Source organism: Aquarana catesbeiana, linkage group LG04 (assembly GCF_042186555.1).
Source record: "Aquarana catesbeiana isolate 2022-GZ linkage group LG04, ASM4218655v1, whole genome shotgun sequence".
NCBI classification, from domain to species: Eukaryota; Metazoa; Chordata; class Amphibia; order Anura; family Ranidae; genus Aquarana; species Aquarana catesbeiana.
The window spans coordinates 480,735,323-480,879,501 of NC_133327.1; positions in this window are offsets into that span (position 1 = coordinate 480,735,323).

Genomic DNA, 144,179 nt, shown 5'->3' on the forward strand with positions numbered 1-144,179 from the left:
ACAAACTGTTGTAATTCCTACACTGTTCACCTGATTTGGATGTAAATACCCCCAAATTAAGTCTGCAGGTAAAGCACATCTTGTTCATTACATTTCAAAACCATTGTGGTGGTATATAGAGCCAAAAAGATTAGAATTGTGTCGATGTCCCAATATTTATGGACCTGACTGTAAGTGCACCTGGAAGTGTACTTGGAAGTGCAGTCGCTGTAGATCTGAGGGGGACATGCAAGGAAAATAAAAAACAGCATTTTTGCTTGCACACAATTGGATGATAGAAATCAGCAGAGCTTCCCCTCATTTCGATCTTCCCCTCAGATCTACAGCGACTGCACTTGTATTGCAAAGTGGATTTGCCTTTAGTAAATCAATATGTTTTACTTTTTGCTATAATAAATATCCCATTTAAAAAAAAAAAACAAAAACAAATTTTTTCCTCAGTCTAGGCCGATATGTATTCTTCTACATATTTTTGGTTAGAAAAAATCACAATAAGCGTATATTGATTGGCTTGCACAAAAGTTATAGCGTCTACAAAATAGGGGATAATTTATGGCATTTTTAAATTTTTTTTTTTACTAGTAATGGCGGTGATCTGAGATTTTTATATCGTGACTGCGATATTGCAAATTGGACACTTTTGACACATTTTTGGGACCATTATACAGCAATCTGTGCTATAAAAATGCACTGATTACTGTATAAATGTCATTGGTAGGGAAGGGGTAACTGTGCTCCCTAGTGTGTGTTCAAACTGTGGGGGGGATGGGACTGACTAGGGGAGGAGAGAGATCTGTGTTCATACTTGGTATGAACACACAATCTCTATCCTCTCCCCTGAGATATCCAGAATCTGTGTGTTTACACACACAGATTCTGGTTCTCACTCTGTCACGAGCGATCGCACTGGCATGGCGCTGCTCGCACCCCACCCAGTGGTCAAAAGGCAAACCGACGTACAGTTACGTAGGTTTGCCTAGGGGAGCCAACCTGCCGCAGTACAACTGCGGCGGCTGGTCAGGAAGGGGTTAAAACAGGCGAAGGGTGGAGAAAAAGTATTCACACCCTTTGACATTTTCAACATTTTGTCATGTTACAACCAAAAATGTAAATGTATTTTATTGGGATTTTATGTGATAGACCAACACAAAGTGGCACATAATTGTGAAGTGGAAGGAAAATGATACATGGTTTTCAAAAGTTTTTACAAATAAATATCTGAAAAGCGTGGCGTGCATTTGTATTCAGCCCCCTTTACTCTGATACCCCTAACTTAAGTCTAGTGGAACCAATTGCCTTCAGAAGTCACCTAATTAGTAAATAGAGTCCACCTGTGTGTAATTTAATCTCAGTATAAATACAGCTGTTCTGTGAAGCCCTCAGAGGTTTGTTAGAGAACCTTAGTGAACAAACAACATCATGAGGGCCAAGGAACACACCATAAAGGTCAGGGATAAAGTTGTTGAGACGTTTAAAGCAGGGTTAGGTTATAAATATAAATATCCCAAGCTTTGCACATCTCACAGAGTACTGTTCAAACCTACCAAGATATGGCCGTCCACCTAAACTGACAGGCTGGGCAAGGAGAGCATTCATCAGAGAAGCAGCCAAGAGACCCAAGGTAACTCTGGAGGAGCTGCAGAGATCCACAGCCCAGGTGGGAGAATCTGTCCACAGGACAACTATTAGTCATGCACTCCACAAATCTGGCCTTTATGGAAGTGTGGCAAGAAGAAAGCCATTGTTGAAAGAAAGCCATAAGAAGACCTGTTTGCAGTTTGCGAGAAACCATGTGAGGGACACAAGCAAACATGTGGAAGAGGGTGCTCTGGTTAGTTGAGACCAAAATTTTACTTTTTGGCCTAAAACAAAATGCTACGTGTGGTTGAAAATTAACACTGCACATCACCCTGAACACACCATCCCCTCTGTGAAACATGGAGGTGGCATCATCATGTTGTGGGGATGATTTTCTTCATCAGGGACAGGGAAGCTGGTCAGAGTTGATGGGAAGATTGATGGAGCCAAATACAGGGCAATCTTATTAGAAAACCTATTAGTCTGCAAAAGACTTGAGACTGTTGTGGAGATTCACCTTCCAGCAAGACAACGACCCCAAACATACAACCAGAGCTACAATGGAATGGTTTAGATCAAAGCATATTCATGTGTTAGAATGGCCCAGTCAAAGTCCAGACCTAAATCCAATTGAGAATCTGTGGCAAGACTTGAAAATTGCTGTTCTCTGACGCTCTCCAATGCTCTCCATCTGACAAAGCTTGTGCTATTTTGCAAAGAAGAATGGGCAAAAATGTCACTCTCTAGATGTGCAAAGCTGGTAGAGAAATTGCAGCAAGAAGTGGTTCTACAAAGTATTGACTCAGGGGGGCTGAATACAAATGCATTCCACACTTTTCACATATTTATTTGTAAAAAAAATTGAAAAACATTTATCATTTTCCTTCCACTTCACAATTACATGCCACTTTGTCACATAAAATCCCAATAAAATACATTTAGGATTTTGGATGTAACATGACAAAATGTGGAAAATGTCAAGGGGTATGAATACTTTTTCAAGGCACTGTAAATGTCCCTTTCATGACTAAGCCTATTTTTGAAATTTGGTGTTTACAAGTTAAAATCCGTATTTTTTGCTAGAAAATTACTTAGAGTTCCCAAACATTATATATATATTTTTAGCAGAGAATCTAGAGAATAAAATGGCGATTGTTGCAATATTTTTTATCACACGGTATTTGTGCAGCGGTGTTTTAAACGCAAATTTTTGGAAAAGGGACACTTTCATGAATTTTAAAAAATCCAAACAGTAAAGTTACCCCAATTTTTTTGTATAATGTGAAAGATGATGTTACGCCGAGTAAATAGATACCAAACATGTCACCCTTTATAATTGCACGCACTCGTGGAATGGCGACAAACTACGGTACCTATGAATTTCCATAGGCGACGCTTTAAAAAATTTTTATGGTTACCAGGTTTGAGCTACAGAGGAGGTCTAGTGCTAGAATTATTGCTCTCGCTCTGACGATCGCGGCGATACCTCACATGTGTGGTTTGAACACCGTTTACATATGCGGGCGCGACTTCCGTATGCGTTTTCTTTGCTGCGCGAGTTTGCGGGGACAGGGGCACTTTAAAAAAATTTTTTTTAATTTATTTATTTATTTATTTTATTTATTTATTTTTTTACTTTAAAATTGTGTTTAAAAAAATTTTTTTTTTTTTTTTACTTTTATTGCTGTCACAAGAAATGTAAACATCCCTTGTGACAGTAATAGGTGGTGACAGGTACTCTTTATGGAGGGATGGGGGATCTAAAAGACTCCCCATCCCTCCTTTACACTTCAAAGTATTCAGATCGCCGAAAACGGCGATTCTGAATACTGTGTACTTTTTTTAATTCGGCGCCATTGGCAGCCGAGTAAACGGGAAGTGACGTCATGACGTCGCTTCCGCGTTTACAACAAGAAGGCTGGAACGAAGCTGCTCACAGCTTCGTTCCAGCCCGCCCCCAGCCGCCGAAGATTCCTGATTGGACACCGGGCCTCCCGATTGCACGGGAGGCCCGGTAACAGCAGCGGGAGGCGGCGGGAGGGGGGATGTCCCCTCCCGCTCCTCCGGTATAACAACCGAGCGGCTTTTAGCCGCATCGGTTGTTATACACGGGTAGCCGATCGCCCGCTGGAAACAACGGTACCGGGATGATGCCTGCAGCTGTGGGCATCATCCCGGTATAACCCCGGAAAGCCGAGTACGCATATGTGCGTACGGTCGGCGGGAAGGGGTTAATAGAACAATACTTACAAATCAGCTTATATAACAATCTAAGATAATACCTCCAAATGGAAACCACCGCCAGGTGTCTGGCTCAGGAGTTGCTGGGGGAAGACATGGCACCCCAATGGAAAATCCAATGAGCAGTGCCTAAAGTTGAATGCATGGGATAAGAAAGCCGGTTACCCATCAGGAACGGGTGAAGAAGCCTATTAAACATAAACAAGTGACCTGTGTGAAGTGCAACCCACAGGAAAAAAGTAAAGAGTGCCAGAATGTTGTACTCCTAGTGAAAATGGTGTCCATATATCAGTAAATGGAATGCTTTAGTATAAAGATAATTGTATTGTGTCTACCCTGTAAGAAAGAAAGAAGAACAGAGAGAAGAGAAAAAGAAAAGAAAAAGAAAGCAAGTGTAGTCTAGCACCAGTGACCCATGAGGAAAAATGTAGCTGAAAGGACACCATATGTATGCTGCCACAGATAGGATGTAAAACAGGAATCATAAACAGGCATAAAAGATCTGTTTAATATATTTTTATTGAAAAGAATGGCATTGTACAACAATACAATACAGAGAAAAAAAAAGGAAAGAAAATGGAATAATTATGCTTAATAACCATGGCCAAAATATCCTTAAAGCAGAGTTCCACCCAAAAATGGAACTTCCGCTTTAAGTACTAGTGACCCCCTGACTGACATGCCACATTTGGCATGTCATTTTTTGTGGGGGGAGCGGGTACCCTTTTTACAGGCACCCAGCTCCCACTTCCTTCCCTGGCTCCACAGCGCTGGAAGGAAGTTCACTTCTCCCCCCTCCCTCCCTGCAGTCTTCTGGGACACATCACAGGTCCCAGAAGAATGCCCGGACATCCACAGCGCACAGTGCGGTTCGCGCCCGACTGTGCAGCCACAGCCGGGCGCCCACATTTAGAATGCCGGTGCCTCGGAGCGAGGCTTCCCGCACCCACATCGCTGGACCGTGGGACAGGTAAGTGTCTGATTATTAACCACTCAAGGACCAAGCCTCTTTCTGAGATTTGGTGTTTACAAGTTAAAAAATGAAAATATATTATCAAATACTTACCGTAATTTTCCTTTCCTGATGGACTCCATGGCAGCCTACGTGTGGGTTAACCCCGCCTCCTCTCCAATGCTATAGGACCCCACTCCCATAAATTTGAGCTTACTGCTAGAGACTGTGTTCCGTAATTAGCCAACTCTTGACCAACGGGTGGGACCTCCGTCTGTCATGGAGTCCATCAGGAAAGCAAAATGACGGTAAGTATTTGATAATAAATTTTCAGTTTTCCTGAGAGACTCCATGGCAGCCTAAGTGTGGGAAATAACTAGCCAGTCCACATGGATGGGTATACTGATCAAAGAAAAAATTTAATTTAACCAGTCAACTGACAGGACTCTTAAACCAAAGTTCTCAGAAGATAGAGATGCAGGCTCTATGCAGTAATATGAAATAAAGGTATTAATGGAGGCCCATGAGGCTGCTTTGCAGATGACGTCTGGAGCCACATGCCGGGCAGCTGCCCATGAAGCCGCCATACCCCTGGTGGAATGTGCTGTCACCGCCTCTGGAGGAGCCAAGCCCTTAGCCCTATAAGCCTGCTGAATAGACTGGACGATCCAGGCTGGTCAAAGCTTGCTTCACTTTGTTACTGCCAGAGTGCAAGATAAACAGGTAGTTGGAGAGTCTAAAGGAGGAAGTAACTTGCAGGTTTTCCCTCAGTAATTCACCTACATCCAGAGGATGAGCTTCAGTGGACCCCTGGGCCCTAAATGTAGGTAGGACAATTTCTCTGTTTTCATGGAACACTGAAGTGACTTTCGGGTTTGAGCTAAGCATAGGGATAAGGATCACCCGGTCCGGGAAGAAAGTCAGAAATGGTTCTTCATGATCCAAGGACCCGATCTCAGAAACCCTTTTGGCCGAAGTGATGGCAACTAGGAAGGCAACATTTGCAGAAAGGTCCTTGACAGAAAGCGGAGTGGAACCTGAGGTACTGGAGTCAGACAGTGAGTCAAGAACAAGGGGAAGATCCCATTTGGGGATCTTGGTCTTCTTTGTGGCCTGAGTCTTGACGCCCCATGGAAGAACTGCCAGATTAGAGGATGAACGGCCCATGATGTTCCGGAGAAGGCCAACAAGGCTAAAGCTTGGAGCTGATGGATAGACTCAGATCTAGGCTGGATTGGAGGAAACTCAGGATATCCTGCTCCCCTGGATCACTGAACAATCTGTCCATAGAGGATGAGAATCCTACGAACTTGGCCCATATTCTCCCATAAACTTTATTGGTGCTCCCATTTCTCAAGCTCATGAGGGTGGAAATCACTCTTGAAGTGCACCCGAAAGATTCCAGCCTCTCCCTCTCAAGAACCAGACCATCAGTCTCAATATCTCCGGACAAGGGTGCAGAACTGCCCCGAGAGAGAAGGTCCGGCCTAGGAGAGAGAGGTACTGGGTTCCGGAAGCTCAGCTGGATCAGGAGGGGAAACCATAGCCTGTTCGGCCAGTAAGGTGCTATCACCACCACTTCGACCGCTTCCGTTTGGAGTCTCCAAAGAAACTTGAAGATGATCGGGAGCGGGGGAAAGGCCCTGTTGAAGTTTCACTGATCCGAAGGACTGGCTGCAACGGTCCTGAGTATAATACTTCTTGATCTTGAAGTTGCAGGGTGATGCAAATAGGTCCACTTTGGGATTGACTCCCAAGGACAGAATCCATGCGAACGTCTGCACATGAACTGTACGAGAAGGCCTGGCTGCAACGGTCCCGAGTATAATACTTCTTGATCTTGAAGTTACAGGGTGATGTAAATAGGTCCACTTTGGGATTGACTCCCAAGGACAGAATCCATTCGAACGACTGCACATCTAACTGTAAGCGAGACAGTAAGTCTGCTTGGACGTTCTGAACTCTGGGGACGAAGACTGCTGAATTATTGGCCACGTTTTTCTGAGCCCAGGACATGATGGGCTCGACTTCTCGGAGCAGGGTGGCGCTCCAGGTGCCCCCTTGCCTCTTCACATAAGAGACTGCTGTGGTGTTGTCCATTTTCAGTAAAACCGACTCCCCTTTGAGGAGGTGAGTGAAAGATTGGAGGTCATACAAGGCTGCCTGTAGTTTCAGGATGTTTGAGCCTGGGTTGTGAAGACGGGAATCCCACTTGCCTTAAGCAAGTTCTGACCTGCAAAGGGCTCCCCAACCAGCACCGCTGACATCGGTCGTGACTGTGACCAATGAGACAGGGGCAATGGAGTGACAGGTGAGCAGATTTCTGCGCTGGAGCCACCAGAAGAGACTGTTACTCATCACTGAGGATATGTGAATGGACTGATTGTCGTCCCTTGAATTCCATTGTTGAAGGAACCCTGTTTGAAAAGCGCTGTAACCTCCACAGAGACCATTTGACCATGGGGGTCATAGAGACCATCATGCCGATAATTCTTAGGCACTGTGAGGAATTAGGCATGAGGAGCTCAGAGCCCATGAGATTCTCCCTCGGATGATTGGGATCATGTCCAGTGGGAGAGAGATGGTGTTTTCCACAGTGTCGAACTGGGCCCCTAAATATACCAGGCACTGGGCTGGTTCCAGATGTTTTTTTTCCAAGTTTAGGAGCCACCCGAATTCGGACAGTGTGGAGATAACTTGCTCCCTGTGGATCAACAGCCTGGGATAGTAACAGGAGGTCGTCAAGATAGTGGTACAAGCGTATCCCTTTTGTTCTGATGATGGCCACCACAGCCAGGAGAACTTTCGAAAAGACTTGGGTGAGGTTGGCAGCCCGAAAGGGAGGCAGATAAACTGTAGATGTTCTTGCCTGACTCTGAACCAGAGGTTTTTGTGGAATTCTTCTGCCACAGGCACATGAAAATAGGCATCTTTCAAATCGATTGAGATTAGCCAATCGCCTGGCTGCACTGCTTGTTGGATGGTAGACAAAATCTCCATTTTGAATATTTTGGATATTATAAACTTGTTTAGGTAAGTTAGGTCTATCACGGGGCGCCATGAACTGTTTTTATTCTGCACAAGGAAGAGAGGGGAGTACACCCCCTGAAACTCTTAGTTTTTTGGAACAGGCACCGCGGCTCCCTGTACTTCCAGGGAGTATCCACGTAGGACAGTAACACCTGCTTCTTTCCTTCTGACCATGGTAGCAGGGTGGAAATAAATCTGGAGGGAGGGGTACTGAGGCCTGTGTAGACCGTCTTGATGGTTCAGTAATCCGAGATTGAGGCCACCCAGACTTGCCGGAAGAGAAGCAGGCGCGCCCCCACCCGACCCTCCTGGGCGGGCCCAATCTCTAAATGACTTAGCTGGCTCTCGTCCACTGGATGCCTTTAGGCATCCAGTGGACGAGAGCCACTGGACGAGAGCCACTAGCAGATTTTTGGAACGATGTCTGACCTCTGCTCCAATTTCTTCTGAAATCCCGGCCGGGCCTGTAGGAGCGTGCTTCCTTTGAATGCTCAGTACTGCGTCTTCTAAGCTGGGGCTTCTTCTGTGTAAACGTAAGTACACTTGTTTGTAGGTCCAAATGAGGAGGACAAAAAAGGAACGCAGTCTCTAGCGGTAAGCTCAAATTTATGGGAGTGGGGTCCGATAGCATGGGAGAGGAGGCGGGGTTAGCCCACACGTAGGCTGCCATGGAGTCTGTCAGGAAACAGGTTTTTTTGCTAGAAAATTACTTAGAACCCCCAAACATTGTATATTTTTTTTCTAACACCCTAGAGAAAAAAATTGCGGTCCTTGCAATACTTTCTGTCACATCGTATTTACGCAGCGGTCTTCTAAGCGCACTTTTTGGGGGGGAAAATACACTTTTTTGAATTAAAAAAAATGGATTTTTAAAACAGCTTACCTGTAAAATCCTTTTCTTGGAGTACATCACAGGACACAGAGCACTAGAATAATGACTATTTGGGTTATATGCTACCTTTAGGTGATTGGACACTGACAACCAATAGTAAGAAGGTTCCTCCCATATAACCCCTCCCATACAGGAAGTACCTTTAGTTTTGTAGCAAGCAATGAAGATCCCAGAAAATAAGGGAAGGGCCTCTGTGTCCCGTTATGTACTCCAAGAAAAGGATTTTACAGGTAAGCTGTTTTGAAAATCCATTTTTCTTTATCGTACATCACGGGACACAGAGCACCATAATAATGACTATCTGGGATGTCCTAAAGCAATGCATTTGAGGGGAGGGCAAAGTATTCTTAAATCCCCTTCAGATCCAGGACTTATAAAGCCGCTCGCAGCACGCTGTGGCCAAAAATAGTCTCCTTTTGAGATCTAACGTCCAGCTGGTAAAACCTGGTGAACGTATGAACTGAAGACCAAGTGGCTGCTTTGCAAACCTGAGCCATAGACACCTGTTGGCGCACTGCCCACAATGTACTAACTCCTCTAGTAGAATGAGCTTTGAAATATCGAGGTGGAACCCTGCGTTTCAACTCATAAGCCTGGATAATGAGTTGGCGAATCCACCTAGAGATAGTAGAACTAGTTGCTGCCTGACCCCTCAAATTCCTGGTCAACAGAATTAAAGGAATATGCCTAATCGGTTCAAAGGGTTGAACCTGTAGGGCTGATAGCACCAAGTTCAAGTCCCAGGGGCATAAGGGAGGCTTAACCAGCGGTTTTTAGTGCAGTATCCCGTTGACGAAGGTTCGCACTAAAGAATGGGATGCAATTGGCCTCTGGAAAAAAACTGATAAGGCCGAAATTTGCCCTTTAATGGTTCCTAAAGATAAGTTTAAATCAATTCCTGATTGAAGAAAGGCAAGGATCCTTCCAATCGCATACTTGTGAGGATGCCATCCTTTCCTCTCGCACCAGGAAATGTACGATTGGTAAATACTTCTAGAAACTGGCTTTCTAGCATTTATCAGAGTAGATAAGACTGAACCTCTGATACCACGGTCTTTGTGTGGTTTATATTGAGACATTGGCACATGTATATTTATTTTAGGAGCACGTTGCACTTTATTATCACTTGCTGGAAGTGTTGTTTGCACTCTAATAGCTCCCACAACACATTGGTCACACACAAATTAATTGTTTTATATTTATTTTTTATTCTCTACATGTATGTCTCCTTTTTTCTTGCACTTGTAGGAATTATCATTTAATGCACATATATCCGGACAGCGCCAATTCCCCTATTTATAGCAATTTTTGTATACCAGGACAATGGAATTGCCCCCAAAATTACCTCATTTTGGAAAGCAAACACACCAACGTATAATATATGAGGCACAATAAGTCTTTTGAACGGTTCATTTTTTTTCCAGAAGTTTTTGGAAAATGTGGAAAAAAATGAAAACGCTTTTTTTTTTTGTTTTTTTTACACAAAGTTGTCCATTTATCAGATATTTCCAACACATAACATGTACATAGCAAAGATGACACCCCAAAATACATTCTGCTACTCCTCCTGAGTATGGCGATACCACATGTGTGAGACTTTTACACAGCCTGGCCACATACAACATTGAAGTAGCATCTTCATGCATTTTACGAGCAGTATTTGTACAAAATAAATTCTATTGCGGAAAGGATAAAAAAAAAAACTGGTCCAGGCAGCAGGCAGGGATGTGCTTAGTGACAGCTAGCATGAGTTCGACTCGAACATCGGCTGTTCGCAAGTTCGCCGAACAGCGAACAATTTGGGGTGTTCGCGGCAAATTCGAATGCCGCGGAACACCCTTTAAAAGTCTATGGGAGAAATCAAAAGTGCTAATTTTAAAGGCTTATATGCAAGTCATTGTCATAAAAAGTGTTTGGGGACCTTGGTCCTGCCCCAGGGGACATGGATCAATGCAAAAAAAAGTTTTAAACACGGCCGTTTTTTCAGGAGCAGTGATTTTAATAATGCTTAAAGTCAAACAATAAAAGTGTAATATCCCTTTAAATTTTGTAGCTGGGGGGTGTCTAGAGTATGCCTGTAAAGGGGCGCATGTTTTCCGTGTTTAGAACAGTCTGACAGCAAAATGACATTTCAAAGGAAAAAAAGTCATTTAAAACTACTCGCGGCTATTGCATTGCCGGTCTGACAATACACATAAAAGTTCATTGATAAAAACGGCATGGGAATTCCCCATAGGGGAACCCCGAACCAAAATTTAAAAAAAAAAAAAAATGATGTGGGGGTCCCCCTAAATTCCATACCAGGCCCTTCAGGTCTGGTATGGGTATTAAGGGGAACCTCAGCCAAAATGTAAAAAAAAAAAAAAAAAAAAAACAGCGTGGGGTCCCCCCCAAAAATCCATACCAGACCCTTATCCGAGCACGCATCCTGGCAGGCCGCAGGAAAAAGGGGGGGGACAAGAGAGCACCCCCCCTCCTGAACCGTACTAGGCCACATGCCCTCAACATTGGGAGGGTGCTTTGGGGTAGCCCCCCAAAACACTTTGTCCCCATGTTGATGAGGACAAGGGCCTCATCCCCACAACCCTGGCCGGTGGTTGTGGGGGTCTGCGGGTGGGGGGCTTATTGGAATCTGGAAGCCCCCTTTAACAAGGGGACCCCCAGATCCCGGCCCTCCCCCCTGTGTGAAATGGTAAGGGAGTACAAAAGTACCCCTACCATTTCACTAAAAAACTGTCAAAAATGTTAAAAATGACAAGAGACAGTTTTTGACAATTCCTTTATTTAAATGCTTCTTCTTTCTTCTATCTTCCTTCATCTTCTTCTCCTTCTGGTTCTTCCTCCGGTGTTCTCGTCCAGCATCTCTTCTCCTCAGGCCGCTCCGCATCCATGATGGCATGGAGGGAGGCTCCCGCTCTTAATCTTCTTCTCTTCTTCATCTTCTTCTCCGGGCCGCTCCGCATCCATGCTGGCATGGTGGGAGGCTCCCGCTGTGTGATGCGTCTCCTCTTCTGACGGTTCTTAAATAACGGGGGGCGGGGCCACCCGGTGACCCCGCCCCCCTCTGGCGCACAGGACATGACGGGACTTCCCTGTGGCACTCCCCGTGACATCACAGGGAAGTCCCGTCAAGTCATGTGCGTCAGAGGGGGGCGGGGTCACCGGGTGGCCCCGCTCCCGTTATTTAAAACCGTCAGAAGAGGAGACGCGTCACACAGCGGGAGCCTCCCACCATGCCAGCATGGATGCGGAGCAGCCCAGAGAAGAAGATGAAGAAGAGAAGAAGATGAAGAAGAGAAGAAGATGAAGAAGATGAAGAAGAGAAGAAGGAGAAGAAGATGAAGAAGAGAAGAAGATGAAGAAGATGAAGAAGAGAAGAAGATGAAGAAGAGAAGAAGATGAAGAAGAGAAGAAGATGAAGAGGAGAAGAAGATGAAGAGAAGAGCAGGAGCCTCCCTCCATGCCATCATGGATGTGGAGTGGCCCGAGGAGAAGAGATGCTGGACGAGAACACCGGAGGAAGAACCAGAAGATGACTGTCTCTTGTCATTTTTAACAGTTTTTTAGTGAAATGGTAGGGGTACTTTTGTACCCCCTTACCATTTCACACAGGGGGGGCCGGAATCTGGGGGTCCCCTTGTTAAAGGGGGCTTCCAGATTCCGATAAGCCCCCCACCCGCAGACCCCCACAACCACCGGCCAGGGTTGTGGGGATGAGGCCCTTGTCCTCATCAACATGGGGACAAGGTGTTTTGGTGGGCTACCCCAAAGCACCCTCCCAATGTTGAGGGCATGTGGCCTGGTATGGTTCGGGGGGGGGCGCTCTCTCGTCCCCCCCTCTTTTCCTGCGGCCTGCCAGGTTGCGTGCTCGGATAAGAGTCTGGTATGGATTTTTGGGGGGACCCCACGCCGTTTTTTTTTTAAATTTGGTTCGGGGTTCCCCTGTGGGGAATTCCCATGCTGTTTTTATCAATAAACTTTTATGTGTATTGTCGGACCGGCAATGCAATAGCCGCGAGTAGTTTTAAATCACTTTTTTTCCTTTGAAATGTCATTTTGCTGTCAGACTGTTCTAAACACGGGAAACATGCGCCCTTTTACAGGCATACTATAGACACCCCCCAGCTACGAAATTTAAAGGGATATTACACTTTTATTGTTTCACTTTAAGCATTATTAAAATCACTGCTCCTTAAAAAATGGCCGTTTTTAAAACTTTTTTTTGCATTGATCCATGTCCCCTGGGGCAGGACCCAGGTCCCCAAACACTTTTTATGCCAATAACTTGCATATAAGCCTTTAAAATTAGCACTTTTGATTATTCATGTTCGTGTCCCATAGACTTTAACGGTGTTCGAACAAACTTTTTTCCTGTTTGCATGTTCTGGTGCGAAGCGAACAGGTGGGTGTTCGGCTCATCCCTAGTGACGGCAATAGTAATTATCCAGGCAGCAGGCAGGAATATTGTCTATAGTCAGCACAAGGATATTGTCAGCACAGCACAGTCCATAGAAATTGTCCAGGCAGAGACAGCCATAATATTAGTCCTGGTACACTGTTACCTGCAGACACTCATTATTGTACTGCTCTCCAGCCCTTCATAAATATACTGCCTCTTGCTACAGCTAATTATTTGCATAGTCCAGGTAGCGGTGTGGTCCATTCATGCGACAGGCAGAGGCATGGTGGCAGTAAGTCAGCAGCAGGTTGAGGGCCGCAATCAGGTAAGACCTGTGCACAGGGGTAGAGGCTTCGACCCACCCAAATCTCTATGAAGCCTATGCTTCTGCCTACCGTTTGGACTGCTTCCATGTGAACTGACCCTGGCCTAATTTGTGACTAGGCCTCTGCCTACCGTTTGGACTGCTTCCACGTGAACTGACCCTGGCCTGTTTTATTAACTACGCTACTGCCCACCACTTGGACTGCTTGCACGTGAACTGACCCTGGCCTGTTTTGTGGACTATGCTTTTGCCTACCGCTTGGACTGATCTGTTGCCCTGCTACTGTAGTACACAGGGGTCTCGCAGAATTGTGGGGGGCTCCAGAATTGTTTTTCCGGATGGAGAAAACAATTTTTTTTGTTTTCTCCGGGTTTCGGAATTTCCGGATTAGGCCCTGGCTCTTGGGGGGTGTGACACTCCAGTAGTTGGATTGGAATTTCCTGTGCTGGTACTCAGACGTGATATGGCAGCACTGGTACTGGGTCTGGGCATTTGTTCCTGGGGCCTATCGCCAGCAGCAGCGCTGGTACTGGGCATTTGTTACCTAGGCCTAACGCTGGCGGCAGCGCTGGTACTGGGCCTGGGAATTTGTTCCTGGGGCCTATTGCTGGTGGCAGCGCTGGTACTGGGCCTGGGAATATAATCCTGATTTCCAGAGTGCCGTGCCCTTTTCAGGAGGAACCCATTCTTCCTCCGAATCATTTGCCAATTCACTATTCGGTTCAAATGCCGAATTTGATTCAGAATCAGAATTGGAATCTGATGAGAACTCCCCGTTGCTCTCATCAGTCATGGAGAGGATCTGGAACACCTCCTCACTGTTGTATACTCTTTTGGACACGACGCTGTGTGACAGGTGGCAGGTGACGGTCACTGATGGGCTGTGCGATGGGTGGCAGCTGGCGTTCACTGATAGGTGATGACGGTGTGACAGGCGATGGTCACTGATGGGTGACAGGCCACGGACAGTGACGGGTGATGGTCACTGATGGGTGATGGGTGACAGGTGATGGCTGACGGTCATTGAAGGGTGACAGGTGATGGGTGATGGCTGACGGTCACTGATGGGTGACAGGTGATGGCTGGCGGTCACTGATGGGTGACGGGTGATGGCTGGCGGTCACTGATGGGTAAGGGCTGATAGGTGATGGCTGACAGGTGCACCGCTGATGGTCACTGATGGGTGACAGGTGCACCTCTGACGGTCACTGATGGGTGACAGGTGCACCGCTGACAGTCACTGATGGGTGACGGGTGACAGGTGCACCGCTGACGGTCACTGATGGGTGACAGGTGCACCGCTGACGGTCACTGATGGCAGTCCCTTATGTGACAGGTGCACTTTATTGGGTGACAGATGACAATGGGGGGGCAATGGGACAGGTGTGGTGTTGGTGCAGACACTACAGAACACAGATCGGTAACTGTTTCTGGCTCTTCTCTCCTCACACTGAAAACGGTGTGTGAGGAGAGAAGTGCTGATAATAGCTAGTTACCGCTCTGTGTTTACATTTATGATCAGCTGTGAAGGGATCACAGCCAATCACGTTTGTAAACAGCCGGCCAATGCCTGCCTACCGGCGTCGGTGACGAGCAGTCACGCTCCCGATCCCAATGCGCCGTGCACATTGGGGTGGACCTATAGGTGGACCTATCTGTGATCGGCCGTGACTTCATCACGTGGTAAACAGCCATGTCCAGTGGCTGTTCACCCCCCTCCATGACACGCCGCCACCGAAGGAAGAGGGATGCACGCATTCCCTGTTTAAATAGGAGGCCGTCAAATGACGCCCTCCCGCAACGAGAGCCATGCCGCCTGGCCGTCAATTGACAGCTGGCGGTCGGCAAGCAGTTAAGAAAAGGCCTTTCAGGGATTGCCTAAAAGCTTTGCAAGACATAGTGGCACAGGTTGGGGTAGGGAGTTCCAGAGAGTGAGTGAGGCTCTGGAGAACATTAGCCCTTAATTACAGTACAAACCTCAAATGCGATGAAAATCTTTACATAAAACTACATTGTATACTGGTTGTCCTGGGATCATACTGTTATTATTATAATTATACAGGATTTATGAGCTGATCTCATTGGTCACAGTACATGATCATTAATTTAAACTATGTTAAGTTATGGTTCATAGACTATTTGTAGGAACCTAAGTTAATGTGTAACACGTTTTTAATTTCAGTGTGCTTATATTGATTATATGCTACATTTTATTTTAAGGGCATCACATTTTTACATAATTTACAATTAAGCACAGCACCACTTTAAGCAATTGCAGATGCTTGTGGAATGTTTTAGCAATGTTATGATCACAGAGGTAAAATGAAAAAGTCATATTTAATAATGCATACACAGGTATAAAAAGAAAACAGACAGTATTATTCTATGAATGTCCGACTAAAGGAAAAACACCCGAAGCGTTGGCACCTCATCCCAAAGAGTTAAATATTTCAAGTGGGGAGGGAAGAAGGGATTATCATGGTGCTTACAAATAATAATGGAAACCATATATAAAAAAAAGCTCTAAGTTTAATAAGATTATAATTAAAAATCAAACAAGGCCAAATGTTCAATAGTATTCAACATTTGATGATGAAAGTGGTCATGAGGCGGATGTTCAAATTAAAACAGGAAATTCATGTTCGTATATTAACCCAACATGTTTCGCCTAATAGCTTCATCAGGGGTGTTACGAATCACAACATGTCTTTGAACTGTACAAAAATACACAAAAGAAACAGATGAGTGTAATAAATCAAAAAAGTTATATAACATTATGTACAAAGGAAAATTAACATCAATTGCCAATGCTTTCCCAAAAAGGAGGGGGAACCTACCGCCTCAAATCTCCCGAAAAGGGCCAACACCAGAAGGGGCCAACCAACCAAAAGGGGAAATGAGCCCTGCATGGCCACAGAGGACACAAAAGGACCAGGCTAAGAAATGTGATAAAAGAAAAAATATATATGTGAAAGGGCCTATACAGGTTTATGAAGAGATATATAAATACGTTCGGCACCAAATTCACAAAACAGTGCCAGACAGAGTACTTACTTAAAAGCAAGTAAATGCAGAGCATGGGGTGAAGGGCGACTTGGATATAAGATGAGTTATATCCAGTAGGAACAAAATAAGTAACTCTGTGGTAGGGGAAAAGAAATAGAAAAGGTAAGACTAAAAAAGGGAAAAGGAAGAGAAAAACCCAAAAAATTTCCATTCCATTCCAAAATATCCCATGATATTAGTATTGTAGGATAAACAGGTAGTCTGGGCGTCTAAAGGAGGAAGTGACTTGTAGGTATTCCTTCAGTATTTCCCCTACATCCAGTGGGTGGGCCTCTGTGGACCCTGGGGCCCTGAATGAAGGGGCCCCAGGGTCCACCTGAAACTTTTGGGTTTGAGCCAAACTTAGGGATGAGGACCACCCGGTCGGCGAAAAAAGTCAGGAGTGGTTCTTTATGACCTAAGGACTCGATATCGGAGACCCTCTTAGCTGAAGTGATGGCCATGAAGAAAGCGACTTTTGCAGAAAGGTCTTTGATAGAGACTGGAATGGTTCCGTGGTACTGAGTTCAGCTAGTGAGTCGAGTACAAGGGGAAGATCCCACTTGGGGAATCTTGGCCTCCTTTGGGGCCTGAGTCTTGCCGGCCCTCAGTAGAACTGTCAGATTAAAGGGTGAATGGCCCATGATGTGCTGGATAATGCCGATAGGGCTGAGACTTGGACCCTGAGGGAGCTGATGGACAGAGACAGATCTAGACCAGATTGTAGGAATTCCAGGATGTCTTGGATACCCGACTCTCTGAACGATCTCCCCTTAGAGGATGAGAATTCAATGAACGTGGCCCATATTCTCCCGTAGACAATATTAGTGCTTGCCTTTCTCAAGCTCACTCATGAGTGCATAATGGTAGCCGCATAAAGCAGACCTTGAGAGGAAAGGAAGTCCTCCTCTTCCTTCCACTGCTCTGCCTCAAGGGCCTTGTCCATAAAGCCATGCAGAGTCTGCTCTAGCAGGAACACAAGAGGGATTGTGTCACTGATGCATGCATTGTCACGGCTCACCATCCTTGTTGTCTCTTCAAATGGTGACAGTACATTATCATCAGCCATTGGTGTGGAGAAAAAAGCCTTGTCGCCCTGAGCCTGTCATTGTGCCATACTCACACATGCCCTCTGCTGCATGTACAGCCACTGCAGCATTGCCAAAGTTGAGTTCCACCTGGTAGGCATGTCACAAATTAGACGGTTTATGTGCAGGTTAAATCCCCGCTGAGTTTCAGCCAACCGAGCATGTGTATGACTGCCTGAAATGGCTACAGACTCTTCTGGTCTGTTTTAGCAGATCTTCCAACCTTGGGTACCTGCTTAAGAAACACTGCACCACCTAATTGAGGACATGTCAACTTTTCCTGTCAAAGGGAAGACAGGAGGTTAGTCGCACACCACCATTCCTGGCTCAAGCTGATGCGGTGTGAACCACTTCTGGGCCTGCCCCTGCTGAGGTAAAATAATTTCTGCTCTGGTGTGGCTCCTGTCCCCTAAACATAGCAGCTTAAGCACTGCTTGGCATCTTTTAGCCTGATGTTGAATAGCCCCTTGAACTGGTGGTTCATAGGAGAATTCAGCAGAAGAGGGCATGGAGGAGAAGGAGAAGGCAGAGGAGGAGGGGGTGGAGCTGACAAATCTCGGATCATCACCACCAGCTGTATGGAGACATGGTGGCAAAACAAGCTGCAGCACTGAGCCCTCTCCTGCATCCTTCCAAGTTTCAAACAGAGTTACCCAGTGTGCTTTGAATGAAATATATCGTCCCTGACCATGCTTGCTGGACCATGTGTCAGCTGTAACGTAGACCTTGCAGCTGACTGCCTTGCCCAATGATGCCACAACATTGCCTTCCATGTGATGGTACAGACAAAAAGACACATTGCACACTTAAAAGATGAGGATGGGAGGATGGTTACAGATGACACAAAGAAGGCCTAAATGCCTTCTTCTCCACAGTTTTTACGCAGGAAAAAAGAAGGGTTTACCAACAGTAACTGCAGTGTTAGTGACACAACACATAACATACCCAGAAAACTCAGTCAAGTTATAGCCAGGCAATTGTTCCTAATCTTTGTGGACAGCATACTGACAGAATTGGTACCAGCTGATTGGAGAAAGGCCAACGTGGTACCAATATTAAAAAAAGGGCAGACATATTCCTGGGAATTATAGGCCAGTCAGCCTAACATCAATAGTGGGTAAATTATTGGAGGAGATGATTAGGGATTATATCCAAAGTTTTACTGAGAAGAACAATATCATTAGTGGTTCGGTTTGCACCAGAACATGCGAACAGACAAAAACAGATAAAGAAATTTGTGCGAACATGTGAACACCGTTAAAGTCTATAGGACACGAATGTGAAAAATCTAAAGTTTTCATTTTAAAGGCTCATTTGCAAGTTATTGCCATAAAAAGTTCATGGGGACCCGGGTACTGCCCCAGGGACATGTATCAATGCAAAAAAAGTTTTTAAAACGGACGTTTTTTCAGGAGCAGTGATTGCTTAATGTGAAACAATAAAAATGAAATATTCCTTTAACCGATTGCCGACCAGCACACGCCGATTTATGTCTGCAGAATGGCACCAGTGGGCAAAAGGGCCTACAGGTACATCCCCTTTAAGAAGCGGCACTGCGGGTGCGCACGGCCACTGTGTTTACCGCGGGTCCCGCGGACTCGATGTCACGGAGAGGTAGAACGGGGAGATGCTTTTGTAAACAAAGCATTTCCCCGTTCTGCCTTGTGTCATGACAGAGATCACTGCTCTGTCATCGAGAGCAGTGATCGCTGTCATGCCCCTCCCCTCCAGTTAGAATCACTCCTTAGGACACACTTAACCCCTTCATGGCCCCCTAGTGGTTAACCCCTTCACTGCCAGTGTCATTTACACAGTAATCAATGCATTTTTATAGCACTGATCGCTGTATAAATGACAATGGTCCCAAAATAGTGTCAAAAGTGTCCGATCTGTCTGCCATAATGTTGCAGTCCCGATAAAAATCGCAAATCTTTATAAAGAATTACTAAAGCGCTAATAGATTAGAAAATATAAGTGTGTGCCAATATGCAATCAATGTGTAATTGATAATAAAGTGCAAAGTGATTATGAATGTGTGTAAATATCGGTGTTACTCCTCTACATCATGTGCTTCCTCCTTCACCCTCTATTGGATGATATAGAATACTCCGTGAAGAAAATCAAAATTCACATATCAAATCCACATAGAATCCTAAAAAATCCACATATATACACAAATAAATGAAAATGAGAAAAATCCACACGTATAAAACATCCACATATATACCGAAATCCCTTATGTGTAAAAGCTGCACCTTTGGTGCGTTCTGATGTCACTAATTAAAAATTATACATATAGATTTAAAAGTGCGCTTATACTCTAAATGATCGTGCTGATTTGTGTTTTTATAAAAATAACTTATAACGCATAAACAATAAAATATATGCTTCAAATTCCTTAATTGTGGCACATATAATCTTGCAGTGTACTTTAAAGCATGACAAGTCTGCTTGCTAAAAGTGCATACAGGTATGGGGTATGGTATGGAGTGCAATCAGCTGTAGCTCAGGACAAATGACTACCCCCTTGCAAATCGTGTTTCACATGCAGTTGTACTCTCAATTGGCTTTCTTATGTGCTGGGGATCCGCTTTTTATTATCTTCAGTTTTGTCTCTCAATCATGTAATATAAATAAAGAAGAATTCATTGTGCAATATGCTAAATGCTATTAAATGGAAGAAAAACTGAGTCCACTCACATTAGATTAAATCATTCTGGGCGCATAGAGCAGTCCGTTTGTCCACCAGTATTTTCCTCCTCGCGCTGTGCTACGAGTGACACTTTCGCACTATGGATGACATCACTAGGCTCCTCCTGATGCGTTGCATCACATGTCACGTGACTTTATCAAGGGTCTTGCCTGGGACAAGGTGTTTGGGGGTGACCGAAAAGCACCCTCCCCATGTTGAGGGCATGTGGCCTGGTACGGTTCAGGAGGTTTTTTAAATTTTGGTGCAGGGTTCCCCTTAAAATCCATGCCAGACCTGAAGGGCCGGGTATGGATTTTGGGGGGCCCCCAGACCATTTTTTAAAAATTTTGGTGCAGGGTTCCCCTTAACTTCAATACACTGTGTAATATAAACTACACTGCCTGCATTGACTGAATATAGAGTATACACTGAATATATAGGCTACACTGAATGCAGAGTATATATAGACTGTATGTATATATATATATATATATATATATATATATATATATATATAGTATATCAAATGCACTGCCACTAACTAACCTGCATGCCTAATCTAGCTCAACCTAACTCCTATCTCCATCCACACACTATACACTGCCACTATGTAAGCCGCCTTATATAGTGTGGGGGGTGGACTTAGTCCCCCTGAGCAATGATTGGCCAAAGACAACCTGCCTTTGGCCAATTATGGCTCTCTCAGCAGAGCGCGCTGTGATTGGCCAAAGCATGCAGGTCAGGTGCATTATGGGGCGTTCCGTGACGCTCAAATTTCCCATGAACGCCCCATACAGTCATCCCTAGTAATTAGCATGGGTTTATGGGAGGACGTTCCTGCCAGGCCAATCTGCTAACATTCTACGAGGAAGTAAGCAGCAATCTAGATAGAGGGAGGCCTGTGGATGTGGTGTATCTGGACTTTGCAAAAGCATTTAATACAGTCCCCCATAAACACTTAATTTACAAGCTGAGGTCCGCAGGCTTGGACCATAGAGTTTGTGCTTGGGTAAAAAAATGGTGACAGGGACGGGTCTAAAAGGTAGTGATAAGTAACATACTCAGACTGGTCTGGAGTGGCATTTGAGGTACCCCAAGGTTCTGTCTTGGGACCAATACTATTCAACATATTCATAAATGATATAAAGTATGGGATAATTACTTCAGTCTCAGTCTTTGCAGATGACACAAAGATAAGCAGAGTAATAAACTTGCCTCAGGACATAGAAATTTTGTAGAACGACCTGAACATAATAAAAGAGTGGGCAGACAAATGGCAAATGAGGTTTAATGTGGAGAAATGTAAAGTAATGCACTTGGGGTCAAAAAACAATAATGGAAAATATTCACTAGGCGTAGAACAGCTGAGAGAATCAAGGAAGGAGAAGGATCTAGGGATGCTAATAGTTCACAGATTGAGCAACAGTATACAGTGCCAAGCTGCAGCTACCAAAGCAGGCTAAATATTAGCATGCATAAAAAAGGGATATACTCTAGGGACAAAACTATAATTCTGCCACTATATAAAGCTCTGGTCAGACCTCATCTGGAGTTTTCCGTTCAGTTCTGGTCACCAGGCCTCTGAAGGGATGTGCTGGAGCTGGAAAGTGTTCAAAGAAGGGCAATTAAATTAATAAGGGCACTGGAGGACCTCAATTACAAGGAACGGCTGCAAACACTAAATTTATTCTCGCTGGAGAAAAGATGCTTGAGAAGAGACATGATAGCGATTTACAAATATCTCAATGGGGATCCCAGCATAGGAAATAAACTATTTAGTCCTAAAAGGACAGAGGGCCACACAATGAGACTGGAGGAGAAGCGGTTTAACCTCAAACTGCATAGGGGGTTCTTCACTGTTAGGGCAATAAGGATGTGGAACTCTGTCCCACAATTGGTGGAGGATGCAGAGAGTATGGATATCTTTAAAAGACTCTTAGATATACAACTTAAAGGACACAACATACAGGGACATGGGAAATCATTATAGACACTGATACACATGCACCTACAGGTTGAACTGGATGGACTATTGTCTTTTTTCAGCCTTACCGACTAATGTAACTATGCCATCTGGAAATTAGACGCTGGGCATGTGGGTGGCAGTATTTTTTTTTTTGCTGCAGCAGCTGGGGAAGAGAAATTTGCCTGCTATACTCTATAGCTGGTGGTGTGCTGAAAGCAAAAATTGGCCTTGCTGTAAAAAGCTGAAATTTGATGCCCCTGTCAGTCACAGAAAAATTGGGCTTTGGGTGTTGGTGGTACCTTCACATGGTAATCCTACAGAGGTACTCTTGATGAAAGCAAGAATTGGCCTTTCTATAAAAACAGAAATTTGATGCCCCTGTCAAAACAGTCATGGAAAAATTGGATGTTTGTGGTGCCTTTACATCATAACCCTATAAAGGTACTCTTGATGAAAGCCAGAATTGGCTTTGCTGTAAAACAATTCAATTTGATGCACCTGTCAAACAACTACGGAAAAAATTAGGCTTTGGGTATAGGTGGTGCCTTCACCCCGTTCTAGAGGTACTCTTGATGAAAGCAAGAATTGACCTTGCTGTAAAAAATTTAAATTTGATGCCCCTGTGAACAGTTGCTGAAAAATTGGTCTTTGGGTGTTGGTAGTGCTTTCATCCCATAACCTTCTAGAGGTACTCTTGATGAAGACAAGATGGTTAGACTTGGACAAATGTCAAACTTAGTATTAACCATAGAATTCATAACCTTTGGGACCTGGACAGGTTCTAAAGTGACTCTGACCCTGGAAGGGAATAAAACCAAACCATGTTTTATGCTTGTCAATTTTTTTTTTTTTGCTGTAAAAAAAATAATAATTTGATGCCTCTGTCACACAGTTGCAGAAAAATCGGTCTTTGAGTGTTGGTGGTGCCTTTACCCTGTAACCTTCTAGAGGTACTCTTGATGAAAGATAGACTTGGCCTTGTAAAAAATTGAAATTTGATGCCCCTGTCAAACAGATGTGGAAAAATAGGGCTTTAGGTTTTGGTGGTGCATTCACCCCATATCCTTCTGGAGGCACTCTTGATGAAAGCAAGAATTGGCTTTGCTGGAAAAAAAATTAAATTTAAAGCCCCTGTCACACAGTTGCGGAAAAATGAATCTCTGCGTGTAGGTAGTGCCTTCACCCCGAAACCTTCCAGAGGTACTCTTGATGAAAGGAAGAATTGGCATCACTGTAAAACATTGAAATTGCATGTCCCTGTTAAACAGAAAAATAGGGCTTTGGCTGTTAGTGGTGCCTTCACACCATAACCCTATAGAGGTGCTCTTGATGAAAGCAAGAATTGGCTTTGCTGTTAAAAAGTTTAATGCAAAGCCCCTGTTACACGGTGGCGGAAAAATGGGACTTTGGCTGTTGGTGGAGCCTTCACCCCGTAACATTATAGAGGTACTCTTGATGAAAGCAAGAATTGACCTTGCTGTAAAACATTGAAATGTGATGACCCTGTCAAACAGTTGTGAAAAAAATTGGGCTGAGGGTGTTGGTGGTGCCTTCACACCTTAACCTTGTATAGTTACTCTTGATGATAGCAAGAACAGGCCCTGCTGTAAAAAAATGAATTTTGACGCCTCTATCACACAGTTGTGGAAAAAATGGTCTTTGGGTGTTGGTGGTGCCTTCACCCCCTAACCTTCTAGAGGTACCCTTGAAGAAAGGAAGAATTGGCCTTGCTATAAAAAAACTGAAATTTGATGCCTCTGTCAAACAGTGTGTGGAAAATTAGGCTTTGGGTGTTGGTGGTGCCTTTACACCACAACCCTATAAGGGTACTCTTGCTGAAAGCCAGAATTGGCTTTTCTGTAAAAACATTGCAATTTGATACACCTGTAAAACAGTTGCAAGAAAAAAATTGGGCTTTGGGTGTTGCTAGTTCCATCAAGAGTACCTCTAGAAGGTTCCGGGTGAAGGCACCCCAGGAATTTTCTAGAGGTACTCTTGATGGAAAGCAAGAATTGGCCTTGCTGTAAAACCATGAAATTTGATGCCTCTGTCACACAGTTGCAAAAAAAATGGTCTTTGGGTGTTGGTGGAGCCTTCACCCTGTAACATTATGGAGGTACTCTTAATGAAAGCAAGAATTGGCCTTGGGTGTTGGTGGTGCCTTCATGCCTTAACCTTGTATAGCTACTCTTGATGATAGCAAGAATAGGCCCTGCTAGAAAAAAAAAAATAATTTTGATTCCCCTATCAGACAGTTGTGGAAAAATTGGTCTTTGGTTGTTGTTGGTGTCTTCATCCCCTAACCTTCTAGAGCAGTGGTCCTCAACCTGGGGGTCGGGACCCCCTTGGGGGTCAAATGATGATTTGCCAGGGTTCACCAAATCCTTGGCTGTTCCTAAAGCCCGCACCGCTCTCCCAGCCTTTTTGTGGCCACCCAGCAGGGCTGTCCCTGGAGCCTGCGGCCACCCACTCAGCCTCTTCGCAGCCGTCCATTCAGTTCACGGCATGGCTGGGGGCAGAGACTAGAGGTCAGCTGACTAGTAAAATGAGGAAGGGTTTCCGCGCTCACGGACTGAGGTTTGCAGCCTCCCCTTACACACACCCCCTAGGGGGTGAGGTTAGTGGTATGTAAGATTGTAAAATTGATAAAAATTGATAAGAACATTGTGAGATTGGATATCACATTATGTGCAGGGGGGATTTCTATTGGATAGATTCCTCTCTAAGCAATAGGTGGTGGTGATTATTGTTTTTTCATTCATATATTGTTTATCTAATTATTTATTTATCATTTATTATTATCCATATTGGTTTGGATGGTTAATCACACCATAGATATATGTAAGAGTATGCTATGGGTTTGTAAACACTAGCACGGTTCACTAAGGTTTAAAAAGGTGTATACCCACACTCACATACATAAGGTTTTGTGGCTGAGTGATTGTCGCTCTGCACTTATGAGCACGGATTATTTATATTAGGTACCCTGATAAGGTAGCGCCATATACCCCTATTTTACAATCTTACATAGAGGTCAGCTGACTGGTGAAGAATGTGAAGTGGGAGGGGCTGAAAGAGACCCTATCTCCTTATTTCGGCATAGGTGTCACTGCTATGAGACACCACAAAGTTAGAGACACAGTGAAGCTAAAGACACAGTGAGTAACACTACCTGTGATTATAGTTGCCATTAAAAGTCCCCACTACAGTTCTCAGATCAGCCTTGATCAAGAGCACCTAACTTGGGTGATCAGAACTCCCCGCCAGCACTGCCACTCATCCCATTCCCCCCACCCCCCCACCAAGGAGTAAGAGAAGGAATAAAAATAGAGAATACATGGAAGGGAGAATAAAAGAGGGGGCGGAACAAAGAAAAAGGGAGAGAAAGAATAAGAGAAAGAACAAGAAAGACGGCTAGATAGAGGGATGGGGGAATAAAACAACAAATTAGGATAAAAGGGTAAGAAAGGAGAACAAAAAGAAAGAGTGGCAACAATTGGCCTTAGTTACAGAAAAATTGGTCTTTGAGTGTTGGTGGAGCCTTCACCCCTAACCTTCTAGAATCTAATTTCTTGTTTTTTTTCCCCCATCCCTCTTTCTAGCCGTCTTTCTTGTTCTTTCTCTTATTCTTTCTCTCCCTTTTTCTTTGTTCCACCCTCTCTTTTCCTCTCCCTTCCATGTATTCTCTATTTTTATTCCTTCTCTTACTCCTTGGTGGGGGGGTGGGGGGGGAATGGGATGAGTGGCAGTGCTGGCGGGGAGTTCTGATCACCCAACTTAGGTGCTCTTGATCAAGGTCATCTGCTGATCTGAGAACTGTAGTGGGGAGTTTTAATGGCAACTATAATCACAGGTGTATTCTCTATTTTTATTCCTTCTCTTACTCCTTGGTGGGGGGGTGGGGGGAATGGGATGAGTGGCAGTGCTGGCGGGGAGTTCTGATCACCCAACTTAGGTGCTCTTAATCAAGGTCATCTGCTGATCTGAGAACTGTAGTGGGGAGTTTTAATGGCAACTATAATCACAGGTGTATTCTCTATTTTTATTCCTTCTCTTACTCCTTGGTGGGGGGGTGGGGGGGAATGGGATGAGTGGCAGTGCTGGCGGGGAGTTCTGATCACCCAACTTAGGTGCTCTTAATCAAGGTCATCTGCTGATCTGAGAACTGTAGTGGGGAGTTTTAATGGCAACTATAATCACAGGTAGTGTTACTCACTGTGTCTCCGGCTTCACTGTGTCTCCGACTTTGTGGTGACTCGTAGCAGTGACACCTATGCCGAAATCAGGAGATATAGGGTCTCCTTCAGCCCCTCCCACTTCACATTTCTCACCAGTCAGCTGACCTCTAGTTTCTGCCCCAGCCATGCCGTGAACTGAATGGACGGCTGCAAAGAGGCTGAGTGGGCGGCCGCGGGCTCCAGGGACAGCCCTGCTGGGTGGCCGCAAAATGGCTGGGAGAGCAGTGCGGGCTTCAGGAACAGCCAAGGATTTGGTGACCCCTGGCAAATCATCATTTGACACCCAGGTTGAGAAGCACTGTTCTAGAGGTACCCTTGATGAAAGGAAGGATTGGCATCACTGTAAAACATTGAAATTTGATGTCCCTGCCAAACAGTTGTGGTAAAATAGGGTTTTGGCTGTTGGTAGTACCTTCACACCTACAGAGGTACTCTTGATGAAAGCAAGAATTGGCTTTGCTGTAAAAAATTGAAATTTGATGCCCCGTCACACAGTTGCATAAAAATTGTTTTTTGAGCATTCCTGGTGTCTTCACCCCGTAACCTTCTAGAGGTACTCTTGATAAAAGCAAGAATTGGCCTTGCTGTAAAAAAAATAGAAATTTGATGTCCCTGTCAAATAGCTGTGGAAAAATTGGGCTTTGGGCATTGGTGGTGCCATCACTTGGTAACCCTATAGAGCTACTCTTGATAGCAAGAGCTGGCCTTGCTGTAAAAAAATTAAATTTGATGCCCATGTTACACAGTTGCAAAAAAATTTGTCTTTGGGTGTTGGTGGAGCCTTCACCACCTAACCTGTTAGATGAAAGGGAGAATTGGCCTTGCTGTAAAAATTTTTTAATTTGATGCCCCTGCCACACAGTTGCAGAAACATTGGTCTTTTGGGTGTTTGTGGTGCCATCATCCCGTAACCTTCTAGAGCAGGGGTCTCAAACTGGTGGCCCTCTAGCTGTTGTCTAGTGCTGCCTTCACCCAGTAACCTCCTAGAGGTATTCTTGATGAAAGCAAGAACTGGCCTTGCTGTAAAAAATTTAAATTTGATGCCCCTGTCCCACATTTGTGGAAAAATTGGTCTCTGGGTGTTTGTGGTGCCATCACCCCGAAACCTTCTAGAGGTACTCTTGATGATAGCAAGAATTGGCCTTGCTGTAAAAAGTTGTAAATTTAATGCCCTTGCCACACAGTTGTGGTAAAACTGGTCTTTGTGTGTAGGTGGTGCCTTCACCCCGTAGCCTTCTAGAGGTACTCTTTATGAAAGCAAGAATTTGCCTTGCAAAAAATGGATTCCCCTGTTAAACAGTTGCAGAAACATTGAGTTTTGAGTGTTCACACCGAAATCCCATAGAGGTATTCTTGGTGAAAGCTAGAATTGGCCTTGCTGTAAAAACATTTAATGTAATCCCCGGTCAAACAGTTGTGGAAAAATTGGTCTTTGGGTCTTGGTGGTGCCTTCATCCAGAAACCTTCTAGAGGCACTCTTTATGAAAGCAAGAATTGGTCCTGTTAAACATTTGCGGAAACATTGGGTTTTGGGTGTTGGTGGTGCTTTCACATCATAACCCTATAGAAGTACTGTTGATGAAAGCAAGAGTTGGCCTTGCTGTAAAAGATTGAAATTTGATGCCTCTGTCAAACAGTTATGGAAAAAACTGGGCTTTGGGTGTTGGTGGTGCCTTCACATTGCAACCCTATAGAGGCACTGTTGATGAAAGCAAGAATTGGCCTTACTCAAATACAGTTGCAGAAACATTGAGTTTTGGGTGTTGGTGGTGCCTTCACATCGTAACCCTTGATGAAAGGGAGAATTGGCCTTGCTATAAAAAATTGAAATTTGATGCCCCTCTCACACAGTTGTGAAAAAATTGGTCTTTGGGTGTTTGCGGTGCCATCATCCCGTAACCTTCTAGAGCAGGGGTCTCAAACTGATGGCCCTCTAGCTGTTGCAAAACTACAAGTCCCATGAGGCATTGCAAGGCTGACAGTTACAAGCATGACTCCCACAGGCATAGGCATGATGGGGCTTGTAGTTTCGCAACAGCTGGAGGGCCGTCAGTTTGAGACCCCTGTTCTAGAGGTACTTTTGATTAAAGCAAGAATTGGCCTTGCTGTAAAAAGTACTAGTTACTTATCGGTAACTGTCTTTCTGGGAAATCTTCCAGGACGGCACACCTGAGAGATGAGAGGCTCCTCCCCACAGGAAACACAATCAATCAACAGCTGTTTTAAGTCCACACCCTTCCCCCTGATCCTCAGTTTGTAGAGAAGTAACTCCTGAACCTGGTTCACAAGGGAAATCATTCCTCATAGGCACTCACCTTCTAGTGTTCTAAAATTTTCCCTCCTTCAACGGGTGGGAAGTAGGCCTGCCGTCCTGGAAGATTTCCCAGAAAGACAGTTACCGGTAAGTAACTAGTACTTTTCTCAAGTCATCTTCCAGGACGGCACACCTGAGAGGATAATCAAGTACCTCAGGCTTACCTTAGGGTGGGACCACTGCAAGACTCTTGGCGAACCTCGGTTCTGCAGTAAGCTTTACCTTTACTCCATATGCTTGATGAAGGTATCTTAGCTGGATCATGCGGCTGATCTGCCGGTCTACTCCACCGGTGTCCCTGCCTTCTCTGTTTCGGATGCAGGATCTAGGTGGAGTGGGCTCTTAAAGATGGAATCAGAAAACATGTTAAACTTGTAGGTTATCAATGTTGCCTGTCACACATCTACCAACAATGGCCTATTCTGCCTATAGGTGCTGTTTAGAACCACTAAAAAGATTAATCGGAGACCTGTGTTGTAAGACAAGGACACTACATTGATCCATAAGGGGGCCTGTCTTAACACAACCCTGTCCAGGGAAATAAAACTGCCAAAAAAGGGGGGCCCCTGACAGACAACCCCTTTTTGTTCATTTTTAGCTTTACGTCAAAGACTGAAGGGAAACCTACTTAAGGGAAATAGATTAACAAAAACTTAACCCCTGGGTTTAAGGCATGCCCAATCTATAGTTTTACTTACGCCTGAGAGCCTACTCAGGAGATTAACATCTATAGCAGGAGAAGAACACTCATATTGCTACATCTAGTTTTGCTAGAAGGGCAAAATGAAGGCCATGCACCGAGCTGTAACTTATTTGGTCGGGTATACATGTTTATACTTCATATTCAGGCCATAAAACTCCTCTGAACCGAACTTCCTAAGTTCTTATTAAACAGGGCGATTCATTATCGCCTTCCTCCAGTGACCCATAACTCTACTGGGCTTCAACCCTAGGAAATGGCTCTGCCATCCCTGAATGTAAGGGGTCGAGGCTTTCTGACATGTGACATCTGCACCAGAACTCCTGGTCCTTTCACGGAAGAGAAGGCTGAAATACAAAAAGGTGATACATGTATTATTAATATCACAAATAAAAAAAAAAAAAAAAAATCATAGATTGTGGACATCGCACAATAGATTTAGACAGAAAGGACACAAGCATAGACATCAATGTTGTGTATCTGAGTGTGACTAGCTAAACCAAAATATCAAATATGGGAAGAGACCCAAATCTGAACCTCACAGTCTGGTTTTCTGATGTGCGGCCAATATGTAAGCATTAAGACACAAACACACCTTAAATGCTGCGCATTTCTGAAGTGCAGCTAGCTAGGTCATAACTGGTAAATACAGAAAGGACGGGAACCCCCTTTTACAGTGGCGTTTTACTTATGTACAGCAAAACAAGGCTATAAAGAGAAGACAGAAAGACCCAAACTTCTATGTTGCGTATTTATGACGAACCACCAAGTACAGTTATAAGACAATCCTTCCTGTTATGCAGTTCTGTAGTGCAGTTACATAGAACCAACAGAGAAAGAACACAAGCAACCTACAGCATTGTGTTTTTCTGAAGTGCCATAAGGTAAGGTAAGGCAATATGAAACAGAAAGCACCAACAAGCTTCGATGTTGAGTACTTCTGCTGTGCAGCAACATAAAAACAAACAGACAGCCTTTACAGCTGCGATCTTTCTGGTCTACTGCAAAATAAGGCAATAACTCCACAATGAGTATTCCTGCAGCATTGCAAAACCTGAACCAGAAGGGACAGATAAGCTTAGGGTTCCCACACCCGTGCGACCCAACCTGCCACTTGGGACTGCAAGACGCATGAGAAGTCATACTATGGCTTCCAAAGGGTATCATTCGTGACTGTGCAACTCCAGGTCGCAGCGTATCCAGCAGTCCCTGCTTACGGAACCACAGACCTCAAGATTACACAGGTCGCAGGAAAAGCAGTTTTCGGGTCGAACAAACAAGGGGTCCCCATGCTGTGGCTCCCTGGAGGAGTGCAGCCAACAACCCCCTACTGTGTATACCTAAGAAACAGCAAGGAAGATCAATGAGAAACACCACTTACTGCTGTGCCTTTCTGATATACGGACGATAAGTAAATATAGGACATACAGGACACAAACAATGTTCAATCTTTGTGTATGTCTGATGTGTAGCATATACCAATACTGAGCAGAGATGTCATTACCCTCAATGTGTCTCCCTGCTGAGCAGCAAAAACAAATCAGAAAAAGACAAACAACCTTCACTGTTGTGTCCTTTCTGATATGCAGCCAATAAGGCAGTAAACCTTCAATTTTGTATGTGTCTGATGTGCAACAACAATCTTGAATAGAGATAGCACATCCATATTCAAGTGATTTGGCATGTGACTCAACATGTCAAATCGCATGCCTAAAATCGGCAGCCATTGCCGTTAATAGCACTGTCTGAATCAGCCCGGGCCACTTTGTGGTGCTGCACTGATTACCAATGGCAGTATGTGTACTACCCCTGGCACAGGTTCAATTTTGTATTTTCCAACAAAATCAGGACCATTCGTCATCACTGCTGCCTTTCTGATAAGCAACCAATAAGGCAGTCATACAGGACCCACAGACAAACTTCAATCGTGTATATCTCTAATGTGCAACAATCTAGCAATTCTGAATAGAGATAGCACATCCATATTGAAGCGATTTGGCATGCGACTCACATGTCAAATCGCATGCCTAAAAGCGGCAGCTATTGCCGTTAATAGCACTGTCTGAATCAGCACGACGCCACCTTGTGGTGCTGTACCGATTACCAAAGCCAGTATATGTACTACCCCTGCCATCAATCTTTCCTGCTGCCTTTCTGATAAGCAACCAATAAGGCAGTAATACAGGACACAAAAACCCCACAGACAGACCCCAATCTTGTGTAGGTCTGATGTGCAGCAATATAACTATTATGAGCAGAAATGTCATCACCAGACTCAATGATGTGCGTTTCTGGCATGCGGCACAAAACCAGAAAGTACAGACCACCTTCCCTGTTGTATTTTCTGATCTGTAGCCAAACAAAGCAGTACCTTTAGGATATAAAGGACACCCAACAAGCTTCAGCAGAGATGTCACAAATCTCAATGTGTACTTTAGTTGTGCCAAACACCCCAGCAAGGACAAACCTTCACTACTGAGGTCTACTGGTGAGCAGCCACATCCTTTCATAAAGGGATACACCATGACTCCTTAGTCATGGTGTATCCCTTTATGAAATAACCAAACAGGGGCAAATTATTTCATAGGCATAGCCTGGGCTGTAGATACTAATCCTTCACCACCAGTGAAGGAACCAATTCTAAAATGGTTGGACACCTTACTATAGTAGCTGTTGTCCTACCTTACCTCCGTAGATTGAGCAAACGCTAGCCAGCTCATACACGGGTGGGGCTGATCAGTAACTAAAGTCTCAATGAGCCCAGCCCTAGAGACCAATATAAGACCTCAAAAAAGGGTGGTTACCAATTTAGCCTGGAGGTAAATAGCCACCTGCAGCCCTTAAAGAAGCAATCATATAGCCATCTAGCTCTTGCATATGTTTGCACAGAAAATCCTTAATCAAAGGATATAGGAAAAACGATTTATGGTAAATCGCTTTTAGATCTGTCACTGAGTGGACTGTAGCCCAAACCAACAAAAAGGTTTTTCTTACCCCCTGCATTAAAATATAACCACAATGTAAGAGTGGAGTGGGAGGTTGGAGCTAATGAAAAGTTACCCATAGCAAGCAACCCCCAAAAGGAGGATCTGTCACAAGGGAACCCCTACTGTGCCACACAGATGCTTGGTCCCTGCCACATTGTTGAAAGTTAGGTCAGCTTTTAAGCATCTTGGAGCAACTTTAAGCAGATTCCTAGCAGCTGGGCTAATAGGGCCAGATAACCTAGCTTACTCCTGAATCCTTCAACCATTGCACCATTAATAACTTGTTCAGTGGTATACCTGGCCAGTAAGGAACTCTTTGTTCTACCAGGTCACCCTCTTTGCTGTATTCACCCCTACTAATGTACCACAACCGGGTATGTAGGTAGAGGCTGACAATCTACTGTTGTGATAACTACAGTGTCTCTGCTATAAGAGGAAGCTGTGGCTGGTGGTTTTTAGCAGTAGCTTCTGGGCTATTTTGTTATGGAGACCCCAGGTCCTGCACTGCACCACTCAGTAAATACAGGTGGAAGGGGAAAAAATGCCTTACCTACCTCTTTCCCATCTGAGGTGGTTTAGGCGCACTCGCTCCTCTGCACCACTTGTCCACCATACAGCATCTCTGATGTAGGAGGGAGCTGTGGCTGGTGTCTTTAGCAAAAGCTTCTGGGCTATTTGAATCCAGACCCCAGGGGAGATTATCTCAAATGCCCAGAAACCATCTGGCTGGGATTGGGGATTTTTGACTCACCGTTGTCGTCTTCCCCTTTTGCCACAGCCACGGGGCTTGCTTTTCCATCCTTATGGTCCACACGCAAGGAGGATAGCCGCCAAAGTGCCCCCCCCACAACTGCTGTCCCTTTAGGGAGCTGCAAGGTTAGGCTGTGTCCTGCTCTGTCCAGTCAGTATATACACATGGGGGGGGGCAATGCCATACGTTCCTCATTCCCATCTGAGGTGGTTTAGGCAGACATTCACCATAGTAAACTGGTGCCTCCTCGAAAGGAGGATGTGGGCGCCTGCTCCTGCTGACTCTCAGCCTTCCCTTCTGGGTAAGAACGCGGGTCGTTCAGACGGTGCCCTCCCCAGCAGCCCACGCGAGCTACCAGGGACCCAGGAGTCAGGGGATACGATCCCCCTGGAAAGAACCGACGGCCAGCACCCCCGTCTGAATGGACGTCCGGACAGGTAAGGGGGGGGAAGACAGGATAAAGGCCCCTGAAGTTCTGGGGACACCACTGTACCCAGGGGCCTTCAGCTCTCAGGGGGGCTTTCCCAGTTTCTGCTGCCCCCCCCTGAGGAAAAGATAGGGGAACCCCCCGGGAAGGATAAATATATCCCGCCAGACCCAGAGGCTTCCCAGGCATTTGGTCCGGCTCCCAGGGGGAGACCACCAGCCCCAGGCTTCGGTCATTTGGAAAAAAACAAACAGTTTCGCCGTGTAGGGAGAAACACAATCAAAAACTGAGGATCAGGGGGAAGGGTATGGACTTAAAACAGCTGTTGATTGATTGTGTTTCCTGTGGGGAGGAGCCTCTCATCTCTCAGGTGTGCCGTCCTGGAAGATGACTTGAGAAAAATAGAATTTTGATGCCCCTGTCAAATAGCTTTGGAAAAATTGGGCTTTGGGCATTGGTGTTGCCATCACACTATATAAGCTACTCTTGATGATAGCAAGAATTGGCTTTGCTGTAAAAAAATATGAATTTGTTGCCCCTGTCAAATGGTTGCGGAAAAAATGTATCTCTGGGTGTTGGTGGTGCCTTCACCCCAAAACCTTCTTAGAGGTACTCTTGATGATAGCAAGAATTGGCCTTGCTGTAAAAAATGTGAATTTCCTGCCCCTGGCAAACAGTTGTGGAAACATTGAGTTTTGAGTGTTGGTGGTGCCTTTACATCATAACCCTATAGAGGTACTCTTGATGAAAGGGAGAATTGGCCTTGCTATAAAAAAATTGAAATGTGATGCTCCTGTCACACAGTTGCGGAAAAATTGGTCTTTGGGGTGGTGCCATCATCCCGTAACCTTGCTGAATTGGCCTTGCTGTAAAAAAAAGAATTTTGATGCCCCTGTCAAATAGCTGCAGAAAAATTGGGCTTTGGGCATTGGTGTTGCCATCACATGGTAACCCTATATAGCTACTCTTGATGATAGCAAGAATTGGCTTTGCTGTAAAAAATATGAATTTGTTGCCCCTGTCAAATGGTTGCATAAAAATGTATTTCTGGGTGTTGGTGGTGCCTTCACCCTGAAACCTTCTTAGAGGTATTCTTGATGATAGCAAGAATTGGCCTTGCTGTAAAAAATGTAAATTTCAAGCCCCTGACAAACAATTGTGGAAAAATTGGGCTTCGGGTGTTGGTGGTGCCTTCACCCAGTAACCATCTAGAGGTACTCTTTATGAAAGCAAGAATTGGCCTTGCTGAAAAAAATGGAAATTTGATTCCCCAATTAAACAGTTTACGTAAACATTGGGTTTTGGGTGTTGGTGGTGCCTTCACATCGTAACCCTATAGAGGTACTCTTGATGATAGCAAAAATTGGCCTTGCTGTAAAAAATTTAAATGTAATCCCCCCCGTCATACAAGTGCGGAAAAATTGATCTTTGGGTGTTGCTGGTGGTGGTGGTGCCTTCACTCCAAAACCTTCTAAAGGTGCTCTTGAAGGCCTTGCTGTAAAACATTTAAATTTGATGACCCTGTCAAATGGTTGTGAAAAATTGGTCTTTGGGTGTTAGTGGTGCCGTTACTCCATAGGCTTCTAGAGGTATTCTTGATGAAAGCAAGAACTGGTTTTGCTTTAAAAAAAAATAATTTAAAGCCACTCTCACACAGTTGTGGAAAAATTGGTCTTTGGGTGTTGGTGGTGTCTTCAAACTGTAACCTTATATAGCTATTCTTGATAAAAGGAAGAACTGGCCTTGCTGTAACAAAGTTGAAATTTGATGCCCCTGTCACACAGTTGTGGAAACATTGGTCTTTTGATGTTAGCGCTGCCTTAACCCTGTAACCTTCTAGAGGTACTCTTGATGAAAGCAAGAATTGGCTTTGCTGTAAAAAAAAAAAAAAAAAATTTGATGCCCCTTTCACAGTTTCTGAAAAATTGGTCTTTGGGTGTTGGTGGTGCCTTCATCCCGTAACCTTCTAGAGGTGCTCTTGATAAAAGCAAGAATTTTACTTTACTGTAAAAAAATATTGATGCCCCTGACAAACAGTTGTGGAAAAATTGGGCTTTGGTTGTTGTTGGTGCCTTCACCCTGTAGCCTTCTAGAGGTACTCTTGATGAAAGGGAGAATTGGCCTTGTTGTAAAAAAAAAAAATTTGACACCACTGTCACACAGTTGCAAAAAACTTAATCTTTGTGTGTTGCTGGTGGTGGTTCCTTCACCCTGAAACCTTCTAGAGGTACTCTTGAAGGCCTTGCTGTAACATTTTTTAATTTGACGGCCCTATCAAACGGTTGTGAACAAATTTATCTTTGGGTGTAGGTGATGCCTTCCCTCAAAACCTTCTAGAGGAACTCTTGATGAAAGCAAGAATTGGCCTTGCTGTAAAAAATTGCAATGATATGCTCCTGTCAAACAGGTGCAGAAAAATTACACTTTGGGTAACGGGTGTGCCTTCCCACCGTAACACTATAGAGGTACTCTTGATAAAAGCAAGAATTGGCCTTGCTGTAAAAAAAAATTGCAATGATATGCACCTGTCAAACAGGTTCTGAAAAATTGGTCTTTGGGCAGAGCAACAACTCAATAGCATACTGGACAAGTTCTGGCCAGTGGTCTATTCTCATGACCCAGTAAGTCAGTGGATCATCAGCTGGAAAGCTCTCCATCTGTTTTGGCCCCATGGTAATCATCCACCATGTGATGCAGATGCTGCCGATTGGCTGTGGAAGCTGACAGCCCTGGGCGGAGAGGACTTAAAAAATTCTGAAATGCCTCACTTAGGCGGACGCCTTCTCCAACGCTCCTCTCTTGACCAACAGAAGACTCAAAACTATGTTTCCCACGACACTGTAACCTACTGGAGTCAGGAAAAACGTTCAATAAAATCCTCTTTAATGTGTCCTTTAAGAGAGTTTATCTTCTGCACTCTCTGTGGGGATGGGATGAGTTCTGAGACCTTCCCCTTATAACGGTGGTCAAGGAGGGTTGCCAACCAGTAATCATCCTTCTCCTTTATGCCACATATTCTTGGGTCCTTTCGCAGGCTTTGAAGCATGAGGTTGCCCATGCGCCTCAAATTTGCCGAGGCTTGAGAAGCAGACTCCTCTGGGTTACTGAGGTTGACAGCATCTGGAACTTCCTCCTCCCAGCCATGTACTACTTCCAAGGGTCCTGGTGTTGGAAAGCCATCGCCTACAGATTGACTGCTCCAGCAGTAACACAAAAGGGATTGTGTCACTGATGCATGCACTGTCACTGCTCACCATCCTTGTGGCCTCCTCAAATGGTGACAGTAGAGTGCATGCATCCTTAATGATCAGCCATTGGCGTAGGGAAAAAAAGCAGAGGCGGCCTGAGCCTGTCCTTGTGCCGTACTGGCACAGGTACTCGTTGACGGTCCTCTGCTGCATGTATAGCCGCTGCAGCATTCCCAAAGTTGAGTTCCACCTGGTAGGCATGTCACAAATCAGGCGGTTTATGGGCAGGTGGAATACCCACTGAATTTCAGCCAACTGAGCACTGGCTGTGTATGACTGCCTGAAAAATGGTTACAGACTCTTCTGGCCTGCTTTAGTACATCTTGCAACCCTACGTACTTAGGAAACGCTGCACCACCAAATTGAGGACATGTGCCAGGCATGGCACATGTGTCAACTTTCCCTGTCTAAACGCAGACAGGAGATTTGAGCCATTATCGGACACCACTATTCCTGGCTCCAGCTGGCGTGGTGTGAACCACCTCTGGGCCTGTCCCTGCAGAGCTGCAAGAATCTCTGCTCCAGTGTGGTTCCTGTCCCCTAAACACACCAGCTGAAGCACTGCATGGCACCTTTTAGCCTGACTCTGGGAATAGCCCTTTGAATGCTTAGGGGGTACCCGATGTTCATAGGACAATTCTGCAGAGGAGGGCATGGAGGTGGTGGAGGAGGAAGGGGTAGAGCTCACAGGTCTGGCATCATCACCACCAGCTGTATGGAGACATGGGGGCACAACAAGCTGCAGCACCGAGCCCTGGCTTGCATCCTTTCGAGTTGCAAGCAGCATTACCCAGTGTGCTGTGAACGAAATATATCGTCCCTGCCCATGCTTGCTGGACCACGTGTCAACAGTAAGGTGGATTTTACGGCTGACTGCCTTGCCCAACGATGCCAGTACATTCCCTTCCATGTGATGGTAGAGAGATGGAACGGCCTTACGTGAAAAGTAGTAGCAATTGGGAACCTGCCATTGTGGTACAGCACATTGTGTGAATTCATGGAAGGGGGCAGAATCCACCAGGCTGAAAGGCAGAAGTTGGAGAGCCAACAGCTCTGACAAGCTTGCATTCAGACACTGGGCATGTGGGTGGCAGGGACTGTATTTTTTTCCCCGCTGCAGCAGATGGGGCAGAGAAATTTGCCAAATACAGTCTACGGCTGGTGGTCTGCTGCTGGCAGATGTGCTGCTAGGACCTGGGACACTGGGTCTCTCAGGGTGTTGCTAGCAATGCTGCCAGTATCCGCTCAGCAAGTTACAAACAGGCTGGATGCACTTCTTAACCAGGGAAGGGTTTATTACTCACTCAGAAAGCGATGTACATTCTTACATGGAGGAGTCATATACAACAGATCTCCCTCTAAGTATCATGCTCCTGCTTCCCAGTCCCACACACACTCTACTAACTTCCTGGTACAGCCCCTCCCCCAGCATGCATCAGGAGAGAGGGGTTAAGGGTCACAGTGATTCTGCACAAACATTACAGACACCCTGTGCTATACCATCATTCCTGTCAGTGGAGGCTGCTGAAAGGTAATGACTCGCAGGGCCAGACTGAACTGGGTAAGGGCTTTTCAGGTGCTCTTGCCAACGGACTGAGTGGCTGGACATTAAATGCGTTGTTAAGCATGTGGTACCGAAATGGTTCGTGTTTTTTCTACCTTTGATTTGTCTGAGACACAGTTTGCAGATAGCAACAGTACGATCTGCTGCAGATTTGCTGAAAAAGGCCCAGACAGCTGAGCTTTGGGGAGTTGGCCTGAAGATAACAGCTGCAGAATGTGATGGAATAGGGCGGCTGCTCTCTACTCTTTCTTGATGTCGTCGGCCTCCTTGGGGTTGTGTCGCCTCACCTTCAGTTTCCTCCTCTGCTCTATTTGGCACCCAAGTCGCATCAGTGACCTCATCATCATCATCATCTCCATCTCCTCCATCTTCATCATTACTACTGGAGACAACTTCAATATGCTGTGGTTTGGGGAATATGAATGCCAATTTGTCTACCAGTGTTCCTCCCTCTCTCTGGGCTCATGTTCCTGTCACCCTCAACCTCAGAACCAACATCTGAATCCAGTAATGGCTGGGCATCATCAAGGAGCAAGCGGCTGACGCTGTGGTTAAATAACTCGGCTGACTCTTCAATGGCTGATGTTGGGGCTATAGCAGGAATAGATGTGGACAAGGAGGCAGATTTATCCACTCTGGCAACTGCAGGGGACTGCACACTTGTCTCTGCTTGCATGACAGAGGATGAGGAGGATGAGGAAGGATTAGTGAGCCAGTCCAACACCTCCTTTGCATGCTGTGGCTGGATAGCACAGGCAAGTTCACTACACAGAGGAAATGATGCCCTGCCTGAGGACTGACCACCACATCTACCTTTGCCTATGGGCACATTTGTTGCTGGCTCCCTTACAGTGCCAAGGGAACGTCTGCCTCTCCTTGTTGTCCTCCCAGACATTTACAAATGTAAAGAAGAAGTTTAAATCTGTACATAGATGCACTTTATTCAATGTAAAGAGGTGTTTGGTACACTTTAATCTGAGTACCCATACTACATAGACACACTCCACGGATACACTATAATATACTGCAATATAATGCGCCAAACGTACATTGACGCACAGAACTATATGGCGTTAAACTGGCAGTAACGCATGCAGAACTATATGGCGTTAAACTGGCAATAATGCACACAGAACAACATGGCGTTAAAGTGGCAGTAATGCACACAGAACTATATGGCGTTAAACTGGCAGTAATGCACACAAAACTATATGGCGTTAAACTGGCAGTAACGCACACAGAACTATATGGTGTTAAACTGGCAGTAACGCACACAGAACTATATGGCGTTAAACTGGCAGTAACGCACACAAAACTATATCGCATTAAACTGGCAGTAGTGCACACAGAACTATATGGCGTTAAACTGACAGTAACACACACAGAAGTGAATGGCGTTAAACTAGCAGTTACGCACAAAGAAGTAAATGGCGTTAGACTGGCAGTAAGAAATTGTGATTTGGTATGGACAGTAAATATACAACAAATAATAGTGGAAACTAACCTCATGGCAGACAATAGAAATAATAAACATTGGCAGTGTTTTGCCAATAACTGTTACGCCCAATCCAGTTTAACACCAAAAAAGCAATCTACAGCACTAATTCAACTTCCAGACTTAGCAGTATGCTCAATGCGATTGTTTTAAAAAAACAATATCAATTCAATTATACAGTTACATTAATCTTTATCAAATTCACTGACCAGACCTCCACTGTTATATACCTTAGAATGTTTCATCCTTTCACTGAAAGAACCAAACTTTTATCTACTTGCAAGTTAAATTTCCACTTTGACCAAAATAGGAATATTTCTCAAAACCAACAACAAAAAAATTCTCTATAACTCTTAGTTTCACGTTCCTGCAAAAATACAACGGCCACAACAAGTAGGAGGGCCGTCGCAGTGGGCTCTAACATATTACTACATACAAACAATGAGAAGAATAAGACATAAGACAAACATTTAGTTACAAATACAAGGGAGTTTGTTGCTAGCTACAATGCTACTTAAACAAAACAAATATAAAAACCAGACGGAATGCTGCCTTCTCTCTCTTAACAATAGAAAAAAATACTATAAGAAAAACACAAGAGCAGCTCCAAACCTTGCATGGGCCACCCACACAAAGTTGACAAACAGGTTTCCAAAGAATTGTCTCTTTTCTTTGCACCTATAGATGGGGCTGTTAGCAATCCCCTCCCTTGATATTATCATGTCAATGGCAACTCTTAGCAAAGACAAAAATAGGCTTTACCCAGCGAAGTTCTTTCCAGTGGGCTAAAATTACACACACTACAAAAGAGTTTGGAATGTATTTTCCACCTGAGCAGTAGCTAAATCCTAGTTCATGCCGACAATTTTTGACCAAACATGTACTACACATCCAATATTATAGCTTTCTGAAGCCACAACTAAGCTAAAGTCTTTGTAGCCTGCAGTCTGGTTCTAAACTCAGTGATGAGTTTCTCCCACCTCTGGGTAGCAAAAGTCCCTTCAAAGGAATACACCTTGCTGTACCCTCTGACCATATATGCCAATCTTTAGGGGTCTCATGTCTGGAGCCCCAAAACCAGACCTTATGCGCTGTGCAGCTGTCTGACTGGTGGGGAGCCTATTTTTTTTTTTCTCCCACACTGGATGGCACATTACCCATGACTACGCAAATCGCTTATGAGGTTTCCCTGCATCCAGGGCACCCTTGCACTAACTTTCGGAGCAGTACTGCCTAGCGCCTATTTTTATAGTACTGGCACCCGGCTTGTCCGACTATTTTACACAGCCTCCCAGTATGCTAGAATCTACTCCTCATGTTTATGCTATAAATCAGCAGCCCTATAAACATGTTTGCCAGACAACTACAAAACACAATGAAATCCTCCGCTGTTCAAAATTTAAAACGTGGCTTCTTTCTATATGTACCTTTTGTTGTTACAACAACAATGGGGATGCCTCCTACCATTTACTCACAGAATGTTGACTGTCTCTACCCAAAACTGAATTACTGAGTATAAAACTCCACAAAACAGCTGAAATAAGTGTAAAAAAAAACTAAATGATTCTACTGGAAACAGAATTCAGTACAAAAACAGACTATTTTCACTCAAGACTAAAATATTGAAATTCAATCAACAAAATGGTAGATGAAATTCAGTCTACATGGCGGTTAAAATAATTCAATCTACAACAAAATGGCCGATCTACTAACTGAAATTCCAATCCAGTCGTAACCAGCACAAACCGAGATTACTTCACTAGAAAACTGAAATTTCTCCCCACAAAAACTGACTATACTAAACACTTTAGGCTATATTGATTAGGGCCTATAGAGGAATAAAATATAGGTTATTTAACTAACCAATATATCCAAAAATGTCAAAGTTATATAAAACACAAAATAACACAACTTAATGTATAACTTTTTATTCATTTTTTATTACAAAACATAAGCAATAATGAATAAAAAAGGAGTAACATAGTGATATAGCAGTGATGTTATGACATGTCCACAACCAAGTCCATGACAGTATATATGAACCCAGCCACCCGGACAATCAGTCCCGTGCAACCACGTACAGTTAAGGGGTCTCTGTGGGAGTTGCACAGCTAATTACAATGCTAATTTATCCCATCTATTTAGTGCGTTCAGGCAGGTATACTAGCACTGGGTCACACTGGGAGACAGCAAAGGTGCAGAGTTTGCAAAGTTTACGACAGTTTATAGCATTTGTAACAAATAGACAAATGTAGCCAGTGTAACAGCGACTATTGCAGGAATACTAACACTAAAACACCCTGGGAGGCAACTGTATCAATCTGTAGCAGTTAGAAGCAGTTTATAGCGATTACTAGCAGTAGGTAGCCAGTGTAACAGTGACTGCAGGGACTATTGCAGGAATACTAACATTAGAACCCACTGGGAGGCAACTGTAACAATCTGTAGTAGTTGGAAGCAATTAATAGCAGTTAGTAACAGTTGGTAGCCATTATAACAGATGTTATGACAAATGTTTATGACAGTTTATAGCAGTTTATAGCAGTTAGTAGCAGTTGACTGCCGCAACTATTGCAGGAATACTAACACTGGAACCCACTGGGAGGCAACTCTATCAGTCTGTAGCGGTTAGAAGCAGTTAATAGGACAGTTTATATGACAAATATAGCCAGTGTAACAGCGGCTGCAGCGACTATTGCAGGAATACTAACACTGAAACCCACTGGGAGGCAACTGTAGCGGTTAGAAGCAGTTAATAGTGATTAGTAGCAGTGGATAGCCAGTGTAACAGCGACTGCAGCAACTATTGCAGGAATACTAACACTGGAACACACTGGGAGGCAACTGTAACAATCTGTAGCGGTTAATAGCAGATAGTAGCCATTATAACAGATGTTGTGACAAATGTTTAGGACGGTTTATAGCAGTTAGTAGGAGTTGTAGCAGTTGTAACAAATGTGACAAATATGACAAATGTAGTCAGCGTAACAGTGACTGTAGTGACTGCAGTGACTATTGAAGGATTACTAACACTGGAACACACTGGAAGACAACTGTAACAAGCAGTTGGTAGCCGTTATAACAGATGTTGTGACAAATGTAGCAAATGCGAGACCTGTGAGTGGTTTAAGAGGGCTGCACCCTGGATTTACCCCCTAGAGAGGCTCCCATCCAGAAGCTCAGGTTACCGTTCGAGCTCAGGCTCAGGCTCAAAGGCTTAAAATCAGGCTTAAAAACAATAGTCGCTGTTACGCTTGCTATAATTGCTACAACTGCTACTAATTGTTACTAAGTGCAATAAACTGCTAAACAGCCGCAAATACGGCAACCTCTGGAAACAGCTCAAAACAATAGATTTTCTCCCATGCTATTGACTCTATTTAGAGTCCTGTATCCCAGAGACCACCCACATGATGTAGTCACAGGGTGCAGCCCTCTTACACGACTCACAGGTCCTTTTGTGAGTGATGTCGGCATCAGCAATATATGGTTGTACTTCCCCCCCACAGCCGTATGGTCAATTGAATATGCGGCAGCCATTTTGTAACACAAAGTCAGCCTGCTCACTACACCACCTGTGGGTGAGAGATATCATTACACATGTATGGGGACATTTGTCATGAATCAGTTAAACAATATCCACAACTGGTACAATCCACCTGTTGGTCCCATACGTAGGTAATAATTACAATTCATACATTTCTACTTCTTTAGGGGTCGAGTTTTTCCTCAATTTCCTTTTTCCCCATATACATCACACATATCACAAAATTTACAGTTACTTATACCAAACACTCAAAGCATACAATTACCTATCCCAAACACTTTAGGTTGTATTGATTCGGACCTATAGAGGACTATATAGGTTACCTTCCCAATCAATAGACCTACCTACAATGAAAGAACCATAACATACCATTCAAATTACGTCATTCTACAGAAAGAGACAAAAAAACAAAAGGTTCTGATACAGTTTACCTGATACAGTGGACAGAGAATCAAGATCCCGAACACAGAACAGCAAAAATGTTTAAAAAACTTGAAGTATGGTTGTATTACCATAGGCCGGCCTTTTGTTGGTCTGGTTCTGGATCCCTTTTCCCCATCAAGGCCCGCTGGATTAGGAAATCCTGTTGGCTCCGAAACGCTGGCTCACCATCTGTCATGGAAATAATGAACTTTACCTATAAGCAAATAATTCCGCTGTGATAATAAGCACAGTTAAATAGCTCTTTTGTATAATGCCGGTAAAGCGCGCTTGCTTAAACCCAAGTAACACAGACACAGAGGCTGGTATCACATTGAGCATAGAAGTCCTGCTTGAATAGGGCAGGCCTTGTTTATTTATAAGGCTAACAGGGGTAACAAAGGAAGGTGGTGGCTTCACAATCAGCCAGTCAAACACCTGTATACCTTCAAAAGAACCAATCAGGTTCTTTTGAAGGTGTATATACAAATAGATATACAAATAGATATCCAGTAGTGACGTATGTAATCTGTCATGTGCAGAACAATGTGTACAGTTCCCCGCCAAAATACAGCGCAAGCATCCAAAACAATATGCCTCACATTGTGCCTGGTGCAAACACTGTGAACATTTTTCTGATCAGGACCGTGTGCATATTCCCACCATTACCATTGGTGCGAACCGTACTCCATGAGGCTCAGCGAGCCATGGCTTTGTACGGTTATACTATTGTTCCCATGTGCGTGGGTCTGTTTGCCGGGAGGTGGCCAGTCTCTTGGTGAGGCATAAGCGAACATCCCTTAAAGGGCGAACAGATCTCCCGCATCCAACCAACGGTCCTCCATCAGAGTCTGTATGTGCACATTGCAGCAAAACTGACACTGGGGGACATCTGACAATATACATTAATAAAAATTTCCACAACACTTCACACTGTAACCCTATAGAGGCACTCTTGATGAAAGCAAGAATTGGTCTTGCTCTAAAAAAAATTTAATTTGATGCACCTGTCAAACAGTTGATGAAAAATTGGTCTTTGGGTAGTGCCTTCATCCTGTAACCTTCTAGAGGTACTCTTGATGAAAGGAAGAATTGTAAAAAAAAAAGGAAATTTGATGCCCCTGTCAAACGGTTGCATAAAAATTGATCTTTTGGTGGTGGTGCCTTCACAGCGAAAAATTCTAGAGGTACTCTTGAAGCCCTTGCTGTAAAAAAAAAAAAAATTTGATGACCTTGTCAAACGGTTGTGTAAAAATTGATCTTTGGGTATAGGTGGTGCCTTCACCTTAAAACCTTCTAGAGGAACTCTTGATGAAAGCAAGAATTGGCCTTGCTGTAAAAAAATTAAATTTGATCCCTCTGTCACACAGTTGTGAAAAAATTGGTCTTTGAGTGTTGGTGGGGACTTCATCCAGTAACCTTCTAAAGGTACTCTTTATGAAAGCAAGAATTGGCCCTGCTATAAAAAAAAATAGAAATTTGATTCCCCTGTTAAACAGTTGCGGAAACATTGGGTTTTGGGTGTTGGCGGTGCTTTCACATCATAACCCTATAGAAGTACTGTTGATGAAAGCAAGAGTTGGCCTTGCTGTAAAAGATTGAAATTTGATGCCCCTGTCAAACAGTCATGGAAAAACTGGGCTTTGGGTGTTGGTGGTGCCTTCACATTGCAACCCTATAGAGGCACTGTTGATGAAAGCAAGAATTGGCCTTACTTTAAAAAATTGAAATTTGATGCACCTGTCATACAGTTGATGAAAAATTGGTCTTTGGGTGTTGGTAGTGTCTTCATCCTGTAACCTTCTAGAGGTACTCTTGATGAAAGAAAGAATTGTAAAAAAAAAAAAAAAGAATACTATAGACCTCTGGGGGCTCCCCTACATTCTACAGACCTCTGAAAGCTCTCTTACGTACTACATTTCTCTGAAAGTTGTCCTACATACCACTGACCTCTGTACACTGCCCTACTTACCACTGACCTTGGTACACTGCTTTACGTACTACTGAGCTCTGTACTGTCATGCTACATGAAATTTATAAATCATATAAAATTTTACACCCGGTGGAACATTCTCACACTTTCCCAAGACAGGAAAAGTTTTTTTTGGGCAATATCCACTTAAATGGGAGATGCTAAATCGGCTGAATAAGGAATGACCCTCATAAACACTCAAGACAGACTTTAACACAAACACCTGTATTGACCAAGTTTAAATACCGCAAATACGTTTTACAACTGTTTAACACTACAAGGAAGACCCATGGCTGAGAAATATAACAGTCCATACAGGAAGCCAGACAATTGTCGGCTCCCAGAAGACAATTGACTTTTTAGCAGGAGTTAGGAATATGACCTTCCACAAAGATAACCAGTGTTTATTCAACTTTGAATTAAGTCAAAAGAGGAACAAAACAGTTAATTATTTATCAAATGAACTAAGTTTCAAGCTTAAGAGAAGTATGGTTTCCTTTTATTTAGCTTACACCTATTCCATGTGAGATGCTAATATCTAAAAATCTTTCTAGCCCTCTCAGAAGTGCACCTATTCTGTTAAAATCGAGCTAAATACCTATGGGAGGGGCTACAGACATTCCTGCAGTGGCATACCAAAAATGGGAGTCTGGATCCACCCCTTTCCTCTCATCTGCTTGACTGATGTCAGCTCTCTGCTTGCTCCCGAGACTTCACAGAGCACAGATGCTCTCTCCCTCCCTCCTCCTCTTCAAGCTGATCCAATCTCCATCAGAGATAGCAGCATTTTAGTGAGAACTCACTGAGAGTGCTGTGTATGAGAATCTACACTATATTTCTATCTATCATAGTGAAAACTATATATTTTTTTAAAAGAAAAATACACATTTGGATTTGACAGTAGACAGGCATTACATGCATTACTGTAATAGTAAAATAAAATGAAATAAAATCAGAGCTAATACTGATCTTTCCTGTCTTCCATGTGCCATAGTAATTCATTCTTCATGCCTTCCATGTGACATAGTAATCCATCCTTTCTGCCTTCCATATGTCATAGTAATCCATCCTTCTTGCCTTCCATGTGCCATAGTAATCCACCCTTCCTGCCTGCCATGTGCCATAGTAATCCATCCTTCCTGCCTTCCATGTGTCATAGTAATCCTTCGTTCCTGCCTTTCATGTGTCATAGTGATCCTTTCTGCCTTACATTTGCCATAGTAATCCATCCTTCCTGCCTTATATGTGTCATAGTGATCCTTCCTGCCTTCCATGTGCCATAGCAATCCATCCTTCCTGCCTTCCATGTGCCTTAGTAATCCATCCTTCCTGCCTTCCATGTGCCATAGTAATCCATCCTTCCTGCCTTCCATATGGCAAAGTAATCCACCCTTCCTGCCTGCCATGTGCCATAGTAATCCATTCTTCCTGCCTTCCATATGTCATAGTAATCCATCCTTCCTGCCTTCCATGTGTCATAGTAATCCATCCTTCCTGCCTTTTATGTGTCATAGTGATCCTCTCTGCCTTCCATGTATCATAGTTATCCTTTCTGCCTTACATTTGCCATAGTAATCCATCCTTCCTGCCTTCCATGTGCCATAGTAATCCATCCTTCCTGCCTTCCATGTGCCATAGTAATCCATCCTTCCTGCCTACCATGTGTCATACTGATCCATCCTTCCTGCCTACCATGTGTCATAGTGATCCTTCCTGCCTTCCATGTGCCATAGCAGATCCTTCCTGCCTTCCGTATACCATAGTATTCCATCCTTCCTGCCTTCTATGTGCCTTAGTGATTATTATTATTATACAGTATTTATATAGCGCCAACAGTTTACGTAGCGCTTTAGTGATCCATCCTTCCTGCCTTCCATGTGCCTTTGTGATCCTTCCTGCCTTCCATGTGCTTTAGTTCATTTTATCCTTCAACAATGGATCAGCAATCTTCAATGTTGACATTGGTACTTTGAAAACTGCTGGTCTATTGTTGGAGATTAAAAAAAGGAGAGTTGTAGGTGAGTTTTTTTAATCCAATACCAGTGGATAAGACCGCCGGTGGGGGAAGGTGCTTTGGGACCTATTTATATATAGGTCAAAGTGAGAGGTGAACGTATGCTATAAAAATATGCTGTATAATAGCTTAGTTCAGAGCGCCGTTCGGCACTCAGCTGACTGCCCGCTGGTCTCCTCTCCCAATGCGATAGCTGCAGGGAAGGTGCTAGAAAACACCCGCTGATGTCAGCTGAGAAGATGAGAGGAGGGGAGGAGACCAGCGGGCAATCACATGAGCACCGAACGGCGCTCTGAAGTAAGCTATTATACCACATATTTTTATAAATGACATGCACCGCAGAACTTACTGTAATATATCAGAGGGAACTATAAAAAAAACAGTTTTTTTAGAGCAGGAGAGGAGGATCAGGGAGCTGAGACTCAGAGAGGGGAGGGGGAGAGGAGGGGGAGAGCACACAAGAGACACAAAGCAGGGCTGTGGATGACGGAGACACGAATGCTGGTGTCAGCGATCAACAGCCCTCATAGATCAGAGTCAGCACAGAGAGGGGAGGGTAGAAACTGGCAGGATCAGCCAGGTATTTCCGGTGATACAGGGGACCAAATGACACAGCACAAGCACTGTGCTGTGTAACGTGCATTAAGGGAACCGGATAAAAAAAAAAATTCTTTTTTTTTAAATCTGTACATTTTTGCATATGATATTTGAAGTTTTAGCCCAAGGGGTTTCCACCACTATTCATAATTGTAGCCTTTAAAAATCTGATGAGTTTTGGTATAGGTGTTTTCACTAATATTTATATTTATGTGGATAATATATAATAATAATGGATAATATGTCCACCACTATTCACAAATTAATTATAAATAGGGTAGCTCTACACCGTTTTTCATTTATAGTGTGCACAGTGACTTCCTGAGGGGATAGCACAGGGGATAGACCTTAGCCTACTTCTAGAGAAGGGGTTTAGAGATATAGAATTATATTATATTATATATATATATATATATATATATATATATATATATATATATATATATATATATATACACACATACATATATACATACATATATATATACACACATACACACACACACATATATATACACATACACATTTAGACCCCCTTAAATTTTTCACTTTTTGTTATATTGCAGCTATTTGCTAAAATCATTTACGTTAATTTTTTTCCTCATTAATGTACACACAGCACCCCATATTGACAGAAAAACACAGAATTGTTGACATTTTTGCACATTTATTAAAAAAGAAATATCACATGGTCCTAAGTATTCAGACCCTTTGCTGTGACACTCATATATTTAAATATAGGCGCTGTCCATTTCTTCTAATCATCCTTGAGATGGTTCTATGCCTTCATTTGAATCCAGCTGTGTTTTATTATACTGATTGGACTTGATTAGGAAAGCCACACACCTGTCTAAATAAGACCTTACAGCTCACAGTGCATGTCAGAGCAAATGAGAATCAAAGGAACAGCCTGAAGAGCTCAGAGACAGAATTGTGGCAAGGCACAGATCTGGCCAAGGTAACAAAAAATTTCTGCTACGCTTAAGGTTCCTAAGAGCACAGTGGCCTCCATAATCCTTAAATGGAAGACGTTTGGGATGACTAGAACCCTCCTTGAGCTGGCCGTCTGGCCAAACTGAGCTATCGGGGGAGAAGAGCCTTGGTGAGAGAGGTAAAGAAGAACCCAAAGATCACTGTGGCTGAGCTCCAGAGATGCAGTCGGGAGATGGGAGAAAGTTGTAGAAAGTCAACCATCACTGCAGACCTCCACCAGTCGGGGCTTTATGGCAGAGTGGCTCGACGGAAGCCCCTCTTCAGTGCAAGACACATGAAAGCCCACATGGAGTTTGCTAAAAAAACAACTGAAGGTCTCCAATATGGTGAGAAATAAGATTGTTTGGTCTGATGAGACCTTTCTCCCATCCCATTTTGGCCTTAATTCTAAGCGGTATGTGTGGAGAAAACCAGGCACTACTCATCACCTGTCCAACACAGTCCCAACAGTGAAGCATGGCGACTGGTTTCAATCGAGGGAAAGACAAATGCGGCCAAGTACAGGGATATCCTGGATGAAAACCTTCTCCAGAGTGCTCAGGACCTCAGACTGGGCCGAAGGTTTTTTTTTTTTTTTTTTAAATCAGAAAATTCTTTATTGAGCCACAAAAGACAAATTACATAGTAGACAGTCAAGCATTGAATATGGCACAATATATGGTATGAACACGGATCATTCAGTTCTGTCTTGACCATGTATATTCAGTGAAAATAAAAATTGTTGCTACAGCAGTGGCATCTGATAGATTTTACATTTATATACCAACAAACCGCACTGCGTAAGAGAACAAAGATTCTCCCACCCAATGCAGCTACCAGATGACAAACTGGTCATCTAACCATAAACCTTGCTCCTGGTCTGCCCAACTAGGTTTAGTTTCCCGGATACACATCATAAGTAGACCATTTACCGCCTCAATTAAACAAGCTGTATACACTTAAACTTGAAATATTCTGTGCATGATTAATTGTGGGGGTGCCAATCCTGGGGAATCCAGCCAAGGTTGCCATATAGAGTTAAATTTTCGAGAGGCATTTCTATGCTGATATGTTAGGTGTTCTCTGATAAGGATATAATTTACTTGCTCTATCCATTGTTTTTTGGTGGGGACATTTACAGATAACCAGAATCTGGCTATCAACTTACGGGCCAGATATAATAATCTGATAATTGCTATGTTGTTAGGAGGGGGATATATTTCTTCATCAATTGCTCCTAATATACATATCAGAGGATCCAAGGGGATCCTAATTTGGAATACTGACGAAATTGTGTCGGTAATATCGCCCCAGTAGCGGTGTAGTTTGGGGCAGCGCCACATCAGATGGATCAGTGATCCCTCCTCTCCACATCGTTTAGGGCATAAGGGGGAATCCCTTCTGCCCCATCTATGTAGTTGTATTGGCGTACGATAAGCTCTGTGTAGCAAGAATAGATGCGAAAGTCTATGTGTTTGTGATACAGAAGTTAATGGCCCTGTCTGAAGGCATGTGTCCCAGACATCCTCACCCACCTCTCCCAGATCCTCTATCCATTTACGTCTGCATGGTAAATTAGCAGTGTCTTGTAAAGCCAAAAGCAATTGCGAGTAAATGTGAGATATAAGACCCTTTTTATCCTGACCATAGAAAATGTCATTAATCAGAGGATGGGTAACAAGCACTAAAGCAGCTGACCGGCCTTGAATCTGAAGGGCATGACGTAACTGAAGATATCGGTAGAATTGGTGTCTAGGGAGCCCAAACTCCGACTGCAATTCCATAAAGGATTTTAAAATATTTTGGTGAAATAATTGAGAAATATTCTGAATTCCGGCATTCCTCCACATCTGGAAACCCTCTAGTTTATATACTTCTGTTAGGTTCGGATTGTTCCATAGGGGAGTCTCTGTCAGGAAGCCCATAATCTGTAGTTTAGATTTGACCGTAGACCATAATTTTTTGAGAAGAACTATGGTGGGGGCTGATTGTGGCAGGTGTGATAATCCCGCCTCCAAAATTGCCAGCACCGTTGTATTTAATGTTCCAGTTCGCAGCATGCTTTCGACCGAGTCAGAGTCGTTCAACAAACCAAGACCACACAAGTGTTGCAATTGAGAGGCATAAAAATATAGTTTAGGGTTGGGAACAGCAGCTCCACCCCGTTCTTTACCATACTGCAAGGTGGAAAGACTTATTCTAGCTACTTTTTTCCTCCATATTAGAGATCTAAACAATGTCTCAATACGATTAAACCATTTTCGAGGTATCCATTGTGGAGAATTGTGCATGATGTATAGAAGCTGAGGTCCCCAGACCATCTTAATCAAATTTATTCTACCAATTACTGATAGGGGAAGCTTACACCAAGTATTGCATGTCATTTGAAGTTTTTTGAAAAGAGGTAGTAAGTTATCTTCTAAGTATTTTTGTGGGTTGACTGTCACCTGAATACCTAGATATTTAAATGAGGAAACCACTTTAAGTGATCTTGCACTAGCCGGCAGATCAATCGTTGGCTCATCTACCGGAAGAATTACGGATTTACTCCAATTAATGGAGAATCCCGACAGTGTACCAAAATGTTGTATTATCTGCATTACGTTTGTGAGTGAAGCCTCCACATCCCCTAAGTAAAGTAGAGTGTCGTCCGCATAAAGAGAGATCTTATCAGTAATTGGGCCTCTGACAAAGCCCATAATTGACTGTGATGATCTTACCATCTCTGCCAATGGTTCAAGGGCCAATGCGAATAGCAGGGGTGAGAGTGGACACCCCTGCCTCGTACCTCTAAAAAGAGGAAATGAGTCCGAAAGATCACCATTTACGCGGATCCTGGCTGTGGGGGCCGAGTACAGCAGCTTAACCCATTGAATGAAGTTAGTTCCCAAGCCGAAACGCTTCAAGGTTTCCCATAGGTATGGCCATTCGACACTGTCGAAAGCCTTGGCAGCATCCAATGATAGTATTGCTCTTTTGCCAGGGTTGTCGACAGGGATCTGGAGGTTAAGAAAAAGTCTTCTTATATTAAGGGCTGTGGATCTTGAAGGGATAAACCCCGATTGGTCCCTATGTATCACTTTAGCGAGTCTTGTGGCTAGTACCCTTGCTAGCAATTTAACATCTGTTGTTAATAAAGAAATAGGCCTATACGAGTCAGGTAGGTGGGCCTCTTTGCCCGGTTTAAGGAGAAGAACGATTATTGCTTCATTCATGGATTGGGGTAAACTTCCAATGTTTTTGGCATCCTCAAATACTTCCTTTAGGTGTGTTATCAGAATTTCAGAGTAGCGCTTATAGACCTCCGCCGGCAAGCCATCCGATCCCGGAGACTTACCAGGAGAGGAAAGTGCTAACGCCTCCAATAGCTCCTCATCCCCAAGAGGAGCATTCAGTAGTGCTACGTCCTGGGGTGGGATCTGCGGTAACTGGCATTGGTCTAAAAAAGAATTAATTTCCGACTGGGAAGGATTGACTTTCGTGGAGTACACATCAGCATAGAAATCTCTGAACGTGGACAATATTTCAGTGTGGGAGGAAACCAGAGTGCCCAGTGGGCCCATGATTGAGTCTATATGGGACGACCCCTTTTGGGATCGTATCATCATAGCAAGCATATGCCCCGTGGTCTCTCCCTCCTCAAAATATTTTTGTTGAAGAAAAAACCTCTTCTTCTCAGCAGTGGTTAATATTAGATGGTTGGCCGCATGCTGCGCCTCAAGAAAAGACCTCTCAGTGCTCTCCGAGGGGAATTCAATAAAGGCAGCTTCAGTCCTCTTAACCTCCCTCAACACAGTTTGTTCCCAGTTCTTGGTCTCGGTCTTAATGGCATTAATAGACTTGATAAATTGGCCTCTCAAAAATGCTTTTAATGTGTCCCAGAAAATACCTGGTCTAGATGAAGGTTTGTTAAACCTAATAAAAGATTCTAAGGTATCAAAAATGGGATCAGGTATAGGAAACAGTGACAACCAAAAGGGGTTGAGTTTCCAGTAGTTCCTCTTTAGAACACCCGATGTGGAAATCTCTATGCACAGGGGAGAATGATCAGAGATAGTTCGTACTTCATATTTTGTAGAAGTTACCAATGGGAGCATCAAATCATTACCCAGACCGAGATCAATCCTGGAGAGAACTTTATGCGTAGCAGAAAAACATGAATAACTTTTTATCTGTGCGTGACTCATCCTCCATACATCTCTCAATCCCAGTTCCGCAATAAGGCGGGCAAAGGACGTCTGACCTCCCCTCACCCCACCCAAAGGAATCTTTGCGGTCATTTTGGCTCCGCATCTAGGTAATTGTTAAAATCCCCAACAATAATTGCTGGGATCCCCGGATGCTGTGAGAGGAAGGAGGCCAGCGTCTTAACGACCTCTAACGAAAAAGGAGGCGGGATGTAAATATTCCCAATAATGCACTGTAACCCATCTAATGAACATACCAGGAAAACATATCGACCGTAAGGGTCAATGACCGACAATGTATACGTAAAACTCATGTTTTTGCCTATCAGAATGCTGACGCCCCTAGCATAGGAAGAGAAGGCAGAGTGAAACTGAGCAGCAAATAATTTTGTAGAGAATGGGGATTCTTGATCAGGTAACATATGCGTCTCCTGGAGACATACTACTGAAGATCCCATGCGTTGAAGCATATGCAATACAGCTAGGCGTTTCACTCTGTCTCCCAGACCCCTAACATTCCAGCCAGTAAGCGTTATCTGTTTAGCCATAAAGCATTAGAATGTAAATATATGAGGGTAAGTCATATAGGACACATAGAGAATGCTCCTGAGAGCCTTCAGTGTTATATTGAACAAAACTAAAGAGATTGGGCATTTGGTATAGTTTCCTTGGGGTAGGTAGAATTCGTTGGAGCAGTACCAGGACCATTAGGGTAACTGTGTCCCTAGGGACAAAACTGAAAAAAAAAACAACATAATAAAACAGAAACTGTAGCGTCCACGTAGGACCCGTAACTGGGGGGCTAATTTCAGTAGCCGGCTTTGAAGAGCCAAAAGGCAACAGGCCTTGAGTTACTGGCATAGACTTAACTATCAGCAGTAAGTTGTCCATGCGATATCCTCCGCCTTAAAGCAAATATTGTCATCTTGTGACTAGAACTATTATGGACGGATAGTAATTGCACCAACATTGCATTATTCAAAGAGATTTTCCCTTTTGTTTCTCAGAGAATCAGGAGGGGTATTGAACTTCAGGTGTTTCTGCGTCTTCTGCCTAAATCTTCTCGTAAGGATTTTTCCTCTCTGTCCAGCCATTGTACTGCCATCGCAGGTTTCTCAAAAAAGTGCACCTCATCTCTGGCTACTACACGGAGACGAGCCGGATAGAGCATAGAATATTGTAGGTCCAGAGAGCGGAGTCTCTTTTTAATATCATTGAACTGGGCCCTCTGCTTTTGTACATCCGCCGAGAAGTCTGGAAACAGTGATATTTTGGAGTTTTCGATCACCAGTGCGTCTCCCAGAGTGCGAGCTTTTGAAAGAATTATGTCTCTGTCTCTGTAATGAAGCATTTTGAAAAGGAAAGCTCTAGGAGGATTACCTGGGGGCAAGGGCCTAGACGGAACCCTATGTGCCCGCTCCACTGCAAACATAGGGGAGAACGAGTCTTTCCCAAATTTATCAAGCAGCCATTTTTCAATAAAATCAACTGGGTTTCTGCCCTCCATTTTTTCAGGGATACCAATAGCTCTGACATTATTTCTGCGTAATCTGTTTTCTAAATCGTCGATTTTCGTAGCATGTTTGGCTACCATTATTTGTTGAGCATGCGAGTCCCTTTGCATGGGGGCCCAGTCATCTTCTATGGTACTAATACGTCCCTCAATGGCAGAGGTCCGATCCCTTAATTTTTGCATATCCTGACGCAGGAAAGACATCTCTGACTTCATCCCCTTAACCTCTGATGCGAGTGCCGTGATAGAAAGATTACATGACGTGACCGCTGAGAAGATATCCCTCAGTGTAGGTTCCCGTTCAGGCGAGCTCGCGGTTTGGGCCTTGTGTGATCTATGGGGCATAGGTAAGTTACTCACAGTGTCCCAGGGCAGCAGAGCAGCATGCGGATCTTCCAGAGGAACAGTGTCATCTGCCTCCGATTGCGACCCGCTGCGGCTCTCCGCTCCGTTGCCGTTCGTTTCTGGTAAGTCCCATATTTCAGATTGCGGGAAAAGCTTCTGCACGGCCTCCCTGTGTTTCGCTGCAGCTGACTTGGATGCCGCGCCGCCATCTTGGGCCTCGTGGTCCGGAGCGGAGCGGGCCGTGGAGCCGCGTCTGGGGGGTTTAGCAGTCATGCTGTGATGTCTCCGTAAACGGGCGATCGTAGCTGGTGTACCGGGGGGTAGTCTGGTGCAAGAACTGGTCTGTCAACAAAGATTTGCAGGATTTCTGTACGGATTTTCGGCGGAGCTCACAAGATGTGCGACTGACTACATCCGCTGCCAAGCCACGCCCTGGGGGGGCCGAAGGTTTACCTTCCAACAAGACAATGACCCTAAGCACACAGCTAAAATAATGAAGGAGTGGCTTCACAACAACTCCGTGACTGTTCTTGAATGGCCCAGCCAGAGCCCTGACTTAAACCCAATTGAGCATCTCTGGAGAGACCTAAAAATGGCTGTCCACCAACGTTTACCATCCAGCCTGACAGAACTGGAGAGGATTTGCAAGGAGGAATGGCAGGAGATCCCCAAATCCAGGTGTGAAAAACTTGTTGCATCTTTCCCAAAAAGACTCATGGCAGGTATTAGATCAAAAGGGTGCTTCTACTAAATACTGAGCAAAGGGTCTGAATACTTAGGACCATGTGATATTTCAGTTTTTCTTTTTTAATAAATCTGCAAAAACGTCAACAATTCTGTGTTTTTCTGTCAATATGGGGTGCTGTGTGTACATTAATGAGGGAAAAAAGCGAACTTAAATGATTTTAGCAAATGGCTGCAAATTAAAAAGAGTGAAAAATTTAGGGGGTTTGAATACTTTCCGTCCCCACTAAGTATAATTGTTTTACTTATTTATTTATTATTTATTATTTACATTACAGGAGACTTTGGGGAAATATCCGGGGTCCACATAGACCCCCAGGTATTTGATATAGAGGACAAGAAATTTGCAGCTTCCCACACCCCTGCAATATATTGAACAGGGGTATGCTCTATACACATGGCACTGAGGTTCATTTACAAAACAGACAGGTAGCTGATTTTACCATGTCTTTCCTACTTCAGTTTATATTCATAAACACAGTGCCATATGTATAGAGCATACCTCTGTTCAATACAGGTATGCTATATGCACATAGAATGCTGAAGAATGCTGAGGAAGGGGGGATCAGGCACAGGGGGGAGGTCACGGAGGATCAGAGAGGATGGAGAGCAGCAAAGGGGAGAACAATCATTCCGAAGCTCAAAGCAGCCCAGAACACAGGACCGCACAGCCGCTGAAGGTGAAGAGTGCAGGGCTTGTCACACTGCCTTCGCTTCCTGGTTTTAGTGTTGTACACATCGCCATGGAAATGGAGGCACGTGAAAAGCATGCATGCTCTTGCTGCCAGCTCAGGTGTGCACCCTTATCCAAGCATGTCCACATGCTCAAGGGAAGGAGGGACTGAAAGAAGGGCATTTTGCTGTAGTAGTATCCGCCCCCTCCAAACTTTCAAACAGAGAATCAGCCATTTTTAGCTCCTTACTGACACTTAAAATGCATGTTTCTCACACATTAAAGGACTGAGGAAAAAAGAAAAGCCATGGAACAATGAAGGTAATGAGTACTGATTTAATTTGCCTTTCCCATACTTCTCCTATAAACAAAAATCCCAAAGTATATGGAGAATTTATATAAATATACATGTATTACATTTCTTGTGCTTGTTATGTTCAAGGGACTCAGTCATATCAAAGTATCAACAAAATAATCAAGCACTTTTTTTTTAAACTATGGATTGAAATTCTAAATGAGAAGTTCAAATTATCTTTAAGGGGGAATGATTCAGCAACAGAAGTTTCTGGCACTGTGCAGGGTGAATTAATTTGATATGAGTTTTTTTCCTGTATGTTTATCGATCTTGTATCGAATAACAAACCCCATTGAGGTCTATGGGACCTGAACTGGAAAAATCAAAATTGCCCATTTTGAAGGCTTATATGCAAGTAATTAGGGCATACAAAGGGTATGGGGGTCCGGGTACTGCCCTGGAGGACATGTATTAATGAACACAAAGTTTGTAAAAAACATCATTTTAAACGTGCAATGATTTACTGATGCTTAAAGTGAAACCGTAAAAATGAAAAATAACAATAAAATGAAAAATTCCTTTAACCACTTGCCGACCAGCTCACATACTACAGCAGGTTGGCAGCGCTGCGTGAATTGCCTGACCTGTATGGCGGCTCGCCCAGGCACAGTTCGGGCGGGCGCGCACTTGATCCTGCTGCACGCTGCGGGAGCGTGCCCATGGGTCGGGCGGACTGGATGCCCGCTGGCGACCCGCGATACATAGTACAGAGGCAGAATGGGGATCTGCCAGTGTAAACAAGCGGATCCCCGTTCTGACAGGGGACATGTCAGAGATCTTCTGTTCCCAGTGATCGGGAACAGGGATCTCTGTCATGTCCCAGTTAGCCCATCCCCCCTACAGTTAGAACACACCTAGGGAACACACTTAACCCCTTGATCGCCCCCTAGTTCGCCAGTGTAATTTTTACATTGGTCAGTGCATTACACTGATCAATGTAATAATGTCACTAGTGCACAAAAAGTGTCATTTGGGGTCAGATTTGTCCGCCGCAATGTTGCAGTCCCGCTAAAAATTGCCAGTCGCCGCCATTACTAGAAAAAACAATTAAAAAAAGTCCCTAAATCTATCCCATAGTTTGTATATGAGATATACGCCTATTGTGATTTTTTTTACTAAAAATATGTAGAAGAATATATATCAGCCTAAACTGATGAATAAATGTGTTTTTTTATAAATTTTTTTTTGGATATGTATTATAGCAAAAAGTAAAAAAATTTTTTTTTTCAAAATTGTCACTCTTTGTTTATAGCACAAAAAAATGAAAACTGCAGAGGTGATCAAATACCACCAAAAGAAAGCTCTATTTGTGGGAAAAAAAGACATCAATTTTGTTTGGGTACAGCGTCGCATGTCAGTTAAAGCAATTGTCGTATCGCCAAAAATGGCCTGGTCATTAAGGCAAATCCTTCCGGTCCTTAAGTGGTTAAATGTAGTTCCTGGAGGGTCCCCTTAGTCTACCTGTAAAGTGGCACATCTTTACTATGTATAGAACCTGTTGCAGCAATGAAGGCATTTATAAAGCCAAAAAAATGAAAATTTCCATGCAAGCTTTCTTTATTTTGTAAACAATGGCTTGGGGGGCCAGTCTGTATGATGAGGCCACAATTTAGTGCTCTTGGAACAAGATTAGAGATTTTTTTTATACATTCTGGTGTCTCTTTCTCAGACTTTGGATAGAAGTAACAGGTGCAGAAAAATTTGGTTTTGGGTGTTGGTGGTGCCTTCACACCAAAACCCTATAGAGGTACTCTTAATAAATCAAGTAATGGATGTGCATCGTCAAGGAGCAAGTGATGCTGGGGCTATGGAAGGATTAGCTGTGGACAAGGAGGCAGAATAAGCCACTCTGGCAGCTGTGGTGGATTGCACAATAGTCTCTGCTTGGTTGATGGAGGATGAGGATGGTTTAGTAAGCCAGTCCACCACCACCTCTGTGGCTGGAAAGCCGGGTAATACTAAAAGAGAAATTACCATCCAGCTAGATCATAAGGGTTGCCACCCTCCCTGAAGTCAAAGGAATAAAAAATACCCCCAAGGAAGGTTAATGGGACTTTAACGGCAACAGGAGTAATAAAAAACAATTTTATTAAATACAAATGGAAAAATACAAAACAGCAAAATTGGTATATGTATAACAGTGAAGACGTATATAACAGTGAAAAGCTAAAAAAAAAAATACTGATATGCAATAGTGGAGATACTTGTGAAGTCTTCCACGAGGGCCTACGCGTTTCAGGGGAAACTTGTGGGGAAGAATCACACTATATAGTAGAATGCAGATTAAGAAAAAGTATATCAATACATTGTTACATAAATTAGGACAATTGCTTTACATCACAAAAAAACCATCAAGCATTGTGGTCACATCAAAAGAAATAATATACCCAAGCATATCAGTATTGGAATCTCATTGCCAAAGTCTTGGCGACTATGTCAAAAAACACCCCCAGATCCAAAAGAGGAAGCCGAGGTGTATGGCTGGCCCCACCTTGTCCACACTGGTCCACCCAAGCAACACCAAAACAGCAGAGCTCACCAGAGAAGATAATATCCCAAAAAAGGGCCAGAATGTATATCTAAAAGGATATATATATATATATCTATCTCTCTCTCTCTCTCTCTATATATATATAAATTAAGCAATAGTGTTTACAGCAGGTAATCATATGCTTCCATATATCGATCTAACGCCCATGGTCTGGACCAAATCAATTTATAATGTCCTATAAGGAGCCCAAGGATAACAAGGAGAGAAGAAGGAGGGATGAGAAAGGACGAAGATGTGTGGTATAGTGTAGCAATATGTAGCTCCAATTAGTGTGTGTCAAACGTTTTCCTTCACACAAGCAGAGTCTGCAAATGAGAGGAAACAATGCTATGTAAACAAACATTTGTAAATATAATATGTACTCAGCGTACTGAGTTCCACAAGGAGAGAGGAGAACACTTACATAGAGCTAATTCCTATTCAGTACCAAACACAGTGCTCATCCATTTATCCAGCACGCCGCCGTCCGGAGCAATGACAATGTATCACTGTCCGGCATGGCTTTAAAAAGCTTCAGGATGGCGGGGTCAGACGCGGCGCCGCTCAACGTGCGGCGTCATCACCATTGACAGAAGAAGGGAAAAGGAAAATACAACTATGAGTGGTGGCGAGACGGCGCCGCGCTCTCTGCGGTGTCCCTACGCAGCCACTCAGCATGACAGGAGGGCGGGCAGGAATAGCAAAAGCTCCTCCCACGGATACGTGAGAAGAGACTGTGCGTCAAGGCCAATTTCCTAGCAACGAAAGAGGCATCATAACAGTCAGCAAGGGAGGACTAAAATATGAAAAAATATGACATGGCAAACGTGAAATGCAGGATGTGATTAGCGACTCCGATCAGTCAGTGAAACTGAGGGAGAAGCAAAGGATCACATCATGTATCTCCAAGGGGGCAGTACCGGAGGCGCCAAAAAAAGGGGGACCCTGTGCCACCACAGCACGGCGCCCCCCACAGGAAAAACCTGCGAAGAGAGCCATGCAGCCACGGCCCACCAACGCAGGAAGGCGGCCATGCAAACGGCTAAACGCCGGGCCAGCCCTAAAGCCGCCCTGCAATTGCCGCTCCCAACGGATGCCAAAAGAGCAAGGCCCCCCAAGGATCAATGATCCCGGAAGGCCCCCCTGTGCCAGGCGGGACAAAACGAGGCCAGCAGATGTACGCAAGACAGTCATTCGCCAAACCCGGACATAGCAAAAAAGTTCCAAACATCATAGGGCAAATAAGCAGGCAGAGTATAAACAATACAAAAATTGGGTGAACATGAGCCTATACCATGATGACAAAAGCAGGTCAATATTCCAAAAATAAAGAAAATAGACAAAATATAAAAAAATAAGAAAATTAATAATAAAAATCACAAATGATGAACAATCCAGCGGGCCTCCCGCTGTAAGAGGGCCTTGTTCCAATCCCCGCCTCTAGGATTGGGATGGATTCTATCTAAAATCAGGAACTCAATTCCTGGAAAAATGTCATGATGCTCGTTAATGACATGCCTTCCCAGAGGGAGATCTGGGTTGGCTTTCTTCATGGAAGTGATGTTTCTAGAGGCTCGTAGAGGAAACTTCAATTTAGTCTTGCCAACATAGAATCATTGACATTGACAGGTAAGAAGATATACCACCCCCTCGGTCTTGCAGTTGAAAAAGTGATATGGTTTATATGGTCGTCCGTTAGGGAGTGTCCTGTCTTGTGTTCATGTGTCTGCATATCGGGCATCCACCACAGGTGAAAGTCCCAAACCTTTTACATGGGTCGCTACGAAAATTGCCCACAAATGCACTATGGACTAACTGGTCCCTTAGTGAGCTAGTGCGTCGCTAAGTAATAGCCGGGCGTTCAGATAAGTGCGGGAGTAGAGTAGGATCAGCATACAGAAGGTGCCAAAACCTATTGAAAATTAACTTAATTGATTCATGTTGGTTGCTAAACCTCATAATCATCCTGACTGCCGAGCAGTCATCAGTTTTCCTTTGGTGACTGAATAACAGTTCACGTCTGGTTTGTCCGTTGGCTTGCCTTCTCAGGAGGAGCCTAACTCTGAGTGCGGCTGCTTCGCGTAGATAGGATTCCTGACTGGAACAATTCTGTTTCAACCTCAGATATTGGCTGTAAGGGATTGCACAGAGGTGGGGCTGAGGATGAGCGCTGGAGGCATGCAGAATGGTGTTCCCTGCCGCGGGCTTACGAAAAAGGCCACTGGAGAGACTAACATGTTTGTTTTTGCTTATAATAGTGTCCAGAAAAGTGACACTGGTCTCACTGTGAGTAACAGTAAACTTCAAATTGAAAGTATTGTGTTGCATGAAGCTAATGCACTCCTCCAGCTCCCCCTCCGGGCCCTCCCACAACACCAAAATATCATCAATATATCGGAAACCAGGCCGCTACATGTTGAGTATGAGATCTGAGGGACTCATCAGACAAAAAAGACTGCTCCCATTCCCCCAGGTACACACTGGCGTACGATGGGGCACATGATGTCCCTATCGCAATGCCCTGTACCTGGAGGAAATGGGAGCCATCGAGGAAAAAGACGTTATGGTGGAGAATAAACTCCAATGCCATGATAACATTTTTGTCGTCTCTGTGCATCTGCGCAATGACACGTCTGATCACGGCCAACCCTAAGTGATGAGGAATGGAACTGTATAGGGCTTCTATGTCAATAGCCACCAACAAAGACTGCTGTGAAACATGCAGACCTTCTAGGCTTTGTAGAAGGTGAATGGTGTCCCATACGTACGAGGGTAAGTTCTCAACAAAAGGTTTGAGATGGGTGTCAACGTACAAGCTAAGATGTTTGGTGATAGCCCCATTAACAGATACTATAGGTCTCCCTGGTGGAGCCAGCGGATTTTTATGGACCTTGGGTAAACAATAAATGGTTGGGGTCCTGGGATATTTTATGCGCAAAAATTCCCAGGTATCCTGGTCTATAATGCCCTGAGAAAATGCTCCATCCACCAGGGCATAAAACTGGGTTTCGAATTTAGCAATACTCGCTCTGGGAATTGGTTTATACCAGTCTCGATTTGCCAAGACTTTAGTGCACATTGTCCTATACTGATCATTTGACATGATGACAATGTTGCCCCCCTTGTCAGAGGGCTTAATCGTGAGAGAGTGGCATTTTTTTAAATTATCGAGAGCGAGTAGTTCAGAGGAGGATAAATTACCAACCTTTTTCTGTATTTTCAATTTCTTAATCTCAGATGTCACCGAGGAGGCAAAGGACATCAAATTCGCATTAGAACTGAGAGGAGGAAATTTATCAGATTTACTTTTCAACTTTTTTGACCAAGGGGGAGGTACTTCACCTGTCAGTTGTTCCTGAAGGAGGGAGTCTATATCAATGGAATCAATTAGATCTGATGAGTCCTGTTCCTCTAATAAGGACAGCAACACACCAAGGTCCTTTTCATATTGAGCAACAAGAGTTTTGGGTTGCTCTTTGTTCTTAGAATACATACTTTTGAACAACAATTTTCGCACAAAAAGGTTCAAATCTTTAATAACCTCAAAAGTATCGAGGTTAGAGTTTGGACAAAAGCTTAGCCCCTTAGATAGCAATGCCCTCTCTTCAACTGACAAACTGTGACTAGATAAATTGATGATATTCATGTCCTTGATATCCATCACTACGGCCTGTGCTTTCTCTATGTTTTGGGGATAGGTGTTATGCCCTGTGGAAAAAACCTGCTTTTACCTACCTCCTCGTTTACGGTCATAGCCAAACCTATACTAGGTTGGTAAGGTTGTCCACCCGTGTGTTGAGATAGAGAAGAGTTGCCACCCAGAGTGCCCGAAGAGTGGATAGGAATGTCACCACATGTATTATAGTTACCCAAAGTTCCAGAAGCAGACTGAGTGAGAGAGGGAGGATGATCTGTAATTAATTTCTTATGCGCATTAGAGTCTTCACCGGACAAAGCACGTTTTAATTTTTTCTGCCTATTTCTGTTACAATTACGAGAGGAATTCCATTATAGATTTTGTTAAGCCCCTATTTCTAGGATTCAATGTATGATTGTTCTGGAGCCACCTATAGGCTTTCCCTTCTTGGAATGACATTTTGTCACGCATTTTTTCACGCCAAAATTTCTTATCCATCTTTCTCAGGATTTCACCAGTTACTTGATCTAAATGGGTCTTAATCCTCTCTTCATGTTCTCTTTAAGGCTTTTAAACAATTGTAATTTAGTATAGACCAAATCAATAGACGGGCAACGCCACTAAACTGAGGAAATGATGAGGAAAGGTGGACCACGTCCATCTTTGCCTGTGGACACAGATGCTGCTGGTCCCCTCACACTGCCATGGGAACGTTTGCCTCTCCTTGTTGGCCTCCTAGACATGAAGCGGTGGGGGGGGCTAATTAACAAAATCTAATAAAGATGGGGAAATGTTTACGTGGATGCACTTTAATCAATGGAAAGTGGCGCTTGGTGCACTTTAACTTGAGTACTCACTCCACAGACACACTCCAATGACACACTACAATATACTGCAGTAAAACTGCACTGATGCACTGCAATATACTGTGGTAAACCTGCAATAACGCACTGAAATATACTGCGTTAAACGTGCACTAACGCACTGAAAAATACTGCGGTAAACCTGCAAAAACGCTCTGAAATATACTGTGTTAAATGTGCAGTATCGCACTGAATTATACTTTGTTAAACGTGCACTAACATACTGCAGTGTAATATTGCAGTAAACCTGCAATACCGCGCTGAAATATACTGAGTTAAACATGCAGTAACGCACTGCACTATACTGCTGTAAATGTGCAATAACACACTGAAATGTACTGCGGTACACCTGCAATAATGCACTGCAATATACTGCGGTACACGTTCAGTAATGCACTGAAGGAAACCTGCCCTGACAAAATAAAATTACACTAAAGTAAAAATGAACAGTTGCACTACTCTCACACTGTACTATCACTAGATTCACACTAATGTGACACTAAAGTAAAAATGAATGGTACCACTACAGTCACACTGCGCTATTACTAGATTCACACTAAACTGACACTAAAGTCAAAATGAACAGTCCCAATACTCTCACACTGCACTATCATTAGATTCACACTAAACTGACAATCTACACTCACAATAGAAATACAAATACTACACTATAGCACACTAACTCGCTAGTAGCACTGAACAGAGCCATGTTCTCTATCTCTCTCCACGCCAATACTACAAATGGGAAGAATGGGAAGAATATTTTTATAGTGTGGGGTGGGACTAAGAGCAATGAGCCATGATTGGATAGAGTCATCATCACAGTGTCCAATTATGGCTCTGACAGTGCCATGTGCCCCGATTGGGCAAAGCTTTCATTGCTTCAGCCAATTAGGGCTTCCAATGCACTGTGCGTGGCGCAGTGCAATGTGGTCGTTTGGTGGACCAAACAAACAGTCGAATGCCCCAATAATTTGGGTGTTCTTCAAACGGGCAAACAGCCAACCATTTGCCCAACTCTAGTGGGAAACTGCTTTCAAGAGTGTATTTAGGGTATTTTATTTTTGGGGTCACTGTTTATTTCATTTTATAGTTCTATATGTTTCTTGTGTTGCGTTTGAAATTCTAACATAATTGCCTTTGATTGTTGTTATTTCTTTGATCGTGTGTATGAACAATGAATCACCAGTCAATTATTCATCAAATTGGGAGATATTTATATATTTGGTAAGAAATCATCATAGCTTAAACAATTCAGGAAAGTTGTATTGTTGTGATATATTTCCTAAAGCCTGGTACACACGGTATGAAAATCAGAAGGGGATTGTCGCTTGACAATGTTGTACGAAGTTCTTACCATTAGTACGCTCCTTTCAACAATTGTTTTCGGCCAACAAATTTTGGATGACAGGCTAGTAAATTTTTGTCAAATGACAGCTCCACGTCAGATTTTCAGGTGGTCAGTACACAAATCCGTCACACAAAAGTCGAAAGTACAAACACACATGCTCGGAATCAATGCTCACCAAACACGAAATTAGCAGAAGGGGCCCAAAGGATCGCGCTCAAGAGCTGAAATTCCTTGTAGTATATCACTACGTTTGGGTGTGTGGCACGACAATTTGTATAATGTTAGTATGCAAGACAAGATTCTGGCACATGCCCTTTTGCCAAAAATCAGACGCTCGGTTGTCCAACAATCGTACCGAGTGTACGAGGCTTAAGAGTGTCTGAACTACATTCATGTTGTTATTAAGTTATTTAATATTTTATGTGATGGCTGGAGGCACTGTATCTAAATTATATTTATAATTCAGGCACCGGCCCTTTTTATGAAAAATGTATCATTTACTAGCCCCTCCATTAGAATTCATGACATTGTTTTTCACGTGCAACGCCAAAAGCTTCTATAACAGTACAATGCTCTACATACTACTGACCTCTGTACACTGGTACATGGATGAATAGGATGGTATACAAGAGAGGTACATGGATGAATAGGATGGTATATAAGAGAGAAACATGGATGCAATTTCTTAAAGTAGATATATAAATGTCTAGATGCCATTACAGCACATATTAAAAAAATTGACTACCAAAATAAACTAAGCCCTTCTCCATAGCTGGCCTCTGATCTATTTAATCACTTCAATACAGGGCACTTATACACCCTTCCTGCTCAGACCAATTTTCAACTTTCAGCGCTCTCACACTTTGAATGTGATTTTTTTTCTTACAAATAGAGCTTTCCTGACAGACTCCATAGCAACCTACGTGTGGGTTAATCCCGCCTCCTCTCCACTCCCCCCACTCCCTCACTCCCATAAATTTGAACTCACCGGTAGAGACTGCATTCCTTTTTTGTCCTCCCCTTTGGACCTAGAAGATGTGCACTCACGTCCAAACCAGATGAATGAGCCCTGAGCGGGCTGATGGCAGGCATACCAACGGAGCAGTGCAGAAAGCCACAGGCCCTGTATGCCCCAGTGGTGAGGGGGCAGCCTGCCAGGAGGAGACCTGCATCGCGGCTGGCAAGGTCAGGAGTCTTCATTCTTTCTCCATGGCAGCGCTTATTTATGTGTGTCTTCCCCCCTTATCCTTCCTTCCCCTGGCTCTCTCTGCACCCTCATGGTGCCTGGAGCACTTCTGCGTTCCAAGGCCCCGTATTTCTTCCGGGCCGCGGCAGGCTCCTGCGCGAGGCCTCGGATGACTCCGAGGCTTGGTTTGCGCATGTGCGGCTCGGCGAAGCGCATGCACGAGGCCTCGGATGACACCGAGGCTTGGTTTGCGCATGTGCGGCTCGGCGAAGCGCAGGCGCCCTCTGACAATGAGACTTGGCGCAGGCGCAGATGGGGGACACGGCGGTGACGTCATTCAGGTGGGGGATTCAAATAGCCTGTCAGCCACTGCTTCTATGGGATCTCCTGCGGGCAGTGTGTGGCAGCTTCCCCAAGCCCTGGGCACCATTACAGAGGTAAGCATCAGCCTAGTTTGTGCTTTATGGGCAGCATTGCATTAAAGGGACAGTAACCTGGCTTTCTTTGGCCATTAAGTATTTTTCTTCTTTTTTTTTCTCTCTCATCCTAGGACTGTTTATTTTTTTTCTCAAATTATGACCCTTTAAACCCGGTCTTCCTCTGTGGTGCCATGGACAGATCACTGCCTTCATGCGGTCAGCCCTCACTCTCTGTCCAGGACCCACCAATACAGGAGATGTTCCCATTCCTCCTCCAGACACCGCACCCACCACCATGACGGCCGCTCTGATCGCAGAGCCTGCTGGGGATGTGGGACACGAGTCCGGGACGGCAAATCACTGGGCGATCCGTGTTATGCCCGGGGGTCGGGGAGAAAGAGACGCAAAACCAACAGATGGAGTCTCTTGTTAAGCGTGTGGTGCAGCAATCCCTAAAGGAGTGGAGTACAACCCACACATGGAGCCAGTCCACCATTCTATCGGGCTCCCTGGCTGAAGAGGCCCAGGAGAGCCATCCCAGCCCTATGATGCCTTCCCTGATTCCTCGGACAGCGAGATGGTGGGAGATGAGTTTGTCGGATTTGACTTCACCTTGGTGTCCCCACTAATTAAAGCAGTTAAAGAGGCCCTTAAGTGGGAAGATGTTTCCGCTCCTCCGGCTAAGCAGAAGAAATTCTTTAAGCATCTGGGGAAGGAATGTTCCAATTTTCCACTCCTTTCTCAATTAAAGGATATTATTGATGAGGAACAGAGCAAGGTGGATAAGAAGACTTCTATGTCAAATAAAACATCCAGGTTATATCCCTTCAAGGCTGAGGAAGTGAAACATCTGGAAAATGCTCCCCTCGTAGACACAGCTCTGATGCAACTGGCAAAGTATGTCACTCTTCCCTTGGAAGATGTGGTATCCTTCAAAGATGGGCTTGAGAGGAGGATAGACCAAGACCTGAAGAAAATTTATGGGTTAGCATGTATGGCTTGCAAACCTGCTTTGGCCCTTGCGGCTATGTCCAAAGCCATGGAGGCTTGGACTGAAAACATAGACTCCATGTTCAGAGGAGTCTCAGAAGAACTGGCCAGGGGCTCAGCAGGAGCTGAAGCTGGCAGTGGCATTCCTGGGGGAGGCTTCAATCGACCTTATCCACCTGTCGGCTTGGACTATGCTGTCCTTGGTCACGGCTAAGCGGACCGTGTGGCTGCACCCCTGGGTTGCTGACCCAGCATCCAAACAGGCCTGATGTAGGATTCCCTTTGATGGGTCCTCATTGTTTGGCAACAGACTGGATAGCACCATAGCCCGGGCCACAGGTGGGAAGTCGGGCTTCCTGCCTCAGGATAGGCATCCGCTTGGTCAGAAGAGGCCCCAGCGTAGTACTGAGTGTTCAAGGGAAGCACGCTCCTACAGGCCTGGCTGAAAATTCAGAAGGAATTGGAGCAGGGGGCAGGCATCCTTCCAGAAGCCCGCTAAAAGCCGGGCATCCTGTGGACAAGAACCAGATAAGACTTTGTGAGATTGGGCCCGCCCAGGTGGGTTGGGTAGGGGCACATCTGCTTCCCTCCCGGCACGTCTGGGTGGCCTCAATCTCGGACTACTGGACCATCATGACGATCTCCACAGGCCACACATGGTCCTTTACCAGTACTCCTCCCCCCAGATTCATTTCCACCCTGCTACCAGGGTCAGAAGAAAAGAAGCAGGTACTACTGTCCTATGTGGATTCGCTGATAATACAAAAGGCCTGTCCCAAAAAGAGAACAGTTCCAGGGGGTATACTCCCCTCTCTTTTTAGTTCAGAAGAAAAACGGTTCGTGGCACCCAGTAATAGACCTCACTTACCTAAACAAGTTTCTAAAGCATGAAAGATTCGAAATGGAGACTCTGTTTACCATCCAACAAACCTTGCAGCCAGGTGATTGGTCGACCTAAAAGTTGCTTACTTCCATGTGCCTGTGGCAGAGGAATTTCGAAAATACCTCCGGTTTCAAGTCGGGCAAGAACATCTACAGTTCACCTGCCTCCCTTTCGGGCTGACAACCTCACTTTGAGTTTTCTCAAAAGTCCTTTTAGCCGTGGTGGCCCTCATCAGAACAAAAGGGATACGCTTGTACCACTACCTTGACGACCTCCTGTTGCTATCCCAAGACAAGGAGCAGCTGTTGGTCCACAGGGAGCTGGTTATCTTCACATTGACCAAATTCGGTTGGCTCCTAAATCTGGGAAAAAGCCATTTAGATCCAGTCCAGCGCCTGATATACTTCTTAGGGGCCCAGCTCGACACGGTGGAAAGTACCATCTCTCTCCCAGTCATTCGGGAGATAATCTCACGAGCCCTGAGCTCCCTGCGCCTGAAGGCCTCTCAGTGCCTAAAAATTATCAGCACGATAGTCTCTATGACCCCCCATGGTCAAGTGGTCTCTGTGGAGGTTACACCCTTTCCAGACAGGGTTTCTTCAGCAGTGGAAATCAGTGGACAACAATCAATCGATTCACATAACATCAGTGATGAGAAGCAGCCTTTTCTGGTGGCTTCAGTGCAGAAATCTGCTCAACTGCTACTCCATTGTCCCCGTCACGACCGATGCCATCGGTGCTGGATGAAGAGCCCTCTGCAGGTCAGAACTTTCTCAAGGCAAGTGGGATACCCGTCTTCGCAACCCGGGCACAAACGTCCTGGAACTTTGGGCAGCCTGGTGTGCCCTCTAATCCTTCACCCATCTCCTGAAAGGGGAATCAGTGTTATTAAGGATGGACAACACCACAGCGGTCTCCTATGTGAAGAGACAGGGGGACACCCGAAGCTCCACCTGGTTCCAAGAAGTCGAGCCCATCATGTCTTGGGCACAGAAAAACCTGGGCAAAAATTTCACTGGTCTTCATCCTCGGAGTCTAGAAGGTCCAAGCGGACCTCCTGTCTCGCGCTCAGTTGGACAACGGTGATTAGTTCCTTCATGTGCAGACGTTCGAATGAATCCTGTCCTTGGGAGTAAATCCCGAAGTAGATCTATTTGCATCCCCCTGCAACTTCAAGATCAAGAAGTATTACACTCAGGGGCCATTTCGGCCAGGCCTTCGGGATAGATGCCCTAACAGATCAGTGGAACTTTAACAGGGCATACGCCTTTCCCCCACTCCCGATCATTCTAAGGTTCTTACGGAAACTTCAAGCAGAAGCAGTCGAAGTGGTGGTGATAGCACCTTACAGGCCGAACAGGCCGTGGTCCAGCTCAGCTTTCGGGTCCCGGTGCCTCTTCCTCTCAGGCCGGACCTTCTGTCCCTGGGGGCAGTCCTGCACCCTTATCTGGCATTACTGGGACTGATGGTCTGGTTCTTGAGATAGAGAGGCTGGAATCACTCGGATCAACTTCAAGGGTGATTTCCACCCTCATGAGCTCTAGGAAGTCAAGCACGAATAAAGTCTATGGGAGAATTTGGGCCAAGTTCGTCGATTTCTCATCCTCTACGGGCAGATCATTCAGAGACCCAGATATCCAGGATACTCATTTTCCTTCAAACCAGCCTAGATCTGTTGTTATCTATCAGCTCTCTTAGGGTCCAGGTCTAAGCCTTATCGGCCTTCTCAGGAACATCATGGGCTGTCCACCCTTTAATCTGGCAGTTCTTCTGTGGGGCGACAAGACTCAGGCCCCAAAGAAGACCAAGATTCCCCAAATGGGATCTTCCTCTTGTTCTTGACTCATTGTCTGGACTAAGTTCTGCAGGATCTACCCCGCTTACTATAAAAGACCTTTCTGCAAAAATCACTTTCCTTGTAGCCATCACTTTGGCCAAAAGGTCTTCCGAGATTGGGTCCTTGGGTTACAAAGCACCATTCCTGACTTTCTTCCCTGACTGGGTGGTCCTCATCCCTATGCTTGGCTCAAACCCCGAAAGTCACTTCTGTGTTCCATGAGAACCAAGAGATTGTCCTACCTACATTCAGGGCCCCAGGGTCCACCGTAGTTCACCCTCTGCATTTGGGAGAAATACTGAAGGAATACCTGCAAGTTACTTCCTTCTTTAGACGCTCTGACTACCTGTTTATCCTGCACTCTGGCAGTAACAGAGGGAAGCGAGCTTCGACCAGAACAACTGTGGCCTGGATCATCCAGTCTATCCAGCAGGTCTATAGGGTTAAGGTCTTGGCTCCTCCAGAGGCGGTGACGGCACATTCCACCAGGGGCATGGTGACTTTGTGGGCAGCAGCCCGGCATGGGGCTCCAGATGTCATCTGCAAAGTGGCCTCATGGGCCTCCATTAATACTTTTATGTCACATTACTGCATTGAGCCTGCTTCTCTATCTTCTGTGAATTTTGGTTAAAAAATCTTGTCGGTTGATGGGCCAAATTACATTTTCTTTGATCAGCATACCCTCCCGTGTGGTCTGGCTATTCATTTCCCACACGTAGGCTGCCATGGAGTCTGTCAGGAAAACGGAAAATTTATTATCAAATTTTCTTTTCCTGATGGACTCCATGGCAGACGGAGTTCCCGAACGCAGTCTCTACTGGTGAGTTCAAATTTATGGGAGTGGGGTCCTATAGCATTGGAGAGGAGGCGGGATTAACCCACAAGTAGGCTGCCATGGAGTCCATCAGGAAAGGAAAATTACGGTAAGTATTTGATAATACATTTTCAGGTTTTTTTGGTGGTATTTATGCACCGCTGGTTTTTTTTTTTTTTTTTTGCAATATAAGCGAAAAAAAGAGAAAATTTGGAAAAAAAAAACAATTTTTTTTGTTTCTATTGTAAAATTTTGCAAATGAGTAATTTTTCTTCATAAATTTGTTATAAAAATAACACAAATTAGTGTATATTATTTAGTCTCTGAGAAAGTTATAGAGTTTACAAGCTATGGTGCAAATCATTGAAAACTGATCACACCTATCTCATTTCTTGAGACACTAACAAGCCAGGAAAGTACAAATACCCCCCAAATTACCCCTTTTTGGAAAGTAGACATTCCAAGGTATTTAGTAAGAGGCATGGTGAGTTTTTTGAAGTTGTAATTCTTTCCCACAATTCTTGGAAAAATTAAGAAATTTTTTTTTTTGTTACACAAAATTGTCATAATAACAAGTTATTTCTCATACACAGCATATGCATACTTGCAATGACACCCCAAAATACATTCTGCTACTCCTCCTGAGTATGGCGATACCACATGTGTGAGACTTTTACACAGCCAGGCCACGTACAGAGTAGCACCTTCAGGCGTTCTAGGAGCATAAATTACACATCTAATTTGATGACAACCTATCACGCTTTTGAAGGCCCTGGAGCATCAGGACAATAAGAACACCCACAAAATGACCCCATTTTGGAAAGAAAACACCCAAACATATAATCTATGAGGATAATGAGTCTTTTGAACGATTCATTTTTTCCAGAAGTTTTTGGAAAAAGTGGAAAAAAAATTAAAACGCATTTTTTTTTACACAAAGTTGTCCATTTATAAGATATTTCCAACACATAGCATGTACATAGCAAAAATGACACCCCAAAATACATTCTGCCACTCCTCCTGAGTATGGAGATACCACATGTGTAAGGCTTTCACACAGCCTGGCCACATACAGAGGCCCAACATTGAAGTAGCACCTTCAGGCGTTCTAGGGACATAAATTACACAAATAAATTCCTGCCAACCTATCACATTGGGGATGACAGGTACTCTGACAGGATGACAGATACTCAGATGGGATGATAGGCACTCTGGGGGGATGACAGCTACTCTGACTGGGGTGACAGGAACTCTGACTGGATGACAGGTACTCTGACAGAGTGACAGGTACTCTGACTGGTTGACAGGTACTGGATCGGTTTGTGAGGAGGAGAACCCGGTAACAGGCAGTTACCCGTGGTTTGTTTACATTTGTGACCGGCAGTGATTGGACACAGCCGGTCACATGGTAAAGAGCCAATTTCATTGGCTCTTTACCCTGATCGGGGCTGGGCTTTGTCCGAGGGACAAGCCTCAACTCTGATCGTCCGCATTGTGCACCTCCGAGACTTGCACGAGCGGTGCGCACACAGATCTCCAAAGTGACCAGCCGTGATTGGACACAGCCAGTTATGTGATAAAGAGCCAATTTCCTTTGCTCTTTACCCTGATCGGGGATGGGCTGTGTCCCGAAGGACATGCCTGATCCCCGATTGCCGCAGCGGGAGGCGATTGGCAGGGAACGTCATTTGACGTCCACCCATGATGGCAGAGTGTTCCTGCTGGCATATGTCTATACGCCAGTATGGAACTGGTTAACTTATGCCTAGAACTTCGCCATGCTCCTGTATACATTTGAACAAACACAAACCTTAAGCTACTACTTACTGGCTGGGGGGATCTAAAACCAGCGATTAAAATCTAAGATTTAGCAACTTTTTCAACCAACAACCAATGAAAAATTGGTAAATCCACAAGCAATTGCTGATGCCTTTAGCGTGTATTACAGCAAGCTTTATAACATCCGAGATGACACTACCACAAACCAACCCTCCCAGAAAGAGATAGACTCCTTTCTTGCCCACATCTCACTCCCCAAACTAGACGAACACCATCTGACAAACGTAAACAAACCCTTTCACTTAGGGGAGCTCCGAAAGGTCATAGAAAAATTGCCCAGTCAGTCAGGCTTTACAAAAGGCCATCAAACAATAAACGTCACAAGAAGGCTGATCAACATTATCCACCATGCTGAAAGTACAGAAACGACTTCTCTGCTCCTATCTCTGGACGCAGAGAAGGCATTCGACAGAGTACATTGGACATACTTACGCTCAGTATTGCAAAAATTTGGTTTTCAGGGATTAATCCTCAAAGCGATTATGGCACCATCCGCCCAAGTCTTCACATCAGACATCCTGTCTACTCCCTTCCATATCACATGTTTTTCAGTGGGAGCGGGACCTGGCGTCCGAGATAGATCTAGCAGACTGGAGCAAGGCCTGGTCCTCCGTAGCAAAATGCTAATTTTTTTTTTTTAAGTTTTCATTTATCTCAGGAAACTGGTCCACAAGGACCTCAACAACATTACAATTTGTTAGGCATTAATGCAATTACAAACACATAGTACATGAATGGTGAAATAAGTACATGAATAATATCTTAACCTTCGTATGTATAACATCAGCTTTTACCTCTGATGACAAGTGTTAGTTGGCCCAGGGTGTGACTGGCGTTTTTGGTAATGACTGTCTAATCTATGACATCTATAGATTCCTGGTACAGAATCTCATATAGATGGGGTTGTTTCGTTTTCTTGTTTGTAGTAAGTTAGGTCAGGGGGCCCAGCCTCCTTCCTTTTTCTAAGTATTTGTGAAATAGGAGAGAGTAATAGAGATTGAAGCGGGGCAATGCCCTGTGAAGGTGAGAAAAGAAAAGAGGGGGAGATGAGTGAAAGGTACTGAGAGTGGGGGGGGGGAGAAGGTTCTGGGGGAATTCACGAACATGGATTTGTGTTTCGGTTCGATGGGTACGATATCTCACAGGTGTGATATGGAAGACTATCCTTTTAAGTTGGTGGAAACCCTCCTCTGAGGGCTTGTCCCTCTGCTGAATATTTAAATATGTTCCATAGTTGCCATGTCTTGGAGTAAGCTTTCTGTCTATTTTGGCTAGTAAGGACTAGGTCTTCCATTTTATTAATGTCTTCTATTTTTTGGAGTCATAGGTCAATGGTTGGTGGGCACTGTTATTTCCAGTGAAGAGGAATACATGCTTTAGCTGCATCCAAAAGATGACGTACTACCGATTTTTTGTATATTCGTGTCGGGGTGTCATTTGCGTGTAATAGAAAGTATGCGGGATCATCTGGGATTACGCGGTCTGTGAATTTTTGTATTATCTGGGGGACCTCTCCCCAGAAGCACTGTATGCGGGGGCAGGACCAAAAGATATGTAACAGAGTCCCTTTTTCCCTTTTGCAGTGCCAGCATAGATCTGAAGTTGTTGGAAAAAGTTTGTGTAGTAGGGCTGGTGTCCTGTACCAACGTGTAAGGATTTTATAGTTGGTTTCTTGGATTTTGGAGCAGATTGATGATTTATGTGTGAAAATGAGGATATGCTGTTTCTTCTTGTTGGTCAGATGGCAATTTAGGTCCCTTTCCCACTTACTTAGGCTTGGGAGTTGATATTCTTCTGAAGGTGTAATTAGCATGTTGTAAGTGAGGGATAAAGTATGTGCTATGGTGCCCCTCTCCATACAAAGCTCCTTCAAGGTCGTGAGGGGTTGATTTATCGCTGTAGGAGGAACTATGGTGCTGAGGAAGTGGCTTAGTTGGTGAGCTCTCAGAAAATCTAGCTTATATTGACCTACTGGGTCAATAAGTTCTGTAATCGTCATCCATCTTCCCATGGTAAGAAAATGTGAGGCTTGAAATAGTCCCGAATCTCTCAGGGCACGGAATTTCATGTCTTTAAAGCCCGGTTCAAAGTTGGGATTGCCTAATATGGGACGTAGTGGTGAGTCGTGGAGGAAAGGGTGGTCTGAGCTATCAGCTGTGTGCATATTTTAGTGGTGGTGCCTATCAGTGGTTGATTTTTAATGTCTGGAGGTAGGTCTGCCTGGCACCATGGTGTTCTATTCAAAGGGATCTCACTCTGTGCTTGCTCTATCTGTGTCCATAGTTTGGTTTCTCCATGTCGACACCAATCTAGAAGTCTACTTAAACGTACCGCATGATAGTAAGTGTGGATTTCTGGCATGGCTAGGCCTCCATGTTGTTTTGGAAGAGAGAGTATCTTCTTGTGAATTCTAGGTGTTTTCCCTGCCCACAGAAATTTAATGAATAACGTACGTGTTTGTCTGAAGTACTCTGCGGGGATATGTATGGGTAGAGCCTGTAAGAGGTACAGAAATTTCGGTAAAACTGTCATCTTGAGAATGTTACAGCGGCCAAACCAAGAATGTAGGCCATTGTTCCATTGGTTGAGAAGTTTTTGGACGTTTTTTAGAAGGGGTGGGAAATTGAGTTTAAATAGCTGGGATAACTTCGGGGGGATGTGTGTGCCTAAGTATTTAGGCCATATCAGTCCATTTTAAATTAAAACTGGCTTGAAGGTGTGTGAGTTGTGGTTGTGGTATACCTATCCCCGTCGCTTCCGATTTGCTAAAATTAATTTTTAGGTTTGAGAGTTTGCCATATGTGTAGAATTCGCGCATTAGATTTGGAAGGGAGATAATGGGTTTCGTTATTGAGAACATCAAGTCATCTGCATAAGCGGATACTTTGTGCTGTGTTTTATTAACTGTTATGCCAGAGATATCTGGATTTAATCTTACGTGACATAGAAAGGGTTCTAGGGATAGTGCAAAAAGTAATGGCGATAGAGGACAGCCCTGTCTGGTTCCGTTAATGATTGGAAATGGGTCCAAAATTACTCCATTCGCTCTCACTCTAGCTGTCGGGTCTGAGTATGCTGCCGAAATCCAGCTTAGCATCTTATCTCCTAGGCCTATATGTTTTAATGTTGAAAACATGAATCTCCAGCTCACCCGGTCAAATGCCTTCTCAGCCTCTGTACCAAGGAATATGCAGGGTTTTTTTTTACTATTGGCTATGTGTACTAAGTATTGGACTTTGATGGTATTGTCTCTGGCTTCTCTGGTGGGTATAAAACCAACTTGATCCAGGTGTATTAGGTAGGGTAAGTAGTGTTGTAGCCTGGAGGCAATAATCTCGGTGAAAAGTTTAAGATCGGTATTTAATAGGGAGATTGGGCGGTAACTCCCGCATTGGGTTGGGTCTTTGCCTTCTTTTGGTATCACAGCTATCTGCGCTTGTAGTGTGGAGCTATGTAGTTTTGCCCCTGAGCTAAGGTTATTAAATAGGTCTACCATATGTTTACCTATGGAGGGGAGTAGTGTTTTGTAGTATGCGGTGGTGAGTCCATCCGGTCCCGGCGCCTTGCCCGGTTTGGTGTTTCCTAATGCTGTTTGTAGTTCTGTTAAGGTGATGGGTTCTTCTAATATTTCCTTAGCTTCTGTCGGTAAGGTTGGCATAAGGGAGGAGGTCACGTAGTCCGATGTCATTTCATGAGTCGGTGAGGTTGTGTTCAGGTTGTAAAGAGAACTATAGAAAGATCTGAATTCTTGGGAGATGTGATGTGGTAAGGAAAATTTTTGTCCTTTGGAGGATATGATATGTGGGATGTAAGACGCTAATTTTTGTGTCTGCAGGGTCTGGGCTAGTAGCCTTCCGCATTTGTTCTCTGATTCATAAACTCTTTTCCTACAAATCTGGAGTGCGGCCTTGGCTTTGAAGTGTAATAGGTCAATGATCTGTTTGCGGGTGTTGTCAAGTTCAATGCTTACTTGGTCTGATGGAACTTGTTTATGTTTTGACTCTAATGTCTGCAGCTTGAGAAGTAATGAGGATAGTTGCGCTGTCCTTTGTTTTTTAAGTCTGGAGCCATGTTTGATAAGAACCCCGTGGACTACGGCCTTATGAGCCTCCCATATTATCCCTGGTGAGCTGTCAGGGGTACAGTTAGTGTCGAAATAGTGTCCTATCTCTTTCACCACTTCTGTCATTACGTCTGGGTTTTGGAGTAAACTCTCGTTCAGCCTCCATGGTTGTCTTTGTGTGTTATGAATATCTGAGATTGCGTAGCGCAGGATTATTGGGGCGTGGTCTGACCATGTGATTTATCCTATTGTGGTGTCTTTGATAGCTTGTAGGTATCTGTGGGGGATCAAGAAGTAGTCGATACGTGAGTACGTCTGGTGTGGTCTAGAATAGAATGTGTAATCCCTCTCTCCAGGGTGGAAGAGGCGCCAAGCGTCTATTAATTGTGCGGAGTGTAATGATGTAGTAATTCTCTTGCGTACGTCCCGTGAAGACGAAGACAGTCCAGTGGAGGTGTCTTCTGTCGGTATTAGAGGGATATTTAGATCTCCGCCTATGATAAGTTGTCCTTCTGTAAATTGCATGAGACTTTCTATGTGATGTTTCAGAAATCTATCCTGATGGTCATTTGGAGCGTAAAGGTTTGCTTAAGGTGATCAGCATTTCTCCAATTCGACCTTTCAGGAATAGAAATCATCCCTCACTGTCAGTCACTACACCAGTGAGCTTCCACGGTACCTTGGCTGAGAATAGTATGTATACCCCTCTGGATTTTGCTTCAGTGTATGTGGAGTGGTATACCGTGGGGAAGTACCTGTTTTTAAGTATTGGCAGAGTATTTACTCTGAAGTGTGTCTCTTTTAGGAGGACGATGTCTGCTTTCATGCGCTGCATGTCATGAAGCAGCATTCGTCTCTTTTTGGGTGTGTTCAGCCCTTTTGCATTTAGTGAGACTATATTCAGTACGTCCATGTTCGTGAGTTTTGGGGGGTTTAGGGTAGGAGGGTATGTGTGTGGAAAGGACAGAAACGGTGAAGGGAGGGGAACAGATAAAAAAAATAGACTAGTGGGATTGGACAGGCAATCCCAGGAGAGCAGGAATTTGTTAGGAGGCTGTCACAAGACTGTGCAGCGTTAAGAGAAAATGCTAGTGTAGTTAGAGATAGCTAAAGCGCTCTCCATTTGTTCACTGGGTACTGAGCGCAGGCCTATGTGGGTTGGTGGATAAACAGAGCCAGGGAAGTGAGCTCCCAGATCCCTCCATCCGTCCCAGGTTCTTGTTAGTGCCATATCTTATAACGGCAGTTTGACAAGAAATAACGTCATACAGTATTTCTATAAAACGGATAACATATATATTAAGGCAGTAAATGGTATAGATCATTCCAACATATAAACAATAAAACTTGGAGTAACAGAGTAGTTGTAGCAAACGTTCTAGATAAATAACCCTAACCCTGACTAGGCACATCCCCCACATTCCCCCCCCCCCTCCTCGTTAGGCTCCAGTTGTTATGAGTGACCTTATGCGCCCGTGAGCCAGGGGATGTTCCCCCCACCCCAACTTAGTCTGTTGGCCACAGAGACACGTGGCAAGCATCTGCTTGTCTCCTGGTATGGTGTTTATCGGCATTTGCTCCCCTCCCCCTCAGTAGAGTTCCCCTGCAGGGGCAAGATGACTCCAAGCCCTCCAGTCTCTCAACAGGCAAAGTTTCAGTTAGTTATCTAGGCGAGGGTCTGCGAGGGTGGGGAGGAGTGGCCAATATCAACTTCAATATACATAAAGTACTGTAAAGTGCGGGGATGTATTACCTGTTCTCTGTCTGCAGACATCTCTTCAACATCGGTGGGGTAATCCCTTTCCACCCTCCCCCCCCCCCACCCCCCAGGTAAAGCCCTCCCCCTCCCCAGCGTTATAGCTGAGGTAGAGGGAGAGGTTAACACAGTAGATCCCGACCACCCTGACTTGGGACTTTTTGGTTAAGGTACAAACTGGTCAGCCAGGTGTCACCCTGAAACAGGGTATAGTCAGGATGGTTCAGCCACTTCTGTCTTCCTGTTTCTTTTCGTGCAGTTTTCTTCAGTGGTTCCATCGGGGTTAATAGTATTTCGTTTCTGTTTGGCACTGTTTATATCATCAGCGACTTATCCACCAGCGGGGGTACAGGATATACCCGTCATATAGTCACTGAGAGGGAGGTAGTCCCGTAGCGTCTTCTTATAGTCAATTCGCTGGTTCAGTTTGAGGGGTTTGAGCAGATGTATGTGCCATGAACGCAATACGTAGTGGGGTCTGAGGAGTTCCCTACTCCCGGCGGCGTTCATCTGTGCCGTCTCGGGTCGTTATGTTATTTGTGCAGGGTTTTTTTTTTATATATAGGCCAGCTCTGAACAGTGTTCTGTTCGAAGGAGAGGATGCCGTGGTTTTCGGGTGGGGTGGAGGAGGGTCAATATATATACTGTCCACGTCCTCAGACTCTGCTGAGGCAGTGAATGGGGGGAAATCCTCCCGCGTGGGGGACCGGTAGTTGCCGTTGGTTAAAGATGTGCCCGCCGACAATACACATGACTCTTAATGAGGGTGTCACCCCGTGATAGCGTCTTTCTATGGGGATAGTGTCAACTGTGGGTCCATGTGGGGGAGGCTGTCAGGGTCTCGTGGGGTTCATCTTACTCACGCTGCTCCTCTCCCGATGCAGCCCGGTGTCTTCTTCTGCCCCTCTGTTGGCGGGGTGGTGCCGGCCCCCGGTACATGTATACGCCGGATCTGCCTGAAGGTCGTGGTAATATTTGAAGCCAGTCTGGGACTTGAATCTGGTCAGCATCAAGGAAACGGAACAGCTCAGGGAGATCCGCCTGTGTTTGCAGGGTGAAGGCGGCTCCATCTTTTCGGAATGTTACCGCGAGTGGGTATCCCCACCGGTAAGAAAATCCCTTCTGTTTGGCCAGGTCCAAGACGGGTCTTAACAGGGCTCTGCGCCTTAATGTTGCTCTGGAAAGATCAGGTAGCACTTTGATAGGTGATCCCTCCAGCACCACCTCACCCATCTCCCATGCTTTACGTAATATTGCCTCTTTTTGTGAGTAGCGCAGCAGTCTGCAAATAACATCGCGGGGCCTCTCCGGGTCTGCCGATCTGGGGCCCAAAGCCCTATGTGCCCTATCCACTTCAATTAGGCTGGATGGATCCTCCAGGATGATTCGGAAGATCCCCTGCACCGTCTCCCCCATGTCCTCCACTTCTGCTCTTTCTGGTATTCCCCGGAGCCGTAGGTTATTCCGACGGCTCCGGTCCTCAATGTCTTCTAGGTGGAGCTGGAGGGCAATGGCGGTGTGTCGATGCTGGTCCCGGGATCGCTCGAGTTCCATCACCCGGTTCTCTAATGTGCAAAGGGACAGGGATCATCCCTTACTTCTTGTATGTCTCGGCGGTGGGTCTCCTCCAGCCGGAGGATAAGGGCTTCAATGTCCATTCGAGTGGGAAGGGCTTGTAGGAGCGCCCGAATGTCCTGGTCTGCCTGGTAGTTCCCGGGAGTTTGTGCAGGGGTTGCCATTTCAGGGTAAGCTGTAGTACGGGAACGGTCCGGTGAGGAGGGGATGTCAGTAGGGTGTTCCCCGTCGTTCCGTACTTGTGCCACTGTTGCAATACCGCGTGAGGAGCCTCGTGGTGCTGCCGCTCTCACTCTGGGGGAAGCCCTCTGTTTCTGGATGAAATAGCGGTGTATATCACCGGAGGGTGCGCTGGAACGGGTCACCCGAGGTACTGCTCTTGTCCTGTATCTTCTGGCCGATTGCATGCCGTTCTAAATGCTGATTTTGCCGGTAAGGAAAGGCCGGGGCCGGGAGCCCAAAGAAAAAACAACTTCACACAGCCATGTCTAGGCCACGCCCCCCGCAAAATGCTAATTTAATACTGCCATCTTAGAGGCGGCATATAAAGTACTCCTACGCTGGTACTGGGTTCCAACTCATATTCCCCGTGCTAACCCTAATCTTAGTGACTGCTGTTTTCGGGGCTGTGGCCATCGCAGGGAGGTTTTACACATATATTGGACTTGCCCACAATTGATTGGGCTTTGGTCCCGAGTCTTCAGTATGCTACATACTCTATTTCACCTGCCTATCCCCTTTAATCTTTAATTTTTTTGTCATGGAACCCTTAGTAGAACATATCAGGTCCAACCAAAATATTTCTGGACTAAAAATCGCCTCCCAGGAACATAAAATCAGCTTATTTGCTGATGATGTAATCCTAATAGTCACAGACTACTTCCCTGGCTGGAAGGAAATCAGTCAGGAACCTATTCCAAGCCAACTACATACCCTACTGAACTAAACTACAAAAAGTCCTAAACAATTTGACTAAATATAAGTTCTTCTGGTCAGGAAAGCTATCAGTGCTAGCTAGCTGTGCATCTTCCACAACTCATATCTTTATCGGACCCTCCCCATCCCCATCCCATCCAATTACTTTTGGTACAAATATTTTTATTCATACTTTTTTTTTTAAACAATAACAAAGAAGCATTCAAACTGCTCATGCAGGGGCTTGGAGTGGAATTGTAACACAGGGGAAAACTTCACAAAGACAACCAAATAAAAGAAAACATATATGGACTCACACTGATCCCCCCGGACCGGATCCCCCCCCCCGACACCATGAGCCCAACAAACCTCTGCCTATTCATTTAATTCGCCCACAAAATGACTCCGCGGGTCAGCCACAGGCGTCCAACGCTAGTTGGAGGAGGTGAGGGAAAGACGTATTGGAGCCAAGGTTCCCAAATCTTTAGAAATTTGGTGGGAGAGTCCTTGAGAATGCTGGACATCTGTTCATTAAGCATAATGCCGCGTACACACGGGCGGACTTTCCGACCAGACTGGTCTGACGGACCGAATCCGGCGGACAATCCGACCGTGTGTGGGCTGCATCAGACGCATTCCGATGGACCGTTCTGCATTCCGACGGACCGTTTCAGTCGGAAATCCGACAGACTTAGATTTGAAACTTGCTTCAAATCTTTACGTTGTAACTCCGCCGGACTCAGTTCCTGACGGAAAGCCCCCACCAAAATCCATACCAGACCCCTATCCGAGCACGCAGCCCGGCCGGTCAGGAAAGGGGGTGGGGATGAGAGGCCACATGCCCTCAACATGGGGGGTGGGTGTTTTTGGCGAGGGGGGCGCCCTGCGGCCGCCCCACCCCAAAGCATCTTGTCCCCATGTTGATGAGGACAAGGGCTTCTTCCCGACAACCCTGGCCGGGGTCTGCGGCGGGGGGCTTATTGGAATCCGGGAGCCCCCTTTAATAAGGGGGCCCCCAGATCCCAGCCCCCTCTCTCCAGCTGTAATGCTCTCTGAGCGCTCTGCTATGACTTATATAGGTGATGACCCCACCCCCTTAAGACGTCACAGTCCCTGGGCATGCTGGAACTATGATGTCTTAAGGGGGCAGGGTCAACATCACTGGGTGACCACGCCCCCTTAAGACGTCATAGTCCCAGCATGCCAAGGGACTGTGACGTCTTAAGGGGGCGGGGTCACCGCCTATATAACTCATAGTGGAGCACTCAGAGAGCATTACAGCCGGAGAGAGCGTTGTGTCAACATCGGAAAAAGAGAAGATGGAAGAAGACAAGAAGGCAGAAGTCCAGGCCACCGCTAGCAAAAGAGCGGCAGAAGATAGCGGAGGAGTCGACAAAAGAACCGGACACCGGGAGAAGAGGCCAGAGAGACCCCCGAAGTCAGAAGAAGACCCCCGAAGCTGTCTAATAAATTACTTTAAAAACCTGTCTAGTGTGTTTTTTTTATTGACAATTTTTCCCTAGGTGAATGGGTAGGGGTACCATGTACCCCATACTCATTCACATAGGGTGGGGGGCTTATTAAAGGGGGCTCCCGGATTCCGATAAGACCCCCGCCCGCAGACCCCGACAACCAATGGCCAGGGTTGTCGGGAAGAGGCCCTTGTCCTCATCAACATGGGGACAAGGTGCTTTGGGGTGGGGGGGCCGCAGGGCGCCCCCCTCCCCCAAAGCACCCACCCCCCCATGTTGAGGGCATGCAGCTTGGTACGGCTCAGGAGGGGGGGTGCTCGCTCGTCCCACCCCCTTTCCTGACCGGCCGGGCTGCGTGCTCAGATAGGGGTCTGGTATGGATTTTGGGGGGACCCCACTCCCTTTTTTCGGCATAGGGGGTTCCCCTTAAAATCCATACCCGTCGCGGGGCCTGGTATGCCCCGCGACGGGGCTTGCAAGGTGTCAATCTCGCCGATAAAAGCGGCGAGATTGACTTCTTTTCTAGTAGTCCCGTCGTACCTGAGTCACGTTCAGAATGAACAGACTTGTCCACACACATTCGGAAAGTCCGCCGTAACTCCGTCAGAAGTCCGTAGGGAAGGCCGGCGGACCTAGTCTGCCGGAAAGTCCGGTCGTATGTAGGCAAGTGCGTCGTTCAGAAAGTTCGTCGGAAGTTCATCGGGAAGACCGTCGGACCTAGTTTCCCAGAAAGTCCAGTCGTGTGTACGCTGCATAAGAGCTGTCATACACTTTCTAACTCCCTGAAAGGGAACCGTAGGCTTCCTCCAGGCCTGGGCAACTGTCCTCAAGGCAGACAAAAATAGGTAAGTTGCCAACTTCTACTGATGAGCATAGAGGCCCGGGATGGGGCAGTGCAGCAGGGCCAATTTAACATCCTTTCGGATAGGCAGGTGAAATAGAGTATGTAGCATGCCGAAGACTCGGGACCAAAGCCCAATCAATCGTGGGCAAGTCCACCATATGTGTAAAACGTCCCTGCGATGGTCACAGCCCCGAAAACAGCAGTCACTAAGACTAGGGTTAGCACGGGCATTACGAGCTGGAACCCAGTACCAGTGTAGGAGTACTTTATATACCGCCTGTAAGATGGCAGTATTAAATTAGCATTTTGCTTCGGTGGACCGGGCCTTGCTCCAGTTTGCTAGATCTATCTCGGAAAGCCAGGTCCAGCTCCCACTGAGAAACATATGAGAGAGAGGTAGGGGACGCTTTACTATTCAGGGATGCATATATCATAGAGATGAGACTAGGCGAACCCGGGGAGTGTTGGCATGTGTGTTCAAAGAACGTTTTCTGAAAGGGGTAGGTAGAGGTGCAATGGAGGGATGATAACCAGTGTTGGAGTTGGAGGTAGCAGAAAAACTCTGATTGAGGAGCCTCATGCATTTCTCGGAGTGACACCCATGTCGGAAAAGACCGAGAGGCCAAAAAGTGCTGAATTTGTGTGAAATCATGGGCTGTTCACCAGGAAAAGGCCTGGGGCTGGTCTATAACCGGAGGAAATAGGGGGTTGTAAAGGATAGGCAGGAGAGGCAAAAAGGGGGACATGAGGTTGCAAAAATATCTGACAGAATTCCATGTTTTAAGGCTGCATAAGAGGGCTAAGAGTGGGCAGGCGTAGTTTATTAGTAAGCCAAAGGAGGGCCTGGAGAGGAAGGGGCGCACAGTTAGAGAGTTCCAGAAGCGCCTACAGGGGATTGTCCACTGAGGTATGAAGCAGGGAAACCTGAAGATCTGAGCTGCTAAGTAATATTTGGAACACCTAACCCGCATTGGAGTCTGTGTGTAAAATGGGGGGCCCTAGAGACTCTAGGGCGCTTTTCAGCCCAGATGAAATGCAGGATCCTGTTCTGCACTAGGTGTAGATAGTGCAAGGGGACCCGCACAGGCAGGATTGTCATTTTAATAGAATTCATACGGCCTATCCAGGATCGATATGGACACTCCCAGGACTGCATAGGAGTGGACAAGGGGCGAAGAAGAGGGTAAGAATTGGCAGCGAATAAGGAGTGGTAATTGGGGGTCAGTCTAATGTTCAGATAATTGATGGAGAAAGATGCCCACCGGTAGGGGAAGTTGGATTGTAGGCATGCAATTAAGTCAGGGGGAAGAGTGAAATTGGGTGCTACCATCTTTTCCAAGTTAATGCGCAGGCCTGAGATATCTGAGAAGCAAGAGAGGACTTTTTGTAGGTTAGGAAGTATGGTGATGCATGGTGATGGGGATTGGTCAGAGTTAAAAGTGCATCATCTGCGAAAAGACTTAACTTATATTTGTGTCCTGATGAAGTGGGAGTGTGAGGGGTTCGAGGGCTGAAAGGGTCAGGGAGAGTGGGCAGCCCTGTCTAGTACCACTGTGAATCGAGAAGGGGGCAGAAAAATAACCGGCATATTTGACCGAGGCCTACGGGACTGAATACAGGACATTGATGCAAGTCAAAAATGTCTAGGGAGAGGAGAAAACCAGGGATTTTACGGTGGTTAAGGAGATGAATAAGAAGGGACACTTTCCGAATGTTGTTGCCCGCCTGCCTGCCCGGGACAAAACCCACTTGGTCCCTAGGTATTGATTGATGCGATTGCCCAAGATTTTCCCCAAGATTTTTAAGCTCTCATTAAGGAGAGAGATAGGCCAGAAGGCCTGTGGCTCAAAGGTGTCGTCCGTCATTTTAGGGAGCATGGTTATATGAGCTCTGAGGATGTCTGTGGAGGGAAAGGAACCGTTTCAGTGCATTAAAGTAATTGGTCAAATAGAGTATCAGGAGGGGTGCGAATTTCTTGTAGCACAGGCCGGAAAATACAACAGGACCTGGGGCAGAGGAGGATTTCAAGGACTTTATCGCTTGGAGCACCTCCGTTGTAGAGGCATTAAGGGTCTCGCAGGCGGCAGCGGGGAGGTTAAGATTGCGAAAGAAAGACTCCACTATGTCTTCTGGGAATGGACCAGGTGTGGCATAGAGAAAAGAGAGGAATTCTGCAAAGTCCGACACAATCAGTGCTGGATTAGAAGTAAGGCCGCCTGAGCGTGTCCGAAGCCTAACAGGCTGAAACGGTTTGACAGCGGAATTAATCTTCCTGGCCAACATAGGTCCAGACTCGTAAGCACATGTAAAGAATTTATGTCTGGTTCACCGAAGGGCCTTCTTGACCTGGTACATAGACAGAAGGTCCAATTCCATAGCAAGAGTGTCAGAGGGGTGTGCCTTGCAGCGGGAGTCTGCCTTAGCCAAAAAGGAGGTCAGTTCAGAGATACGACGTTCCCTCTTTCATTTCTTCAAGGAAACCAACTGAATTATGTGGCCTCGAATGGTGACCTTATGTCAGGAGCTAGGTATGATGCCGAGATGTTGGGAGGGCTAGGTGTGATCTCTTCCGGGGTATTAAAGAACATTCGGGACAGGGCGTCAGCTTTTCCATTCTTGGACCCTGGACGATAGGTGATATGGAAATTAAACCTGGAAAAAAACAGGACCCATCGAGCTTGTCGGGGTCTCAATCATTTGGCAGTGTGAAGATATTCACTCCAGGTTTATGTGATCTATAAAAACCAAGATAGGTTGAGCGGCACCTTCCAGGAGATATCTCCATTCCTCCAGGGCAGTTTTAATTGCTAAGAGCTCCCGATCTACTACATTGTAGTTTTTCTCTGGCTGGCTCATCTTCTGTGATAAGAAGGCTAGGGGGTTAACGCTTTGGGGCCTTGACTTCCAGGACATAGCTTAGAGCAGGATCCTGGAGCTCATATATCAGTGCAGAAGAAAAAAGAGACTTTAGTTTGTCAAAGGTGGTTTGTGCTGCTAAAGACCATTGGAATTTGGTATGCTGGCGGGTTACTTGGGTAATAGGTGATATGATGGCGGAGAAATTCTTTACGAACCTTCTGTAGAAGTTTACAAAGCCTACACACCTCTGAATGCCCTTTTTATCGGATGTAGCTGGCCACTCAAGAATAGCTTTCACCTTTTAACGGTCCATAGCGATTCCTTCGGTACAAATGATGAGCCCTAGAAAGTGAATTGACATCTTGTAAAAATCGCATTTTTCTGCCTCAACGTACAATCCATGCATTCTGAGGATGCACAGCACCTTTTTTACGTGCGTTCTGTAAAGCTCCAGGGTAGCTGATAATAGGAGAATATCATCGAGGTAGACAAAGTCAAAGTGGTCCAGATATTCCCAAAAAATTTCATTTATAAAGTGTTGGAATCTGGCTGGAGTGTTGCACAGTCCGAATGGCATTATTAGGTATTCAAAAAACAAGTCCACAGAGTTAATGACTGCTGCTCTAATAAGCTATGGGCAAATGCTTGGGGTTCCTCCGTAAGGAAATGATGAACCCTACTTTCACTGTTCAATGGAAAAAGTCTGTGATTGCAGAGCCAAGTACAGTAGACAAGCGTTTTTAAAGGATCTGAATTTCTCTTCTCCAGAAAATCGTTCAGGCATTGGCACTCGTGGTTCTGGAGGAGGTACTACCACAGTAGGGATAGCCGCAGTGCATTTTTGGGTTGGTGCAGTAGCAGAAGAGCTGGCGGTAGATGGGCCTTGATCTGTGGGAGCAGGGGTCACTGACAAGTGTTGCAGACGACCCTCTAATTGGAAGTAACCTTCCTGAAGTCTTTGGATGGCCTGGATGAGACTTGCTGACATAAGGTCTCCAGCAGGGAGACACCTCCATCGGCCTCTGACATGCCTGGTTTATACTTTCAGGAGCTAGGTATGAGGCCGAGATGCTGGGAGGGCTCCCCTTGCGGCCGAGTGCAGCACACCCCTGGAGATGGTACAGGGAGTGCAGTGCCCACGGAAGCATGAGTTGGCTGATTGCTGAAGGCTGGTTGCCAGGAGTTCACTGGATCAGGCAGGCTATACCGTACCGTATGCGTGCTTGGATAGCCCTAGAAGGGCAGACCAATGGAGCAGACCGGATAGCTGAATCAGGAGCTGGGCCAGGGATGATTCACAGTAAGACAGTACGGGATAAGTGTAAAGAAAGGAGCAAGCCAACACAGGAAACAGGAAATGACAGAGTCATGTAAGCCAAGCTGGGATCAGATGTAATGGAGCAAGCAGAAGCAGAGTCAGGATATAAGCCAAAGGATCAAGCCGGGAGATCAGGATGAGCAGGTCAAAGCAAGCCAGGTGTCTGATAAGCAGGATACAAAGGACACAGGAACACAGAAGGGAGCTGACGATAAATCAGCAATGCACTATTCCCAGCAGCGGGATTAAAGAGACAGTGGTGCCACTATCACATTGGGTGTGTAGCGCCACGCATGCGCCTGTTCGCGGTGCCGCATGTCCTTGTGCGTTGATTTGCGCCGCTGTGCCTCTGCATGCACCGGTTTGCGATTCCCACACCATTGCACCTGGGAATGTGCCTATTTCCCTGACACCTGGCTTCCCACAAGGAAGGAGACAGAGCCCACATTATCCGAGAAATAAGTCTGTATGTGGAAAAGGATCTGCTGACAAGTGGCTTCAGTGGTCAGGAGAGATTCATTAATTAGTGGAAGGAAGACTTGGTCAGGCCTGAAAGGGATACCAACAGCACCAAAGGATTGTGGTCTGACCAGACGGAGGAGGGAATAGAGACCCTACAAGCAAGAGGAAGTTGTTGTAACAACATGAATATGTGGTCTATCCCAGTATTTCTCAACTCCAGTCCTCAAGGTGCCCCAACAGGTCATGTTTTCAGGCCTCCCATTATTTTGAACAGGTGATTTGATTGGTTTCACTGCCTTAGTAATTACCACAGCCGTTTCAGAGGGAAATCCTGAAAACATGACCTGTTGGGGTGCCTTGAGGATTGGAGTTGAGAAACACTGGTCTATCCTACAGAAGCTTTGTGTGTATTGGGCAGAAAGTGCAATTACTGGCAGTAGGATGGAGTTCTCTCTTGCAAGATAGAATTCATGTGGGCCTCTTGCGTCAGGTCATGAGTGGGGGAGGCACCCTGGGCATACTGTCAATCCGAAGTGCAGCTCAGGGTGATTTTAGAGTCACCCATGATAAGGAGGATACCCTTTTGGTGTTGGGAAATGACCTTACATTAGGTGTGATAAAAATCTGTGCTGGAATCTATTGGGAGCGTAATATGAGACAATAGAAACCTTATGATTCCAGAGGGTGCCTTGTAAGAGTAGGTATCTACCTGTAGGATTGGCAATTTCTAGGGAGCAAGTAAAGGGCAGGTTACGTCAGAAAGCTATCAAGTCCCCTCTATGTTTCTCAGTGGCCAAGGCGGAGTAAAAGATTGGAAAGTGCGAAGAGAGAAACCGTGGAGCAGAGGACTGGTCTCCTGCAAACAGACAATGGTCTATCTTCCAGTGTTAATTTTGGCAGCAAATTTCAATTTAATTTTAGTCTTAGGACTAAAATGTAATTTTAGTTTTAGTCCCATTTTAGTCTTCTGCAATTGTTTTAGTCGTATTTAGTCGACTAAATCTCCAGTACATTTTAGTCGACAAAAACTCATTTTAGTCGTCTGAAATCAAATGGGTGTAATTAAATTGTAATGCATTAGTTAACATTTCTCTACAATTTCCAAACTCATTATAAACTGCTGGAGTGAAAAATCTGTTATTACTTAAGGTATTGAAGTATGAACATGCACTAAAGGCCAGTGTTCATTTTGAAGTCAAATTTCAATTTAGTTTTAGTCTAATGCCCCGTACACACGGTCGGACTTTGTTCGGACATTCCGACAACAAAATCCTCGGATTTTTTCCGAAGGATGTTGGCTCAAACTTGTTTTGCCTACACACGGTCGCACAAAGTTGTCGGAATTTCCGATCGCCAAGAACGCGGTGACGTCAAGCACGTACGACGAGACTAGAAAAGGCCAGTTCAGAACCAAGCGAGGCACCCTTTGGGCTCCTTTTGCTAATCTCGTGTTAGTAAAAGTTTGGTGAGAGACGATTCGCGCTTTTTCAGACTCGTGGCTTTCAGATCGTTTTCTGCCGTTCAGTTTGTGCTTGTGGGTTTGTATCTGCTCTTCAGTGCGTGCAGTCAGTTCGTATTGGAGTTTTCTGTGCGATCTTGTCCGCTCGTTGCTGTTTTTCAGGTCGCTCTTCACAGGCCTTGCTGTTCTTCAGTGCGTTCTGTTACTTCGTTCTGAGCAGCCGACCGTTTTCTAGCCATGTTGCGTATGCGTACTCCTCGTAGAGTTCGTGCTGTGCGGGGGCTTGGTGTTGGGGTCCTGACCTTGACACAAGTCCAGTCCATGAACAGGGTGGGGAGGAGTTCATGGACCAAGAATTGGTTGCTTCAGCGTGACCAGTTCTGTCATATGCTCTTGCTCCGTGAGATCCGTGAGAATAATCCTGATGATTTCAGGAACTTTCTCAGGATGACGGACCCCGTATTTCACCGTTTGTTGGCTTCGCTGACCCCCTATATCAGCAGGCAGGATACCTGCATGAGGCAAGCCATCACTCCGGAGCAGAGGTTGGTCGCTACCTTGCGGTATTTGGCCACAGGGAGAAGCCTGCAGGACCTCAAGTTCTCGACAGGCATCTCCCCCCAGGCTCTGGGGATCATTATCCCAGAGACCTGTTCTGCCATCATCCAGGTCCTACAGAAGGAGTATATGAAGGTAAGATTTTTATCCTTTTATATCACATTTTATTGTATTGAATGTTTGATAATATATTGTATTTCTTTCCTCATTCCCTAATTACCATGATTGTATTATGCTGTGAATGTCCCCTTTGTCCTCATGCATGCTGGATTTTTATGTAATTATTATTTTAGGTCCTTCATACATATTTGCCCTTCAATAACCTCCCCAGAATGGTGTCTCCTGCCCTATATTCACCTCATGTAGTTACTTAACAATGTATTTTATCAGCTCCATAGTAGTGCTTTACCCCAAACACCCCCTAAAATGTTTTGAAATGTTATTTTTGATTTAAATTCAGGCAGAGGGCCAGAGGCTTTTTTTTGTGGTGTCCCCAAATTTTTTGTAACCCTCCCTCCCCCAACTGCTAAGTCAGCTGATCCCAATTCTCTATCCTCAATCATCTATCTGCTGACTTTGCCAAACCCATACACACTATACCCATCTCTTTAGTGCTCAGATTTATGGATGAATTCCCCAAAGCATGTAGTGCAAGGGCCTGCCTGTATACTTTCCAATGGTACTGTTTAAAGTTCTTGTATCCTATTATGATCTTGATAGGTAATAGCAGAATGTCCAAATGTGTTCAAATGTGTACAGTGTGTATTTATATCTTTGTATTATGACACTTCTTACCTGTCCAGTGGGCTGCCAATAGTGTAACTAAGGAGGGGCTGTTCCAAGTAATACCCTGTATTTAGGCATTCATCTCTCAATGAAGTGAAGAGGGTTACCTGTCCAAGAGTTCCCCCCCCCTATAATGTTAGAAATGGCCCATGAGAGGGGGGGGGGGATATGATAGGTGTACCTTATACTTTGTTGTTGTTAAATTCCCCTTAATAAATGCTATCTGGAGGTTGACCCATAATGTTTGTGTCTAATCTGCTTGCCAGGTTTCTGTGAAAAAATAGTAATGTTTATTGTTTTTTCCTCAACAGTTTCCTTCCACGCCACAGGAATGGCAGACTGTGGCCTCCCACTTTGCCCAGCGGTGGGACTTTCCTAACTGCGGAGGGGCAATTGATGGGAAACACGTCCACATCGTCCCACCACCCAACTCGGGGTCGTACTATTATAATTACAAGGGGTTTAATAGTATAGTGATGTTGGCGGTGGTGTCGGCTAATTACGACTTCTTGTATGTGGACGTGGGGAAGAATGGCCGGATGTCCGATGGTGGAGTGATCGCCCAGACGGAGTTCTACAGGCGTCTCCAGAATGGCAGCTTGGACTTGCCACCTCCAGAGGACAATGTTGAAGGTCTCCCATTTGTGTTCGTTGCTGATGAAGCATTTGCGCTGGGGGACCACCTGATGCGGCCATTCCCAATGAGGACCCTCACCCCGGAACAGAGGGTTTTTAATTACCGGCTGGCCAGAGCCCGAAGAGTGGTGGAGAACACATTTGGAATCCTGGCCAACCGGTTCCGATTATTTATGACACCCATCCATATGGCGGAGTATAAACTGAACCATATAATACTTGCCTGCTGTGTTCTCCATAATTTTCTACGAAAACATTCAGCCAACTATGCTGGCTCAGTTGGGCCTGAGGTCGGAATCCCAAATACATCAACAATGACGGCACTTGAAAGCGGCCGTCCTGGCTTGCCCTCCCTGAATGCCCGTGATGTCCGGTTACGATACCTGGAGTTCTTTGCGGGTAGGGGGGCTATCAATATGCCAGACAATATGTGACACCTTTTTCAAATAAAAAACAACCAAAAGAAATTCTTGGTGGACATTTACTGCTTGTGTTTGTTTTAGCTGACCCTGACAGAAATGTGTTGAGTGCAGAAAATGTCGTGATTGGGTAACCTTATAAAAAACAGTGTTGGCTGGTACTTCCTAAATGCAAAAACACATTTCACTACAAGTGCACTTGCAACTGCACTGAACCTGCACTTGTAGTGCAAAGAGGATTTGCCCTTAGGAAATAACCCCCATTTGTGCATAAAACAACAATTACATCACCCCAAAAGTGTTGTAGTGTTGAGACAATAATCCACACATTCTTGAGTAAGGCACTTTTTTATACCTGCACAATCACATGCGCATTTACCAAAGGTTTTTAAAACAAACCAACATGTTTGTTGTATAACAATGTTTGCAGTAGCATTATGAAAAATCAAAATATCCATTTCAGATAAAACAGGCCTGTGTAAAACCAACAAGAAAGCCAAAAAACTTGAACTTACAAAGTTCACATTAGGTAAAACCTGAAGGCTATATCAGACATCAGTATTTAGGAACTGGGTTTGATATAGCGTTCAGATGGGGGGAAATCACCCCTGGAAAAGCCAAATTTGGAAGATGCACACCAATTTACAAATGTCCACATGTGCTATCTGCCATCATGGGGGATCAAGGGACGTGTTTGGGGGGAGCAAGCCCTTCCTCAACGCTACTTTATAATTGAGGAAGGGGTTGCCCCCCCAAAACGCGTCCATTGATCTCCCGTGATGGCAGATAGCACATGTTGGCACACTGTGTGCATCCTCCAAATTTGGCTTTTCTAAACATTGAAAAAAGTTTGGTACGATAAAACAGGTGATTTTGTGGGGTTTAAATTCGCCCCAAAACATCAATGATGTTATTATTTTTTTTAATAACATCACTGATTTGTTGATGTATGTTTTGCAATTGGAGATTACACCCCATGATCTCCCCGATGAGTATCTGGGCACTTTCAGATGTAAAGCGTTCTGGATCCATCACATCACGATCACCTAAAAAGAGATAAAGAACAAAAAAAAAGGTCTCAAAAATCTGCCACCAGCCATCTCTTTTACCTGAGCCTGTGGTCGCAGACACTCACCTGTTGTGGTGCCAATCTCCACCACGTCTTCTTCTTCCTCCTGCTCAGCTTCTTGGGTTGGTATTTCCCCTTCTTCCAGAGAGGGGGGGTCTCTGGTCTCCTGGGATGAGGGGTGTCCGAGTCTTTTCTCCCCTATGTAAAACAAAAATGGTATACTTAGCACACAGATATTTGATGGCAGAACTATAGAAATAGGAAACATTGCTTGGAAGTGGGGTACAATTGTCTATTTTAGCCGAGTTCCAAGATGTATATTTTTTATTGCCCTTTGTCAAGCTGCAATACTTTACCTGTTTGGTACAAGCTTCACAGATGGAGACCCCCCTATAGTATACACTGGAGCACCTGTGTGGCCCCCTAATAAAAATGGTGTTCTTGTGTCCCACACTAGTGCTCCAGTGTCCAGATGTGAAAACAGCTGCTCAGTGTCCTCTCCTTACACACAATCTAGTTTGCATTTCATTCTAGTAACAAACCCATCTACACAAACAAATATTTGGCATCCAAGTAGGCCCCCAAAAATGTGTGAAAATGCATATGGCCTAAACAATGGTGTTCTAGAGGCCGAAAGAAAAATGTTTGATACGAACGAATAATGTGCCCATGAACATTAAAGTTGACCTTTGGAAACGTTACAACTAATCAAAGCATATGGAGCAGAACGAACGTAATAAAGACAGAAAGAATAGGAACACAGCACAACTACTTACTTTTTTGCAGCACTCTCCGGATCTTTCGGTACTGCTCTGGCTCTCTCAACTTCAGGTCCGACCACCGCTTCCTGAGCTGATCTTTAGACCTTTGTACCCCGAAATTCCGCTCTAGACTCCTGACCACTTTCGCCATGATTTTGGCCTTTCGGATATTGGGGTTGGGGTAAGGCCCATATTTTCCGTCATAGTCGGACTTCCTCATGATGTCGACCATCTCCAACATCTCCCCAAACGACATATTTGTGGCCTTAAAACGTCTCCTTCTGGATCGGGACGTGCCTGGATCCGCCCTTTCCTCCTCCTCCTCGTTGCTACAATTAGCCCGCACCTGCTGTATGTCCACCATCATGCTCTTCCCCCACTGCGCCGAACGAAAAGGGGCGGGGAATACACTAGAAAGAACGTCAGGGGCAGGCGGAGTTACACGCATGCGCAGTGTATATAAAGCGTAACACGCGTGTGTATTACGTTTGATCTGTGAGCGGAGGAAGGAGCATTGAACGCGGCGATCGTAAGAACGAAGGTAAGAGACAAACTTGGGCCTATACTGCTTCTATAGATTGAGGCCTATATTGTAACAAGATTAGGAGAGTTTGGTGTGACATTAGGCTTTGTCTTGTGTTGTGTCTTGCAGTGAACATGGATATGGTACTGAAAGATCAGGACTTCATTTCAGTCTTCATAGAGATGCTAAGGGAGCTGCCCTGTCTGTGGGAGATTAAACACCCCCATTACAAGAACCAAGCAAAGAGGAAGGCAGCACTGGAGCAATTGTGTGAAATTGTGAAGCAGGTGATCCCCACGGCAGACATCACTTTTTTAAAGATTTTCATTGGTGGCCTGAGGAGCACATATCTGAGGGAGCGCAAGAAAGTCCTGGATTCACAGAGATCCGGAGCAGCAGATGACATCTATGTCCCCAGGATGTTGTACTACGACAGGCTGCACTTTCTGGCAGGCCAGACTGAACCCAGGTCATCCCTCTCCAGTCTTCCTTCCACGCTTCCTTCCCCCCCCGGCTGAGGCTTCTGACGCCCAACCTGGGCCTTCCAGGCCACATGTGGAGGAGCCCAGATTGAGCCAGGTATAGCATTCCTCTAAATATTTCTGCTTGTCCAATCAATGATGTTAACTAGATGTTAGTTGGGAGTACTAATTTATGATTGTGATTGATGATGCAAAAACTAAAACCATGTCCCTTTTTCATACACAGGGAAGTCTCAGCCAGGAGGTGGCCGGGCCGAGCCGGCTGGCTGATCTGCAGGTCCCTCCACCCCCCCTGGAAACAGAAAGTGGCAGTAGGAGGATTACCCTAGAGGAGGCTGCTATCAGATTTTTTTGTAGGGCTACAGAGGTCCTGGGAGCACCCCACACCAGGCAGGAGAACATTGCTGCATTCATAGCCTATAAAATGCAGAGGATGGAGGAGGGCCAAAAAGCCATGTGTGAGGCCCTCATATCAGAGGTTCTGGCGAAAGGTATGAGGGGCCAAATTACACCTCAAACACACCTTCGCGATGGTCCTCCTCCTCCTCCTGCAGGTCCTACTCCTCCTCCAGGTCCTACTCCTCCTCCTGCCACATCTCCAACTGCACAGCCACAGCCCGGAAGGAAGTGTGAAAGGAAGACCAGACAGTGAGGACCCTGGATCCAGTCTGGTCGGCCAAAAGATGCAGCCTCTTGTGGTACCACAGCCTGGGGACACTGATGTCATCTGCTGCTATCCGGATCTCTGTGAATCCCGGACCAGACTGCCCTCCCTTACATATGGACTCCTCAGGCCACCAATTTTGAGGTTTAAGAATTGATGTCTGCCGTGGGGGTCCCAGGCTTCACTAATTTCTCCTGTTGATCCAGTGTTGCCTTCCTCTTTGTTTGGTTCTGAGCCCTTAATAAAGGATTTTTGTTTTGAATTATACTCTCCTATGTGTTTTACTTCAAAAATGATGGTTTGTTTGTGAGGATTCAGGTACATTTCTAATATACAATGTGAAATGAACAAGGGACACCAACAACAAAAAATCTCATGGAGATTAAATAATAAAAGATATCAATGGTGTTGGGGTAACTTGCCACACAAAACACACACAAAAATATTCTGGAGTAAAAATAAAAATAACATTGAACAAAGATCAGCCTTGGAAAAAATCCAAACATTAAAGAAAAAAAAGGCTTAAAAACAAAAAAAAAAAACCATAAAAAATATAAAACTGTCAGATGTGACAACTAATAACAATATATTGAGGGAATCCCACTAAAAAAACACAAATAAAACTTTGTGAGAAGTGTGTGTGAATATGAGCAGCAAAACTACTTAATTCTTGTCACATTATAAAGAAGAAGAGAGTGCGCTGTGTTAAACCATTTTTTACATTGCAGCGTGACGAAAGTGCTGTATCCATTGCGAACGCTAAGTTTACCAGAACGAGCTGTCCCGTGTTGGAATTTCTTCTGAGCATGCGTGGCACTTTGTGCGTCGGAACAGGCCACACACGGTCGGAATTGACGCGATCGGATTTTGTTGTCGGAAAATTTTATCTCCTGCTGTCCAACTTTGTGTGTCGGAAAATCCGATGGAAAATGTCCGATGGCGCCCACACACGGTCGGAATTTCCGACAACACGCTCCGATCGGACAATATCCATCGGAAAATCCGACCGTGTGTATGGGGCATTAGTCTTTTGACTAAAATGCCATTTTAATTTTAGTCCCATTTTAGTCTTTTGACTAAAATGCCATTTTAGTTTTAGTCGTATTTTAGTCATCTCAATTGTTTTAGTTTTAGTCAACTAAAATAGTATTCATTAAGTCGATTAAAATGTGTTAGTCATTTTAGTCGACGAAATTAACACTGCTATCTTCTAAGATTTAGGATGGTGAAAAACCTTAGACCGTTTAAGGGACGAATTGAAGCCATGGATGTTTTGAGAGTATTTTCTTAAGGGAGTCGTGGCCATGGCAGAGGGAAGTATTCAGGCCCAACTGAAAAAGTTAGAACAAAAAGGTATGAGGAGAGAGTAGAGACCAATTAATTCCTAATTGCGAGTCCATAGGGGAAGGGAAAGAGGATGAAAGAAAGAAGAACGAACAACAAAGAAGAAATATTGACTGTACAAAAACCACAACACTGGTGGAAAGCATCCTAACTGGTCAGGATACCTAGAGGGGTGGCTCTGCCACCGGACACACAGCTGCTAAATTATCAACAACTGAACACTCATGGAGACAGACAAAAGAGGGTGTAGAAATCGCTTCCCAGAGGCCTGGGGAGTTGGAAGAGTCGCCAACATGCAGTTCCTAGACTCGAGGTCAAAGCGTGTGGGAAGGAGAAATGGGCAGACAGAGACATGAGGGAAGGAGAGGGAGATGGACAGTGATGAAGGAGAGAAAGAGAGGAGGGAGGAGAGAAAGATAGGAGATAGGATAGGTGGGGCGACAAACACAGACAGGTGAATATAGAGAAGTCCACATTAGGAAGGTGCAAACTATAATAAACGGTTGAGGGGAACAGGAAGCAGCACCACTACAAAGGGGAACAAAAATAATGGGTGGAGAGAGCAGGGCAAGGCAAAGGCCATTTCCTGCCCCCCCACCCCCTAAAATAGGAAAACTTTATATTCAGGTAAATGCCCAGGAGCAGTGCAGTAGGGCGGGCCTCTCCATCAATCCATCCAACTACTTTAAATCCCTACTCTCTGCAGTTTTATATAGAAAGGGAAAAAACCTAGAAGTGCCCACAACAAATAATGCACAGTTCTGTAGGAGGCATGGGGTATATCGATTTCTATGACTATTACACAGCCACGATTCTTACCCAACTTAAAGAACGGTTCTTGCCCCTCCCTGATACACTATGGGGAAAGATAGAGGCATCCTCCATCCCCAAGAAATCCCTTCTACCGTGGCTTTTTGGAACCCAACTGGGATCTCACATCCCCTCTTTCCTCTCTCCAACCATGCTAGCGTCAGTCAATGCCTGGCACATACTAAACAGACTAGCCCCCAATTGTACTGAAAGGAGAAGTTGGGACTTTATATGAAACATGCAACTGGAAAGTGATACAATATATATATATATATATATATATATATATATATATATATATATATATATATATATATATGAAATAAATGCTATTCCTATGCATATATTGTTCTGTGTGCTGGATACTGAGATTCAGTGTGTACATTAACAATATACAATTAATTGGCCAGACACCCATTGTCCAGTATCACTTTCCGGTTGCATGTTTCATATAAAGTCCCAACTTCTCCTTTCAGTCCTACTGCCAAACAGGGATGGAGGCACTGGACCTATAGGCTTATGCCTCATATAAAGTCCCAAACTCCCTATTTCTCCCTTCCTTTTTATTCCTAGCCCCCAATTGTGACGACACTATCCAAGTTAAAACTTCAATAACTACCCTAGAACACCTGATAGACAACTCTTCGTTCACTACCTGGGTCTCTGCGGGCATCCAACACATAGAAGATCTATTCATATCTGACACTCCCAGATACTTCCAGAAAATCCAAAAAGAGTACCAATTACCAAATAAAGAACTCTACCTCTACCTTCGCACAAATCACTGGCTATCTAAGAATCCCATGTGGCCCCGTAAACTCCCTTGGCCAGCATTGGGCATACTACCATTCTCCTCTGACATCTCGGAAAGGCATATCACTTTTTTACAACTGACTCCAAAAGAAAACTGACTTTGTGAAAAACTACGCCATTAACCACTGGGAAAAAGACCTAGACTATACATTTACTGATTCCCAATGGATTAGGGCATGTAGGGCCACCTACAAAGCAACACGATGTTCTGCACTATGGGAACTTTCTCAAAAACTCCTCTTAAGATGGTACTTAACGCCAGATAAGATTTCCCACTTCAAGGGAAACCCCTCAGATCAGTGTTGGAGAAACTGCAACCAAAGAGGGGACATATTCCACATATTCTGGAACTGTCCAAAATTATACATTTTTGGCAAGATATATTCTCCCTTATATCGACAATATCACAAAATTTAGAATTGAACTTTCTACCACACTAGACTCAACATGCAACCATTCATGTACTCCTGGCAGCACGGCTCACCATTGCAAGACATTGAATTTCCCCTGCGTCTCCTACTGTAATTAAAAACATAGAACCAACCCATACCACACTACTCTTATGAACATGCAATGGCTGCCAGCAGTGGGAAGCTCTAGCAAACAATAGAGAAGTGGTGCCTATGGAAAAACTGGAGATCAAATAGACCCTGATTAATCTAATATCCCAGTCAGCTAAATTATACTATTAGTACCACCCTAAATTTGACTAGTCAATGGTATGACACTCAGAGTAGAATATGTTATCTCCCCCTCAATAGACACAGTTTGCTCCCAAATGAGGTGTCTGGGACAGGGGACAACACCATTTTCTCTTAAACTGAACATTTGGTATTTAGTATTAACCCAGCAATCATTTATGGTTTAAAAGGACAGCCAAGAAACCATAAGGATTTAGAGAAGATCTGCAAAAAAAAAAAAAAAAAGAGTGTACCAAAATCCCTCCTGGGATACAGTATGTGCAAACCTGGTAACCAACTATAAGAAACGTCTTACCTCTGTGCCTCCCTACAAGGGTTTCTCCACCAAGTACTAAGTCATGTTTTGCTTGAGGATTAAATATTTATTTTACTCACTGAACTGCAACTCAATTTAAAACATTTGTTTCATGTGTTTTTTTCTGGATTTTTGGTTGATATTCTGTCTCCAACATTTAAAATCCACCTATGAGAAACATTTAGACCCTTCATTTCTTTGTAAGTGGGCAAATGTACAAAATCTGCAGGGGATCAAATAATAAGTGGCAGGTGTTCTGAACTGCTCCTTAGCCATCCATGTGGGTCGTTTTTTTGTCCAAGATGACTGCTAATGATGACCCAGAGGCCTTTTTGGTTACGTCTGAAAGAACCGATGAGAGGGAAGGTTGGCCTAAAATCCAGTGGGCAGGACTGGTCTCCTGGCACCCTTGCCAGGGCCTGGGAGAATGTTGTGACAGGCAGAGTTCTTCTTATTTCAGTAGTAATGAAGATTTGTTGTACAGTGTGTATTAAATGAATAATTGAATTATTGAACAGTTGGTGGTCCCTAAGCCAAAAAAGGGTGGTACTGGAACTCGCCCATGGACACTTGCTGAAAGAGTGGTACGCAGGTTTTACTGGCCTGGGGTACAAAATGACATTGAGAATTATTGTCAATCCTGTACAATATGTCAAATGTCAGCACCCCTGCCACACTTTAGTACTTTAGTGCCCTTGCCAATTATTAAAGTTTCTTTTGAGAGGACTGCTGTTGACCTTGTAGGTCCACTGCCTAAGTCTTCCCAGGGTCATCAGCATATTCTTGTGATTATGGATTATGCTACCCATTACCCTGAGGCTGTTCCTTAATGCAACACATCTGCCAAGAATATTGTCAAGGAGTTGTTCATGGTGTTCAGTTGCGTTAGGGCCCCTAAGGAGGTCCTTACAGACCAGGGCACCCAAATCATGTCACAAGTAAATAAAGAGTTGTGTAGATTGTTTAAGGTGACACATTTGTGAACCTCCGTGTACCACTCTCAAACTGATGGCTTGGTGGAGCGATTTAATAAAACCTTAAATAGTATGCTTAACCGCTTGCTGCCCGCCGGCCTTCATATGACAGCCAGGCAGCGTGGCTCTCGTTCTGGGCGGGCGTCGTATGACATCCCCCCCATTTAAACAGAGAATGCGCGCGATCCTGTGCGCGCCTCCCTGTAACTTCAGTGGCGGTGTGTCACAGAGACACCGCTCACCACCGAGGGGGGTGAACACCCATTGGGCATGGCTGTTTACCACGTGATCAGCCATGATGAAGTCACGGCTGATCACAGATGGTTCCGCCGCACTGTGCATGGCGCATGAGCGCAATCGCGAGCACACTGCGCATGCACATCAGTGGTGCCATGGTCCCGGGAACACTGCTCATCACCATTGGTTGGCGGCTGTTTACCACGTGATCGGCTGTGATCCTTTCACAGCCGATCACTAATGCCCCGTACACACAGTCGGACATTGATCAGACATTCCGACAACAAAATCCATGGATTTTTTCCGACGGATGTTGGCTCAAACTTGTTTTGCGTACACAAGGTCGCACAAAGTTGTCAATATTTCCGATCGCCAAGAACGCGGTCACGTACACCACGTATGACGAGACTATAAAAGGGCAGTTCAGAACCAAGCGCGGTACCCTTTGGGCTCCTTTTGCTAATCTCGTGTTAGTAAAAGTTTGGTGAGAGACGATTCGCGCTTTTTCAGACTCGTGGTTTTCAGATCGTTTTCTGCTGTTCAGTTTGTGCTTGTGGGTTTGTATCTGCTCTTCAGTGTGTGCAGTCAGTTCGTATTGTACTATTCATTGCGATCTTGTCCGCTCGTTACTGTTTTTCAGGTCGCTCCTCACAGGCCTTGCTGTTCTTCAGTGCGTTCTGTTACTGTGTTCTGAGCAGCCGACCGTTTTCTAGCCATGTTGCGTATACGTACTCCTCGTAGAGTTCGTGCTGTGCGGGGGCTTGGTGTTGGGGTCCTGACCTTGACACAAGTCCAGTCCATGAACAGGGTGGGGAGGAGTTCATGGACCAAGAATTGGTTGCTTCAGCGTGACCTGTTCTGTCATATGCCTTTGCTCCGTGAGATCCGTGAGAAAAATCCTGATGATTCCAGGAACTTTCTCCGTATGACGGACCCCGTATTTCACCGTTTGTTGGCTTTGCTGGCCCCCTATATTAGCAGGCAGGATACCTGCATGAGGCAAGCCATCACTCCGGAGCAGAGGTTAGTCGCCACCCTGCGGTACTTGGCGACGGGGAGAAGTCTGCAGGACTTGAAGTTCTCGACAGGCATCTCCCCTCAGGCTCTGGGGATCATTATCCCGGAGACCTGTTCTGCCATCATCCAGGTCCTGCAGAAGGAGTATATTAAGGTAAGATTTTTTTCCTTTAACATCACATTTTATTTTATTTAATGTTTGCTAATTTAATGTATTTCTTTCCTCATTCCCTAATTACCATGATTGTAATATGCTGTGAATGTCCCCTTTGTCCTCATGCATGCTGGATTTTTATGTAATTTTTTTTGCTCCTTCATACATATTTGCCTTCACTTACCTCCCAAGCATGGGCTCCTGCCCCTATATTTACCTCATGTAGTCACTTAACAATGTATTTTATCAGCTCCATAGTAGTGCTTTACCCCAAACACCCTTAAAATGTTTTGAAATGTGATTTGTGCTTTAAATTCAGGCAGAGTGCCAGAGGCTTTTTTTTGGGTGTCCCCAAATCATTTTGAACCCCCCCTCCCCCAACTGCTAAGTCAGCTGATACCAATTCTCTATCTATCCTCAATCATCTATCTGCTGACTTTGCCAAATCCATACACACTATACCCATCTCTTTTGTGGTCAGATTTATGGATGAATTCCCCAAACCATGTAGTGCAAGGGCCTGTCTGTATACTTTCAAAATGGTACTGTTTAAAGTTTTTGTATACTATTATTATCTTGATAAGTAATAGCAGAATGTTCAAATGTGCTCAAATGTGTACAATGTGTATTTATATCTTTGTATTATGACACTTCTTACCTGTCCAATGGGCTGCCAATAGTGTAACTAAGGAGGGGCTGTTCAAAGTAATACCCATTATTTAGGCATTCATCTCTCAATGAAGTGGAGAGGGTTACCTGTCCAAGAGTCCCCCCCCTATAATGTTAGAAATGGCCCATGAGAAGGGGGGGGGGGGTCTGATAGGTGTACCTTATACTTTGGTCTTTAAAAATTCCCATAAATAAATGTTATCTTGATGTTGGCCAAGAATGTTTGTGTCTAATCTGCTTTCCATGTTTATGTGCAAAAAGACTAATTTTTTTTTTGTTTGACTCCACAGTTTCCTTCCACCCCACAGGAATGGCAGACTGTGGCCTCCCACTTTGCCCAGCGGTGGGACTTTCCTAACTGTGGAGGGGCAATTGATGGGAAACACGTCCACATCGTCCCACCACCCAACTCGAGGTCGTACTATTACAACTACAAGGGGTTCAATAGTATTGTGATGTTGGCAGTGGTGTTGGCTACTTATGAGTTCATGTATGTGGACATGGGGAAGAATGGCCGGATGTCCGATGGTGGTGTCATTGCCCAGACGGAGTTCTACAGGCGTCTCCAGAATGGCAGCTTGGACTTGCCACCTCCAGAAGACAATGTTGAAGGACTCCCATTCGTCTTTGTTGCTGATGAAGCATTTGCGCTGGGGGACCATCTTATGCGGCCATTCCCAATGAGGACCCTCACCCCGGACCAGAGGGTTTTTAATTACCGGCTGGCCAGAGCCAGAAGAGTGGTGGAGAACACGTTTGGAATCATGGCCAGCTGGTTCTGCCTATTTCTTACACCCATACACATGGCGGAGTACAAACTGAATCACATTATCCTGGCATGCTGTGTTCTACACAACTTTTTACGGAAACATTCTGCCAACTATGCTGGCTCAGTTGGGCCTGAGGCCGGAATTCAAAATGAACCAACCCTGATGGCGCTTGAAAGTGGCCATCCTGGCTTGCCCCCCCTGAGTGCCCGTGATGTCCGGCTAAGATACCTTGAATTCTTTGCGGGTAGGGGGTCCATCAATATGCCAGACAACCTTTTTCAAATAAAAAAAAAAAAAATTCTTTTGTGACATTTACTGCTTGTGTTTGTTTTAGCTGATCCTGAGAGAAATGTGGTGAGTCCTGAAAATGGCGTGATTGTGTAACATTACAAAGCAATGTTGGGTGTTATTTACTAAAGGCAAAGACACTTTGCACTACAAGTGCACTTGAAAATGCACTTGTAGTGCAAAGTGGTTTTGCCCTTAGGAAATAACACCCATTGTCACTTAAAACAGCAATTAGAGCACCAGTTGTAGCGTTGAGACAATAATCCACACAATCTTGATTAACAATCTTTTTAAATACCAGCACAATCACATGTGCATTTGTAAAAGGTTTTTAAAACAAACCAACATGTTTGTTGTATAACAATTTTTGGGGTCACATTAGAAAAAGTAGAAATGTCCATTTGAGCTAAAACAGGCATGTGTAAAACCAACAAGAAAGACACAAATCTGGAACTTACAAAGTTCACATTTGGTAGAAATTGAAGGCAATATCAGACATGAGTATTTACAAAATGTGTTTGATATTGCGTTCAGATGGGGTGAAGTCACCCCAGGAAAAGCCAAATTTTGAAGATGCACACAAATAGCCGAATGTCAACATGTGCTACCTGCCATCACGGGGGATCAAGGGACGTGTTTTGGGGGTGCAACCCCTTCCTCACAGCTACTTTATTATTGAGGAAGGGGTTGCACCCCCAAAATGCGTCCATTGATCTCCCGTGATGGCAGATAGCACATGTTGACACACTGCGTGCCTCTTCAAAATTTGGCTGTTCCACAATTTGACAATAAAAAGGTAAAAAAATTGTAGCACACGAAAAAACAAAGGGATTTGGAGGGCTTTTAAACTCTCCCTAAAACATCAATGATGTTCTTATTTTTTTGAAGAACATCATTGATGTTTTTCTTGATGTTTTCCAAGTACCTATTACACCCCATGATCTCCCCGATCAGGATCTGGGCACTTTCAGAGGTGAAAGGATCTGGATCCACAACATCACGATCACCTAAAAAGATATAAACAAAAAAACACCATGTATTATAAATATGCCGGCATCCATCTCTTACCTGAGCCTTTGGTCGCAGACACTCACCTGTTGTGGTGACAATTTCCACCATGTCTTCCTCCTCCTGCTCTGCTTGGCTTTGGGGAATTTCTCCTTCTTCCAGAGGTGTGGGGTCTGTGGTCTCCTCGGATGAGGGGTGTCCTCCGAGTCTTTTATCCCCTATGTAAAAATAAAATAGGTATACTTAGCACACAGATATTTGATGTCAGAACTAAAAATATGAAACATTGCTTGGAAATGGGGTACAATTTTTATGGTGGGCAGAGTTCCAAGATGTAGCATTTTTCTTGTCCTTTGTCAAGCTACAATACTTTACCTGTCTTGTACAAGCTTCACAGATGGAGACACCCCTATAGTATACACTGGAGCACCTGTGTGGGCCCCCTAATAAAAAGTGTGTTCTTGTGTCCCACACTAGTGCTCCAGCATCCAGATGTGTAAACAGCTGCTGAGTGTCCTCTCCTTACAAAGAATCTAGTTTGCATTTCATTCTAGTTACAAATCCATCTACACAACCAACTATTTGTCAGACAAGTAGGCCCTAAAAAATGTGGGGAAATGCATATGGCCAAAACAATGGTGTTTTCTAGGCCGAACAAACAATGTTTGATACGAACGAACAATGTGCCCATGAACATGAAAGTTGACATTTTAAACTGGATAACAGTTAATAAAAGCACATGGAGCAGCACGAACGTAATAAACACAAAAAGAATAGGAACACAGCACAACTACTTACTTTTTTGCAGCACTCTCCGGATCTTTCGGTATTGCTCGTGCTCTCTTAATTTCAGGTCCGGCCACTGTTTCCTGAGCTGATCTTTCGATCGTCGTACCCCGAAATTCCGGTGCAGACTTTTGACCACTTTCGCCATGATCTTGGCCTTTCGGACATTGGGGTTGGGGTAAGGTCCATACTTTCCATCATAGTCGGCCTTCTTCAGGATGTCCACCATCTCCAACATCTCCCCAAAGGACATATTTGAGGCCTTAAATCGTCTCTTCCAGAATCGGGACGTTTCAGGCTCTGGGCTTTCCTCCCCCTCGTTGCTGTAATTAGCACGCACCTGCTGTGTCTCTGCCATGTGCTCTTCCCCCACTGCGCCGAACGAAAAGGGGCGGGGAATAGAATAGGGGCGGGCAGAGTTACACGCATGCTCAGTGTGTATAAAGCGTAACAAGCGTGCGTAGTACTACGATCTGTGAGCGGAGGAAGGAGTATCGGAGGCGCCGATCGTGAAAATGAAGGTAAGATCTAAACTTGGGCCTATACTGCTTCTACATTGAGGCCTATATTGTAACTATATTATGAGAGTTTTGCCTGACATTAGGGTTGTCTTGTGTTGTGTCTTGCAGATAAAATGGATGGCTTCAATGACCACAATTTCCTCCCCCTGTTCATAGACAAATACAGGGAGCTGCCCTGTCTGTGGCAGGTGAAACATCCACATTACAACAATTAACAAAAGAGGCAGGCAGCGCTGGAGAAACTGCTGGAGTTGGTGAAGCCGGTGGTCCCCACAGCAACCATCCCCTATTTAAAAACCAAAATTGGTGGCCTGAGGAGCGCAAGAAGGTCATGGATTCCCAGAGATCAGGAGCTGGAGCAGATGACGTTTATGCCCCCAGGCTGTGGTACTATGAGAGACTGCGATTTCTGTCAGACCACACTGGAGTCAGGGAATCCCTCTCAACCCTTCCTTCCACTCTTCCTTCCACCCCAGCTGAGGCTTCCGATGTCCAACCTGGGACTTCCAGCCAGGAAGAAGTGGAGGAGCCCAGATGGAGTCAGGTATAGAATTCTTCTACAGATTTTTGGTCAATAAATAAACAATGTTTACTAGATGTTATTATTGATCATTAATTGCTGATTTCATAAAATGTTTGACATATCAATAGACAGTAGTGGGCACCAAAAAGTCGGACAAGAAAGAAAAATGCTGGGCTCAGAAGGATAGTCTGTTATATTTGATAACATTCAATTTGCAACAGCCATGAGGTGAAAATTGTGTGTGATTGATGAATAAAAAACTAAAACTATGTCCCTTTTTCACACAGGAAGACCTCAGCCAGGAGGAGGAGGCTGTGGAATGTGGTATACAGGAGGAGGTGGAGGTTAGTGGCAGCCAGGAGGAGGCGGGGGTTAGTGGCAGCCAGGAGGAGGCGGGGCTAAGTGGCAGCCAGGAGAAGCCTGGGACCAGTCGCAGCCTGACAGAATCGCAGGTTCCTCCCCTCCGCCTTCCATACAAAAGAACGAGGAAGGGGACTCACGTGCAGGATTCTGCGCTCAGGCTCATTCAGGAGGCTTCTGCATCCCTCAGAGCCTTACCCACTCCTGAAGAGGCCTTTGGCTGCCACAAAACTACAGGGCATGCAGGAGGGTCAACGCAAGCTATGTGAGGACCTTCTGTATAAAGTCCTAAGTAAGGGGGCGAGTGGTGAACTAACACCCAATACCCACCTGAGTGAGTTGGCCCCTCCTCCTCCTGCTGCCACAACTCCACCACCACAGCCACAGTGTGGAAGGAAGCGTGGAAGGAAGACCAGAGAGTGATGGCCCTGGGTTCAGTCTGGTCTGGCAAAAGATGCAGTCTCTTGTATGACCACAGCCTGTGGACACAGATGTCATCTGCTGCTTTCCGGATCTCTGGGACTTCTGGACCAGACTGCACTCCCTTAGATATGGACTCCTCAGGCCACCAATTTTGCTTTCAATTAATTGATGTCTGCCCTGGGGGCCAAAGGCTTCACCAATTTCAGCTGTTTCTCCAGCGTTGCCTCCCTCTTTGTTTAGTTGTGAGCCCTTAATAAAGGAATTTTTGGTTAAATTATACTCGCCTATGTGTGTTTTCCTTCAAAAAGGACAGTTTGTTGGTGAGTAGGCAGGTACATTTCTAAAATACAATGTGAAATTAACAAGAGACACCAACACCAAACAATCTCATTGAGATTAAATAATACAAGATAATAATGGTGTTGTGAAAACTTGACACACAAAACACACACAAAAATATTATGGAGTAAAACACCAAAAAACCCAAAAAAACATCAGCCTTGGAAAAAATACAAACACAAAAAAATATAAAAAAATGCCTTGACCAAAAAAAAAAAAATATTTAAAAACCAACAAAAAATAATTTGGTAAGATGTGACAAATCTAAATATATTAAAGGAATCCCAATAAATAATAAAGAAAGAAGTTTGTGAGAAGTCTGTGTGAATATAAGCAGCAAAACTACTTCATTCTTTTCACATTATAGAGAAGAAGAGAGTGCGCTGTATTAAACAATTTTTTACATTGCAGCGTGACGAAAGTGCTGTATCCATTCCGAACGCTAATTTTACCAGACCGAGCTGTTCCATCTCGGAATTTCTTCTGAGCATGCGTGGCACTTTGTGCGTCGGAACTGGCCACACACTGTCAGAATTGACGCGATCAGATTTTGTTGTCGGAAAATTTTATAGCCTGCTCTCAAACTTTGTGTGTCGGAAAATCCGATGGAAAATGTCCGATGGAGCCCACACACGGTCGGAATGTCCGACAACACGCTCCGATCGCACATTTTCCATCGGAAAATCCGACCGTGTGTACGGGGCATAAATGTAAACACTGAGTAGTAACTAGCTGTTACCAGCTCTTCTCTCCTCACATACCGTTTCCATTGTGAGGAGAGAAGAGCCAGGAGCAGTGAGTGTATTGTATGCACCAACACCACACTTGTCCCATCGCCTACCATCATCATCTGTCACCCAACATTCACCCCATAAAGTGCACCTGTCACATAAGAGACTGTCATCAGTGACCGTCAGTGGTGCACCCATCAGTGACCGTCACCTGTCACTGTCACCCATCAGTGACCGTCAACTGTCACCGTTATCCAACAGTGACCATCACCTGTCACCCATCAGTGACCGTCACCTGTCACCCATCAGTGACCGTCACCTGTCACCCATCAGTGACCATCACCTGTCACCCATCAGTGACCATCACCTGTCACCATCAGTGACCGTCAACTGTCACCCATCACCCATCAGTGACTGTCACCCATCAGTGACCATCAGCGGTGCACCTGTCACCTATCAGTGACCGTGCCCTGTCACATGTCACCCATCAGTGACAGTCAGCCATCACCCATCAGTGACTGTCAGCCATCACCCCTCACCCATCAGTGACCATCAGCCACCACTTGTCACCCATCAGTGACCATCAGCAGTGCACCCATCAGTGACCGTGGCCTGTCACCCGTCAGTGACCATCCCCCATCACCATCCGTGTCCTGTCACCCATCAGTAACCATCGCTTGTCACACCATCATCATCAGTGAACGTCACCTGCTACCCATCACAGAGCCCATCAGTGACCGCAACCTGCCACCTGTCACACAGCCATCAGCGTCATGTCCAAAAGATTTTATACTAGTGAGGAGGCGTTCCAGATCCTCTCCATGACTGATGAGAGCAGCGGGGAGTTCTCATCAGGTTCCAATTCTGATTCCAAATCAAATTCGGCATTAGAACCGATTGAGAATAGTGAATCGACAAATGATTCGGAGGAAGAATGGATCCCTCCTAAAAGGGCACGGCACTCTGGAAACCAGGCAGCTGCCAGCAACCAGGATTATATTCTCAGGCCAAGTACCAGCGCTGCCGCCAGCAATAGGCCCCAAGAACAAATTCCCAGGCCCAGTACCAGCGCTGCCACCAGCGATAGGCCCCAGGAACAAATGCCCAGTACCAGCACTGCCGCCGGCGATAGGCTCCAGGAACAAATGCCCAGGCCCAGTACCAGTGCTGCCACATCACGCCTGAGTACCAGCACAGGAGATTAAAATCCCCCAACTACTGGAGTGTCACATCTCCCAAGAGCCAGGGCCTCTACATACATGCCAGATGGTCTTGCCAACCCAACATGGCTGCCTTCCGACTCGGGATCCCCAATTATTCCCCCTTTCACAGCACAGCCAGGTGTGCAGGCCAACATCCAAAATTTCACAGCGATTGATTGTTTTTATTTGTTTTTGCCTGACACTTTGCTGCAATTCATTGTGGACCAGACAAATTTATATGCCCAGCAGTATATTTCCAATAACCCCCAATCATCATATGCCTGTCCGTTTGAGTGGTGAGATCTGAATTTGGAGGAGTTCAAATTGTTTATGGGCCTCACCAAAAACATGGGAATTACAAAAAAGAAATTAAGGACATGCCTATTAGTCCACCAACCCCATCCACCACATGCCCATTTATTCTGCCGTAATGTCCAGGTCCCAATACGAGATGATAATGCTCTTTCTTCATTTTAGTGACAACACCCATTGCCCTCCCCGCAGTCATCCAAATTACGACAAGTTATATAAAATTCGCCCACTGATAAATTTCTTTTCCCAACAATTTGCAGAACACTATGTCCCCAATCAGAATATATTGTCGATGAGTCCCTGGTACCCTTTTCAGCCTGGCTAGGAATAAAGCAATATATTCCTAGCAAAAGGGCCAGATATGGAGTAAAATTTTACAAGCTCTCCGCATAAATAAAGGAAGAGATTCCCAGCCCCCTGAGTGCCCGGCCTACATGAGCACAACTGGAAAGATTGTATGGGACCTGGCATACCCACTTCTGAACAAAGGATATTACATATACCTTGACAACTTCTACACCAGCCTGCCCCTTTTCAAACACTTATACATCACAAAAACCCTTGCCTGCGGAACCTCCAGAAAGAATAGGAAGGGCTTCCCACAATCTCTAGCGAACAAAAAGCTGCGAAGGGGGGAAAGAGCAACATTGAGATGCAATGAAATGCTGGCCTTGAGGTGGCAGGATAAAAGTAACGTGCACATAATGTCCACCATCTATGACGACACTACAATTGAGGTTCTAAGAAGGCAAGGTCCCATTGAAAAGCCAACATGTGTCAAAGATTATAATCTCTACATGGTGTGGGGGGGGGGGGGTGGAGGGTGGATTTCAATGATCAAATGATTCAGCCCTATTTGTCAATAAGGAGGTCCAGATTATGGTACAAGAAGGTAGCAATTTATGTCATCCATTTGCCCATTTATAATTCCTACGTAGTCTACACCAAATCCACGGAAAGCCCCGCCCCCTTCCTAAAATTCATAGAAGAAGTTGCCACGTCCCTCATCTATCAACAAAGACCCCCCCCCCACAAGACCTTCGCTCTGATGCTGTTAGCCGACTTCATGAGCGCCACTTCCCCTTCAACATTCCATCATCTGAAGCAGGCCGAAGACGGCAAAAAAAATGTTGCGTGTGCAGCAAAAGAGGACTTCGAAAAGATACCAGCTACCATTGTCCCCAGTGTCCCTCCCAACCTGGCCTTTGCATTGGTGAATGCTTCTAACTTTATCATACAGCCCTAAAATATTAGCCCATATTTTTAACCATTTCCCCATTTTCATCATCTGTGCTGACCATTTTTCATGCTTCCCCAAATAATCATGCTACTGCCTTCCACGTGAACTGACCCTGGCCTGTTTTTTGACTATGCCTTTGCCTACCGTTTGGACTGCTTCCACATGAACTGACCCTGGCCTGTTTTGTGACTATGCCTCTGCCTAACATTTGGACTGCTTCCACGTGAACTGACTCTGGCTTGTTTTATCAACTACGCTACTGCCTACCGCTTGGACTGCTTGCAGGTGAACTAACCCTGGCCTGTTTTATGAACTATGCTTTTGCCTACCGCTTGGACTGATCTGTTGCCCTGCTACTGTAGTACACAGGGGTCTCACATATGTGAGGGGCTCCAGAAATGTTTTTCGTTTTTTTTGTTTTCTCCGGTTTTCAGAATTTCCGGATTAGGGTCTGAAGTCTAGAGGCTTCATAGAGATTTGGGTGGGTCGAAGCCTCTACCTCTGTGCCCCTGTCTTACCTGATTGCGGCCCTCAGCCTGCTGCTGACTTACTGCCATCATGCCTCTGCCTGCCGCATGAACGGACCACACTGATACCTGGACTATGCAAATAATTAGCTGTAGCAAGAGGCAGTATATTTATGAAGGGCTGGAGAGCGGTACAATAATGAATGTCTGCAGGTAACAGTGTACCAGGACTAATATTATGGCTGTGCTGGCTGTCTCCGCCTGGACAATTTCTATGGATTGTGCTGTGCTGACTATAGACAATATTCCTGCCTGCTGCCTGGATAATTACTATTGCTGTCACTAAGCACATCCCTGCCTGCTGCCTGGACCAGTGCTCTCCTCTGTGGATACTACTAAAAGCAGAGGTAATGCTTTTTTTTTATTTTTTTTATTTTTTTACCCTTTCCGCAATAGAATTTATTTTGGCTTGTAATTCTTGGTATGTACATGCTAGGGCCTTCAAAAATGATAGGTTGCCAGGAAATTATATATTGCATTTATACTCCTAGAACGCCTGATGGTGCTACTTGGATGTTGGGCCTCTGTATATCGCCATACTCAGGAGGAGTAGCAGAATGTATTTTGGGGTGTCATTTTTACTATGTATTTGCTATGTGTTGGAAATATCTTATAAATGGACAACTTTGTGTAAAAAAAATGCGGTTTAATTTTTTTCCCACATTTTCCAAAAACTTCTGGAAAAAATGAACTGTTCAAAAGACTTGTTGTGCCACATAGATTATATGTTAGGGTGTTTGCTTTCCAAAATGAGGTCATTTTGGGGGCAATTCCATTGTCCTGGTGATCCAGGGCCTTCAAAAGTGTAATAGGTGGTTGAGAAATGAAATGTGTCATTTACTGTATGCTCGTAGAATGCCTGAAGATGCTACTTCAATGTTGGGCCTTTGTATGTGGCCAGGCTGTGTAAAAGTCTCACACGTGGTATCGCCATACTCAGGAGTAGGGATGGGCTGACTGTTCGAGTCGAACATGAGTTCGACACGAACATCGGCTGTTCGATCAGTCGACGAAGATTGAACATTATGGGCCATTCACACCAAATTAGAGCGGTACGTCACGGCCCATAATGCACTGCGTCTTCGCAGTGTTTTGCTGGCTGATGATTGGCCAAGCATGCACTTTGACCCGCATGCTTTGGCCAATCACAGCGCCGTAAACAAACAGAGCCATAATTAGCCAAAGGCAGGGTGCCTTTGGCCAATTATGGCTCAGGGGGTTAAGTACATGCTCCACACCATATAAGGCCATATAAGGCCGCCTGCACGTTGGCCCTGTGTAGTGTGTTGCTGGCGTTATAGAGAGATAGAGAGAGAGAGTGTGTCATTTCATTTACTTTGAGCAGGCAGTTTATTCAGTTAGTTAGATCTCACTGCAGACCGTTCCTGCTGTACTATTTCTAATCTACTTCAGGCAGGCAGTTGATCCAGTTTAGCTAGATCTCACTGCAGACCATTCATGCTGTACTGTTTCTAATCTACTTCAGGCTGGCAGTTGATTCAGTTAGCTACAGTGTATTTCATATATATATATATATATATATATATATATATATACAGTCAGACTGCTATATATATATATATATATATATATATATATATATATATATATCCACTGTATCCAGTTTGGCTAGATCTCACTGCAGACTGTTCCTCCTGTACTGTTTCTAATCTTCTTCAGGCAGGCAGTTGATTCAGTTAGCTGCAGTGTATTTCATATATATATACAGGCTTGTATATATATATATATATATATATATATAGTCTAGCCAAGCCTATACCTGACTGCAGGCCATTCCTGGAGTACATGTTCAAAGACACTTTCAGGCAGGTGCCTCAGTGAGGTGCAGTTCATAAAATATATATATCTACTGCATTGTAGTCCAGCCAAGCCTATACCTGACTGTAGTCCATTCCGGGAGTACGTGTTCAAAGACACTTTCAGGCAGGTGACTCAGTGAGGTGCAGTTCATAAAATATATATCGACTGCATTGTAGTCCGGCCAAGCCTATACCTGACAGTAGGCCATTCCTGGAGTGCGTGTTCAAAGACACTTTCAGGCAGGTCACTTAAAAGAGGCCACTTAAAAGAGGGCAAGCAGGCTCTGTGTCTACAGCCAACATCACTGGTCGTGGACACGGTGCATCCTCAGCACGTGGCCATGGGGCACGCTTGTCCTTTTTTTCGGCAGCTGGCTGTGTTGAGCCACAACATGCAGAAGACTTGGTAGAGTGGATGACCAAGCCGTCCTCATCCTCTGTCACCAAGGCTCAGGGTACTTTGTGTGCCAATGCAGCTGCCAAAGCGGCCTCTTCCTTCGGCTCAATGTCATCATTCACTCCTTCCCTAGCCCACCATCATGCCCTCAGGAGTCCCCCGAACTGTTCGACCACAGTGTAGGGTACATGCTTCAGGAGGATGTGCAGCGTTTTGAAGGCTCTGATGATGGTACCCAGGTTGAGGATGAAGGTAGTAATGTGAGCCCAGAGAGAAGGGGTGCCCAAGAAGCACAAGAAACTGGCAGTCATGTTCCCCCAGCTGCAGCATACTGCCAGGTTAGCTCCAGTGGCGAGGAGGGAGGGGATGATGAGGTCACTGACTCTACGTGGGTGCCAGATAGAAGAGCGGAGGAGGAGGAGGCACATCTCAAACGAGAAAGGGTGCCCTCCAGGGGCCAGCTTAAGGGCAGGCAACCGACTGCATCACACCGCAGAGCTCCGCATGTGCAGGGCGCTGCTGACTCCATGCGTTTTTTCCAAAAGTTCTTTGGTGTGGGCCTTTTTTGAGACATGTGCAGCAGATTGCACCGTTGCTGTTTGCAACATGTCTGAAGCGTATCAAGCATGGCCAAAACAGCAGCAGTTGGGCACCACATGCTTGACCAGACATATGTCGAGCTCCCATGTAGTCCGTTGGCAACAGTACTTAAAAGACCCATACCAAAGAACAAAGTGGACCTCTCCTTGCTCCTCATCAGCTGGGATCTCCAACCCCACTATAACTTCAGTCCTCTCAGAGACCTGCACTGAGAGGAATGAAGGTGTAGAATTGGGTGTCCCAAGCACCTGCGGGCAATCTGCTAGGGGTACACCAGAATCTGATTGTAGCAGGCAAATTTCCCTACCCCAGTTGCTAAACCGGCGAAAGAAATTTGGTCCCAGCCACGCGCTCAGCGGCTGAATGCTAGTTTGGCTAAATTGCTAGCACTCCAACTGCTGCCTTTGCAGCTGGTAGACTCTGCCCCCTTTTGAGAATTTGTGTAATGTGCGGTACCTCAGTGGCAGGTTCCCAAACGCCAATTTTTTTCTCGGAAGGCCATTCCGGCTCTCTACCGACATGTGGAAGGCAATGTCTTGGCCTCGTTGGACAGGGCGGTCAGCGTTAAGGTGCATATTACCGCTGACTCATGGTCCAGCAAGCATGGACAGGGACGTTACCTTTCTTTCACAGCGCACTGGGTAACCCTGCTGGCAGCTGGGAAGGATGCAGGACAGGGTGCAGTATTGTTGGAGCTTGTTGATTCTGCTACACCTCTCTCCTCCACCCCCTCCTCTTCTTCTTCCTCTATGGCCTCTTCCTGTGCAGATTTGTCCTCGGAACCAGCGGTGCTCCGTAGGCGTTCTAGGGGCTACACAAGCACTCAGGCAGGAAGATGCCATGCGGTGCTTGAGTTGGTCTGCTTAGGGGACAGGAGCACACTGGGGCAGAGATTCTGGCAGCTCCGCAGGGGCAGGCTCAGAGGTGGTTGATGCCACACCAGCTTCAGCCAGGAATGGTGGTTTGGGACAATGGCACCAACCTCCTCTCCGCCCTCCGACAGGGACACTTCACCCATGTTCCCTGTTTGGCTCACGTCCTTAATTTGGTGGTGCAGTGGTTCTTGTGCAGGTACCCAGGCTTACAGGATCTCCTGAGGCAGGCCAGGAAAGTCTGTGGGCATTTCCTTGGTCATATAATGCCAGTGCTGGCAAAAGGAATGCAACCTGCCCAAGAACTGCCTCATCTGTGATATGCCCACCAGGTGGAACTCAACGTTGGCAATGCTGCAGCGGCTGCACACGCAGCAGAGGGCCATCAATGACTACCTGTGCGAGTATGGCACCAGGACAGGGTCAGGGGAGCTCAGCTTTTTTTTGCCACGCCAGTGGCTCATGATCAAGGATGCATGCACTGTCCTGTCACCATTTGAGGAGGCCATGAGGATGGTGAGCAGTGACAGTGCATGCATCAGTGATACTGTCCCTCTTGTCTACCTGTTGGAGCACACGCTGCGTGGAATAATGGACAGGGCACTTGAGGCAGAACAGAGGGAGGAAGAGGAGGACTTCCCTACCTCTCAAGGCCCCCTTTATCCAGACAGTATTCCTGCAGGCCCGCCTATCACACAGGAAGAGGAGGAGGAGGACTGTGTCAGCATGGAGGTGGAGCCTGGCACTCAGCATCAGCAGCAGTCTTCAAGGGATCATTTTCAGGCCCCAGAAACCCATGCACTTGTACGTGGCTGGCAAGAGGTGGCTGTGCATCAGGTCGTCCTTAGTGACCCAGAGGACTCCAGACCGAATGCCTCAGCAAACCTATTCTGCATGGCCTCCCTGATCCTGCAAAGCCTGTGAAGGGACCCTCGGATTCGTGGTATCAAGGAGAGGGATCAGTACTGGCTGGCAACCCTTCTTGATCAAGGGTAAGGTGACAGAACTTATCCAACCATCGCAGAGGGAGCAGAGGATGAAACATCTTCGGGAGGCCTTGTAGAAAGGTTTGTGCAATGCGATTCCGGAGCCTGGGAGGTTACAATTTCCTGGTCCTCCTGAACGTGTTGCTGAGGCTTCGGTCAGTCACAGAAGGAGCGGCGGAGAAGGTGGCCGTCTGACCGATGCATTCAGACAATTTTTCAGTCCGCAGCCCCAAGGTCTGATCAGTTCCAGCAACCATCGCCAGTGTCTGTTGTACGTGGTGCAGGAATACCTAGGGGCAAGATCAGGCTTGGAGACCTTTCCAACCGAAAATCCACTGGGTTACTAGGTCTTGAGGATGGATCACTGGCCAGAGCTTGCACAGTATGCAACAGGGGTGCAACAGATTAAAAAACTCACGGATCGGATCGTTCCTCAGATCAGAGTCACGGATCGGATCATTTTTCGGATCAGCAAAAAAAGACAAGACAAATCTTGTTACACCCACCGGAGTTTTAGATTTCAGTTTTTTTCAACACAAAACGGAGCTTATATGCTTAAATACAGTATTTGTAAATACGACGGACTGTTTAGACGTTAAATTTTAAAAGCAGCAGCAAACCTGCTGACATACATGGTTGCTAATGTGACAGAACACCTTTGATTTTCACATTTAACATTAGCCTTTCACATTTAACATTTCACATTAGCAACCATGTAAGGTCAGCAGGTTTGCTGCTGCTTTTAAAATTTAACATCTAAACAGTCTGTCGGATTTACAAACACTGTATTTAAGCATATAAGCTCCGTTTTGTGTTGAAAATAACTGTGAGATCTAAAACTCCGGTGGGTGTAATAAGATGTCCGCTTGCCCCCTTCTCACTCTATCATTACTGTGCAGGAGTGTGGGGTGTAGCAAGATGGCGGCGACGAAATGTCACTTCCTGACGAGACAGCAGCCGCCGCCGAGTGTACCAAGATGGCCGCCGGTCCAGAGCTAGGCCGAAGCTGCGACCTTTCCTATGGCCGAGGCAGCGGAACGCGTGGTGTGCCGATCCGAACAGGTTGACCCGTTCGGATCACAGATCGGTGACGATCCGTTGCACCACTAGTATGCAATTGAGCTACTGGCCTGTCCTGCATCCAGCGTTCTTTCGGAACACACATTCAGTGCCGCTGGAGGCTTTGTAACCGATCACAGAGTGCGCCTGTCCACCGACTCGGTTGATTGGCTCACCTTCATAAAATTTAATCAGTCTTGGATCACCAGCTACCAAGCACCTGATGCTGATGTAACCGAATAATTTTTTTATGAATGTGAGATCCCTTGAAGACTGCCTATGCTGACGCTGAGTGACTATCCTTTTATGCTGAGTGACTATCCTATTCCTCCTTAATGTTCATGTTGATAGCTTCTAAGAACATTTTTGGTTCTGGGCACCACCACCAGTGGCTAATGCCGTGTACACACGGTCAGACTTTTCAGCAACAAAAGTCCAACGGCCTGTCCGACAGACTTTCAATGGACTTTTGGCAGACTTCCGATGGACTTTCTAACGAACGGACTTGCCTACATACAATCACTCAAAAGTCTGACAACCTAGTACGCAGTGACATACACCAAGTCCGACAAGACTGTAAAACGGAAGTTCAATAGCTCGTTCGACACCCTTTGGGCTCCTTCTGCTAATCTCGTGTTTATCTCGTGTTAGTAGAAGTTTGGTGAGAGACGATTCGCGCTTGTGAGACTCGTATTTTTCATTTCGTTTAACTGTTGTTCAGTTTGTACTTGTAAGGTTTGTATCTGCTTTTCAGTGCGTGTGGTCAGTTCACATTGATTCATTCAGTGTCTTATTGTCCGCTCGTTGCTGATTTTCAGCTCGCTCTTCACAGGCCTTGCTGTTCTTCAGTGCATTCTGTTCAGTGCGTTCTGACCAGCCGACCGTTTTGAAGCCATGTTGCGTGTACGTACTCGTCGTAGAGTTCGTGCTTTGTATGTGCTTGGTGCTGTAGTTCATTCTTCAGCCCAAGCTCAGTCCATGAACAGGGCGAGGAGGAGTTCACATGCCATTGCTCCATAAGATCCGTGAGAATAATCCTGAGGATTTCAGGAACTTTCTCCGGATGACGGACCCCGTTTTTGACCGTTTGTTGGCTGTCCCCTTATATCAGCAGGCAGGATACCTGCATGAGGCAAGCCATCACTGCGGAGCAGAGGCTAGTCGCCACGTTGCGTTACTTGGCGACAGGGAGAAGCCTGCAGGACCTTAAGTTCTCGACAGGCATCTCCCCCCAGGCTCTGGGGATCATTATCCTAGAGACCTGTTCTGCCATAATTCAGGTCCTGCAGATATTAAGGTAAGATTTATCCTTTAAGATCACATTTTATTGTATTTTATGTTTGCTAATGTAATGTATTTCTTTACTCAAACACTAATTTCCATGATTGCAATATAGTGTGAATTTCCCCTTTGTCCTCCTGCATGCTGTAGTTTTTTAATGCTCTTTTTTGTCCTGCATGCATATTTGCCTTCACTAACCTCCCCATATCCACCTAATCTACTCACTTAATGTATTTTGTCAGCTCCATTGTAGTGCTTTACCCTAAAATGTATCCAAATGGTCTGTGTGTCCTTAACTTGATTTAGAACCCCCCCTTAAAATGTATCAGAATGGTCTGTGTGTCCTTAACTTGATTTAGAATCACCCCCTTAAAATTTATCAAAATGGTCTGTGTGTCCTTAACTTGATTTAGAATCCCCCCCCCTAAAATGTATCAGAATGGTCTATGTGTCCTTAACTTGATTTAGAATCCCCTCCCCCCCCTAAAATGTATCAGAATGGTCTGTGTGTCTTTAACTTGATTTAGAATCCCCCCCCCCCTAAAATGTATCAGAATGGTCTATGTGTCCTTAACCACTTGACGACCGCCTCACGCCGATTTACGTCGGCAAGATGGCACGGACAGGCAAAATCACGTACATATACGTGATTTGCCTTCCGCGGGTGGGGGGTCCGATCGGACCCCCCCCGGTGCCCGAGGCGGTCGTCTTTTGTCCCACGGCGATCGGAGATGAGGGGGAGGCCATCCGTTCGTGGCCCCCCCTCGCGATCGCCGCCGGCCAATCACATCATTCCTTTGCTGCTGTATGCTAAACAGCAGCAAAGGAAATGATGTCATCTCTCCTCGGCTCGGTAATTTCCGTTCCGGCCTGAGGAGAGAAGACAGGTATGTGAGTGCACCAACACTACACAACACAGTAGAACATGCCAGGCACACTAAACACCCCGATCCCCCCCCGATCGCCCCCCGATCCCCCCCCAATCACCCCCCCCGTCACAAACTGACACCAGCAGTTTTTTTTTTTTTTTTTCCTGATTACTGCATTGGTGTCAGTTTGTGACAGTTACAGTGTTGGGACAGTTAGTATTACCCCCCTGTAGGTCTAGGATACCCCCCTAACCCCCCCTAATAAAGTTTTAACCCCTTGATCACCCCCTGTCACCAGTGTCGCTAAGCGATCATTTTTCTGATCGCTGTATTAGTGTCGCTGGTGACGCTAGTTAGGGACCTAAATATTTAGGTTCGCCGTCAGCGTTTTATAGCGACAGGGACCCCCATATACTACCTAATAAATGTTTTAACCCCTTGATGGCCCCCTAGTTAACCCTTTCACCACTGATCACCGTATAACTGTTACGGGTGACGCTGGTTAGTTTGTTTATTTTTTATAGTGTCAGGGCACCCGCCGTTTATTACCGAATAAAGGTTTAGCCCCCTGATCGCCCGGCGGTGATATGCGTCGCCCCAGGCAGCGTCAGATTAGCGCCAGTACCGCTAACACCCACGCACGCAGCATACGCCTCCCTTAGTGGTATAGTATCTGATCGGATCAATATCTGATCCGATCAGATCTATACTAGCGTCCCCAGCAGTTTAGGGTTCCCAAAAACACAGTGTTAGCGGGATCAGCCCAGATACCTGCTAGCACCTGCGTTTTGCCCCTCCGCCCGGCCCAGCCCAAGTGCAGTATCAATCGGTCACTGTCACTTACAAAACACTAAACGCATAACTGCAGCGTTCGCAGAGTCAGGCCTGATCCCTGCGATCGCTAACAGTTTTTTTGGTAGCATTTTGGTGAACTGGCAAGCACCAGCCCCAGGCAGCGTCAGGTTAGCGCCAGTAGCGCTAACACCCACGCACGCACCGTACAGCTCCCTTAGTGGTATAGTATCTGATCGGATCAATATCTGATCCGATCAGATCTATACTAGCGTCCCCAGCAGTTTATGGTTCCCAAAAACGCAGTGTTAGCGGGATCAGCCCAGATACCTGCTAGCACCTGCGTTTTGCCCCTCCGCCCGGCCCAGCCCAGCCCAGCCCACCCAAGTGCAGTATCGATCGATCACTGACACTTACAAAACACTAAATGCATAACTGCAGCGTTCGCAGAGTCAGGCCTGATCCCTGCGATCGCTAACAGTTTTTTTGGTAGTATTTTGGTGAACTGGCAAGCACCAGCCCCAAGCAGCGTCAGATTAGCGCCAGTACAGCTAACACCCACGCACGCACCGTACACCTCCCTTAGTGGTATAGTATCTGAACGGATCAATATCTGATCCGATCAGATCTATACTGGCGTCCCCAGCAGTTTAGGGTTCCCAAAAACGCAGTGTTAGCGGGATCAGCCCAGATACCTGCTAGCACCTGCGTTTTGCCCCTCCGCCCGGCCCAGCCCAGCCCACCCAAGTGCAGTATCGATCGATCACTGTCACTTACAAAACACTTAACGCATAACTCCAGCATTCGCAGAGTCAGGCCTGATCCCTGCGATTGCTAACAGTTTTTTTGGTAGCTTTTTATTGAACTGGCAAGCGCCAGCGGCCTAGTACACCCCGGTCGTAGTCAAAACAGCACTGCAGTAACACTTGGTGACGTGGCGAGTCCCATAAGTGCAGTTCAAGCTGGTGAGGTGGCAAGCACAAGTAGTGTCCCGCTGCCACCAAGAAGACAAACACAGGCCCGTCGTGCCCATAGTGCCCTTCCTGCTGCATTCGTCAATCCTAATTGGGAACCCACCGCTTCTGCAGCGCCCGTACTTCCCCCATTCACATCCCCAACCAAATGTAGTCGGCTGCATGAGAGGCATTTTCTTTATGTCCTCCCGAGTACCCCTACCCAACGAACCCCCAAAAAAGATGTCGTGTCTGCAGCAAGCGCGAATATAGGCATGACACCCTCTATTATTGTCCCTCCTGTCCTGACAATCATTGTCTTTGCATTGGTGAGTGTTTTGAACGCTACCATTCATTAGTTGAGTATTAGCGTAGGGTACAGCATTGCACAGACTAGGCACACTTTCACAGGGTCTCCCAAGATGCCATCGCATTTTGAGAGACCCGAACCTGGAACAGGTTACAGTTATAAAAGTTAGTTACAAAAAAAGTGTAAAAAAAAATAAAAAAATATATAAAATAAAAAAAAATAGTTGTCGTTTTATTGTTCTCTCTCTCTCTCTATTCTCTCTCTCTTGTTCTGTTCTTTTTTACTGTATTCTATTCTGCAATGTTTTATTGTTATTATGTTTTATCATGTTTGCTTTTCAGGTATGCAATTTTTTATACTTTACCGTTTACTGTGCTTTATTGTTAACCATTTTTTTGTCTTCAGGTACGCCATTCACGACTTTGAATGGTTATACCAGAAGGATGCCTGCAGGTTTAGGTATCATCTTGGTATCATTCTTTTCAGCCAGCGGTCGGCTTTCATGTAAAAGCAATCCTAGTGGCTAATTAGCCTCTAGACTGCTTTTACAAGCCGTGGGAGGGAATGCCCCCCCCCCACCGTCTTCCGTGTTTTTCTCTGGCTCTCCTGTCTCAACAGGGAACCTGAGAATGCAGCCGGTGATTCAGCCAGCTGACCATAGAGCTGATCAGAGACCAGAGTGGCTCCAAACATCTCTATGGCCTAAGAAATCGGAAGCTACAAGCATTTTATGACTTAGATTTCGCCAGATGTAAATAGCGCCATTGGGAAATTGGGGAAGCATTTTATCACACCGATCTTGGTGTCATCAGATGCTTTGAGGGCAGAGGAGAGATCTAGGGTCTAATAGACCCCAATTTTTTCAAAAAAGAGTACCTGTCACTACCTATTGCTATCATAGGGGATATTTACATTCCCCGAGATAACAATAAAAATGATAAAAAAAAAAAAAAAAAAAAAATGAAAGGAACAGTTTAAAAATAAGATAAAAAAGCAAAAAAATAATAAAGAAAAAAAAAAAAAAAAAAAAAGCACCCCTGTCGCCCCCTGCTCTCGCGCTAAGGCGAACGCAAGCGGCGGTCTGTCGTCAAACGTAAACAGCAATTGCACCATGCATGTGAGGTATCGCCGCGAAGGTCAGATTGAGGGCAGTAATTTTTGCAGTAGACCTCCTCTGTAAATCTAAAGTGGTAACCTGTAAAGGCTTTTAAAGGCTTTTAAAAATGTATTTATTTTGTTGCCACTGCACGTTTGTGTGCAATTTTAAAGCATGTCATGTTTGGTATCCATGTACTCGGCCTAAGATCATCTTTTTTATTTCATCAAACATTTGGGCAATATAGTGTGTTTTAGTGCATTAAAATTTAAAAAAGTGCGTTTTTTCCCCAAAAAATGCGTTTGAAAAATCGCTGCGCAAATACTGTGTGAAAAAAAAAAATGAAACACCCACCATTTTAATCTGTAGGGCATTTGCTTTAAAAAAATATATAATGTTTGGGGGTTCAAAGTAATTTTTTTGCAAAAAAAAAATAACTTTTTCATGTAAACAATGAGTGTCAGAAAGGGCTTTGTCTTCAAGTGGTTAGAAGAGTTGGTGATGTGTGACATAAGCTTCTAAATGTTGTGAATAAAATGCCAGGACAGTTCAAACCCCCCCCAAATGACCCCATTTTGGAAAGTAGACACCCCAAGCTATTTGCTGAGAGGCATGTCGAGTCCATGGAATATTTTATATTGTGACACAAGTTGCGGGAAAGAGACAAATTTTTTTTTTTTGCACAAAGTTGTCACTAAATTATATATTGCTCAAACATGCCATGGGAATATGTGAAATTACACCCCAAAATACATTCTGCTGCTTCTCCTGAGTACGGGGATACCACATGTGTGAGACTTTTTGGGAGCCTAGCCGCGTACGGGACCCCGAAAACCAAGCACCGCCTTCAGGCTTTCTAAGGGCGTGAATTTTTGATTTCACTCTTCACTGCCTATCACAGTTTCGGAGGCCATGGAAAGCCCAGGTGGCACAAAACCCCCCCAAATGACCCCATTTTGGAAAGTAGACACCCAAAGCTATTTGCTGAGAGGTATAGTGAGTATTTTGCAGACCTCACTTTTTGTCACAAAGTTTTGAAAATTGAAAAAAGAAAAAAAAAAAAGTTTTTTCTTGTCTTTCTTCATTTTCAAAAACAAATGAGAGCTGCAAAATACTCACCATGCCTCTCAGCAAATAGCTTGGGGTGTCTACTTTCCAAAATGGGGTCATTTGGGGGGGTTTGTGCCACCTGGGCATTCCATGGCCTCCGAAACTGTGATAGGCAGTGAAGAGTGAAATCAAAAATTTTCACCCTTAGAAATCCTGAAGGCGGTGCTTGGTTTTCGGGGCCCCGTACGCGGCTAGGCTCCCAAAAAGTCCCACACATGTGGTATCCCCATACTCAGGAGAAGCAGCTAAATGTATTTTGGGGTGCAATTCCACATATGCCCATGGCCTGTGTGAGCAATATATCATTTAGTGACAACTTTGTGCAAAAAAAAAAAAAAAAAAGTGTCACTTTCCCGCAACTTGTGTCAAAATATAAAATATTCCATGGACTCAATATGCCTCTCAGCAAATAGCTTGGGGTGTCTACTTTCCAAAATGGGGTCATTTGGGGGGGTTTTGTGCCACCTGGGCATTCCATGGCCTCCGAAACTGTGATAGGCAGTGAAGAGTGAAATCAAAAATTTACACCCTTAGAAATCCTGAAGGCGGTGCTTGGTTTTCGTGGCCCCGTACGCGGCTAAGCTCCCAAAAAGTCCCACACATGTGGTATCCCCATACTCAGGAGAAGCAGCTGAATGTATTTTGGGGTGCAATTCCACATAGGCCCATGGCCTGTGTGAGCAATATATCATTTAGTGACAACTTTTTGTAAATATTTTTTTTTTTTTTTTTTTTGTCATTATTCAATCACTTGGGACAAAAAAAATAAATATTCAATGGGTTCAACATGCCTCTCAGCAATTTCCTTGGGGTGTCTACTTTCCAAAATGGGGTCATTTGGGGGGGGTTTGTACTGCCCTGCCATTTTAGCACCTCAAGAAATGACATAGGCAGTCATAAACTAAAAGCTGTGTAAATTACAGAAAATGTACCCTAGTTTGTAGACGCTATAACTTTTGCGCAAACCAATAAATATATGCTTATTGACATTTTTTTTTACCAAAGACATGTGGCCGAATACATTTTGGCCTAAATGTATGACTAAAATTTAGTTTATTGGATTTTTTTTATAACAAAAAGTAGAAAATATCATTTTTTTTCAAAATTTTCGGTCTTTTTCCGTTTATAGCGCAAAAAATAAAAACTGCAGAGGTGATCAAATACCATCAAAAGAAAGCTCTATTTGTGGGAAGAAAAGGATGCAAATTTTGTTTGGGTACAGCATTACATGACCGCGCAATTAGCAGTTAAAGCGACGCAGTGCCAAATTGGAAAAAGACCTCTGGTCCTTAGGCAGCATAATGGTCCGGGGCTCAAGTGGTTAACTTGATTTAGAATCCCCTCCCTCCCCTAAAATGTATCAGAATGGTCTGTGTGTCGTTAACTTGATTTAGAATCCCCCCCCCTTAAATTTATCAGAATGGTCTGTGTGTCCTTAACTTGATTTAGAATCCCCTCCCCCCCTTAAAATGTATCCAAATGGTCTGTGTGTCCTTAACTTGAGTTAGAATCCCCTCCCCCCCTAAATTTATTACAAAAAAGTAGAAAATATCATTTTTTTTCAAAATTTTCGGTCTTTTTCCGTTTATAGCGCAAAAAATAAAAACTGCAGAGGTGATCAAATACCATCAAAAGAAAGCTCTATTTGTGGGAAGAAAAGGATGCAAATTTTGTTTGGGTACAGCATTACATGACCGCGCAATTAGCAGTTAAAGCGACGCAGTGCCAAATTGGAAAAAGACCTCTGGTCCTTAGGCAGCATAATGGTCCGGGGCTCAAGTGGTTAACTTGATTTAGAATCCCCTCCCTCCCCTAAAATGTATCAGAATGGTCTGTGTGTCGTTAACTTGATTTAGAATCCCCCCCCCCTTAAATTTATCAGAATGGTCTGTGTGTCCTTAACTTGATTTAGAATCCCCTCCCCCCCTTAAAATGTATCCAAATGGTCTGTGTGTCCTTAACTTGAGTTAGAATCCCCTCCCCCCCTAAATTTATTAAAATGTTCTGTGGGGTTGATTTACTAAAAGCAAATAGATGTTGCACTTTACAAAATGCAGTTGCACTCTGCAAGTGCATTTGCTCCAGGGCTTAGTAAACGAGCAGAAGCTCTGCTGATTTCCATCATCCAATCATGTGCAAGCAAAAATGTTGTTTTTGAATTTTCCCTTGCATGTGATTGGGTACTCTTTGCAACATGAAGCCTTCCCTCATTTACTAAGCTCTGGAGCAACAGCACTTGCAGAGTGCAACAACTGCACTTTTCAAAGTGCACAGTCTTTTTGCCTTTAGTAAATAAACCCCTGTGTGTCCTTAACTTAATTTAAAATTTCCACCCCCCCCCCCCCCAAAATGTATCAATGTGCCATCAGAGGGGGTGAGGAATCTGATAAGTGGGCCTTTATATTTTAGTCTTTAAATAATATTACTATGAAAAAATGTAGCGCATGTGCTGTGAAAACCCACAAAAAGAGGGGAGTATTAATATATAATAACACCATTAATAACATAAATAACTTGTGAGTCTCTCAACATAAAAGGATTAAGTCCAAATAAGTGAACAACGTATAGTTGAAAAATGTCCCACTGGTGAAGGTGAGTGAATATATACAACAACTGATGTTCAAACACAGGCAAATCTTTAAATCCCCCAGGAGGAACACATCCATCGGCTGTATAAATCTTGATAAAAGTAGTGTATAGAAAACTCTTACCAGATGAATTGGACTCCCTTGTCAGCGACAGGGAATCACTAAGGCAGGATGCCCCTCAGGGCCATGGAAAGGATATCCCGACTCTGGAACCTTTTGGGTCCGACTTTGCAACGATCTCCTGGGGCCGCCAGGTGGATTCTCACAAAGGATGGCCAAGGCACAGATCAGAGGGAACGAAACATCGCACATGAAGCTGAAGTGGAAGCTGGATTTTCTCTCAGGTGGTAGCTGAGAGCTTCAGCTTCATGTGCGATGTTTCCTTCCCTCTGATCTGTGCCTTGGCCATCCTTTGTGATAATCCACCTGGCAGCCCCAGGAGATCATTGCAGAGTTGGACCCAGAAGGTTCCAGAGTCGGGATATCCTTCCCATGGCCCTGAGGGGCATCCTGCCTTAGTGATTCCCTGTCGCTGACAAGGGAGTCCAATTCATCTGGTAAGAGTTTTCTATACACTACTTTTATCAAGATTTATACAGCCGATGGATGTGTTCCTCCTGGGGGATTTAAAGATTTGCCTGTGTTTGAACATCAGTCGTTGTATATATTCACTCACATTCACCAGTGGGACATTTTTCAACTATACGTTGTTCACTTATTTGGACTTCATCCTTTTATGTTGAGAGACTCACAAGTTATTTATGTTATTAATGGTGTTATTATATATTAATATTCCCCTCTTTTTGTGGGTTTTCACAGCACACGCGCTACATTTTTTCACAGTACTTTCATGGTTTTTGTCACTCCGTATGTAGCTGCTCCATTTTTCTTTTTTTAGTATTTTCTTTTTTAGCGCAGTGTATATTCACCATAATTGCATTTAAATAATATTACAATTAATGTTATACTGATGCTGGGCACTAATGTTTTTTGTGTAATGTGCTTGCAATGTTATGTTCAAAATTACTGATTTTTGTTTTTTCTTTGTTTGACTCCCCAGTTTCCTTCAACGCCACAGGAATGTCAGACTGTGGTATCCCATTTTGCCACCCGTTGGGACTTTCCCAACTGTGGAGGGTCTCCAGAGTGGTGGCCTTGGATTGCCACCTGATGCCGATAATGTGGAAGGACTCCCCTTTGTCTTCATAGCAGATGAAGCCTTTGGTCTGAGCGAGCACCTCATGAGGCAATTCCCCCAAAGGACCCTCACCCCGGAGAGGAGGGTTTTTAACTTCCAGCTGGCAAGAGCAAGAAGAGTTGTGGAGAATACTTTTGGGATTATGGCCAGCCGCTTCTGCCTGTTTCAGACAGCTATCCACATGGTGGAATATAAACTAAATCACATTGTCCTAGCGTGCTGCATCCTACACAATTATTTACACAAACATTCGACCAATTATATGGTATCACTTGGGCCTGAGGCCGGACTTATAGAGAATCCTCTGACGGGCCTGGATACTGGCTTGGCCCCCCAAAGTGCCCGTCAAGTACGGGATCAATATGTTGAATTTTTTACGGGTGGGGGGGCCATTGCAATGCCACAGAATCTATAATTTTTTTTAATAAAAAATCCTGATCAGATAAAATTTCTAATTATATTTATTGCTTGAGGCCGCGGCTTCAGCCTAGTCCGCGAGGCCGGACGCCATGGACTAGGCCGATTCTCCCTAAAACATCGATCATGTTCTTCATTTCCTGCTGCATATTGTCCAGTCGATTCCGCATTAGGTCTAAGGTAGTGCGCATGAAATAAAAAATCCTGATCAGATAAAATCTCTAATTATATTTATTGCTTGCCTTTCTCCTAGGTTATCCTAGAGCACTCGTAGTGCCAAGTGTATTTTCCTTTAGTAAATAAGCACCATTGCCACTGTAAACAACAAATAACTTCCAAAACTGGTATTAGGGCTGGGGAAAAAAACGATTTAAATCTTGAATCGAGTTGAGAGGTCAAATCGATTCAAAATTTAAGCAAGTCGATTTTTTTCGTTTTTTTTTTTTTCACTGCGCCGTCCCGAGGAGCTGCGGGCAGGAGTTTTTAGGCGAGGAAGCGGCTTCGGCCTAGTCCGCGGCTTTGGCCTAGTCCGCGAGACCAGACACCGTGGACTAGGCCGAAGCCGCGGCCTCACCTAAAAACTCCTGCCCGCAGCTCCTATATATATATATATATATATATATATATATATATATATATATATATATTTTTTTTTTTTTTTGAAAAACAAACAGGCCTCTATATATAAAATATTTTTTAGAAACAGGCATAAACTTTTATTAAAAAAATCAAAGGCCCAGAATGGGGTCAGCAAACAAGGAAATGAAGAACATGATCAATGTTTTTTTGGGTGCAAAAGGGATTTCGATTCTCCCCAAAACATTGATCATGTTCTTCATTTCCTGCTGCATATTGTCCAGCTGATTCCGCATTAGGTCTAAGGTAGTGCGCATGGCATCAATATCCCCATTCCAGGCCATGATCTGTCCAATTAAGCATTGTGCACTGTCTGTGCTAAAAGGTTCCCCTTCCACATCACCTAAAATTAAAGGAAAAAATGATGTATTTAGAAATATGCAGCCATATATAGAATAGGGGGTGGCGCTGGTGCTTGCTTCTTCTTCTTCTGACCCCTTCTTCAACCAGATCACCTAAAATAGACAATAAAAAATGTATCTCAAAATATGCAGCCATACATAGATTACCGTAAGCTGGTGTGTCAGATACTCATCTGGTGGGGTGCACATGTCGCCTACTTCCTCCAACTCTCCTTCGTACACATCCTTGGGGGTGGCGCTGGTGCTTGCTTCCTCCCCTTCCACAACCAGAGACACCCCAACAATCGGATCGGGACGTTCCGGGGCTCTGGGCTTTCCTCGCTACCTGAGGTAATAAACACCTGCTGTGTCTCCGCCATTGTTGCTCCTACTGCGCACCGTAGAGAGAAGGGGGGGAGAATATTCGTTAAAAAAGAATGTCAGGGGTGGGCGACGCAGGCGTAGTTTCACGCATGCGCAGTATATATAAAGCTACTATGCATGTGTCGTACGTACGTTCTGTGCGTGGAGGATAGCGGAACTGAAGTTGTGAGCATCCAAAACGAAGGTAAATTTTTTTGATGTTTTTTTTACTTTGTAGCAGCCTATACTGCTTAAAGATTGATGAGGCCTATGTTGGGATAAGATGATGAGAGTTTCGCCGAAACATTAGTGTTTTTGTCTTTTGTATTATGTTTTACAGAAAACATGAATGCCAAATTTAAGGACCCAGATTTTTTTATACCATTTATTGAGAAATACAGGGAGAAGAGGAATTTATGGGAGGTCAAACACCCTGCATATTATATTAAAGCAACAAGGAAGGCAACGCTGGAGAAATTTCTCGCATTTGTGCAGACTTTCATCCCAGAAGCAACCTTTAAGTTTGTAGAAAATAAAATTGGAATCTTGCGAAATATGTATAGGAGGAAGCATAACAAGATCCAGAATTACCTGAGATCAGGAGCATCAGCAGATGATGTATATGTACCTAGGCTGTGGTACTACGATAAACTACGTTTTCTTGATGACCAGACTGAAGCCAGGGCATCACTTTCAACTAGGGCTGCAACTAACGATTATTTTCATAATCGATTAGTTGGCCGATTTTTGTTTCGATTAATCGATTTTTCGGTTAATAACCTTAAAAAAAAGTAAGGTAATTTATTCTTAAAGGGGTTGTAAAGTTGTTTTTTTTTTTTTTTAAAATAACAAACATGTTATACTTACCTTCACTGTGCAGCTCGTTCTGCACAGAGTGGCCCCGAACCTGGTCTTCTGGGGTCCCTCGGCGGCTGTTTCAGCTCCTCCCCGCAAGCATTTACCACCTTCATGCGAGCTCCCTCGCACGGTGGTGAGTGCTTGCGGGCGCGCTCCCGTGATACAGCCGGCGGCTATAGCCGCTCGCTGTATCACTCGGCCCCGCCCCCCGGCGCGCCGCGTCATCGGATGTGATTGACAGCAGCGCGAGCCAATGGCTGCGCTGCTTTCAATCCATCCACTGCAGCCAATCAGCGACCAGGCTGAGCTGCAATGAAGCTGACGAGGACGAGGAGCGAAGATTCGAGGCGTCAGGTAAGTAAAACGGGGGGGCTGGGGGCGGCGGTACTGTCAAAAGTTTTTTCACCTTAATGCATAGAATGCATTAAGGTGAAAAAATTTTTACCTTTACAACCCCTTTAAATATCTCTATGCAGTGGTAAATATAAATACAAATAACCAACTATATGGTTAGGAAGCAAAATATCGAATCCACTCTGAGCATAACAGACAGAAGAGATATACTGTATATACTATTAGAAGAGATATACTGTATAAACTATTAAAGGGTGAATCTGGTAAATATCATCAGACTCAGTGATCAAATTTTTTTATTAAAAGCAAAAACAATGTCTTCCTTCAAAAATAATGTAATTTTTAATAACGTTCATGCTTTCATTCAGCGAATGTACAAAGATTTTTCATCTGAATATTCTCGTCTGAAAATTGATCCGTGTGGCCAGCATAAGGCTCGGTACACACTTATGCAGTTTGCTTTTGATCTGTTTCTGCAGCGCCTTTTGCTGTGCGTTTTGATTTCTGCACACGTGAATTTGCTGCGATTTGCATTTTTGCATTTTTTTGGCCAAGTTGTTGTTGGGCAGATTAAAAAACACAAATTGTTGCAAAAACGCATTACATGCTTTTCTGCAGCTTTTCAACTGAAGTATATTGAACCAAAAAAGCACCGTTTTGCGTGAACGTGTCCCATAAGAAAATATGTAAATGAACTGTAGTGCGTTTCTGCAAAAAGCACCAAAAAACACGTAGATGTGAACCAGGTCTTAGACGTTTAGTAACATAATGGGGTTAAAAAACTAAAATTAGCCCTTTATAGTACAAAAAAAAGCAGATAATCACTACTGTAAGCGGTTAATTTTTTTAGTGTAGAACTGTGAAAGTAATATTTGCAGTAGCGATTATTTGCTCTTCTAGGGGCTCATTTTAGGGTTTTTTTAACCCCATTATGTTACTGGCCGATTAATCGATTATGAAAGTAGTAATCGATTCATTTCATAATCGATTAGTTGTCGATTAATTGTTTCAGCCCTACTTTCAACCCTTCCCTCCACCCTTCCATGCACCCTTCCCTCCACCCCAGCAGAGGCTGATGAAGACCAAGCTGGGTCTTCCATCCTGGAAGAACCGGATGTGACCATCTGGAGTCAGGTAAATTAGTTTTATACATATTTAGTGTCCTAATATTAATGATGTTACCTAGATGTTATAATTGATTAACTATTATTAAGGATTTTATCCAAAAAATTATGTCTACATATCAATTGACAGTAGTGGCCAAAAATGTTTGTCACCAGCTTTAAAAAATGCTGGTATCAGATTGATACTCTTTTATATGTAACATTGAATTTGCAAATTGTGTGTCATTGATGAAACAAAAACTCAAACTATGTCCCTTTTTTATACACAGGATGAGATCAGCCAGGAGGAAGGTGTGGAAAGTGTCATCCAGGAGGAGGCCGGGCCCAGTGTCATCGAGGAGGAAGCTGGGCCCAGTGTCATCGAGGAGGAGGCCGGGCCCAGTGTCATCCAGGAGGCAGGGGTTAGTGTCAGCCAGGAGGTGGCCGGGCCCAGTAGGAGCCTCACACAATCTCAGGTTCCTCCCCTTCGCCTTCATACGAAAAGGCCCAGAAAGGTGACAGAGGAGGCATCACTGCGCCTCATGAAAGAAGCAACTAATTTCCTCAAGAGCCCCCCCCCCCCCCGAAACTGAAGAGGCCTATGGCTCCTATATAGCCAGCAGGTTGCTGGAAATGGAGAAGGGACAACGCCTCCTGTGTGAAAAACTTTTTTCTGATGTCCTTCACAAGGGCTGAAGGGAGAGTTAACTGTTAACACACAAATAAACGAGCAAGCCCCTCCTCCTCCTGCCACAAGTCAAGCACCGGAGCAGCCTACAAGGAAGGCTGCAGGGAAGGGTGCAGGCCAGCGTGGAGGGAAGGCTGGAACAAAGAGAAGAAAGTGATGACCTGGCTTCAGTCTGGTCTGACAGAAGACGCAGGCTAGTGTAGTACCACAGCCTGGGGACATATATGTCATCTGCTGCTGCTCTTGATCTCTGCGTATCCTGGACCAGATTGTGCTCCCTATTATATGGACTCCTCAAGATCACAATTTTCTTTTCCACAGACTTGATATGTGCCCTGGGGCCAAAAGTCTTCACAAATTCAAAAAGTTTCTCCAGCATTGACTTTATTTTGTTTACCATAAATAAATGGATATTTTATTTAATTAAAATACTTTATTGTTTTTATTAACATCATTTTTTTATAGACAATGTCAAATTAACAAGGGACAACAACCTCCTTGAGGTTCCAAAAACAAAAAAATATATAATGTTCTTGTGTTAACTTTAGAACAAAAAATAAAAAAACAAAATAAATATACCAAAAAAAGGTTATTTGTGGTAACTTTCTAACAAAACCAAAATGAAAAATGTACAAAAGAAATGGTTCTTTGTGGTAACTTTACAAAAAATAACAAATAAAAAATGCTTCTTTGTGGTAAATTTACAAAAAAAAAAGAAAAGAAAAGAAATCAAAAGAAATGGTTCTTTGTGGTAAATTTACAACAACACAAAAATAATAAATCAAAAGAAATGGTTCTTTGTGGTAAATTTACAACATTAAAAATATATATATAAATAAAAATAAATGGTTCTTTGTGGTAAATTTACAACAAAAAATAAAATATATGGAGCTAAAGAGAAAATAATTTTGAAACAATGCTAAAAAAAGATCTTGATGAAATAAAAAATAATAAAAGATGACTGCAAAAAACAATTGTGTAAACATTAGTATGGAGATATGGCTTTTAACAAATAAAATATTTATGATTCATGATTCATGGTTCATTTTTTTCCAGAAGTTTTTGGAAAATGTGGAAAAAAAATGAAAACGCATTTTTTTCCCACAAAGTTGTCCATTTTTAAGATATTTTCAAAACATAGCATGTACATAGCAAAAATGACACCCCAGAATACATTCTGCTACTCCTCCTGAGTATGGCGATACCACATGTGTGAGACTTTTACACAGCATGGCCACATACAGAGGCCCACCAGTGAAGTAGCACCTTCAGGCGTTCTACAAACATAAATTACACATCTCATTTTTCAACCACCTATTACAATTTTGAAGGCCCTGGAGCACCAGGACAATGGAAACACCCTCAAAATGACCTCACTTTGGAAAGCAGACACCCCAATGTATAATCTATGAGGCATAATGAGTCTTTTGAACTGTTCATTTTTTTTCCAGAAGTTTTTGGAAAATGTGGAAAAAAAATGAAAACACATTTTTTTTCCACAAAGTTGTCCATTTTTAAGATATTTTCAACACATAGCATGTACATAGCAAAAATGACACACCAAAATACATTCTACTACTCCTCCTGAGTATGGTGATACCACATGTGTCAGACTTTTACACAGCCTGACCACATACGGAGGCCGACCATTGAAGTAGCATCTTCAGGCGTTCTACAAGCATAAATTACACATCTAATTTCCTGCCAACCTATTATTTTGTCTATGGTCTATATGTCTATAGTCAGCACAAGGATATCATCAGCATAGCCAAAGCATTTGTCCATAGAAATTGTCCAGGCAGAGACAGCCAGCACAGCCATAATATTGGTCCTGGTACACCGTTACCTCCCTGCACTCATTATTGTACTGCTCTCCAGCCCTTCATAAACATACTGCCTCTTGCTACAGCTAATTATTTCCATAGTCCAGGTAGCAGGCAGAGGTGTGGTCAGTTTATGATGCAGGCAGGGGGATGGCGGTAGTAAGTCAGCAGCAGGCTGAGGGCCGCAATCAGGTAAGACCTCTGCACAGGGGCACAGGGGTAGAGGCTTCAACCCACCCAAATCTCTATGAAGCCTCCGGACTCCAGACCCTAATCCGGAAATTACTAAACCCAGAGACAACAAAAAAAAATTTTTTCTCCATCCGGAAAAACATTTCTGGAGCCCCTCACATGTGAGACCCGTGTGTCCTACAGTAGCAGGGCAACAGATCAGTCCAAGTGGTAGGCAAAAGCATAGTCCATAAAACAGGCCAGGGTCAGATGACGTGCAAGCAGCCCAAGTGGTGGGCAGAAGCGTAGTTGGTAAAACAGGCCATGGTCAGTTCACATGTAAGCAGTCCAAACAGTAGGCAGAAGCGTAGTTGGTAAAACAGGCCAGGGTCAGTTCACATGTAAACAGTCCAAATGGTTGGCAGAGGCATAGTCAAAAAACAGGCCAGGGTCAGTTCACGTAGAAGGCAGTGGCATGGTTATTTGAGGAAGCATGGGAAATGGTCAGCACAGATGATGAAAATGGGGAAATGGTTAAGAATATGGGCTAATATTTTAGGGATGTGTGATATAGTCTGAAGCATTCACCAATGCAAAGGCTGGGTTCGGAGGGACACTGGGGACAATGGTAGCTGGTATCTCTTCGAAATCCTTTATTGCTGCATACTCGACATCTTTTTTGGCGTCTTCGGCCTGCTTCAGATGGTGAAATGTGGTCCGGGAAGTGTCCAGAGCGAAGGTTTTCTGGGGGGGGTCTGATGGTAGATGAGGGACGTGACAACTTCTTCTATGAATTTCAGGAAGTGGGCAGGGCTTTCGGTGGATGTGGTGTAAATTATGTAGGCATTATAAATGGCCAAATGAATTAAATAGAGTGCTACTTTCTTGTACCAGAAATGGGACCTCCTTATTGCTAAATAGGGCTGAAGCATTTGGTCGTTGAAAACCACCCCCCCATGTACAGATTGGGACCTCATCTTCTCTGAACTTCAACTGTAGTGTCATCATGGTGGACATCATGTACACATTCCTGGTATCCTTCCACCTCAAGGCCAGCACTTTGTTGCATCTCAAAGTTGCTCTTTCTCCCCTTTCTCCCAATTTCTTATTTACTATGGCTTGTGGGAAGCCCTTCCTATTCTTTCTGGAGGTTCCACAGGCCAGGGTTTGTGCGAAGTATAGGTATTTGAAAAGGGGCAGGCTTGTGTAGAAGTTATCCAGGTATATGTGGTAACCTTTCTTCAGCAGTGGGTATGCCAGGTCCCATACAATTTTACCAGTTGTGCCCATGTAGGCCGGGCACTCAGGGGGCTGGAGCTGGGAATCTCTTCCTTCGTATATGCGGAACGCATACAGATATCCCGTGACTCTCTTGCAAAGCTTATAAAATTTCACTCCGTATTTGGCCCTTCTGCTAGGAATGTAATGTTTTATTCCTAGCCAGCCAGAAAGGGGTACCAGGGACTCATCTACACATATATGCTTATCAGGGACATAGAGTTCTGCAAATCGTTGGGAAAAGAAATTAATGAGTGGGCGAATTTTATATAATTTATCGTAATTTGGATGATTGCGGGGAGGGCACTGGGTGTTGTCACTGAAATGAAGAAAGCGCATTATAGTCTCGTATCGGGACCTGGACATTACAGAAGAATAAATGGGCATGTGGTGAATGGGGTGGGTGGACCAATAAGCATGTCCTTCATTTTTTTTTGTAAGCCCCATGTTTATGGTGAAGCCCATAAACATTTTGAACTCCTCCAGAGTCAAATCCTTCCACTCAAATGGACGGGCGTATGAAGATTGGGGGTTGTTGGCAATATGCTGCTGGGCATATAAATTGGTCTGGTCCACGATGGGTTGCAGCAAAGTGTTGGGCAAAAATAAATGAAAACAATCAATTTCAGAAAAATTTTGGGTATTGGCCTGCACACCTGGCTGTGCGGTGAAAGGGGGAATTCTTGCTGATCCTGAGTCAGAAGGCAGCCATATTGGATTGGCAAGACCATCTGGGAGATATGTAGCGGCCCTGTGTCAGGAAAGGGTCCGTCCGCTGGTAAGATATATCATTTGGTGTGCAGTAATGGGGTCCACCAGCAGGTGTCTCCTGGCAGTTTGGAACTGTCAGGGGAATCTTTCCCTGCTGGTGTTATTTCATCTTTTGGCCGCAGTACTGACGTCCACCCTTGGATGGATCCTGGCCGTATGGAGCAGACAACACTCCCTGCGCTCAGGTGTTACATGAAGACAATTATTGTCAGTCCCATAAATACCCAGCAAGCCCTCACATGCTTGCCTTGGTATCTCTCTCCTTGAGCCCTGACCTTGTTTGCCTGTTTACCGATCCTGAGCTTGCATCCGACCTTGTTCCCGAGCTTATCCTGACCCGATCCCTTCTGTGTTCCTGTACCCTTCAGCCCGATCCATCCCCTCTCTGTCCTGTTGATTCCCTGTCCCTCATTTACTGATCTTCCTGTGTATGACCTTGGCTTGGCTAACGTTTACGCTTCTGGTATATCCCTTGTCCTGCTGACCTGCCGTGTATGACCCTGGCCTGGCTGACATCTGTGATTCCGGTACTACCCCTTGCTGTATATATTGTTGTTGGTGGGTTTGTTGGGTTGGTTGTGCACTGTTTGTATTTTCTGATTTATCACCTATTTTAATAAATATCATTATTCACTTTACATGCGTTTTGGGTTATCTCTGTGCAGTCCACACAGTCTGGTCTACTAAGTATCCTGACACCCTGGCTCTTGGGGGACGTGGCATTCCAGTGCTGGTAGCAGGAGTTCCTGTGCTGGCATTTAGGTGTGATGCTGCGGAAGTGCTGGTACTGGGCATTTCTTGTGGCCTTTCGCTGGCGGAAGCTCTGGTACCGGGCCTTTGGTTTTGGGGTCTATCGCTGGCAGCAGCGCTGGTACTGGGCCTGGGAATTTGATCCTGGGGCATATTGCTGGTGGCTGCCTGGTTTTCAGAGCACCGTGCTCTTTTAGTAGGGATCCATTCTTCCTCTGATTCGTTTGCCGATCCACTACTATCGATTGGTTCAAATGCTGAATTCGATTTACAATCGGAATTGGCATTTGAATCTGATGAGAACTCCCCGCTGCTCTCATAAGTCATGGAGAGGATCTGGAACGCCTCCTCACTTGTATAGAATCTTTTGGACATTTTTTCTGATGGGCTGTGCGACGGGTGACAAATGGCGGTTACTGATGGGCGACAGGTGATGAGTGACAGGTGACGGTCACTGATGGGCGACAGGTGATCGGTGACGGTCACTAATGGGTGACAGGTAACATGTGACGGTCACTGGTGGGTAGCAGGTGACGTGCAACGGTCAGAAAAACAGACGTTTTTAAACTTTCTTTTCCATTGACACGTCCCCTGGGGCAGGACCCGGGTCCCCAAACCCTTTCTAGTACAATAACTTGCATATTAGCCTTTAAAATTCGCACTTTTGATTTTTCACGTTCAAGTTCCATAGACTTTAACCGTGTTCAAATGTTCGCGTAAACTTTCGGTCCGTTCGCATGTTCTGGATGCGAACCGAACCGAGGGGTGTTCGGCTCATCCCTAATGGTGATGTGGTTGTTGTTATAAAGCAGCAAATCAGGCATGTTCTGAGCATGGTGCAGGATGGTTTCTTTATCCCTGAAGTACAGGAACCTTGCTAGTAGGGGTCTAGGAAATCTCCCCGGTGGGGGTGTCCTGAGCAGGGCCCAGTGAGCACGTTCAATGGAAAATAGATGGGAGAAACTTTCCTCTCTAAAGGTTTGTTTTAACCAGGTGAGCAGAAATTCTTCAGGACGTTTACCTTCTGAGCCCTCTGGGAAACCCAGGAACCGTAAGTTGTTAATGCGGAGCCTATCCTCAATATCCCCCATTTTGGCTTCCTGGGACTTGTGGTCCGCCGCCACCTCTCTCACTGTGATTATAAGGGTGTTGAGGTCATCCTCCACTGCACTAATCTGTTGCTCAGCGTTAGATATCCTATGCTTGACTTTGTGCACATCATCTTTAAGAATTGCAAAATCCACTCTGAGAGTCTCTATTTGTGTGGATAGGAAGGCATGGCAGGATTTTATGGTGTCCAAGATCTGTGACAGGGACGGCTCTCCTACCTTATCGCTCGCCGTTCCTGGAGTAGAATCTGCAGATGGAGAGGCTGTTGGAATAGCCAGAGGATCCATGGCATCCATCCACTCTGTCTCCCCTTCTGCCCAGGGCTGTCCATCCATGGAAGGGGGCCGCGATGGGTCCCGAGTGTCCTGGACGCCATTTTGGCCCTCCTCGTGTGCCGTTCAGCGGGTGTCTGCTGCGGGTTCAGCCCATATCTCACCATGGTCCGGTGCCTGGGATGTTCGGACAGTTGACCGGCCAGTGTGGAGCTGAAAACAGGGTTTTTTTGGCTGCAAAGGATAATGTCAAGGAGAGATCCTTCTCTGCGCAGTCCGGAGCTCCAGAAGAAAGCTGCTTACATACCAGAAGTTAGGCACACCCCCATGGGTTAACACATTTAAACAAATAAGAGAATATTAAAATTTCTGGTTTGTCCACTAGATGTCGCTTTGAACAACAAGATCATTGTGACCCTTTCTGATGAATTGCGGCACTTCCTGGTGTCTTAATTCATCTTTATGAAATAAATCTAGGGGTTAGTAGGTTTATAGTTATCTTAAAGTTTATAGTATTTTTGTTTACTAGATGTCGCCTTAAGCATTAGGTGAGTTGTGACCCATTTGGTACTTCCTATTGTCCGGAGTTATACCTATGGGTTAACATACTATAAACAATAAAAACATTCTAATACAATTTCTGGTTTGTCCACTAGATGTCGCTTTGAGCATTAAGATCATGGTGACTAGAGGTCGACCGATATGGGTTTTTCTCTGGCCGATGCCGATATTTAGAAATCGCGGTGGCCGATGGCCGATATATGATGCCGATTTTTTTGGGCCGATATATTAAGCCGATTTTTTTTTTTTCTTTTTTTTCCCTTCATCTTATAAAATCTAACAGTTAGACCCCTTTCACACTGGGGCGTTTTTCAGGCGCTTTTGGGCTAAAAATAGCGCCTGTAAAGTGCCTGTAAAACGGCTCCCCTGCAGTCTCAGTGTGAAAGCCCGAGTGCTTTCACACCGAGGCGATGCGATGGCAGGATGTTAAAAAAAAGTCCTGCAAGCAGCATCTTTGGAGCGGTGTATACTGCTCCTCCACCACTCCTGCCCATTGAAATGAATGCGCACCGCTGCCGAAGCGCCTGCAAAGCGTTTCAGCAGCAGCGCTTCATGGGCGCATTTAACCCCTTCCTCGGCCGCTAGCTGGGTTATAAGCGCCCCGCTAGCAGCCGAATAGCGCCGCTAAAATGACGGTAAAGCGCCGCTAAAACTAACAGCGTTTTACCGTCAACGCCTGCCCGCTCCAGTGTGAAAGCAACCTTAAGTAATAAGTGATACAGAAAATTTTTTACATTTAAACATTTATTAAACAAAACAAACCTCCAATCAGTTCACTTGTATGTATAATTTAGATAAAAAAAATAACTATATCTTAAATATTAAATACACAAAAACAGGTAATCAAAACTTTTGGACGAAAAAAAATGGGCTAACTTTACTGCTTATTTTTTTTTTTTTATTTCATTAGTGTAATTTTTTTTTAAAAATTGCGTTTGAAAGACCGCTGCGCAAATACCGTGTGACATAAAATATTGCAACAACCGCTATTTTATTCCCTAGGGTCTCTGCTAAAAAAAATATATATAATGTTTGGGGGTTCTAAGTGATTTTCTAGCAGAAAATACAAGATTTTTACTTGTAAGCAACAAGTGTCAGAAAAGATTTAGTCTTTAAATGGTTAAACTGAGAACTCCTCCACAGGAGTTCAGCTCATTGATAAAAGAACCTGAAGAGATACAATGTATCTTCTTATCAGACTTGGCAGGCTGCCCAGAGGAGGAGAGAATCCTCTTCACAGATAACTTCAGGAAACTTGCATTGACTTCTATTACAGAAGTCATTTGCAAGTCCTGCTGAAGTTATAATCGGCTTTTTTTATCAGCACAATCAGCCGATGCCGATTAAGTAAAAAAAGCCAAATATCGGCCGATATATCGGTCGACCTCTAATGGTGACCCCTTTTGATGAATTGTAGCACTTCCGGGTGCCTTAATTCATCTTTATGAAATACAATTTGGGGTTTATCTTTTTTATGTAAGATAATTTAGTGAATATAGATCCATATAAATATGTGAAAAGATATTACCTAGGTTTATATTGTGGGTTAAAACTAAGAACATTTGACTTGCTTATAAATGAAGTTGCAGTTTCCCACTCACTAATAATTAACAAATATATTAATTGATCTGTAAAACCCCAGATCGATATTTAGATATGTTCATATTAATATGAAATATTTGTGGATGGTAATCTTTAGTCTCTCTGTGAGATTTATGAATGCTGGTCTCTTGAACGATTACTATTGTGGTCATCAGCGGCTCAGATCGAGGCTTGGTTCTGTTTTACATGTATGTTGGTCAGTGCTCCATACCGAGGTTTGGTTTTGTGATGTATATTTATAGCGATGATGCAGTATGCCGCCCATACCCGGAAGACATCAACTTAATGAAACGCGTAGGGTGGATGACATGCTGACGTCACCGTGATCGTGGAAACCTAGAAGGATGGGTGCTGTATGAATGCTGGCCGGCGCTTCTATTTTAAAGGTGTTTTATGACTTTACTTGATGTAAGTGCGATCTATAGTAGCTTTTAATAAAGTACATTATGGTTTTACGCTATGTGGAGCTCTTTTTGTTTCTGGATGCTTGTTGACATCGCTACCGGGAGGATCAATGTAGACACCCAAGAGGACTCATAGACGTGTAAAGGCCCAGGTCAATGCGTGTTTGACCTCCTAACATGGGGTCAACAACAGCTGGTAAGCAAGCATTTTGGCACTTGGTGGTGGTGATATCACAGGAGGACTACTTCCAGTTATGGTGGTGGATGTCGTTGATATTAAATCAATTATCAACTTGTTTCTACACAAGTGGACTTTTTCTATTTAATAATTTTTCACTATTACCAGGAGTGTATTAACTCATTTTTAAATATATTATTTGTACTGTATATATCTTGCAGAAGAGTTGCGGCTTGGGGGAATTATTATTTTAGTTACTTATTCAGCGCAGTTTTTTTCTTTTTCTTTCTTCATCAAGAATAGTATCAGGGTAAGAACACCAAAGGTTGTTGATCCAGGGAATATCCGATTGCTGCCTGGAGGATCAGGAATGAATACATTTCCCTGCTGGAGCAAATTAGACCATGCTTCATATGGTTTATTTTACCTTCCTTTGGATCAAAGGTGGGTATAGGATTCTGTATATTGAGGTTTCTATTTATTTACTTATTTCTATTGGTTGAACGGACTTTAGTCTTTTGTTCAACTTGACAACTATATAACTAAGTAACCCCTTTGTACATAAGGGTAAATAAAATATCTCAAGCCAATTCTGACACTTCTCACATGCATTTTTTTTACTAGAAATATTACTTAGAACCCCCAAACACTATATATTTTCTGTAAGCGAATGCCATGGAGAATAAAATGGAGTTTGATGCAATTTATTATTATACATGATATTTGTGCAGCAGTTTATCAAATACAAATTTTGAGGAAAAAGTACACTTTAATGAATTTTAGTGCACCCAAACACAATACAATACCCAATTTTTTTGTAAAATATAAAAGATTATGTTACGCCCAGTAAATAGATAACAAACATGTCACACTTTAACCACTTGGTTACTGGGCACTTAAACCCCCCTCCTGTCCAGGCCAATTTTCAGCTTTCAGCGCTGATGCACTTTGAATGACAATTGCGCGGTCATACAACACTGTACCCAAATGAAATTTTTATCATTTTTTTTCCACAAATAGAGGTTTTTTTTTTAAAAAAAATTATATTTTTTTATATTTTGTTATAAAATTTTGCAAACAGGTAATTTTTCTCCTTCATTGATGTACGCTGATGAGGCGGCACTGATGGGCTCAGATAGGTGGCAGTGATGGGCACTGATGGGTGGCAATAATGAGCACTGATCAGCACTGGTTGGTTACACTGATAGGCAGCACTGCTAGGTGGCACTGATTGGCACCACTTGTGAGCATTGATAGGTGGCACTTGTGGGCATTGATAGGTGGCACTCATGGGCATTGATAGGTGGCACTAGTGGGCACTGTGGGCACTGGCAGGTGGCAATGGCAGGTGGCATGGTCAAGGGGTACTGGTGGGCACAGATGAGGCAGAATTGCCTCTTCCTCTTCGGGACCGATGTCCCTTGTACATAAGGCGGTGATCAGCTTTTTTTCTCCTCATGCTGTCAGCGTGAGGAAAAAAAAAATGATTACCGAGCTTTTGTTTACATCATGTCTCAGCTGTCATTGGCTGACAGCTGATCACGTGGTATGAGGGGCCGGGATCGGCTCCTTACTCGGATCTGTGATCACCCGAGTCTCAGTGACTCGGTGATCACAGCGAGCGCCACAGGAAGCATGCAAATGGGAGGCCGTCATATGACGGCCTCCTGGAAATGCAGGTCCGCGCTGTGGCCATCATTTGGCTATAGCACGGATGCCAAGTGGTTAAAATTGTGTATGCCCATGGAATAGCCACAAACTATGGTACATTATATTATACATAGATACATATACATCTTTTGCAGGTTACCAGTCTAGAGTTAAAGTGTTACTAAACAAATTTTTTTTAAAACTAAAATAACAAGCATGTTATACTTAACTGCTCTGTGCAGTGGTATTGCTCAGAGCGGCCCCAATCCTCCTCTTCTGGGGTCCCTGGTGGATCTTGGCTCCTCCTCTTCTTCTGTGGGACTACCAAAGCCAGCCGCTGGCTATGGAGAGAGGTAGTCTCAAGCTGCGTGTCTACTGCGCTCCATAGACTTCCACAGTGGGACTTAGGCCCACCCCCTGCTTCCTCTGATTGCAAGCAGCAAGAGCCAATGGTGAATAGTGTAAAGAGGAAGGGGAGAAAAGATGCAGCCCTGCCACAGCGCTGATATCTTCTCTCCTCTCTTCCCCTTCACACGGGGGGGGGGCACAAAGAAATTAAAAAAGTTTTTTACCTTAATGCAACCAATGCAACTTTTTAGATTTAGTAACACTTTAACCCTTTTGCTGCCAGGC